A 144,179-nucleotide genomic window follows, 5' to 3' on the forward strand; every position below is an offset into this window, starting at 1 on the left:
TGAAGAAAAACCTGCAGCACACACATGCACACATACATACATGTACAAACACTCATACACTTGTACAAACACAATAACAGACAGACTCATCTGCAAACACACACCTAAACTGAATACAGACAGACACATACCCAAACTCACCCACCCAGACAGACAAACAGACACATGTGCGAACACTCATGTACACGCAGACAAAAAGACACACACAGACAGACACAGATTCTTCTTCTTCTTCGTCGTTCACTAGTTTATTTTGTGATTTGCGTGATGCAGCGCTTTTTGGCACCCAGGGGGTCCCGCATCTCCGGCTTCGGCCATGGACGTTGATCAGGGGTCCCTCCCTTAGACCAATTGCCTTCCTTGGCTGTTGAGCTTGGTCTGCCCGTGGTTTTATTTCGGAGTTTTCCTTCTCCTAGACTGGTTACCTACCATGGTTGTCGAGTCCAGTCTACCCGTTTGGAGGTTGCTGAGATGACCGCTTGTGTCCTTGGGCCTCTGTGCCGTCACACCGGTACTATCCAGCACATCTCCGTCTTTTCCAGAGCCCCGTTAGCCAGCAACCAACCCGTCCGCCATGGGAGAACCCTACCGGTATACTTCTCACAATGAAAAACACCCCCACATTTTAGGGACAGTGAAATTTCAGCGATTTTCTTCCGACGGCATAGCTTGGTTCTGTTTCACCACCATACCACGATGAGGAGGGGGTGGTCTTTATGGTGGACAGACACAGATGAACACGCTCACAGAGACAGACCCGCATAAACACATAAAAGCAACATTCTGTGCATGAATCTAGTCTCTTTTTTTTCCTGTTCATATTTCCAGGTCATAGCAGGGTTCAGTTTGGGTCAAAAAGTATTAAATTGTCACTTTCTGCAGTGTGTTGAGCTAGAGCAGCAGTTAGTTCATGGCGAAGGTGAGCCTCAACAAGCGTTTGCTTTTCTTGTAAATATGGAGGGACACTAAGAGACTGAGAGAGAGAGAGAGAGAGAGAGAGAGAGAGAGAGAGAGAGAGAGAGAGAGAGAGAGAGAGAGAGAGAGAGAGAGAGAGAGAGAGTGAGTCAAATCAAATCAAATCAAATTTTACGAAGGTTATGGCATAAGCATCACAAACGAGAGACAGACAGACAGAGAGAGAGAGAGAGAGAGTGTGTGTGTGTGTGTGTGTGTAGCTTGCCTGCCTGCCTGTCTGCCTTTGCTTGCAGGCACCGGAGGGGAAGTTTGCCTAAGTGTCTGCATGTATCCATGTCTGTCTTTGTTGCCTGTCTGTTGTTTTTCCCCGTGTTGTAATTTGAGTATCGACGGTCAGTGTTTGTAACTGTCAGTAAGGCTGTAATCTGAGTCAATCAGCGGCCGCTCATCCGACGCTCAGAAGTTTCACACACATTTATATCAGACCACAGATTAGCGTTTCACCCGTCAGCTGAACAAACAAAACAGGCTGACCGTAAGATTCTCCTTTGTTCGAATGTTAGTATTACCCCCCCCCCCCCCCCCTAACCTCCACACGCAAATATGGGTACAGTCAAAGTCGAATTTAAACAGAAAAAGAAAAAATGCCCATCATTACGCATCAGAATCATAACAACAATGATGGTGGTGGTAACTCGAAAGAACAACTCCTTCCCTCTGGCCGTAGACTTCGCACGCACAAAGCTAGGACACTCAGGCTGCAAAACAGCTTCATCCCCAAATCCATCACCCTTAGCAACATGTAAACACATCCACATACCCGACTCAGCCCCTCTTCTGCCAGTGCAATCAGTAGTAATGTACATGTATGTATTGGTTTTATGTACAACCGTATATTTCCTGCAATATATTGTATGTTATGATATTTTGCAATGATGTTTAGCCATAGTTCGTTATACGCGTAGGTGTGCGAGAATATGTAAGCGCAGTGCTTTAAAGATGTCCATGTTATATAGTGCTATATGTTTTATGTAAAATCAATGTCTTGTTTGTATTATTGTTATGTACCACCCCTGAATTTCTCTATGAGATAATAAAGTATTCTTATTCTTAAGGAGAAGATTGTGCCGGTGTGCAGGATGACAACACACCGAACAAACAAACCGCGTACGTGTTTGTTTGTCAGTCTGTCTGTTTGGCGGGCCAGATGTAACACCCTTCGGGTTAAACCGCCGGCTTGTTTGTTTGGGCGATCCGTTGTAAGAGAGACGGAGAGGCGTGCAATTTTGTGAATGGTACTTGATTCCGGCGAAAACCTACCATCAGGGTATAATTTGTGACCAGTCGGCCACCTCGCCACCTCGGCCGTCATTGTCGCCAGCTGTAGATCACGTCCACTCAGTCTGACTCGTAACACGGTCGTGTCACTTCAGACGACTTTGTTGTGAATGAGACGGAGAAGGGGGGGGGGGGGGGGGAGGGAGGATGTTAACTATGGCGACAGAAGGGAAGGTAAACGATTTTGTTATGAATGAGACTGAGGGGGGCCGACGGGGCCGGGGGGTGGGAGTGTTAACCATGGTGACCAAAGGGAAGGTAGACGATTTTGTTATGAATGAGACTGAGGGGGGCCGACGGGGGCGGGGGGTGGGAGTGTTAACCATGGTGACCAAAGGGAAGGTAGACGATTTTGTTATGAATGAGACTGAGGGGGGCCGACGGGGCCGACGGGGCCGGGGGGTGGGAGTGTTAACCATGGTGACCAAACTGAAGGGAAGGCAGACGACTCTGATATGGATGAGAGAGAGCAAAAAGATCATGGAAAGGTGTTGGCAGGTGGCGCCGGTATTGCAGGGTATCAATCAATCAATATGAGGCTTATATCGCGCGTATTCTTTGGGTACAGTTCTAAGCGCAGGGATTTATTTTTATTTTTTATTTTTTATTTTTATTTTTATTTTATGCAATTTATATCGCGCACATATTCAAGGCGCAGGGATTTATTTATGCCGTGTGAGATGGAATTTTTTTACACAATACATCACGCATTCACATCGGCCAGCAGATCGCAGCCATTTTGGCGCATATCCTACTTTTCACGGCCTATTATTCCAAGTCACACGGGTATTTTGGTGGACATTTTTATCTATGCCTATACAATTTTGCCAGGAAAGACCCTTTTGTCAATAGTTGTGGGATCTTTAACGGGCACACCCCAATGTAGTGTACACGAAGGGACCTCGGTTTTTCGTCTCATCCGAAAGACTAGCACTTGAACCCACCACCGTGCCTAGGTCAGGAAAGGGGGGAGAAAATTGCTAACGCCCTGACCCAGGGTCGAACTCGCAACCTCTCGCTTCCGAGCGCAAGTGCGTTACCACTCGGCCACCCAGTCCTGTGGGGTTGTCTCAACTCCTTACCAGTGTCACATCCTGTTTCATATGCCTGTTGTGAGGGGGGGGGGGGGGAGGAGGGGTATTAGCGCTTAGACTGACCCAGCGGGCCTTTATACTTTCGTTGCCTTTCTTCTGCATGATAACGGTTGGACAATCTGGGAGTGATTGAGAATTAAACGGGGACTTATCTTAGTATTGGTGAAAATGTTACGTACGTGCACATGGCAGATGTCAGGGCAGACACGTAGATGTGAAGAGCAAACAATGCCGTCTTAATCAGTAAACCATGCAAAATAGAACAGGGAAGAAGAGGGGGAGGGAGGGAGGGGGGGGGGGGCGCAATACTGTGAGAATAATAAGGTCTCGAGCATGTTTGTGTACCCCTTCGTGGAGGGGGCTTGGGAATGGGTGGGGACTGTATGGGGGGGGGGGGGGGGAGCGAGAGTGAGACTCAGCGTGTGTGTTTGTTTGTGTGTGTGTGTGTTGTCAAGCATTGTTTTCTGTCACTGACAACACTCGCCCATGATTGCTATTTTTTGTGTAGCACAAGTAAAAATGTCAGCACAAGCTTCCAACGCGGATGCAGCCGGTGGGGAGCCTGCTAACTCGCCTGGAGCAGAAGCCCCCAACACTGGTAAGGTGTTCCACTGAGTCCCCGTGATGCATGTTTGATACAGCGGAACCCCCCTTTTAAGACCTCCAAAAATCTGTGAAAATCAGGACTTGAAAAGGAGGGAGTCTTAAAATGGGGGTAAATTTACAGAGGATATGAACTTTCTTTCTTTCTTTATTTGGTGTTTAACGTTGTTTTCAACCACGAAGGTTATATCGTGACGGGGAAAGGGGGGAGATGGGATAGAGCCACTTGTCAATTGTTTCTTGTTCACAAAAGCACTAATCAAAAATTTGCTCCAGGGGCTTGCAACGTAGTACAATATATGACCTTACTGGGAGAATGCAAGTTTCCAGTAAGGACTTAACATTTCTTACATACTGCTTGACTAAAATCTTTACAAAAATTGACTATATTCTATACAAGAAAAACTTAACAAGGGTAAAAAGAGAAACAGAATCCGTTAGTCGCCTCTTATGACATGCTGGGGAGCATCGGGTAAATTCTTCCCCCTAACCCGCGGGAGGTACAAAGGCTATGAACAGAAAGCCCGAGAAAAGATGGTCTTAAAAGGGAGGAGTCTTAAATTGGGGGGTCTTATAAGGAGGGGGAGGGGGGGGGGGGGGTGGGGGGTTGTTCCACTGTATCAGGCCCATTCATGAGATGACTGTCACCAAATTTGATTTAAGCTGACAAACAGTTTTGTTGGTGCTACAGACAGTGATACCTGCCACAAAAGGTATAGTTTGGTTAGTTATCAGATACATGCAAGAGCCATAGGGGCAACAGAATGTTTTCTGGTATTGCATTTTCTTTCTATTTTCTGTCTATAGTAATTCCCTATTTAGTGAACTTGTTGGTTAAGACTTCCAAAAATCTGAGTTAATCCAGTCTTAAAATAGGAGTTTTAAAATGGAGATACATTTCAAGAGGATATGAACAGAAATTCTCAGAAAAAAATAAATAGGCAAAATATCACAGGAGTCTTAAAAGAGGGGTTTGTTTGTTTGTTTGTTTGTTTGCTTAACGCCCAGCCGACCACGAAGGGCCATATCAGGGCGGTGCTGCTTTGACATATAACGTGCGCCACACACAAGACAGAAGTCGCAGCACAGGCTTCATGTCTCACCCAGTCACATTATTCTGACACCGGACCAACCAGTCCGAGCACTAACCCCATAACGCCAGACGCCAGGCGGAGCAGCCACTAGATTGCCAATTTTAAAGTCTTAGGTATGACCCGGCCGGGGTTCGAACCCACGACCTCCCGATCACGGGGCGGACGCCTTACCACTAGGCCAACCGTGCCGGTTTAAAAGAGGGGTTCCATTGTACACGTGTGACTAAATAAACTGGTCGCTTTGGGGGTAAATGTATGGAGGTTATGAACAGAAAATCTTAAGAGGGGGCCCGGTAGCTCAGTTGGTAGAGCACTGGACTTGTGATCGGAAGGTCGCAGGTTCGAATTCGGGCCGGGACGGACATGGGTCAACTTTATGTGCAGACCCAGAGATGGAAGCCATGTCCCACCCCCGTGTCATCACAATGGCACGTAAAAGACCTTGGTCACTCTGCCATAAGTGCAGGTGCAGACCTGTTTACCCTTACGATTTTGGCGTAATTTATTACGATTTTCTGCAAAAAATACGCCATTCCGCTATCCGTGTCAAGACTACGATTTTCATAAATAAAAAAAATGTTAAAAAACAAAAAACAAAAACAAAAAAATTTTATTCTTTTTTTTATCAATTCACATGTTTGGCATTGTTTTTTTCAATGGCAAAATCGGGTGAAAAAGCACAGGACGGACCAGAGATCATGTCTGTCTGATAAGACGCTGGAGAGCCTTATTCTAGTGGTGAAGTCTCGCCCTCACTCATTCGGCAAGCGCAAGTACAGTAGAGAAGCGCTTGATGACACACTGAAAAAGGCCTACTACGAGCAAAATAAAAAGAATCAGTGATGCATGTGCTTTTGATGTGATCTTCTTTGAAATTATGATGACTACAAAAACTGACTGATGTGTTTTGTTTGTGAATGATGAATATATGTGCATGATTGCGTTTCGCAGACACAGTTGTCATGTGCGTTGTAATTGGCGACGAATGCTGGATGATTACTATTTTTGTGCCAGGATTACTATTTTTGGGGCTGAGCATTACTCCAAAACACTTATGGGGGTAAACAGGTCTGCAGGTGGCTGAATACACTTAAACACGCAGACACCTGGGTAGCGCGACTCCGTTGCTGCTAGCTTTCCACTGGGAGGAAGCGACCCGAATTTCCCAGCGATGGGACAATAAAGTAATGAAAATGAAAATGAAATAAAAATGAGAAATATTGAGAGGTGGGAAGGTCTTAAATCCGGGAGTCCTAAAAAGGGGTTCCACTGTATGACTACAATTACATTGGTTGCTCTGTCATGGATTTTGGTGTGTGGTTCAAAGGTGAAGCACCAGGCCAGAGCCTTGAACAACTGCTGACCACCCTCCACCACCAGATCCAGGGATCCAATTGGCTGGAGAAGAACACCGCCACAAAATGGATGGAGGAAAACCCAGATGCTGCCAAAGATATACAGAACGTCATTGCAGAAAAACAGGCAGCCGCCCAGGGCGTGTCCCAACCATCGCCTGAAGCAACGGACAAACAGTGATTGTGGCTTCATGATTAAATTGTGTGTGTGTGTGTGTAAGTGTGTGCGTGAGTGTGAGTGTGTGTGTGTGTTAGAGAGAGAGAGAGATCAAGAGAGAGAGAGAATCCAATTTGATTTGAACCGTTTCCTTGAAGCTTGTTAGTTAAACTTTTGAATAGTTACAATCATTAGTAAAACTAAATACATGTTTTGGTATGCATTCAGATTTCTTGTGTAATACTTGTCTGAGTGTGTATGTGTGGGTGTGTGTGTGTGTTAGATGTAGTTTTTGTGACAAGATTGTGTGTTTTTTAGAGACATAGCCAAAAACTGAACGTCAGTCATGTCAATTTAACATGTGCAGTTTCGAGATTCACCTGCAACAATAATGAGCACGGAATTTTATCACACCCACACACACACATGCAAATTACAGAGAAAGAGGGAGAGATACACGCATGTACAGACAGAAAGAGAAAATTCCATTTTATGCCTTTATTCTGTAAGTGTATCAAAACAATGAGCACAGAATTGCACAATCATGGTTTCAATGGCTGCCATTCAGATGAAATTCACGTGCAACACTACATTCTGCTGCACAGTGATACAAATCCCTGAAATGACTGACCCTTAGTTTGTTTGTTTGTTTGTTTGTTTATTTGTTGCTTAACGTCCAGCCGACTACGCAGAGCCATATCAGGACGAGGAAGGGGGGGATGAAGGGGGCCACTTGTCAAGCGATTCCTGTTTACAAATGCACTAACCCATTACTTGTGTCCCAGCAGGCTTTAGTAAAACTAAATTAATACCTACTGGAAGATTACCAGTTTCCAGTATGTTAAAATAGGCTTAACCTATCTACTGCTGGACTTACATCAGAACACTAACAGATTAAACTATACATGAATCGCGAGACAAGCGGCAAGAGAAGAGATTTTTGGAAAAAATACAGGTGAATGAGCAAGAAGGCAGAAAAAAGAAAAGAATTCATGAAGAAAAAGAGAGCATGACAGGAAAGAGGAACCAAAAATCTACCTAACAGCAAACTAGAAAGCTCCTGCGGTTCCAAAAACAGGAGGGGCCTTTAATTTCATAACCGCAGTGCCCCACTGCGGGACCCTTAGTTTGTATTGCACAGCGAAGATATGCACTATGTACACCTTACAGTTCCTTTATCATGGCTTTTTTACTGTACAAGGACCAGAACATCACATGGCATAGTAAAGAGGTTGCAAAACAGCCTAGTAGTCTTATATCAATGCAAGGTCTAAGTTATGGCAATGGCTATAAACAAATACTGTGTACCATATGAGAATATCAATATTTCCTGCTTCAAAACAGATAAAGATCTCAAAAACTTCAACAAATTCAAAAGATACCTTGTGAATCACCATATAGACCTGTCAAGGTTTTTACCTGGGTTAAGAGCGAGCTTCCACTGGAACATATACCAACAATCTACAGCTTAGCTGTTTTTTCTGCAGAGTGGGATTTTCCCACCAGAATCAATGCATTGATGTTGACGGGCGCAGTGGCATGGTGGGTTAAGAGTGGAAAGTCGTGAGTTCGAATCCCGGTCGCTGCCGCCTGGTGGGTTAAGAGTGGAGATTTTTCCGATCTCTCAGGTCAACTTATGTGCAGACCTGCTAGTGACTTAACCCCCTTCATGTGTACACGCAAGCACAAGACCAAGTGCGCACGGAAAAGATCCTGTAATCCATGTCAGAGTTCGGTGGGTTATAACTTATAGAAACACGAAAATACCCTGCATGCCTCCCCCGAAATCGGCGTATGCTGCCTGAATGGCGGGGTAAAAACGGCCATACACGTACAAATCCACTCGTACTAAAAACACGAGTGAACGTGGGAGTCTAAGCCCATGAACGAAGAAGAAGAAGAATGCATTGATGCCTATGTCATTCTGCAAAATATAATTTCATTACCAGGGCTCCCCCAAACGTCCCTGCATCCTTTGCGAACTAGAAGCCTAAATTACGTACTTGAAATTCATGGAGAGGGTAAACTGTAAAGAGAGGGTAAACTGTAAAGAGAGGGTAAACTGTAAAGAGGGTAAACTGTAAAGAGAGGGTAAACTGTAAAGAGCGGGTAAACTGTAAAGAGAGGGTAAACTGTAAAGAGAGGGTAAACTGTAAAGAGCGGGTCCCGGGATACACTACATATCAACCATTATCATGCGTACCAATAGTGAAGTTTATTTCAATGTAAAAGCCAAAACAGACCTGCAGTGGTTTAATTCATTACTTAAAGATTAGAAGGGCATCTTTAAAGAGTTGCTAGACTTTCCAAAACAAGGGTATTATGAGCAACCCTTTACCACTTCACTGCACGTACATGCACAGACAGCAAGGGGATGTAGCTCAGTCGGTAGCGCGCTGGATTTGTATCCAGTTGGCCGCTGTCAGCGTGAGTTCGTCCCCACGTTCGGCGAGAGATTTATTTCTCAGAGTCAACTTTGTGTGCAGACTCTCCTCGGTGTCCAAACACCCCCGTGTGTACACGCAAGCACAAGACCAAGTGCGCACGAAAAAGATCCTGTAATCCATGTCAGAGTTCGGTGGGTTATAGAAACACGAAAATACCCAGCATGCTTCCTCCGAAAACGGCATATGGCTGCCTAAATGGCGGGGTAAAAACGGTCATACACGTAAAATTCCACTCGTGCAAACCACGAGTGCACGTGGGAGTTTCAGCCCACGAACGCAGAAGAAGAAGATCTGTGCTGTTTTTGCAAAGTTATGTGCAAAACTGTGCAGGGAATCTGAAAAAAAGTTGATATCAGGCTCAGAATCTGACACAGATTCATGTGATTATGTCCTGTGTTATAATGATTGGAGGCATTTTACACTGCTGTACAAGCAAATGCAGTTCTAAAGAGCAATCGCTTTCAACTCGTTATACCCATGTGCTATGCGAAAAGGTGCAGAAAATCTGACACACCGAGATGTGAGGCTCAAAATCTGAAACTGACTCATGTGATTATTAACTAAAGGATACATAATCAATAGAGGAAGTTCATACTGCTGTGCAAACACAGTTAGTACAACATGATCAATGACTCATAACTTGTTATTTATGATTCTCTATTAGCAATGCAATCCACTCCTCAGCTACTGCATAAACAAGACTTTGGAAAAATATGTGAAGTATAGTTATAAAATGCAAGGGGCTATTTTCCAGCAGGAACTACTTGGCAGGTGAAAATACATATTCACAAATTAGTAATTTATTTTATAAAAACAAAAACAGCAACACACACATCATAATAAAACATAGCAGCACATGTATGAGTAACATACCTTACAAACGGGGGTATATCAGGTGAATGCTAAAATTGGCAAGATCGGCTTTACAAGTCAGTGAGACAACACTTTCATCCTGATAAATGCTGAGCAAATATTGTGGATATTCAAATGGTATAACTGGAGATTAAAAAAAAGCACTTTTGGGTCTAGCCAAGCAGATCTAATAATTGTGGAGACTAAAGTCAGTTTTTTTTAATATCCACAGGAACAAAATGTAATTGTGGACTGAAGCAATTTTGTATTGAAACACTATCTCTGAGACAGCATATCTTTCAAAGCAAACGGCTTATGCCTCTTGTGAAACAGATCTTGCGATTGTGGAGAGTAGGACAGCCTGTCAAAATGTGAACCCAAAAGTAGAGGCCATGAAAGCACATTAATTTCTTAAATTCTGAAAAGCTATCTCAGTAAATCTTTAAACAAAAAACCCAGTTAATTCCAGTACTTATCTTGCTGGTGTGGAAATTAAGTCAGCCTTGCAATTTTGGGGCACAAAAATAGGCCAAGATATTTTGAACACTAAAAAGCTACATTAAACAAAACCTTCTTCCAGAGCTATTATCTTGGACAGGAAAGTACAACAACCCTAACCATTTTGTTATAAAATAGTATGCCTTTTAAATAAGGAAAACAAAGCTATTATTTCATTGCAAATAACTTGTATTTAAGCAGATCTTGTCAAATGTGGAATATATGCTGAGCTCACAGAAGACAGATTTAATCAAAGTTAAAGTCAAACAGTTTATTTACCAAATGCAAAGCACAGGATTTTGTTATGGTGTATGCATCCAAACTTCACACTCCTTCCACACGCATATTATATCATAATAAATATGTGCAGATAAAGTGTTCAAAGTGTTCAATCATAGCAATTTCAGATAAAACTTCCTTTTCATCCAAATTCTAAAACCATTTTTCAACAAAAATAACTCTCATACAAAGGCAGATCTCACCGGGGTGAACAGCAAATGTGAATATGTGGACATTCAATACAAAATAAAACAAAGGAAAAAAACTAAGAATTAAGTGAATATATTTTCTTTACATCCTGTTTCTGAGAACAAAAACATTTCAAAACAAGCAGTTGTCTCTTTCACTAAAGCAGATCTCACAAGTGTGGAGAGCGAGTTCAATTCAAATGCAATTTTAACAAACAAACTACTCCAGTATAAAGGAGTTAAATTCAAATGCAATTTAAAAAAAAATCTACTCCAGTATAAAGTATCTTTCGGATTCAAATTCTGTTTCTGAGGAAAACACCTCTACAAGGTAAGACGCTTTTGCACCGAGACAGATCTACTAAATGTCATGTGGAGAGCATGGGTGTGTGTGTGTGTGTATGTGTTGGCGTTTTTGAGAAAAGCACATTGCTATATATATACGTGGGTCCTCAGAAAAGCAGGTGCAGGACTGTCAGTGCTTGACAAAGCCCTTTTCTGAGAACAAACCATTCAAAACAACACAAACCTTTAAATTTAAACGATTATAAAATCTGGAGAAAAAAAAGTATGCACTTTTTCAGTGATCAAATCTTTTCTCAACAACAAAGGCAAGGTTCAATGTGTGTTTATGCTATGTTTTAACAAATGAAATGTTTTCTTCTTGCACTTTTTCACTGTGATCAAATCTTTTCTCAACAACAAAGGCAAGCTTTAATGTGTGAATGCTATGCTGACAAAAAATGGAATGTTTCCGTTAAGGCAAAAAAAAAAAAAGTCTGTTTACAGTAACATAGGCCAAAAAAATAGGGTTGGTAGGCCGGGATTTTAAAATTTTTTTTGTTTTCTTCTAAAAAAAACTATATTTTTAAGTTATTTTGCCAACAAACAAAGACTTTAAAAAAAATAAAAAAATTTATTTAATTTTTTTTTCTCTCCCAAATGCCCCCAAAAAGTCTAGAGTCGCGCGAAAAAATAGGGTCGATCGGGATACCATAAACAGACTATTTTTTTGGGGGGGCCAAAGCATGCGTATAGACAGGCAAGTCCCAGACCTAGTGTAAAAGCCAAGATTAATTGTGGGAACAGTTGCTAGCTGCTAACATTTAATTCACAAACTATGCTTGGTTATGGCATGGAACAGTACATGTACTTCTGGTTAGCAAAAACTAAGAAAACAAATAAGCATCTTCAGTTACAAATGAAAACTACAGTCTAAATGAAAAAAAAACCACACAAACATTTCTCACTTAAAGAGCAAATGCATGAATAAAATTGACTCATATCTAAAAGATGCAGGAAAATTGGATGCACTGGCGAGAGATTTATTTCTCAGTCAACTTTGTGTGCAGACTCTCCTCGGTGTCCGAACACCCCCGTGTGTACACGCAAGCACAAGACCAAGTGCGCACGAAAAAGATCCTGTAATCCATGTCAGAGTTCGGTGGGTTACAGAAACACGAAAATACCCAGCATGCTTCCTCCGAAAACGGTGTATGGCTGCCTAAATGGCGGGGTAAAAAACAGTCATACACGTAAAATTCCACTCGTGCAAAAAACCACGAGTGTACGTGGGAGTTTCAGCCCACGAACGCAGAAGAAGAAGGATGCACTGATGATACTTACCTGGAAAATCGGACGCATTGATGATACCTCTATCTCAGTGGCGGCGTCAAAAATAAGTTAATGCAGAAAATGTACAAAGCAGTGAGTAAATATCTTAAACTTAGGTACAACAGATTTGATGCCCCATGTGTACAAAAATCAAAATTAAAAAACACCCATTATAATTATTTCATACAAGTATAAAATGAATACCGTCATTAACGACATCCAAAATGTAAAAGACACAATATACTGGAAAGTTAAACAAGCTAGATTATGAATTATTACATGTTTTCTTTTGACATAAAATACACATTCCATGTACATATTGCAGAAACGAATTCACACAGCACATGTAACAATAACTTTCTACTGAACAAATACGCACACACACAACGAAGGATGATCATTAACTGGTTGAATAAGAGTACAAATATTGAACAGGAAAGGCAACTAACAAAAAACAAAAACAAAAAAAAGATACATGCTGATTTCTGCAGGCACCCTAACATTGGCATGTACATGGGATTATATAGCTATTCTGATGGACACGTGGGGGGATTCGGGGGCTGTGATTGGATGGTCTCACACATCCCTTTTCCGATCATCAAAGCATAACGCTACGAAAGTTGGCCATTTTTGCCGATATCCAAACGATATCAGCAATAACAAAGACGCATGGTTCCGGTTTCTTCCACGTGTATAAAGTACACGCATACCTCGCCAGGCTTGTGTCTGTGACTAGTCGACAGACGATGCCATTTGCTTTGTGTGTGTTTTTGTTGTTGCTTACTGTACATGACATACATTACGTGTAAAATCCAGTTCTTTAACTGGCAGCAAACCTTGCAAATTTCCAGAAGCTGCAATCTGAAGCGACCTATCTCTGATTTTTGCAGACGATCTCTCCAATCACCAATGTTTAACACAAAATCAGCAAACTCTCCTGTCACATAGAACGTCCATTGTGTAGTGCAATGTTGAAATGAAGTTACCGGTCTGAAGCATTTCGTCGTTTCTTCTGAGACAATCCTTGTTCTCTTATCATCTACAGATTTACCGCAGTCTTCACCACGCGAATTCCCAACAGAAGTCAGACTTTCGAACATACAATCTACGTAGGCAAGCATGATACGTCATAACGTCATATGATTCCTAAGATATTGACGTAATGCTAAGCATCCGGTTATCTTGAGTTTTCTCCGTAATACATGTCCGTGGGTTTTTCAATGTTCGGTTATTTCCGTGGCTTCATGCAGAAAGGAAACCGTCGTCTGCAATCAACGACATGGACCATTCTGGTCCTTGTTGCTGACAAAAACATGATTTTAACACAGAATGTAATGTCAGAATAGCTATATAAACGCTATTGTGTTTTCATCGTAGCAATAGGGTCCGATATTTAGACTCGAACAAGTATAATGCGACTCGTCTTCGACTCGTCGGCATTATACTTGTCTCGTCTAAATATCGGGCCCTATTGCTACGCTGAAAACACAATAGCTGTTAATGACTGACAGAGAGAGAGAGAGAGAGAGAGAGAGAGAGAGAGAGAGAGAGAGAGAGAGAGAGAGAGAGAGAGAGAGAGAATTGAATTGAACTTTATTTAACAAGGATTAAGATTTAAGGCTACGCCTTTTCTTACAATCTGTCCTTGAGAGAGAGAGAGAGAGAGAGAGAGAGAGAGAGAGAGAGAGAGAGAGAGAGAGAGAGAGCAAAGAACAAATATATTTCAGACATTTATCGAATTAGAGCCACTGTATGACAACTAAAAAGAACAGCTGTTGAAGCTATTAAAACACAAGCAATAACTGAATTAAACATTTCGAATTTGCTGTTTGAAATCTAATAAAAACCCACATCATTTGTGATTTTAAAAAAAGGCTGTTTTAAAAGCAGTTTTTATTTGTATTCAGAAGTCCAAGATAAAAAACACCCACTGTCATAGCAAGTGGGAAGCTAAATTACAGTAAACTGTAGCTCACAATCAAGTAAAACAGACAAAACACAAGGGATAAGGCCAAGAAAAAAAAAATTGTCTGTTTCTGGTCACCCGACCGACCCTAAATTTCGGCGCCGACCCTAAACTTTTTTTTTCCAACCTCAAATTTTTTTTTTTTTTTTTGGTGGTAAAGGACAGGGTGAGAAAATGAACAACAAAAACGTGTGAAAACGAAAGTCTGCTGACGATTTGTAAATGTGTTGAGTGTCTTGTCTCTATGTATAGTGAATCCAGTCTCTTTGCGCGATTTTTAAAGTTAGTTTTATTGGTCTACATTTGGGGTAAAAAAAAATTTACAAAAAAAATTAAAAAAATCCCGACCTACCGACCCTATTTTTTTTAGCCATGTTACCAGAAACAGACAATTTTTTTTTTGGCCTAAGAATCCTCACGTGGGATAAACATTCACTGAATGTGACTAAATCAGTAAATGTAAACAAATGATGCTAGCACATACCTGGTTTTAAGTTGAGAGAAAACAATTATTATTCACACACTTGACCCCTGATAAAAATTCCCCAAATACATGTATGATGTCAAACTTGTCAAAAGTCAAAACATAAAAGCCAAATGACTGTAAAAACATGTTCTTCTGGACGAGTCATTTTGTCTTGTTCTCACTCAATCATGCACATGTAAGTAAAATAAATCTCCTTCTGCCATGAAAGCAATGACTCGAAGAACAAAATAACTTTTTGCTGACATGATCTACACAAACCTTTTCATGATGCATCGGTTCTCATTTCAAAAGCAGCATTTTTTCATAGACTATCATGTGTACACATCCACATCCACGCTGAGACACAGATTCAGGCCGACATAAATACTGACACTAGTGACAGAGAGAGGTTGACACACACACACACACACACACACACACACACACACACACACACACACAACTTTGCCCGGGCATGGCATACCCTGTTAACCTGAGTATCATTAAAAGAAATGTCTGAATCTACACAAATTTTCCATAAACAAAACAAAAACAGAAACAAGTGCTAATTTCAGGGAAATTGGGGGGTCTCAAGAGGGAGTTCCAAGGTAATTCTTTTCAATGGAAAGACCGGTCATTGGCGCATCTTCAGGCTATAAATACTATCACACAGGCAAAAACAGACGCACATAATCACACACATACATTCAAACAAGCGTGCTGTGCAGAAGGGGTTACTGGTTCATTATTTCTGCTCAACATCGCATATTGGTCATTGCACTGATGAAAAAAACCACCCTTTTCGTCGCTGGGGTTTCAGGTTAATTATACCTGCCTAGCGTCCCATACTGGTCGTATTGTTGATTCAACAGAGGGGCTTCTTCGTCGATGTATGCATCACTTGGTGGGTTCACATCCACCTCCTTGTTAAGCATCTCCTGCAGCAGATCCTTGTACTTGTTGATTTGGTATATAACCTGAAATCACGTGTCAAGGAAAACTTCTTCTTCTTCTGTTTTTATGGGCCGCAAATTTCACATACACTCGTGTTTTGCACAAGTAGGTTTTTAAGTGCAGTGCCATATAGTCAGTCTAACTCTGTTTTCAGGGGATGCATGCTGGGTATTGTCGTGCTTCTGTAACCTACAGTACCAAACTCTCATAAAGATGACAGGATCGTTTCTGTGCGTACGTGGTCTTGTCCTCGCATGTACACTCAAAGGGGGTGGAGGAGGTGGGGGGGGGGGGGGGGGGGGGGGTAAGGGTTAAAATGGTGGTTTCACTGTGCAAGAGATTGTTCACCGTTGGATTGAATTCAAAAAACATTGCTACTATACACACAAACACACACACAGACACACACACACACACACACACACACAAACACACACAAACACAAACACACACACACACAAACAAACACACAAACACACACACACACAGAGACACACACACACATAACCACACCCACAGATAGACAACTTTTGCCCTTACACTGATCCATGTGCATACAAACATGAGTAAAAAACACAACAAACAAACTATTAGCTGGGTTGAAAGGATACAAAGCAGTCCATCATGACGATTCCCCAGCTGCCAACGACCCAAGGTAGATGTTCTATCAAGTAGTTTTTGTCCAGTGAGTACAGGAAAATGGCCAAACCGTACAGGATGTTTCCCACAATGCACAGGATAAAGGTCTGGCGTTCAAGCCCTGCCACCTTCTTGTACTTTTTCTGTCAAAGAAATAAAAAACCACTAAACTTTAAGGTTAAAGTTGAGTTTGATTGAGCTGTACATAATCAACACAAGCAAAGAAAGACAAAACACCTGGGCAAAGTAGCAGTACAATTCTGACCAGTGCAATTTTTAATGGAAAGGAATAAAGCAGAACAGATTGAAACCTTCACAGATGCTGAACCAACATTTCTGTAAGATCCAGACAACAAAGACTCACAGATATACGGGTATAAAGAAGACAAACATGTATAAAGATGGATGGATAGACAAACAGACACATGGTACCCCCCCCCCCCCCCCACCCCCCCTCCCTGCGAAAGCGTCTAACACCCTGAACCCCCCCCCCCCCCCCCCCCCAGCCCAAAACACATCCTCACACATAAATTAATCCAACAAACAGGCAATTGAACCTCTGTCACCCTACCCTACCCATCCCATCCCATCCCATCCCCCCCCCCCCCCCCCCCCCCCCCCCCCCGAGAGCATGGAGCAGTATAAACAAAAAAGATTGTCATCATCAACAATCAAGCATTCGTTGATGACACAACCATTTGTCGAGGGTAGCGTAGGCACCCGGTCTGCTCCCCGCCTAAAAAAGGCCAGTGCCGTTCCGTCTTCGAGGGACTGCGTGGGTTCCATTTCGGAGTTTTCCTTCTCCTAGACGAGTTTCCTTCCATGGATGGTGAGCCTCCTCTACCCTCGTTTTGAATTCAGAGTGGTCTTCTCTTAGGATAGCTGCCTGCCAGGGTTGACGAGCCTATCCTGCCCGGCTATTTGACCCATAGCTGGAGGTTGGTTCGTGGGCACCTGGGCGTTTCCACACACCGGTGGGCCCGCATGCCGCATGTCTAGGGGCCAACCTCCTCCGAGTCCTTGTAGTCTAGCCTGGGGCCTTGCGGTACCCAGTTTACGCCTGTCGCCGCGATGGAGGCACTACATAGGGCTTGTTGTGGAGAGGTTATTGTACTGGCAGGAGAGACTGACGCATTCTGCTCTCTTTTCGCATTGTCCTAAAAAGGACAGACGGTGCTAGCCAGCGGTGAGGGCTGAAAGCGAGAAGTGACAAGCACAAGACACTTCGCCAACACACTAGACACGTCACACAACCGTTTGGCAGGCAATCAAGCATTCATGATACAAGATACAAGATACAAGATACAAGAAATTTTATTGTCCTCATCAATACAAGGAAATTTGGCATGTGTGTGGCAAGACATAATACACTGATACATAGACATTTACAAAGCAACAACTGAAGTTCAATATCAACACACCCTTACGCACACATACCCACTACTTCAGACACACAGGCTACATGTGCCCCTCGGACGTACGCAACCCACAATTCACCCAGCCATACAACTCCACATGCACTTACTCATTCATGCAGCACTCTAGCGCCCGGCCATGCACAACTCACACACTGGAACCCTCGTACGGCTACATATGACACCCGCACAAACATTACAGCCTCAAACATCGTACTAGATCTACAACTAACAAGCATACATCCACTATCAAACACCGAATACATCATCACACATTACATCATAACATATTGCATTATTGCATTATAACACACGCACAAACATTACAACTAACAAACATTCATGACGCTGCAAAAATATACTCACATTTTTCAATATCTGAAATGTGCGTGAACCAGCGTAGAAAAGAGCAGAAACGACTCCAATTATATAGCCTGTCAATTCTTTCACGTCCTGGGGAATAAAAAGACACATACTTGTGAAACGGTGAAGAAAATAATCACCGAACAGTTAGTAAGGTTTTCTCTCTATGATTTACATGGGATTGTGAGCCGGAAGGACTATTAATATGTAGGTCTGTTACAGCATTCAGTGATCAGAAGAAACTAGTTTCTAAAACACTCTTTTTATATCGCTGCTGTTGACTTGATTCAAAATGTTGTTTAGATTTCTGAATAGCCGCAATAATATCTACTACAACACTGATAAAAACAAAAACTAACAGCAAAGTAAAGTGTCCACTTTTCAATGATTAAAGTCTTTAGTTCTGATACCATGGCTTGGTGACAGCTTTCATTCCAGAATCATAACCAGGATCAGATCCAACAAACGAAAAATGGTCTTACATGGAAAAAGGGTATCAGTGGTTCCGCAGCAGTGGGAACGTCAGCAGTTAGCAAAGTCCTGGAAGTTCTTGATCCTGGTGCAAAGCTGTCGGCATCCCCCGATGACATCAGCCTGTTAAGTGGCGCCGTCAATGACAGGAGACCCATAATGCATAGCACCAAGGATCCGTTTTTCAACGGCCCGGGATCTGTTTCAAAACAAGAAAGGATATACTGTGCACATACGAATGTAAAAAGCCAAGTCAAAGAGTCATGCAAGTATAAAGAGTCAAGTAAACGTTCCATAAATGTTATTTTTCTTTCTTGATTCTATTTCTTCTTGTTTATTTAGGCCTAAAAAAAAAATAGGTGTGGTTACGGTAACCCGACCTACCCTATTTTTAGGGGCCGACCCTGTAACTTTTTATTACATTTGTCAAAACAAAACAAAAAACACAAGAAAACGAGTGCAGAAAACGCAATGAAAGCGAAAGCGCCCGAGTCGCACACTTATTTCCCTGTCAAGTAGGTTTAATTTGTACACATTAGAAAAAAAAGTTTAAAAAAAAAAAAGTGATTGCCTACCTACCTACCCTATTTTTTTGGGCTATGTTACCGTAACCACACCTATTTTCTTTTTTGGCCTTATACTGTGCAACATCCAGCAAATGCTGCCAGCCTGTCATATCCACAATGATCAGCTGTGTGTTTCTTGAACAGTGTTCATCACAGAGGAACAGACAGTTACTGAGTTATTGCTTCTTTTCACTGAATTAGCAATCGTGTTTTTTTCGGCCATCCAGCACTGATATGACAAACAACTTCAACAGTAATTACCGCGCAAATGTTCTTTTTACAGAAGAATTTATTTTGTTTGGGTGTATGAACAATGTTAAGGTAGATGTGGTTTTGGATTTTATCATTTTGTTTGCAAAGTTTTATATTTATAAGAGTAAGTTACAAGAGACAAGGCCACTGTTAGAAATATTTTTAAGAAATTCGAAATACAGATTTGAAATAGAAAAATATTCCAGTTTGAATTCTGGTAACATTACCAAATTTGTAGAATTATGGTCCCCATATGAAGAGTTGGTTAGGTAGTACGCTAGGTTGTGCAGAGATGTGATGATTTGCGTATATAATAATAATAATAATAAATGAGCATTTATATAGCGCAACATCATAACTTTACATTTATGCTCTTTGCGCTTGACACATTTAAAATTAAAACACAGTTATACAAGCATTTACATCTACATTCATAGTCAACAACGCTTAATTAAAAGCATACACCATCACACATACATTACAAAAGATTCTTCCACTAACTAAGTAATAAAAACATGAATAAAATAGGTAGTAAAAAACAAGGAAATACCAGCTGAATACCCTTAATCAAACAGAACATGTTATCAACAATGCTGAAAACAGTCCTAGATGTTTACATACATTATCACTAAAACAACAAATACACTACATGTAGCCTACTGATGGACTGAGAAAACAAAATCAGGGGTTGTATTTCTTGAAGAGGTGCGTTTTAAGTGCTCGTTTGAATGCTTGGGGTGACTGAGAGTGGCGGATGTGAAAGGGGAGAGAATTCCATTGTGTGGGTGCGCAGAAAGTAAAAGTGCGTTGTCCGTATGTTTTGGTTTTGGTGTGTGGAATGGTAAGGATGCGACAGTCAGAAGAGGCACGGAGTTGTCTTGCTGGAGAATAGACGGTGAGGAGTTCAGAGAAGTAAGCAGGAGACGAGCCAGAAAAGAAGTTAAAGCAGAGGGTGGACAGTTTGTAGTCAATGCGGGCTTGAATAGGTAACCAGTGCAGTGTGTGAAGAAGTGGTGTTGCGTGATCTCGTTTTCGTGCTTTGAGAATGAGGCGTGCTGCCGAGTTTTGGACTTTTTGTAGTTTATGCAGGAGGTACAGAGGACAGCCAGAGAGAAGAGAGTTGCAGTAGTCAAGTTTAGAAAGAACAAAGGCACAGACAAGAGTGTTAGTTGTTTGAGAGGAGAGTGTGTGGCGAATGGTGCTGATCTTACGAAGCTCAAAATAAGCTGCTCTACAGACTAAAGATATATGTTTGTTAAGGGTCATGTCAGATGAAAGGGTGAATCCAAGGTTTCTAGTTGATGGTGAGAAAAGAATGTCGGTATTGCCTATTTGAACAGAAACAGGTTGGGGAGAGGGAAATGTAGTGTTCTTCTTTTTGCACAGTAAGACTTCAGTCTTAGGCCAAAAAAAAAAATTGTCTGTTTCTGGTCACCCGACCGACCCTAAATTTCGGCGCCGACCCTAAACTTTTTTTTTCCAAACTCCAAAATTTTGGGTTTTTTGGTGGTGGTAAAGGACAGGGTGAGAAAATGAACAACAAAAACGTGTGAAAACGAAAGTCCGCTGACGATTTGTAAATGTGTTGAGTGTCTTGTCTCTATGTATAGTGAATCCAGTCTCTTTGCGCGATTTTTAAAGTTAGTTTTATTGGTCTACATTTGGGGGTAAAAAAAAAAAAAAAAAAAAAAAAAAAAAAAAATTCCCGACCTACCGACCCTATTTTTTTTAGCCATGTTACCAGAAACAGACAATTTTTTTTTTTTGGCCTTATCATCATTCAGCTTGAGTTTGTTATCGACCATCCAAGATTTAACATCAGTGATGCATGTCTGAATGGTCTGGATGGCGGAATGTGTCTCTGCAGGGGGACTGGGTATATATATATGTGTTTTTGCTTTGATTTTTGTTTGTTTGTTTTTTTGTTTGTTTGACAGTATTATTAACTGACTGTATTATTATTAAGCAGGTAATACGTCCATAATGTCAAGTATTGTAATCTGCATGTTATGTTAATTAAGCTCCGGCCTTACTTGTAGGCGAACGGTATGTTATATGTCCGTCTGTCCGTTATGTCCTAATCTATATATATATACGACTAGTGTCTGTGTGTCTGTGTGTCTGTGTGTCTGTGTATCTGTCTGTCTGTGTATCTGTCTGTGTATCTGTCTGTGCGCGATGCACGGCCAAAGTTCTCGATGGATCTGCTTCAAATTTGGTGGGCATATTCAGGTAGACCCGGGACACGACACAACCTGGTCGATATTTCAACACGTGCTCTCAGCGCGCAGCGCGGAACCGATTTTGGTTCCACCTCAGCTATTTTGGTTCCACCTCAGCTACCCGGGCCCCCATACCGACACACCATAGCCGCTACACCACATCACAACGCCAAAGTTCTCGGTGGATCTTTTTCAAATTTGGACACCGTATTCAGCTACACCCCGGACACAATATCATCGATGAGATATTTCAACACGTGCTCTCAGCGCGCAGCGCTGAACTCATTTTCGTTTTTGTGTTCATTTCACCATTATAAGTAACTCTTCCTTATCTTCTCCAGTGTTTGGCGTTTATCTCCCTTCCTTCGTGTGGCTTTCCCGTTCAGTTCTAAGTTACTATTACTATTTTTAGAATGTACTGCGCTGTCCACTGCGCTGTCCACAACGCTTCCCTTGCACCCGTAAGTTGTTCTTACTGTCAAAGTGAAAAGGTCGAATCAATTTATAGCCACGCGAAAAATACACTCTCACCTATCTCTATATATTTATAGATACAGATATGCATATATATATACGGCTTCTCTGTGTGTGTGGGTGTTTGTGTGTGTGTGTGGGCAAAAACCTGTGTATTGTAGAGTTCTGTTTGTGATGTGGTCTAGCGGCTTTTGTCTGTCTGTATGTTCTGGCATGTGAGAAGCCACAGCAGATAATATAGGGCCAAGAAATAAGCTCTAAAATTCTCAATCCCGTTTGACAGGACTTCGCCTTCAAAGGTGATTGTGGTGAACCGCCACGCTGTCTGTCTCTGTCTCGCGCCGTTCACCCCAAATTCCCGTTTCTGAGTAACTATTTTTAGAATGTCACTGCGCTGTCCAGAACGCTTCCCTTGCACCCGTAAGTTGTTCTTACTGTCAAAGTGAAAAGGTCGAATCAATTTATAGCCACGCGAAAAATACACTCTCACCTATCTCTATATATTTATAGATATAGATATACATATATATATATATATATATACGGCTTCTCTGTGTGTGTGTTTGTGTGTGTGTGTGTGGGCAAAAACCTGTGGATTGTAGAGTTCTGTTTGTGATGGGGTCTAGCGGCTTTTGTCTGTCTGTATGTTCTGGCATTTGAGAAGCCACAACAGATAATATAGGGCTAAGAAATAAGCTCTAAAATTCTCAATCCCGTTTGACAGGACTTCGCCTGCAGAGGTGATTGTGATGAACCGCCACGCTGTCTGTCTCTGTCTCGCGATTCACCCCGGCGAAGCCGGGTATTCCTCTAGTGCTGTATATATATGTCTTGTATACTTGCCATTTACATATTTATTATAAATGTTGATGGATGAATGATGATACATTGTAGACGGATGAATGTTATTGATTAAAAGCCCCACAATGATGTGCTTGGCAAAAAAAAAAAAAAAAATTTTTTTTACTACATCAAACGCAAAATCATGCAACTTACGCTCGGGTTTTTCCTTGTAACAATTGTGATAATAAACAACTTGCATGATCAAAATCATATCCACAAAGACGAACCAGCCCGCAAGGAATTCCTGCAGAAGAAAAAATGAATCATTGAAGGCACCTGTTTAATGAACCAAAAGAAAAGATGGTTCTACCAAAGAAATAGATGCTTTCACCAAAAGAAAAGATGGTTTGAGTGACAAAGAATTCATGTACCAAAACAAAATTTGATCCGCTAAAAGAGTTGCTGTTTGAACAAAAAATTAAATAAACTGGCAAAAGAAAATATACTCAGGCAAAAGAAAATATAATCAGGCAAAAGATTGACTACTTCAGGCAAAAGAAAAATCGTTTCAACAAAAAAATGGATTGTCATTCACCAACACAGTGAAACACAGTGTGAGTGATGGTCATTGTTTTAACTCACTGATTTCGCTTAAGCAGAGGTGATTTGTGATCACAAATTCAGCTGAATCAAGCAAGGACACAGATTCTGTCAGTTGAAAATGGAGTTTGAAGGTGGAGAGATGGATTTTGAGAGGATCAATCCAGTGAGATTTGATAATGATACGTCAGTGTCCAGGGGCGGAGCAGTTAAGCCAGAGGGGGGGGGGGGGTGTTACAACCTGGGGTCCAGGGGTAGACTTCTCGTGGGGTACATGGGCAAGGCCCGGTTGGGGGGTCTGGGGGGCTGCCCCCCAGAAGCTGAAGAGTTTTAGTTATTTTATGAACAATTTATGGCTTATCCTTGACTTTAAACATGATCAACTGGTGTCAGCAGCCACTCATTATTTCTTTTAAAGTTAGTGTTATTTTTTACATTTAGTCAAGTTTTGACTAAATGTTTTAACATAGAGGGGGAATCGAGACGAGGGTCATGGTGTATGTGTGTGTGCGTGTGTGTGTAGAGCGATTCAGAGTAAACTACTGGACCGATCTTTATGAAATTTGACATGAGAGTTCCTGGGTATGATATCCCCGGACGTTTTTTTCTTTTTTTCGATAAATGTCTTTGATGACATCATATCCGGCTTTTTGTAAAAGTTGAGGCGGCACTGTCACACCCTCATTTTTCAATCAAATTGATTGAAATTTTGGCCAAGCAATCTTCGACAAAGGCCGGACTTCGGTATTGCATTTCAGCTTGGTGGCTTAAAAATTAATTAATGACTTTGGTCATTAAAAATCTGAAAATTGTAAAAAACAAATTGTTTTTATAAAACAATCCAAACTTACGTTCATCTTATTCTTCATCATTTTCTGATTCCAAAAACATATAAATATGTTATATTTGGATTAAAAACAAGCTCTGAAAATTAAAAAAATTAAAAATCATGATCAAAATAAAATTTTTGAAATCAATTTAAAAACACTTTCATCTTATTCCTTGTCGGTTCCTGATTCCAAAAACATATAGATATGATATGTTTGGATTAAAAACACGCTCAGAAAGTTAAAACGAAGAGAGGTACAGTAAAGTGTGCTATGAAGCACAGCGCAACCGCTACCGCGCCAAACAGGCTCGTCACTTTCACTGCCTTTTGCACTAGCGGCGGACTACGTTCAATTTCATTCTGTGAGTTCCACAGCTTGACTAAATGTAGTAATTTCGCCTTACGCGACTTGTTTATATTTTTTTTGACAGCTGGGGGGGGGGGGGGGGGGGGGTCCAGAACCCCTGTAACACCCCCCCCCTCCCTAATCCGCCCCTGGGTGTCTGACAGTGAGCCACCAGCTAAAAGAAGACGGGGAATTGGGAAGCAGTGGACCAAAGACCGAGAATTCACATCGTGTGAGAAATCAGCGATCTCTTGTTTCTAAAAGTACACTAAACTTTATATTTGTTGCTGACACTAGCTATTTTGTTGTTAAAATAATTCGGTTTTTTTTGTTGAGAATTCTTTTGCAAGTCTCATGTCTTTTTTTGGTAGAATCAATCATTTTTTTTCTCTAGAATCAATCGGTTTTTTGCTAGAAGCATCTATTTCTTGGGTGAAAACATCCGATTTTTTGTTGGAATATCTTTTGCTAACTAAGCAATTCTTTGGGTCAAAGCATCTATTCTTTTGGTGATTTAATTTATTGCCATCATTAAATCAAATCAATGCTGCACACACACTTATATTACATCATAGACCCTTAATCCTGGACCGCCAACTTGCTCTCTCTCCGCTCTTTCTCTCTATTGCGAGGTAGCGGCCTCTCGCATTTAGGAACCTACGCTTACATGGCCTTTCAGAAATCAGGGGGGATGTCATATCCGGTGTCGATTGTAAACATGGACGAAGTTGCTGAGGTAAGTTCTGAAAATGCTAAAATAAACTCAGCTAAAGTACATATATGGAACATGTTTTTCGATGTGTTTTGTTAAGTTTACTTTGGAGTTTGGGAAAATCCAGTTCATTGTCACCTCCCATTGTCACAAATAACTGGAGCGTGCTTTCTTTTCACTGTCTTCGAATCGCTGGCCTTTAAAACCGGACGCTAAGCGCCCCTGAAAGTCGAGCGTTATAACCTCGAAGGGTCGCGTGACGAGTTGGCGGTCCAGGCTATTTGGTCTATGGTTACATGCATATACACACACACACATGTTGTATCCTTGTTCCATATTAATATTATTATTATTATTGTGATCATTTTTATGCGCCTAATCTAGATATAGCCCTAGGCGCTTACATATTAATTTACATATTAATTACTGCCGTTTGAAATGGAATTTTTTACAGACAGACAGACAAACATACGTTATTTACACACAATACATAACGCATTCACATCGGCCAGTAAAGCTCAGTAGCCTATTAGGCGAGCATTCACCTTTCACGGCCTTTATTCCAAGTCAAACGGGTATTTGGTGGACATTTTTATCTATGCCTATACAATTTTGCCAGGAAAGACCCTTTTGTCAATCATGGGATCTTTAACGTGCACACCCCAATGTAGTGTACACGAAGGGACCTCGGTTTTTCGTCTCATCCGAAAGACTAGCACTTGAACCCACCACCCAGGTTAGGAAAGGGGGGAGAAAATTGCGGCCTGACCCAGGGTCGAACACGCAACCTCTCGCTTCCGAGCGCAAGTGCGTTACCACTCGGCCACCCAGTCCCTACCATATCAAGCCAATCAACCCTATCCAAATAGACGAATTCCCGAAATAACTCAGTCGGGTTTGTATGTGTTGTGGAAGAGTGAATACCCTTGCTTTTAGTGAGGCAAACTTTCAACACATGCTCCTTGTCCACGTGTTTCAGACACATCCCTCGCTAGTGGATGGCCGTAAATTTCACATGGGAAAGTTTGCCTCAATTAAAGGCACAGTGCAGCTCACAGCCTTCGTTTTTCGTTTTTGTTGCAGCTGAGTGCATTTACAGTTCAAAAATCCTCCTATGGTAGTAAAACAAACCCAAAACTACCCAACGACGACATCTGTGAAGCTCGACAGTTTCTTGTTCACGCGAGTGCATAAATTAACCTAGTTATTACGTGGTGTTTGGTCGGAGTTCGATTCAACTGAGTGATTCCGGCCTCCATTTTGTTTTACACAAACTCATGATGACGTCTGACATAGTTTGCTAGTGACGTGTCTTTTTGTGCATGATGTGGTGATCTACCTGATCTAAATTTAGATCCAACAAGAAGGGCAAAGCCCATACGACTCACATGCTTGACCTTGACATGACCTTGACCTTCAGGGTCAAGGTCAAATAACTAAACCTAGCAATGACATCATACACTAAGAACTGCTTTACACATTTTTCCTACCAAAATACATGTGACCAAGGTCAAGGTCATCCAAGGTCATGCAACACAAAGCTGTTAATTCAAGACATAGGAAGTACAATGGTGCTTATTGGCTCTTTCTACCATGAGATATGGTCACTTTTAGTGGTTCACTACCTTATTTTGGTCACATTTCATAAGGGTCAAAGTGACCTTGACCTTGATCATATGTGACCAAATGTGTCTCATGATGAAAGCATAACATGTGCCCCACATAATATTTAAGTTTGAAACAGTTATCTTCCATACTTCAGGGTCAAGGTCACTTCAAAATATGTATACAATCCAACTTTGAAGAGCTCCTGTGACCTTGACCTTGAAGCAAGGTAAACCAAACTGGTATCAAAAGATGGGGCTTACTTTGCCCTATATATCATATATAGGTGAGGTATTGAATCTCAAAAACTTCAGAGAAAATGTGAAAAATGTGAAAAATAGCTGTTTTTTAGGCAACATTTATGGCCCCTGCGACCTTGACCTTAAAGCAAGGTCAAGATGCTATTTATGTTTTTTGGGGCCTCGTCATCATACACCATCTTGCCAAATTTGGTACTGATAGACTGAATAGTGTCCAAGAAATATCCAACGTTAAAGTTTTCCGGACGGACGGACGGACGGACGACTCGGGTGAGTACATAGACTCATTTTTGCTTCGCATGTGAGTCAAAAATAGGCCAAGACCAGTCCGAGTAAATTAATTCGTAAAAAAAAAATTGCAGTTCTTGACTCTTTGGGTGCAAGTCAATGAAACTTGGTAGTTCTTCTAACGGATAGCTGCTTGGGGTATGACTAAAAGCCCCAAGGGCTCCGTGCACCTGGATTTGACAAGTTCAGTACCTTTAAAGCAACCCATACAAACACCACACAGTTATTGCCAAACATCATCTATAAACACTGATGGGGTCTATGTCGACCAAAAGAGTGGGATTCCCTGTAGGTGGAGTTCCTGGAGGGGGATTCCCTGTATACAGGGAATCCCACAGGGTGGAGTTTTTCAATAAAACTTGCAAACCATACTCAAATTTCTAAGCAATATAAAAAAAGATTGAAAAACATCAAATTCTACCGATGTCGCTAAGCATCACGTGACTTTCAGCGATATCAGCGACACATTACAGGAACTAAATCCTGTGGTATTCCCTGTATACAGGAAATCCCCCTCCAGGAACTCCACCTACAGGGAATCCCACTCTTTTGGTCGACATAGACCCCATCAGCTCTATTAACCCTGTGTGAAATAGGAATCAGCTCTATTAACCCCACGTAAAATGGGCGGGGATATAGCTCAGTTGGTAGCGCGCTGGATTTGTATTCAGTTGGCCGCTGTCAGCGCGAGTTCGATCCCAGGTTCGGCGGAAATTTATTTCACAGAGTCAACTTTGTGTGCAGACTCTCTTCGGTGTCCGAACCACCCCCCGTGTATACTACATTGGGTGTGCACGTTAAAGATCCCACGATTGACAAAAGGGTCTTTCCTGGCAAAATTTCTTGGGCACAGTTAATAATTGTCTACCATACCCGTGTGACTTGGAATAAGGCCGTGAAAGGTAAATATGCGCCGACATGGCTGCAATCTACTGGCCGTATAAAATTTCATCTCACACGGCATCACTGCAGAGCGCCTAGAACTGTACCCACGGAATATGCGCGATATAAGACTCATTGATTGATTGATTGATTGATCTTAGCTGACTACTGATGGGTACTGACTACTTTGACTCTCGCCATCTTGACTGACCAGTTGCAGAGACAATTCAATTTTTTTTTTCTGTTCATCTACCATCATTGTTAGTCTCCCTTCCTTTACTGACCTGGCTTTTTTTCTCCTGATTTGTCACGGTCTTAAAAGGGGGGTACTAGTACTGTGGTGTCGTTCCCGGGCTTAGACAACAACAGAATCAGTTGGACTTGAATTCAATCAATCAATCAATATGAGGCTTATATCGCGCGTATTCCGTGGGTACAGTTCTAAGCGCAGGGATTTTTATTTTTAATTTTTAAAATTTATTTTTTGATGCAATTTATATTGCGCACATATTCAAGGCGCAGGGATTTATTGTGAAAATTGTCCATTTAGTGTGAAAATTGATGGTCCAAAGATCTCCTACATGACAAAACTATCCATATCAGATGATCACTAGGCAGGGGTCAGAACATGCATCAGCTCAAAAAAATATGCATCAGTGGGTGAAGACCCATGCATGAGACTAACACTGCCACAGTATCTGAAATAACCACTGTACCTGAAATAAGCCTTGGCTTGTCAGCACTGCTCCCAAAAAGTTGGTGGTGTCCCCTATCACCCAGCAGAACAGCAGCCCAAAGGAGATGGATTCTATATTCTTGAGGTTCCTGTGGTTTTTGATGATCTGACTGTAAAGAGCAGAACCGATGCTTACTTTAAGGCCAAAAAAAAAAAGGTCTGTTTACGGTAACATAGGCCAAAAAAATAGGGTCGGTAGGTCGGGATTTTTTTTTTCCCCAAAAAAAACCCCATATTTTTACGTTATTTTGCCAAAAAAACAAAAGATTTCCCCCCCCCCCCCCCCCCCAATGCCAAAAAAAAGTCTAGGGTCGCGCGAAAAAAATAGGGTCGGTCGGGTTACCGTAAACAGACCTATTCTTTGGGGGGGGCCTAAAGACAAATGGTACATACAAAGCAAAACATTCTTTTATTTACATTAAAAGCAAGAGACACAGCCATCAAAATTCACTTGTGAAAACACCAGCCCACCAACCCATTTCATCCCTGAGCTAACCAAATGTTGAACAGTACGAACCCTAATTGGTGTTCTCCCCAGTTCCGCCGGTAACTAAGCCAGCCAAAGTTTTGGATTCTGCCGGTGTAACACGAAATTTTTACTCCACGAAAAATTTACTCCGGAGTAAATATTTTGTACGAAATTCTTACTCCGAGTACACTTTTCGTACGAGAAAAGAACTCCCCAAGGCACGAAAAAATGACTCCCTCCACGAAATATTTACTCCCCATTTTTGTTACTTCCAGTAAAAATCTCGCACGCAAAAATAGGATGCGGGCGAAGGAATAATGCCAATAAGTGATCTCGCGCACACGAATGTCGCGCTACCCTCCTTCCACCCCTTCCACCACCAAGACTAACAAGGGACAAGGGAGTAAAAATTTCTTACACCTGGCATGGGAGGTTGAATTGCTCGTGTTGGGGTGAAGTAATTTATTCGTTATTTATTCGTCGGGGGAGTAACATTTTTATACGAAATGTTTACTCGGAACTCACCTGTCTTGGGGAGTAATTTTCTCGTGCAATGGGGGAGTGCTTTTTTCGTAAAGGGAGTAACTTTTTTGTACGAAATGTTTACTCCGGAGTAAAAATCTCGTGGGAGTAATTTTCTCGTGTTACACCGGCGTTACTCATGCAGATGCAGATCCACAGGGACACAGATTTATCTGTTTTGCAGTAACTTGTATGTTTCGTGGTACAGCAGTCCCTCTCGTGAACGGACACCCTTGGGCCGCATAGCAAAACTGTCCGTACATTGCAGGTGTCCGGTCACGGGAGGAGTGACAGGTGTCCGGTCACGGGAGGAGTGACCACACCACCCCCTCCCCCATACACTCACACAGAGACACACAAACAACAGGATTGAGTCTATGCTAACAGGGACCTATATATAGGTCTATGATGCTAATCACTTCTTGTGGCTACTAAGCAATAACAATAAACTCCTAATACTTCTTTAAACGTTCTGTAAAAATGATTTGTATAAAAAGTGGTTTATAAGTGTTGAAAAGAAGAGATAAAATAAATCCTGAGGGCAGTGAACACACTCACCATGCACTGACATACGAAAGCAGCCACACAAACACAGCACAGAGGAGCGTGTGCAGATGCTTTGCAAGAATAAGCTTGAAAACCAGTTGGAATAAATAGCAGCAGATAGAGCTGCATGTCATAATCATGTAATTTATTTTCTTCTTGTCTGGTTATATTGACTGCATGCCGATCATGTGGCATGGCAGTGACTTTTCACTCTTCAGTCGGAAATACACTGTACATAACACATCTCCCACTCTCCCTCACTAATGCTTACCCCAAGCCGTGACAACTGATGCTTGGAAATTGTGTGGAAGAGTACACCTCTCTATTTCTCTCCAATGCTCTTCCTGCTGACATGCAGTGACACCGGACAACCCACAGAGTTTAGCCAGCTACCACTCCCCCCCCGGTTTTTCACTCTCTTTCGCTCAGGACCTTCATCGACTGTGGTTTCTGTTGTTTACGTCCAACAGTCAAGAATAAAGAGCACAGTGCAGTTTCATGTTGGCATCTTCGCATGTACTCCACTCCTGACCCCACATCATAAGGTCTGAGGTCATATCTAAATCTTTTGTCATTATGTTATGCGCAGGAATCTTGGGATATGTTCACAAATGGTGCTGTGCTATTAAACTAGTAATCAGTTATGAATGTAGAGGGAATTGCAGACACTCACGGGATCATGACCCAGGCAAATATTGCGATAGAGAGCATGCCCACAGCAAAGGAGGACCACTGGAGAGGTGTGGACAAGCACTGGTCGAGATGGATCCAGATGTACTGGTTTCCATCCGCACAGGCTGTGTCATTGCCGCTTTCTGACGCCCTTCTGGATACTTGTCCGAAACTCAATGCATAGAATGCGCTTGCCATCCTAAGCAAAATCCTGAAACATAGAGTATAGCAACAGGTTACAGGTTATTTGGTAAACATTTTTTTTAAATGCAACTATAATGCAAAACAGTAGTGCAGCTTCATATCCAGAGCTGGATTCTTAGGCAATCGACAAGAAGAAGAAGATGCAAAACAGAACTACAGTACTTGTCTTACCTCAGTTGAATTTATCGATTGAAATAGAAAATGCTAAAATGATTTTGTGGAGATGAAACTTGGGAAAATAAACAATCAGGAAAAACAACAACTGGGAGGTCCAGCACATGGAAAATAAACATAATTTGTAGTGATTTTTTTTTACTAACTTTGGAGCAACTTCTATATATATATATATGGAAATACAAAAAGTCTACACATTCTTAGAAGTTTCCACATTCAAGATATTCAATATGTTGAAAAATATCTGAAAAACATTTTTAAAACAAGAACTTTTATCTTAGGTAGTTTCAGATTTTATTGTTTCATCTCTTTTTTTTTCTGAATCTTTACCAGTTGCACCACTAGGTAAAGTACAGCTTTCTGCGACTGCTATTACATGTAGCACAAACCTTGTTTATCTATTGTCTTCCCTGAAATCAGGAGCATTTTCACCTGACTGGGGAAACATTCAATTTATATAGATCTATTTGATAATAGTCCGACTCACTGTCACATGGGCAATTCTCACCTGAGTTCCATGATTTAATGAATTGAAACATTACACAGTGCGTGCATGACTGTGCTTTTACTATTGTATGGTAGTACTGGGTGGCCGAGTGGTAACGCACTTGTGCTCGGAATCGAGAGGTTGCGTGTTCGACTCTGGGTCAGGCCGCTATTTTCTCCCCCCCTTTCCTAACCTAGGTGGTGGGTTCAAGTGCTAGTCTTTCGTATGAGACGAAAAACCGAGGTCCCTTCGTGTACACTATATTGGGTGTGCACGTTAAAGATCCCACGATTGACAAAAGGGTCTTTCCTGGCAAAATTGTATAGGCATAGATAAAAATGTCCATCAAAATACCAGTATGACTTGGAATAAAGGCCGTGAAAGGTAAAGTTTCGCCTAACAGGCTTGAGGTTTGCTGGTCGATGTGAATGCATTATATATTGTGTGTAAAAAATGTTTGTTTGTCTGTCTGTCTGTAAAAAATTCCATTTCACACGGCAGAAATTAGTATGTAAAGCGCGGAGAGCACAGTTAATTGTGGTTCGCGCTATATAAGCTCACCATAATAATAATAGTACAGGTTAGGTCTAGCCCCTCAAATGAGAGGACTCCTCTACAAAAAGAGGACCTGTTATGTTGTCTATTAATAAAATGAAAGTATTCTTCTCATGAAAAGGCCACAGGGGCGGGGATGTAGCTCAGTCGGTAGCGCGCTGGATTTGTATCCAGTTGGCCGCTGTCAGCGTGAGTTCGTCCCCACGTTCGGCGAGAGATTTATTTCTCAGAGTCAACTTTGTGTGCAGACTCTCCTCGGTGTCCGAACACCTCCGTGTGTACACGCAAGCACGAGACCAAGTGCGCAGGAAAAAGATCCTGTACAGGGGCGGATCAGTTCATTTTATGGGGGGGGTTTCCAAAAGTATATTGTGAAGATATGGGTGCGGTGCGAAGCGCCGATCGAGCCGACGGCGCAAAGCGCCTAGCTTGCTAGGGGGGTCCGGGGGCATGCCCCCCGGAAAATTTTGAAAAAAAGGATGCAAAATGGTGCAATCTGGTGCATTCTGAGGATGATCATTACCAGTTTCAGGCAGCAGATTTTGTCACTGATTAATACCCCCCAAAAAACACAATTTTTTTTTGGGGGGGGGGCTGGGGGGGGGTTTCCGGAAACCCCAGAAACCCCCCCCCCCCTCGTCCGCCCCTGCTGTAATCCATGTCAGAGTTTGGTGGGTTATAGAAACACGAAAATACCCAGCATGCTTCCTCCCAAAAAGGGCGTATGGCTGCCTAAATGGCGGGGTAAAAAACGGTCATACACGTAAAATTCCACTGGCGCAAAAAACACGAGTGTACGTGGGAGTTTCAGCCCACGAACACAGAAGAAGAAGAAGATGAAAAGACTACCTGCAATGTAGGGACACTTGGAGTTAAAACAGCTGCCTGAACAGCTGTATAAACACTTTAAAACTGTCCTCTCCAGAATGCCCAGAGCTCTAAATAAGTAAGGCCAAAAAAAAATAGGTCTGTTTACGGTAACATAGGCCAAAAAAATAGGGTCGGTAGGTCGGGATTTTTTATTTTTTTTATTTTTTTCCAAAAAAACATATTTTTACGTTATTTTGCCAAAAAAACAAGATTTATTTATTTATTTATTTTTTCCAAATGCCAAAAAAAAGTCTAGGGTCGCGCGAAAAAACTCGGGTCGGTCGGGTTACCGTAAACAGACCTATTTTTATTTTTGGCCTAATGACATATAGATCTACTCATACATTGTGAAATGCAGTGCTGCACATGATACTGAAAGTGAGTGCAGTGTTAGAGTTGTACCAGCTGTTGCATCTACTGCCTCCGTAAGCTGATGTGATTTTTTTTACATCAAATGCTATAGTGTGTGTGTGTGTGTGTGTGTGTACTGAAATGAATGACAAAGGTGGTGGTAAGACGTCGGCCTCGTAATCGAGAGGTCGGGAGTTCGAATCCCGGTCGCTGCCGCCTGGTGGGTTAAGAGTGGAGATTTTTCCGATTTTCCAGGTCAACTTATGTGCAGACCTGCTAGTGACATAACCCCCTTAGTGTCTACACGCAAGCACAAGACCAAGTGCGCACGGAAAAGATCCTGTAATCCATGTCTGAGTTTGGTGGATTATGGAAACACGAAAATACCCAGCATGCCTACTCAACGAAATCGGAGTGAAGCTGACTATGCTCTCAGAGTATAGTGTGGGGAACCCAAATGGGCAAACGAGCTCACACGTAACCAGAAAATTCTGGAACGCTGAAGAAGAAGAAGAAGAATGACAAAGGACAGCTCAGTTGGTACAGAACTGGACTTATGATCCCTGGTCATGGGTTAGAATCTGGGTAAACTTTTTGCCAGACTCAGTGACAGTATAGGGATAAGGCCAAAAAAAAAAAAAAGGTCTGTTTACGGTAACCCGACCGACCCTAGTTTTTTCGCGCGACCCTAGACTTTTTTTTTGGCATTTGGGGAAAAACAAAACAAAACAAAAAAACCTTGTTTTTTTTGGCAAAATAACGTAAAAATATGGTTTTTTGGAAAAAAAAAAAAAGAAAAAAAAAAAATCCCGACCTACCGATCCTATTTTTTTGGCCTATGTTACCGTAAACAGACCTATTTTTTTTTGGCCTAAGATTTTCTATAGTCCTGTGAGGTTACCCTCTTGGAAATTCGGGCTGCTTTCTTACTGGGGAAAGTAAGCAGCCATACAGTACGGCGCTACACAATTTTTCTCTCTTTTTCCTGCATGTGTGTATTCATGTTTCCAAGCCCTGAGACTTTGCCTGTGAACTCGGGTTCTTTTTTTGTGCGCAAGCATGCATACGGGGGTGATCGGACACCAAGGATCAGAGTCTGCACAAAGTTGACTCTGTGAAATAGACCCTATCGGTATTCCAAGCTCTCGTAATCTCTCGCAAACTTCAGAGCATAGCAAAGCATGCGGTACAGCGATCTCGTGCGAGCTGCACAAGCCAAGGTTCGAAGTTCTCGCGATGTTCAAAGCATAACAAAGAGCGTGTCTCGCGAGAGCTGCTCAGATACCGAAAAGGTCTATACATCCTTCGTTGAACATGGGGATCAAACCCACACCTTCTTCTTCTTCTGCGTTCGTGGGCTGAAACTCCCACGTACACTCATGTTTTTTGCACGAGTGGAATTTTACGTGTATGACCGTTTTTACCCCGCCATTAAGGCAGCCATACGCCGCTTTCGGAGGAAGCATGCTGGATATTTTTGTGTTTCTATAACCTACCGAACTCTGACATGGATTACAGGATCTTTTCCGTGCGCACTTGGTCTTGTGCTTGCGTGTACACACGAAGGGGGATAAGCCACTGGCAGGTCTGCACATAAGTTGACCTGGGAGATCGGAAAAATCTCCACACTTAACCCACCAGGCGGCCGCGATCGGGATTCGAACCCTCGACCTTCCGATTAAGAGGCCGACGTCTTACCACCCCGCCACAGCGCCCGTCAAACCCACACCAATAGAGACAACTGGTTTTCAAGCCAGCGCTGCTACCAACTGTGCTATTTCCCCGCCCAATTTTCATCCCATTGACATGTCACGGCTGTGGCATGTAAAACTAAAAGACTTTGGTCTGCTTCTCTCTGATTTTTGGAAACAAAAAGTGGTCTGGCGGAAAAACGGTTAGTCCTGTATAGGACGCTGCGCCCTGGAAATCAGCATCACGTACACAAACAAGTGAAGTAACTCAGTGTAACCCAACCAAACCCTCAGGAAAAGTGATCTTTCTCTTTTAGTTTTACGACAGTTATTTGAGCTTCCCAAACTCCTGCTTTTCCAAAGGAAGGGCTGTCCTTCTGCGCTGCAGCATTATTTCTAACGCAGAATCTTATGGTGTAACTTTGGAAGGGAAATGCACTCTTGAGGGATTTTTTCTTCCCCTTTTAGTTTTAGTTTCAATTAATAAAGTCATAAAAATAAAAATAAAAATAAATCAAATAGAATTTTCTAAAAAAAGCCAAACCAACGTCCCTCCATTCCTAGTGAAAAAAACAGCACATTCCCTGATTCCAGTTATAGATCTCCATACCATCTAAGAGAACATGTTCGTGGCTGTGTGATTTGTAAACAAACAAAGTCCCATGGCTGCCTAACCATTTCTTCGCCCAGATGAAGCAAATTTTTGACAAAAAAAGGACAACGTCAATACATAGATATTCGCTTTGATCGAAAAGTATTGTGAGAACAACATAACATTCGCACGAAACAACCCAAACAGAACAAAACAACCAAAGCAACTGATGTGCTGGAAGTGGAAGTGGCCAAGCCAGAGTCAGAGAACAACGCTTGGTTCGAACAGGAGACTGGAGAGCAACGAAGTTGACACATTCACTTGGAAGCTCAACACACAAAAACACCACTTTTACCTCTGTCAGTTAAAATTGTATGCAGTCAGTGATCAAAACATATTATCAAGGTTTTGGTCACAATCAGATCACAACACTCGAAAAAATATACTGGGGTCCACAGGCAATCCCGTGACATCACCCTTGACCCCTGACTGTTAACCCGGAAGCAATCCGAACATACACGAGTATTGCCGAATGCTAACTCCTGTTAGAAGGTACGGTACGATAGCCATATTTGCGATATATAGTCAAATCAGCCACCATCCCCTCACATCATGACCATCTAGGCTTATTTTATTCGTTTTATTGATTGTTCGATTCATATTCTTATTTCTGGTATCCATCTTTTGTTTCTTCTAGGAGTATGCTTTCCCAAACATCCTTGTAAAAGTCCACTAGGACTCCGAGGAACAAGAGCCAGATAATGAACATCAGAGGGAAATCCTCGCCTGTTCAGAGTAATATACGCACAGTACCGTATCCTTTGATGAAATACAATGATTGCTTTATCATTTTTACTAATCTGTCTGTTGCAGTCTTAACATTTTTTATTTCAAATCACTTCCTATTTCGACATACCATGTTCAGACCCATACGCGTTCTGTCTGCTCTCAACGTGCATTCTAGCCGTCGTGTTTCCTGTGTATCTTGCACCTTACTGAATGAGATCTGCATGTAAACTGTATGTAATACCATTCATGTTGCTTTATTTTTTGTTCTTTTGATCCCGCATGCAGAATTAATAACATGGGTCTATCTGTTCGGTGTAGGCGGGGTCGATGTCAGATTCCCAAGTAACGCACTGTCATGTTGGCTTGGCATGTTGTGCTCACATGACAAAATGCCGCAGAAAGTCAACGAAGACGCTTAGTTGAGGTTAACAGACGGTAATTGTAGATTGATACGTCCTCCCTAATTCAAGTTTTGTGATATGTAAAGTAGTTTTGATACAAACTGTTTTCAAGGCTACTGCGTTTTACAAATCTAGTCTTTCGGCCCTCAGCGATCGTCACTGACACCTGACCCACAGAAAGGAAGAACGTTGCCTTGGACAGAAATTAACATATGGTTTTGTTTACTCACTACTGAATTCGTGTAAGTCTTTGCGCCTAGGTGTGGTTAACAAAACTTATGTCGGCTCATATGGAAGATAGATTGTCTTTCTGAGTAGATCCCATTGACTAATAATAATATTGACCAGTTGATATTTTGAGTTCATGCTATTCTTAGACTACATAGTCACCTACTTACACATTTAGACTTTGGGGATACCAGACAAAGAGATGCTTTTTTTTGTGGTAGAAAACAACCTAGATGATCTTGTTGTGTAGATGTTACTGGACAAGTAAGACACACTCTTCCGGACTTTGGTTTAAAGTTAAACTCTTGGAATGAGGATGATGTATCCAGGTAACTGTGACACACTTTTGGTTTTTCTGTAACGTCTTATTAGATATTCTTTGTTAGCTGCTACTAGGTTGACTTTTGTGTAGAAATTGCTGTAACTACAATGTAACTAAGAAATGTACAAACAAGCTACTGCTTTCTGTTTATTTTTTTCCCCATTTTTTTTTCTCCAAACATTTTGTTAGTACAGTACATCAATCAATCAATAGGAAGCTTCAATCAATAGGAAGCTTATATAGCGCGTATTCCGTGGGTACAGTTCAAAGCGCTTGTCGAAGAGTTGTCAACACAGGACTAACAAAGAAACTAACATCTACAGACGGACACGAACCCTATCACACACTAGCAAACCCTGATAAACATACAACAAACAACTGTTTAACAACAATGTACACATCAATAGCTAGGTCCAAACAAAATAATATTAAGCACAAAGAAAACACCTCTCACAGAGCACAGCACAAGAATGTACATGCTGGTTCAATAGTAGCAGGCAGTCATCTTGTATTATGATGTTCAACAATGTCCCATTCTTTAATTCTTAAGATGTTGTGTTTGGCTTGATCATCATTGAATGATTGATGGTATCAAATAACAAATGACTTGAACAGTTATAACACGTACCTTTCTATAGTAATGAAATTAGAGTTAATTGCTAGTTGGTTAATCACACTTCACAGTAGGTTCTCCTGGCAAAATTAATTTGCTGAGGGAAAATTGTGGTCATTGAAAAATAATAAAATAGTAAATAGTTGTCAGGCTTGATCAAGCGACCTAATGTCTTCTCAGTTTGGGTACAACACTGAATATGTTGTGCACCATTTTTGAAACGCTGTCACAAGGTCACTTGGTGCCAAGTTATGTAGTCTGATGACCGACTTGTCACTTGCAAGATCAGGGCAGGGGTTGTAAAAATTGTGAACTGACTGTTTAAGGTGCAATATTATTGGTTGTGCAGTTACAAATATATTTTTCATTTTATTGACTCACATGCAAAGCAAAAGTGAGTATGTACTCACCCGAGTCGTCCGTCCCCCCCGTCCGTCCGGCCGGCCGTCCGGAAAACTTTAACGTTGGATATTTCTTGGACACTATTCAGTCTATCAGTACCAAATTTGGCAAGATGGTGTATGATGACAAGGCCCCAAAAAACATACATAGCATCTTGACCTTGCTTCAAGGTCAAGGTCGCAGGGGCCATAAATGTTGTCTAAAAAACAGCTATTTTTCCCATTTTTCCCATTTTCTCTGTAGTTTTTGAGATTCAATACCTCACCTATATATGATATATAGGGCAAAGTAAGCCCCATCTTTTGATACCAGTCTGGTTTACCTTGCTTCAAGGTCAAGGTCACAGGAGCTCTTCAAAGTTGGATTGTATACATATTTTGAAGTGACCTTGACCCTGAACTATGGAAGATAACTGTTTCAAACTTAAAAATTATGTGGGGCACATGTTATGCTTTCATCATGAGACACATTTGGTCACATATGATCAAGGTCAAGGTCACTTTGACCCTTATGAAATGTGACCAAAATAAGGTAGTGAACCACTAAAAGTGACCATATCTCATGGTAGAAAGAGCCAATAAGCACCATTGTACTTCCTATGTCTTGAATTAACAGCTTTGTGTTGCATGACCTTGGATGACCTTGACCTTGGGTCAAGGTCACATGTATTTTGGTAGGAAAAATGTGTAAAGCAGTTCTTAGTGTATGATGTCATTGCTAGGTTTAGTTATTTGAGGTCAAGCATGTGAGTCGTATGGGCTTTGCCCTTCTTGTTAGTAGAGTAGTTTTGTTTTGAACAAACAGAAAGCAATGACAGTTGATTGAACTGTCACACTCGCAGACAAGGTGATTAGAAATGACCACATTGATAATGTAGTCCACATTATTTTTTTTGTACATGTATAGTAAATGATGTTGATGAGTTGCGTGAAAGTGTGTTTCAAACAGTTATGTTGAATTTGATGGTTGCAGTTAGTTGCAGATGTTTTAAGAATAGAAGCATGTGAATATTGCATTGGTCAGTGAATCAATGCTGCATATTAGCGCAGTGTTCTGTTAGTTGTTGCCTGTACATTCTTTTTGTCTTTCTTTCTTTTTCTGTTCACTTTGTTCCCTGACCTCTGGGGTCATTTTTTACATTTAATTAAGTTATGACTAAATGTTTTAACCTTTGCCGTGCTTCCTGGGTTCACCTGTACCCAGAGACACACTAAAATCATTGTAACTCTGGAACCATTAAAGGTATCGTTTTGAAATTTTAAGTATCTCTCACACACCTAATTTGCTCTCTGTCTGCAAATTTTTAGTGTGTACATGACAAAACATCAGAATTAATTGATTATGATAATTTACATAAACACTACCGATGGCGCGGGTTCACACATACCCATACTTTTAAAGAGTAGTAGTGATTGTAACTATCCCTCTGCCGACGGCGCGGGTTCTGCTACACCCATAATTACCAAAGCGGCGGAACAGTGTCTGTCTGCCTGTTTGTCTCCAAGAGACTGTCTGTCTCTCTGTTTGTCTGTCCGTATCTCTCTGTCTGTATGTCTGTTGTCAGTTGCTCTGTCTGTCTGTCTGTCTGTCTGTCTATCCGTCTATCCGTCTATCTGACTGTCTGTCTATCTGACTGTCTGTCTCTGTCTCTCTCTCTCTCTGTCTGTCTCTCTCTCTGTCTGTCTCTCTCTCTGTCTCTCTCTCTCTGTCTCTCTCTCTCTTAGTCTCTCTCTCTGTCTCTCTCTCTTAGTCTCTCTCTCTGTCTCTCTTTCTTAGTCTCTCTCTCTCTCTTTCTTAGTCTCTCTCTCTTTCTTAGTCTCTCTCTCTCTTAGTCTCTCTCTCTCTTTCTTAGTCTCTCGCTCTCTCTCTTTCTTAGTCTCTCTCTCTCTTTCTTAGTCTCTCTCTCTCTCTTTCTTAGTCTCTCTCTCTCTCTTTCTTAGTCTCTCTCTCTCTCTCTCTCTCTCTTAGTCTCTCTCTCTCTCTTTCTTAGTCTCTCTCTCTTTCTTAGTCTCTCTCTCTTTCTTAGTCTCTCTTTCTCTCTCTCTTTCTTAGTCTCTCTCTCTCTCTCTCTCTTTCTTAGTCTCTCTCTCTCTTTTTTAGTCTCTCTCTCTCTCTTTCTTAGTCTCTCTCTCTCTTTCTTAGTCTCTCTCTCTCTCTTTCTTAGTCTCTCTCTCTCTCTCTAGCTCTTTCTTAGTCTCTCTCTCTCTCTCTTTCTTAGTCTCTCTCTCTCTCTTTCTTAGTCTCTCTCTTTCTTAGTCTCTCTCTCTCTCTGTCTGTCTCTCTCTCTCTGTCTGTCTCTCGCTCTGTCTGTCTCTCTCTGTCTCTCTCTCTTAGTCTCTCTCTCTGTCTCTCTCTCTTAGTCTCTCTCTCTGTCTCTCTTTCTTAGTCTCTCTCTCTCTCTTTCTTAGTCTCTCTCTCTCTCTTTCTTAGTCTCTCTCTCTCTTAGTCTCTCTCTCTCTCTCTTTCTTAGTCTCTCGCTCTCTCTCTTTCTTAGTCTCTCTCTCTCTTTCTTAGTCTCTCTCTCTCTCTTTCTTAGTCTCTCTCTCTCTCTTTCTTAGTCTCTCTCTCTCTTTCTTAGTCTCTCTCTCTCTCTTTCTTAGTCTCTCTCTCTCTTAGTCTCTCTCTCTTTCTTAGTCTCTCTTTCTCTCTCTCTTTCTTAGTCTCTCTCTCTCTCTTTCTTAGTCTCTCTTTCTTTTTTAGTCTCTCTCTCTCTCTTTCTTAGTCTCTTTCTCTCTTTCTTAGTCTCTCTCTCTCTTTCTTTGTCTCTCTCTCTCTCTCTAGCTCTTTCTTAGTCTCTCTCTCTCTCTCTTTCTTAGTCTCTCTCTCTCTCTCTTTCTTAGTCTCTCTCTCTCTCTTTCTTAGTCTCTCTCTCTCTCTTTCTTAGTCTCTCTCTCTCTTTCTTAGTCTCTCTCTCTCTCTCTTTCTTAGTCTCTCTCTCTCTCTCTCTTAGTCTCTCTCTCTCTCTTTCTTAGTCTCTCTCTCTTTCTTAGTCTCTCTTTCTCTCTCTTTCTTAGTCTCTCTCTCTCTTTCTTAGTCTCTCTCTCTCTCTCTTTCTTAGTCTCTCTCTCTCTCTTTCTTAGTCTCTCTCTCTCTCTCTTTCTTAGTCTCTCTCTCTCTCTCTTAGTCTCTCTCTCTCTTTCTTAGTCTCTCTCTCTCTCTCTTAGTCTCTCTCTCTTTCTTAGTCTCTCTCTCTCTCTCTTTCTTAGACTCTCTCTCTCTTTCTTAGTCTCTCTCTCTCTCTCTCTTTCTTAGTCTCTCTCTCTCTCTTTCTTAGTCTCTCTCTCTCTCTCTCTCTCTCTCTCTTTCTTAGTCTCTCAGTCTCTCTCAGTCTCTCCCTCCCCCTCTCCCTCCCCCTCTCCCTCCCCCTCTCCCTCCCCTGCAAGAGGTCGGTGAAGGGAGAAACTCGATGCAACCACTGAAGTAGCGCTGTGGGTTTCCCTGAACCCACCCCGTCGTTAGAGAAATAAACGGTCAAAACCCTCTTTCAAATGTATGGGTTCAGACAAACCCGCATCGTCGTTAGAGGAATAAACGGTAAAAACCCTCTTTCAAATGTATGGGTTCAGACAAACCCGCATCGTCGGGAGTGTGTAGTCAAAAGCGGCATCCGGCAAAGGTTAACATAGAGGGGGGAATCGAGACGAGGGTCGTGGTGTGTGTGTATCTGTCTGTCTGTGCGCGTGTGTGTGTAGAGCGATTCAGACTAAACTACGGGACTGATTTTTATGAAATTTTACATGAGAGTTCCTGGGAATGATATCCCCGGACGTTTCGTTTTCATTTTTTCGATAAATCAAAATGTCTTTGATGACGTCATATCCGGCTTTTTGTAAAAGTTGAGGCGGCACTGTCACACCCTCATTTTTCATTCAAATTGATTGAAATTTTGGCCAAGCAATCTTCGACGAAGGCCAGACTTCGGTATTGCATTTCAGCTTGGTGGGTTAAAAATTAATTAATGACTTTGGTCATTAAAAATCTGAATTGTAAAAAAAAAAAATTATAAAACGATCCAAATTTACGTTATTCTTCATCATTTCCTGATTCCAATAATATATAAATATGTTATATTTGGATTAAAAACAAGCTCTGAAAATTAACAATATAAAAATTATGATCAAAATTAAATTTTCAAAATCAATTTAAAAACACTTTCATCTTATTCCTTGACGGTTTCTGATTCCAAAAACATAGATATGATATGTTTGGATTAAAAACACGCTCAGAAAGTTAAAACGAAGAGAGGTACAGAAAAGCGTGCTATTCTTCTCAGCGCAACTACTACCCCGCTCTTCTTGTCAATTTCACTGCCTTTGCCATGAGCGGTGGACTGACGATGCTAGGAGTATACGTCTTGCTGAAAAATTGCAGGGCGTTCAGTTTCATTCTGTGAGTTCACAGCTTGACTAAATGTATTTTCGCCTTACGCGACTTGTTTTCTTTTTCCAAGAGTGTGATTCTTGATCTTACTCTTGCAAAGGGATGTATGTCCGGATCAGTCTTGAGCACTTGAATTTTGTTTTCAGTGTTCATTGTTGATGAGTTTTCATGATTTTCTATGCATTTTATCATTGTGAATGAACAAAAAAACAGGCAGAAAGTACCTTAACCACAGTAGTACTGGTAGCGCACCCCGTGGCCAGACGCCACCACCACAACTACGTGAGTATTTTTTATTCATCACATCCCTGACATTACCATTGCATTGTTTTTCTTTTCTTTTTTGCAGCCATATGTTGCTTGTTTGCGCTATGTTGGAATTACCATGTGTTGTTTGTTGTATTTACCACAGTGCATATGTTTGAGTACTTTGTCTGGACTGTTGCTTGATTCCCCCCCCCCCCCCCCCACACACACACACACCCACCCCCAACACAGACAGATTTTCATTGCCAGTAGTGTGCTGTATTCAGTGGTCAGCGATAGCAGTACACTGGTGTACTGTGCTTAAATCCAAGGCCCGAGTACAGTTGCTGTGTTAGTTGGACTGGCTTGAGTGGTGGGACTGCCACAATAACCACTGCTGACCAGCGGGGTGTCTGACCGCTGCAGGCATGTGTTAGGCAATGTTACCCTTCCACCACTGAGGAGTTTGGGGGGGGGGGGGGGGGTGGCGGGCGGGAGGGAGAGCGGGCAGTCAAGGGTGAAAAGTAGGTCTTATCTGCTGCTTTGTCCGGGAACCTCTCACAACGAAACAACATCATTGCTATCGGTCTGCTGTCAGCGACTGTATCAGTGTATGTCAGTGCCCTCTAAGGCTACTGCTCTGTGGATAATTCAAACCAGCAGTGCCTTGGCTGTGTTGTGTATATTTGACCAACAGTTTCTCCTTGTCATGATGAGAGCACATTACATGTATGACAAATCACCAGGAGTAGCAGGTTTGTATAACAGTGAGTGACAGCAATATCCTCTTCCTCCTTTCTGATCCTTACTAACATCCCCCATCCTGTGTCCCTCTGCACTTGCTTTCTATGAAACTGACACTTTATCATGGAAAAGAAACCATCCAAGACTTTTTGAGTCACTTGAGAAAAAGTGACTCTATGTAATCGGTCAGTGTTAGTCTGTCCGGCCGGCCGTCCGTAGACACCACCTTAACGTTGGACTTTTCTCGGAAACTATCAAAGCGATCGGGCTCATATTTTGTTTAGTCGTGACCTCCAATGACCTCTACACTTTAACGATGGTTTCGTTGACCTTTGACCTTTTTCAAGGTCACAGGTCAGCGTCAAAGGAAAAATTAGACATTTTATATCTTTGACAAAGTTCATCGGATGTGATTGAAACTTTGTAGGATTATTCTTTACATCAAAGTATTTACATCTGTAGCCTTTTACGAACGTTATCAGAAAAACAAGGGAGATAACTAGCCTTTTCTGTTCGGCAACACACAACTTAACGTTGGGCTTTTCTCGGAAACTATAAAAGTGACCGGGCTCAAATTTTATGTGAACGTGACTCATTGTGTTGTGAATAGCAATTTCTTCCTGTCCATCTGATGCCTCATATAATATTCAGAACTGCGAAAGTGACTCGATCGAGCGTTTGCTCTTCTTGTTTTTATTGTGGTTACTCATGTCATGATAACTTAAAGAGTGTATGGTGGTTGCTTTTAGAAAACCGTTTTTGTGAACATTTCGTTTTGAAACTCTACCTCATTATCATTATTTTTATGAGTTTTAGTAATTGACAGTGTTTAAGTAAATAATGGTAGTAGTGTAGCAAGAACTTAAGTGTTTTTAAGATTTGAAGGCTTTTTTTTGAAAGGATATCACAGCCGAATGGTTATAAACATGGTTCAATGTGGGAAGTTCTATTTTGATTGAATCTGGGAAGTTCGGTAAGAGGGAACCTTTATGCACTTCTTTGAATGATTTGGGGAGAAAAGTGTGCTAATAAGTGTTTGGGAGTGTGTTAAGAAGTTGAGACACATTGTACTAATGAGGTGTGATAATGTATCAGGTGGGCAGTTTGAAGACCCATCACATTTCCATTCCTACCAGGCTGCGGCTCCACCTCTTCAGGCGCAGGTAAGTTGTATACAATACAACACAACTTTATGATCTGATTGTGGATTCAAACAGAATTTTTTCTCACATGCCATGGCTTTAGCTGTGACTTTATAGGAATGATGGTTTGTGTGCAGTACCTGGACATGAACAAATCCGCGCCTGGGCGGGTATCGGGACAAGGCCTTCCACAAACGCAGGCCTATAACGTTCCGCGCCCTCCGCCTGTAAGTTTGCTTCACTAATGTTGCTGTTTGTTTGGAATTTACAGACGGGCGAGTTTTACTCTTAGTTATGAGCAAGTCAGGCTAGAGCAGCAGATGATTTATTTCTGATTAATATTTCACATGACGTAGGTGAGTCATGTGAGCATTTGCTCCTTGTTTTCTTTTGTTTTGTTATGTTGCTTGTTTTGTTTTTGTGTTCTATTTTATGGTAGGTTTCTTTGCTTTTGATTTGTTAGCCTGTCCTTTGTAAGAAAGTTTGAGGCTTGTGTAGGCAGAAACAGTAATTACTTAGAAATAATGTCAAGTTAGTCCAGAGAGTGGGCATCTTATATAATATCTCTGGCAGAATCTGGGCAGTTTTGTTGTTTACAATCCAGCAAAAGCGGGGGCTCAGACTCTTCATACAAACTACTCCAATCAGATAAGCACTGCTCACCGCATATTGTTGCAATTTGCATTGTGAATGAAAGCTATGCACTCGACTTTTTAAACAAAGGGGACACAAACACTTTTATAAGAAACAGTCTCTGTGCTGTTATTGTTATGGCAACAGAGTAAACATCTTGGATTTCATGCGCCAACTAATCCTTCAGCTTGTCTTAATGAAAATATGTTATGTAGTTTGAAAAAGGAAAGCGGATGACACTTGTTTGAAAGTTGAATAATCATTTAATGTCAGTTCCGTTTCGCTTGAGTTCTTAGGCCAAAAAGAAAAATATGTCTGTTGCCGGTAACATCGCCGAAAAAAAAAAATTTTTTTTTTCACGGCGTCATTGGCCGCCATGTTTTTTTCGCTTGACGACGGAAACGGGAGGTAAGTCAAGTCTCTTTGATTGGGAAGTCTCATCGACCGATTACCTCCCGAATTTTTTTTTTGTGTGTGTGTGCGAAAAGCGAAAACATTTTTTAGGGTCGGCGCTTAAAAATAGGGTCGGTCGGGTTACCGGAAACAGACATATTTTTCTTTTTGGCCTAATCTTATTCTGCTTGATAAACTGCTTAGAACTGTAGCTGCTGTGTGAGTCACCGTCTTGTGTGTGTGTAATTTCTTTCACTTGATGTCCGTCTTAACAACAGATACCTTGGTGATCACCACAGATCTGTTCAGGCTTTTACATTGGGTATGGGCGGGGATGTAGCTCAGTCGGTAGCGCGCTGGATTTGTATCCAGTTGGCCGCTGTCAGCGTGAGTTCGTCCCCACGTTCGGCGAGAGATTTATTTCTCAGAGTCAACTGTGTGTGCAGACTCTCCTCGGTGTCCGAACACCCCCCGTGTGTACACGCAAGCACAAGACCAAGTGCGCACGAAAAAGATCCTGTAATCCATGTCAGAGTTCGGTGGGTTATAGAAACACAAAAATACCCAGCATGCTTTCTCCGAAAACGGCGTATGGCTGCCTAAATGGCGGGGTAAAAAACGGTCATACAATTGGGCACAATTATACCAATCTGCTAAATTAACTCTTAGCCTCCTGTGTGTGACCTGGGAAGTAACTACCTATTTCAAACTTTAAAGGTACTGAACTTGTCAAATCCAGGTGCACGGAGCCCCTGGGGCTTTTAGTCATACCTCAGGCAGCTATCCGTTAGAAAAACTACCAAGTTTCATTGACTTGCACCCAAAGAGTCAAGAACTGCGATTTTTTTTACTAATTAATTTCGTACTCGGACCCGGCTGGTCTTGACCTATTTTATTATCTAAATTTAGATCAGGTAGATCACCGCATCATGCACAAAAAGACACGTCACTAGCAAACAATGTCAGACATCATGAGTTTGTGTAAAACAAAATGGAGGCCGGAATCACTCAGTTGAATCGAACTCCGACCAAACACCACGTAATAACTAGGTTAATTTATGCACTCGCGTGAACAAGAAACTGTCGAGCTTCACAGATGTCGTCGTTGGGTAGTTTTGGGTTTGTTTTACTACCATAGGAGGATTTTTGAATTGTAAATGCACTCAGCTGCAACAAAAACGCAAAACGAAAGCTGTGAGCTGCACTGTGCCTTCAAGATATCCTAGCAAATTTACCACTGGTAGTTTTCTGAAATTATAAACACTCAGACTTTGCAGGAAGCCGGTAGAAATGGAAACAAATCTGTGTCATATGTAGCATTGTGTATAAAGGTCGTTTCCGAGATCTGCATATACGTGGGTTCTCGAGCGTCGATATTGAGCGCTCTGGCAAGAAAGGGATAAGGCCAACAACAAAAAAGTTGTATGTTTCTGGTCACCCGACCCTACCTAGTTTTTTCACGCCGACCCTAGACTTTTTTTTTATTGCATTTGTTAAAACAAAAGAGAAAAAAAGCGTCAAAACGAAAGTAACAGACGGCAGACACAAGGGGGATAACCCCGCTTCCCTTTTGTCTCATTTGTTTTGAAATGTGTTGTTTTTGACTCACATGCGAAGCAAAAGTGAGTCTATGTACTCACCCGAGTCGTCCGGACGTCCGTCCGGAAAACTTTAACGTTGGATATTTCTTGGACACTATTCAGTCTATCAGTACCAAATTTGGCAAGATGGTGTATGATGACAAGGCCCCAAAAAACATACATAGCATCTTGACCTTGCTTCAAGGTCAAGGTCGCAGGGGCCATACATGTTGCCTAAAAAACAGCTATTTTTCCCATTTTTCCCATTTTCTCTGAAGTTTTTGAGATTCAATACCTCACCTATATATGATATATAGGGCAAAGTAAGCCCCATCTTTTGATACCAGTTTGGTTTACCTTGCTTCAAGGTCAAGGTCACAGGAGCTCTACAAAGTTGGATTGTATACATATTTTGAAGTGACCTTGACCCTGAACTATGGAAGATAACTGTTTCAAACTTTAAAGTTTTGTGAGGCACATGTTATGCTTTCATCATGAGACACATTTGGTCACATATGATCAAGGTCAAGGTCACTTTGACCCTTATGAAATGTGACCAAAATAAGGTAGTGAACCACTAAAAGTGACCATATCTCATGGTAGAAAGAGCCAATAAGCACCATTGTACTTCCTATGTCTTGAATTAACAGCTTTGTGTTGCATGACCTTGGATGACCTTGACCTTGGGTCAAGGTCACATGTATTTTGGTAGGAAAAATGTGTAAAGCAGTTCTTAGTGTATGATGTCATTGCTAGGTTTAGTTATTTGACCTTGACCCTGAAGGTCAAGGTCATGTAAAGGTCAAGCATGTGAGTCTTATGGGCTTTGCATAGTAAGTCCAGTCTCTTTGCGTCACTGTGTAGTTATTTTCTACCCTGACAAAAAAACAAAAAAAAATCCCTATCTACCTACCCTATTTTTTGTAGCCATTTTACCAGAAACATACAACTTTTTTTCTTGGGCCTAAGTCAGCTGCAAACGCCTACATTACACAAAGCATTAAGACTGTCGGTTTTTGATAGCTTTCAGGTGAAAGGAGGCTCTTACCTTATGTAAAACCGTGGACAGATCTGTGTCACTTTATCTTCCAGTAGGTATTAATTTAGTTTTACTAAAGCCTGCTGGGACACAAGTAATGGGTTAGTGCATTTGTAAACAGGAATCGCTTGACAAGTGGCCCCCTTCATCCCCCCCTTCCTCGTCCTGATATGGCTCTGCGTAGTCGGCTGGACGTTAAGCAACAAATAAATAAACTGTGTCACTTTACATGATCATTCATACGGCAGGGAGATATTCTTTAAACAAAAAAATAATTAGCGACCTGAGGTTCTCAATTTCTTTTTCTTCTGTCTCTTTTTCTGCTTGGCAGCAGGCTTATAACCACCTTGTAGCAGATGCCCAAGATCAGGCTGCTGCACCAATGGCGTGGAATGCGCCCCAACAAGTAAGAAATATAATGCACTCACAACATAATTTGCAAAGTGAAAGAAATGGTAAGAAAGTATCATCCAGTCAGCAGCATAAATAACCATTTTCCATTCCATTTCTCTCACTCTTTTGCTTTGTTTTGGCTCGATTGTGTCCTGAAGTAACCCCTCTTATTATAAATACATTGCAATTTGCTAATGCTTAGCTCTTTGCTATTGTATGTCACAGTATGAATTAGGCTTGTCTTTAAAACCATACAATGTAACATCTGAACATAGGTTTTGGATTTTGAGCGTTCTTTTTTTTAGCTGGTCTGTATGGTACATTTGGTGTAAATAATCATGAAAAAAGAGAAACTATCTTTAAAAAATGTTTCTGGTCAAACTTACTTAAAAATCATTGCAGAGGAAGGTCATTAGGTAGGATGATTGTATTTTTTTTAAATTGAGCGAAAAAGTTGTGTTTGATGTAATTAAATTGTACTTCTAAGTTAAAAAGATCCGTTTGGTGTAAATGAAATTCTATCTACTTGCCCAAACAAGTTTTGTCACAGTCTTTAAATAATGCCATAATAGACAAAAGTGTGTGTTTTCTTATACCCCAGACACCTGGTAGTTAAACTATGGTCACAGGATTCCTAGTGCTTGCACCTGTTGTCTTGTAGAGAGACTTAAGTGAGGCCTTCTGACAAGGGTGTAAATGTAACATACATACTGAGAATACTTGAAAATGACAATGAATTTGTTTTAGAAATTAGAGACAGAAGATAACTTATCAGTGCTTAAGAACAACCAGCAGGACCAAACCTTTGTTTCAACATGAAAACAAGCACACTGAATGACAAAATTTACCTTAGAAGGACCACTGTTGGGACATTTTGGTGTAAATATAACATACCTCACCTTGTTTTTTTTACTGAGACCATATGCAGCACATAATAATGCTAAAACAAGAGGCGAAGCCTTCAAGGCTCACGTAAGAAATCGACAAACAGTAACACAAACTCAATCACTTCGTCACACATACACACACACACACACACACACAGTAAGCGGCATAGGTGACACTGTGCAAGAAAGCGAGACACTAGATCTAGATCTGAATGGCCGATTTCGAAGAAAAAAACTAGTCTCGGCCCGCTCGGCAAAATAACAATGACCGAGACTTTCAGTAATTCCTTCGCGTGACGTCTAACCCTCTTACGTCATAATGTGACGTCTTCAAATGTTGTGACGTCTTCAAATGTTAAAGTTTCTACCACAGACATACATACATACATACGCACGCACGCACAGACAGACAAAAGTTAGCATCGCATAGGCTACATTTACGTGAGCCAAAAAAACAACACAGAACAGTCTGTTCAGGGTTTATGAGCTAAATAAAAGAGAAATTACCCTTCAAATGGACCTGCAGATCTTCGGAGCCTTCTGTATGTTACTTTACACCATCCTTTTGTGTAAAGATGTACACACAACCAACAAGTCGCGTAAGGCGAAATTACTACATTTAGTCAATCTGTGGAACTCGCAGAATGAAACTGAACGCACTGCACTTTTTCACAATGACCGTAGTCCGCTGCTCGTGCAAAACGCAGTGAAACTGACGAGCCTGTTTAGAGCGGTAGTGGTTTTGCTGTGCTGCATAGCACGCTTTTCTGTACCTCTCTTCGTTTTAACTTTCTGAGCATGTTTTTAATCCAAACATATCATATCTATATGTTTTTGGAATCAAGAACCGACAAGGAATAAGATGAAATTGTTTTTAAATCGATTTCGGAAATTTAATTTTAATCATAATTTTTATATTTTTAATTTTCAGAGCTTGTTTTTAATCCAAATATAACATATTTATATGTTTTTGGAATCAGGAAATTATGAAGAATAAGATCAACGTACATTTGGATCGTTTCATATAAAAACAATGTAATTACAATTTTCAGATTTTTATTGACCAAAGTCATTAATTAATTTTTAAGCCACCAAGCTGAAATGCAATACCGAAGTCCGGCCTTCGTTGAAGATTGCTTTACAAAAACCGTCTGGGGATATCATACCCAGGAACGCTCATGTAAAATTTCATAAAGATCGGTCCAGTAGTTTACTCTGAATTGCTCTACACACACACACACACATACACACATACACACACACAATCACATACATACACCACGACCCTCATCTCGATTCCCCCTCTATGTTAAAACATTTAGTCAAAACTTGACTAAATGTAAAAAGGCACAACCATTAATTTAACCCTTTATTTTGACTTGAGACAGGTAGCTTAGAACAAACAAGTTAGAAATACTGTTTAACTGAGGTGAGCATAGCCCATTAAATGTAAATTCAGTACATTGTACTTGCTGTTTGGTGTAAAGTAACGTACAGGTCATGGGTAAAATGAACATTTGATACAGTAGTGGAGTACCAACCTGACTATTCTATCGTGAAAAGGATTTGTTATGATTTTTTGTTTGTAACTCACAAAACTGCAGACAAAAATAGTGTAAAAATATTTAAAGAGGGTGATTCGATAATAATTTCTACACCACTGACAATGCTGTTTTCAAATTACGTAATAACCTGATGATTGAGGTTAAGGTTTGCAAAACAAATGATAGAACATTTACTGGAACCTTTTCTGCACTTCCATAAAGAATTTTATTGTTTTAAAAACAGTATAAATAGGTAAATGTTGGATTGTATCTTTGAGTCTGAGCTTTGGTGTAAAGTAACTAACGGATAAATGATTTTGCTTATATTGAGACTTTCAAGTGTTGCTTTAGTACAGATCAACTCTACATTCAGCCATCAAGCCATTGGATAGTGAAACGGTTGCCTACAGCTGAACCTAAGAAAATGACAGCACCTTAAAATTATGTCATGGTGTAAATGTAACATACAATCATTTGTGCTTTATCTGCAAATATTTGATAAACCAAACACTTTACTGTTAAATAAAATGCTGCAATTGAAGGACAGGAGTACCGATATGGTTATTCATGTAAATTTAAGGAGGGTTAAAAAAGTCTAAAAATTGTAACACTTTTTAGACTTCTTGACAGATTCTTGTGTACATGAATTTGCAGTTGAGACGGGCGCAGTGGCGCAGTGGTAAGACGTCGGCCTCCTAATCGAGAGGTCGGGAGTTCGAATCCCGGTCGCTGCCGCCTGGTGGGTTAAGAGTGGAGATTTTTCCGATCTCCCAGGTCAACTTATGTGCAGACCTGCTAGTGACTTAACCCCCTTCGTGTGTACACGCAAGCACAAGACCAAGTGCGCACGGAAAAGATCCTGTAATCCATGTCAGAGTTCGGTGGGTTATGGAAACACGAAAATACCCAGCATGCCTACTCAACGAAATCGGAGTGAAGCTGACTATGCTCTCAGAGTATAGTGTGGGGAACCCAAATGGGCAAACGAGCTCACACGTAACCAGACAAATCTGGAACGCTGAAGAAGAAGAAGAAGAATTTGCAGTTGAATTTATGACTATGCTACACTTAAACAGCATTTGCTACACTTGGAATTCAAAATTGCTACTCTTGAGGCTTCATAGTGGTTGGTAGCTCTGTATCGCTTTAATTTGAAACATGTTTCAGACCTGATTACCCTTACGATTTTGGCGTAATTTATTACGATTTTCTGCAAAGAATACGCCATTCCGCTATTCGTGTCAAGACTACGATTTTCATTAAATTTTTTATTTTTTTTAAATTTTTTTTATCAATTTACATGTTTGGCATTGGTTTTTTCAATGGCAAAATGGGGTGAAAAAGCACAGGACTGACCAGAGATCATGTCTGTCTGATCAGACGCTGGAGAGCCTTATTCTAGTGGTGAAGTCTCGCCCTCACTCATTCGCCAAGCGCAAGTACAGTAGAGAAGCGCTTGACACACTGAAAAAGGCCTACTACGAGCAAAAGAAAAAGAATCAGTGATGCATGTGCTTTTGATGTGATCTTCTTTGAAATTATGATGACTACAAAAACTGACTGATGTGTTTTGTTTGTGAATGATGGATATATGTGTATGATTGCGTTTCGCAGACACAGTTGTCATATGCGTTGTAATTGGCGACGAATGCTGGATGATTACTATTTTTGTGCCAAGATTACTATTTTGGGGGCTGAGCATTACTCCAAAACACTTAAAGGGGTAAACAGGTCTGAATTGTTTAAATGCTCCTTGTTGTCCTGCCCAGAAATGTGGAAGTTATGTAAACGCATTTGTATTCCAATATTGATCCAGTGTGCAATGTAGCCTGTGTTTTTGCAGAATTATTTCATGCGGCCACAGCGGATGCCTTCCGTGAACAATGGACAGGTGCCCGGCGGCAACTATGCACTCATGGCCGGCTTGCCCACCAACATGCCTTTCATGGCCAACCAGATGCAAGGCTATAACGGCAGCAACCTTCAGAACCCCAGTCAACAGTTTATGGTCAGCAACCAGTTCATGGTCAGTGCTGCAGTCGTTTGCATTCTTTGCATTGCTTCATGGGTCAGGGGGGTTCAGGCATGGGAATTCTCTTCGGATCTGAGGATTTCCGAGAAAAGCTACACATTTCCGAGAAAAAATAAATCCTCTTCCGAGAAAACAACATTCAAGGGAAAAAAAAAATCAAGGATCAAAAATCCAAAAACAATCTGCTTAGTATGACCAATGTCCTCCATAAAACCATCCCTTCTTTTAGTGAGATTCCGCCCGCGTGAGTCACTTTTGCAAAGAAAGAGTAAGTGTGTTTAAATAATATTTATTCAGTTTAAGGATTACAAAACATGTATTAAATTTTGTCAGTTTTTTTGCTGTGTTAAGTTCATGAAACATATCCCCACAATGCGCAAGATTGCACAGATTTTAAAGTAGATATCAGAAAAATTCCGGGGGGACCCCACTAGTTTTCCGAGATTTTTCTTTCAATCAATTCCCATGCCTGGCTGTTATTAATACCTTACAGGTCCTATGTCACACGTTATCAACAGTGTACCGAAGCTCTCACGTCACTTGATGTACTTGTCAAATGAAAGAATGGCTTTCGCGTTTTCTTCCTTAAAACAAAAAAGCAAATCAATTCGTTCCCTGGTTACAATGAATCAGCTTTTGAAAACTAATTATACAAAGATTTTGTGGGGTTGGTAGTAGTCCGAAAAGCTTCTAGAAGTAGACGAGAGGGTGCTGATGTGTGTGTGTGTGTTTTTTTGGCTCACGTAAGTGTAGCCTATGCGATGCTAACTTTTGTCTGTCTGTGCGTGCGTGTGTGATAGAAACTTTAACATTTGACTGAACACCGAAATACTAATTTTATCGGGTTATTATCCAAGCAACAGCTTCAAAGTATTGAAGCAATGATCAACATTTCGTCGGCACGTATGTAGTTAAAGTGTGTATCCAAAGAAAACAGGTGGTGGGGGGGTTTGGGGGGTTAAAACAGGTGACTGGTTTGTGTTGTGTGTGGTATGTAGACCAGGTCAGGGGTCAAGGTTAGGTCAGATCGCGTGAAGGATTGTGGTATAGATTCACTTTTCAGTTCTAACCGAGCTGCATTCGCCGATTCGGGGAAGACGATTTCACATTGTTCGGTTTCGTAGCGGCTCCAGAAAAATAGATAAAGAAGATACCAAAGGAGATTTCCTACAGGTTGATCTGCACAGCGTGTTTCCAGTGTCTGGCGCAGTGTCGATCTGGCCATCTGGCAGTCTGTCCCCGTAAGTAGGCTACAGACAGACAGATCTAGATCTAGCGTCTCCCACTCTTGCACCGTGTCACCTATGCTTACTGTGTGTGTGTATGTGTGACGGAGTGATTGAGTTTGTGTTACTGTTTGTCGATTTCTTACGGGAGCCTTGAAGGCTTCGCCTCTTGTTGGTTAGGTTCTGTTATCTGTGGGTCAGGAGTTTGTGTCAGTACTGGCAAGTGAAGGTCGCAATGGCGGTTGGTTGAACGGAGCTCGATGACTGTGAGGATTTTCGTTAAACTACAGTGCAAGGGAAGCAGTATGGACTCTGATATTGTGCACATCTAAACGTTCTACACATGTGGTCAATTCTCAGTGATTTTTGACGTGATGCAAGTGAGTGCTCTTTGTTAAAATCGAATTGAAGTGTTACTGATTCGGGTCAAGAATGAACTGTCATGTGTAGATTAGATATTGCTCGTGCAATGTAAAACTAAAAGACCACTGCACGCTTCACACCTTTCAGGCATGGGAATTGTCCGCCGAACGGCGGATTTCCGCCGAATTTTTTTTTTGTTCCGCCGAAAATGCAAAAGTGTCCGCCGAAAAAATAAAGGGGGGAGGCACACAAAAAAAGCACCGGTTACTTTGGCCTTTGCGCAAAAGCCCGCGAAAACTTTCCGTACTTTGTTCACGCAGTGCTACCACCCGCCTCAGTTATTGAACTTTTATGTTTGAAAGTAAACCAGATTGCACAGATTGTGTTACAAGTTACATTTTCCTGTTTGTCTCAACAGATCAATTTTTTTTACAAATTTAAACCATATAATACATGTATATATTTTTTTTTTCAAAAAAGCAAAAATTGGTACATGTTTGTACTAAAAACTCTGATTCTAAAAACAAAATTTAATGGCAAATTTGGAGCTCAGATGACACCAGATTGCACCATCTGGGTTCTTTGGAGAAAAAAAATTTCCGGGGGGGCATGCCCCCGGACCCCCCTAGTAAGGCTAGGCGCTTCGCGCCGTCGACTTGACGCTTTGCGTCTTCAGTTATACATTTTCCGCCTTTTTCACAATTTTCAATTCCCATGCCTGACCTTTCCTTGTCAACAGTGTGGCCTACTGACCTAGTGACCCATTGCTAAACAACATTCACGCTTGTACGTGTCACGGAGCCACGGTTTTCAGTCGCCAGCTGTAGACAATACCCTTGCAACACTCTTGCAGTGTCACGGAAGCGCGCGTGTTCTCAGCATTGAGTCTTTGTTCTTAGACTTAGTTCGTCCAGCGTCTGCGTGGCAACTTGTGATTGAAGTGAAACATGGAAAAGAAAAAAAGAGTGCGAGATTCAGATAGTGAAGAGGAGACACCAGCTCTGTCACCAAAGAAGAAGAAAACTGTTACAACAGTGTTGATGTTTCACCTTACTTAGCTTGTTAATAAATAGTAATTCCCATTCAACTGCGTCATTGTGTTTCAGTTTGTGTGCTTTGTGAGTAGAATTATGTCTTGAACTGTCGTTACAGCTTACTACTGAAACATTTTAAAAACGACTGAAATTTGGTTTGTTTACTACTGATGAGTGTTTTGAGTGTGCACAGGTCTGGTGGGGGTCATGTTATGCAGACCTGTTTATCAGTATGATTTGGGCGTATTTTGTACGCCAAATTATTATCGGTACGCAAATATGCGACACGCACAAAATACGCATAAGAAAAAGTCTAGAATACGTTTTCCGGTGTTGGTTTGCTGATTACGGGATGGTACAACTGATACCGGTTTCGTTGAAGGGAGATAACCATGACAGCGAGTCTTCAGCTGTGGAAACCTTGTTCAGTTGTTGGCACGTGCGATCGACTGGACAATCGTGGCAAAATGAATCGGTAAAATGTGCCAGTTTCGGATGACTGTACCAAGTCTAAACAGCAGAAGCAGCAGATTTTCTTGGAGAAATATAAGAAAGAGCCAGGAATTGTGGAGTCTACTATGGGAAAAAGTCATGCACGCTGCAAGTATTGTAAATCAGATTTCTCAGTTGCCCATGCTGGGAAATATGACATCGAACGAAACTGCAGTTCCAAAACTCACCTGGACAAGGTTGCTGCAAAGAAATCCGCTGAAAGCTGCCAAGGAATTATGAAGTTCATTCCCGCAAATCAAATCCTGCCAGAAGAAAAGGCTGTAGTCCGTGCTGAAGCAATGTTTTCTGAGATGATTGTAAAAATGAACTTGCCACTGTCAACCGCAGATGTTATTTCACGAACTTCATTATCAATCTGTTTGGAAGACACTGGTTATAATGCTATAAACTGACAGGTAAATAAAATTGTTTTATCCCTGTTGTATTGGAAGGAGTTAAATTCTGAAGGTGTTCACAAGACATGCTATTCTTACACAAACACGTTTGCACCCACGCGTACATTTTCCCTAGCCGATATGGCTTTGCTTGCAAAGTACACCAACTTTTTGAAAAATACACTCAACTTTTTGGGAAAGTACTCTTGCCTCGGGTTTAGGGTAAGCAGGTCTGGTTATGTGGGTGTGTGTGTGTATGTGTTTCTGTGTGTGTGCGAGTGAGTGGGTGTGTGCGTGTGTGTATGTGTTTCTGTGTGTGTGCGAGTGAGTGAGTGTGTGTGTGTGTGCATGTGAATGACTGGGGGTATGTGCCATGTTACGACGCATGTCTGTGTGCGAATCTTTTCATTGCTTTCAATACTTAGATTCGACTTTGCCGTGTCAATTCACTGTTAACATGTAATGTATCCAAAGCTTTGTCAACATCGTTGTAATATAAGTATGTATAGTCTTATAGTGAATGCATATACTTTTGTTTATATGTCTTCACCCTTGTCATGCTCACTTCGTTTTACTTTCTCATTTTTCATGATCGTACAGGCTACAACTAAACTTACACCACATTGTCCAACTCTTGTGTTCATACTTTAATACTCAAATGTACATAGCTGTGCCTAATTCAAATGCTACTCATATTTCACCCTGCTGTACAAAACATGCAATATGGTGTATTTGACGTAGAATGTCTTCACAGCCATCCTTGTGACCTATTCACTTACCTGATATCACCATCGTATCCATTTACTTTACTTTGTCTTGAAAACACATTTATTCTTTATTCTTACCTCCTCTCCAAGCAGTCAATGCTAACTTTCCTTCTTACTTGTGTTCTGTATAAAGTCATGCTCTGTTTCCCCAGAGGCTATGTGAGAGCTAGCCCCTGTCCCTTGTGCAGCCACTTTTCCTGTTGTTCGGTTGTGGTAGAGTACCACCGTTTCGGCTCAGGATTTTAAGCGTGTACTTCAGAGATGCCATTACCTAAATGCCTGTTGATTTTATAACTTCCTGGGCTAGAGTCGGTGGTTTCTGTTCCAAGGCGGCAACTCTTTCACAGAAAGTATTATTTAACAATGTTCTTGATGCTTGTATAGCAATAGCCATAGTTGTTAGAAGAAGCAATGGTGTGAATTTAGCTATCGTATTATGGTCTCAACACTTCGACTATAGTTACAGTCCCGACGAATCGCAACAAAATAACTCTGAAAAGGATTCAGTAAATATTAGCAACCGTGAAGTGTGCTTGATTCTTATAAGTTATATATAAGTGATCTTAATAACTATCTAGTGATGCATCTTGTGACTGCGGAATCCCGTCCGAATCCGTAAAACACTTCATATTCGATTGTCTAAATTATCGCGAAGCACGTCAAGAAACATACATACCCTCCCTAATCACATAATTCACCTCCCCCACCTTTTAAACGGAGACGGACAGTATTCTTTAGATTTGAACAGGAACATTTTTTCCACCGTAGACTCATTCATTGAACGTTCAGGCTGCTTTGGGCAAACCAGAATAAATGCTCTACAACTTTAACTTCTGCACATCTCCTACCCATCCCTCTTCTTTTATTCATCTTCTTTCCCTCCTTCCTTCCTTTTACTGTCTTTCTTTATAATCATCATGCAACGTTTATTACGTTATTAATAGATTTGATTTATTGAGACAAATTGTTCAGCCGTTACCGCCTTATGTTGTACTGTCATGCAGGAACACCACTAAAAGCTTCTAGCGTGTTGCTGTTTCTGTGAACTTTGTATACATGTCATGATTGTAACCTTTGTTAAAATAAACTTACGTTTAAAAGAAATCCACTGTTTTTCTTATCTTGATCAGCTGGTGTGTACATCGGTAGGTGTGCTGTTGAACTTGTAGTGATGACGATTGTCTGCGACCTCACAAATCTTTATACCTAGGCTCTTATCTGAACTGCACTGAATGTTGAGATTTTTCACTCAGAGACGACCGTTTTGGGGTAGCTGCCTACTTTTTAATCTCGACTTCAAAAATGTCTGACAAAGAGGTATGTTCTTAAAAACAAACAAACTCGAAAGCCATAGTACTTTCTGAAATGAGTCTTTTACGTGGTTGTGTTTTTGATGTCAAAGGAATTACAATTCCCAGGATTTGTCGCTAACCAGTTGGTCAGTAGTGATATACTTGAAAAATACCAACCCAACCCATAACCTGAATTTGTAATTTAAACATCGAAAAAACTTTGCGACATGCAAAAAGAAATGTTCATGCAGACATAGAAAGTGTGATTAATGAATGATTCAGAAATTGAAGTAAAGTAGAGAACGTGAGTGATGATGAGAACAGCTTAAATAAACCAACCGCAGACGCCAAACAACATCGGTGCATACATAGTACCTGGGTACAAGGTTTAGGCCAGGCCACAGTTCTAAATCATCAACACATGAACGTTTGAAATGCATTGTCGAGTGTCATGTATGTCAAGTGACCCATCAAAGCGCCAGTCAAGAGAATAAAGCGACTCATTATTTTGTCAGGAGTATCATAGACTGACCCATTAGATTTGAAAGTGGCATGTTGATTTTATTCTAGAGTGATCAAACAACCTATTCTGTTTTGATTCTTGTTTAACTCCTGTAAATAATATTCCTGTCACACTAGGGCTGCGCGGCGTCCAAGTGTGACAGGGGTATTCCAAAGGTTTTAATGGTGGCATGGACGAAATGTCTAGTTTTAAAAGTAAAATCTTATGTGGGAAATGTTCAATTTTTATGTCAAATGTATGTTTTAAAGCACCTTGAGAGGGCGGGGATGTAGCTCAGTCGGTAGCGCGCTGGATTTGTATCCAGTTGGCCGCTGTCAGCGTGAGTTCGTCCCCACGTTCGGCAAGAGATTTATTTCTCAGAGTCAACTTTGTGTGCAGACTCTCCTCGGTGTCCGAACACCCCGTGTGTACACGCAAGCACAAGACCAAGTGCGCACGAAAAAGATCCTGTAATCCATGTCAGAGTTCGGTGGGTTATAGAAACACGAAAATACCCAGCATGCTTCCTCCGAAAACGGCGTATGGCTGCCTAAATGGCGGGGTAAGAAACGGTCATACACGTAAAATTCCACTCGTGCACAAAAAAAACCACACGAGTGTACGTGGGAGTTTCAGCCCACGAACGCAGAAGAAGAAGAAGCACCTTGAGTGTACCATTGGGAAGTTAAAACCGTGATAGAAGAATGTATTATTTTGTTCAAGGATTAGTTTTAGAAAACCTGCAAGGTGCTTGATGCTATCTTGTCTTATGTGATTGTAAGTAAAATTTGTGGGCGGGGATGTAGCTCAGTCGGTAGCGCGCTGGATATGTATCCAGTTGGCCGCTGTCAGCCTGAGTTCGTCCCCACGTTCGGCGAGAGATTTATTTCTCAGAGTCAACTTTGTGTGCAGACTCTCCTCGGTGTCCGAACACCCCCGTGTGTTCCCCCCGCGGGTTAGGGGGAAGAATTTACCCGATGCTCCCCAGCATGTCGTAAGAGGCGACTAACGGATTCTGTTTCTCCTTTTACCCTTGTTAAGTGTTTCTTGTATAGAATATAGTCAATGTTTGTAAAGATTTTAGTCAAGCAGTATGTAAGAAATGTTAAGTCCTTTGTACTGGAAACTTGCATTCTCACAGTAAGGTCATATATATTGTACTACGTTGCAAGCCCCTGGAGCAAGTTTTTTATTAGTGCTTTTGTGAACAAGAAACAATTAACAAGTGGTTCTATCCCATCTCCCCCCTTTCCCCATCGTGATATAACCTTGAACGGTTGAAAACGACGTTAAACACCAAATAAATAAACCCCCGTGTGTAAACGCAAGCACAAGACCAAGTGCGCACGAAAAAGATCCTGTAATCCATGTCAGAGTTCGGTGGGTTATAGAAACACGAAAATACCCAGCATGCTTCCTCCGAAAACGGCGTATGGCTGCCTAAATGGCGGGGTAAAAAACGGTCATACACGTAAAATTCCACTCGTGCAAAAAACACGAGTGTACGTGGGAGTTTCAGCCCACGAACGCAGAAGAAGAAGAAGAAGTAAGTAAAATTTGCTGGTAATGGCATGGTAGCGTCTGTGCATAATTTGTGTACCTGGTAGCTGTAATACTGAACTTGCTGAAGATTCACACTGATGTTTTTGCACACGTTGCAGGGGTACCAGCAGCAGAGGATGCCGTACCCTGCCATGCAACCGCAACCCCAGCAGATGTACAACATGGGGTACGGTGGCCCTGCTCCTGGCGGGGGCTACCCCTTCTACCAGGCCCCGATGCAAATGGCCAACACCAGTCGACCCTCCTCTGCGGGGCCGCAGGGTGCAGGGGGACCCGTGCCGAAGCAATCTCGTAACAGGAATATCTTGAAACTGGAGGACCCCAATACCGGAGAGGACGTGACAGACAAAGTGTTCAAGGCAGCAGCGACAGAGGATACAGATATAGAAACCCAGGTCAGTAAGCACACTTGAGAGTTGTCAGGCTGAAAGTTCATTTTTCTAAGGGCCAAGGGTACAGTTTTTAATCAGGAAGATTTTGACATTCAGACCCAGAATTTGTTGTTTTAGACTCGCGGATAACTAAAAGATAGCTTATTTTATCCTGGTTCCCATAGGGGAAGAAAATGTTAAAAGCACTGATGTTACATTTTTCTGTTGTATTGAGCAGGTAAGAAGATGCAATGCTGACATTTTGTCTTGACACTTTTTCCACAGGCTCACAGGAACGCTGTGACTCTGGAGTTTGCGACCAAAGTGGCCATCCTAGCCAACAACAAAGAGTCTGACACATCTCATGAATCTCAGCCTGCGTCTCAAGGCCCAAGTGCTGAGGCTCCTGTGCTGTCAAAGCCTGCTGCTGAGCCTGTCACAGTGGCAGCACCAGCAAGCAAAACACCGCCAGCACAGAGTGTGGCTCAACAAGATGACCATGCAGTCCTGAACGGTGAACCTGACCAACAGAATATACTACCGGCTCACAGTGTAGAAGTCCGCCCAGCCCCTGCCGCCCAACCTGCCCCTACGCAAACCCCCACCCCCACCCCCACCCAAACCCCCGCCTCCTTTACCGTGCCTGCCAGTGCTCAGTATGAAGAAGCCAAACAACAACCAGTAGAGACAGTAGCTGCTGCAGCCCCGAATGTGCAGACCCCTCCTCCGGCCCAAGCGGCAGCTCCAGTTGTGCCAGTCGCAGACACTGCCCCCAGTGTGAACTTTGTTCCTGCCAAGGAAATGTCTCCCGCACCGGTGCTTCAGAAACCCGCTGCTTCTCCGCCTGCTGCTGTCGCAGTAAAAGAGCCTACGCCACCTCCGGCAGCTTCACCTCCGGCAGAAGCTGCGCCAATAGCAGCGGAGCCAGTGCCCGCAGCGGCGGAGCCAGTGCTCGCAGCGGCGGAGCCAGTGCCCGCAGCGGCGAACCCAGTGCCCGCAGCGGCGGAGCCAGTACCCGCAGCGGCAGAGCCAGTGCCCGCAGTGCCGATGCAGACCACAGCTGTCAGTGCTGCGGACGCTGCCTCTCTCATTGGGGACAGCACTCCAGAACAGGAGGCTGGTGAGTGCTTTCCCTTACATCACTGTGTTTGTGTGTACGTGGTTTCTTGTGTGTGTGTGTGTGTTCTATTTGTCCTGTTTGTAGAAGAATGCAAGGCATATATTAAAGTATGAAATAAAAAACAGTAAGACTAAACAGTGTATTTTAACAATGCAAGAAGTGTGACATTTCCGAGACGGATATGGTGCAACTTTTTAGGATAATCGGTCAAAGGTTTTTATTTTTTATTTTTTTTACATGTGCTGTAAAGTTGCCAAGTTATTCCATATCTCAGCTTGCTCTCAGAGGAGTAGGGGAGATAACTACGTGTGTACTGAAGTAAGTTCTCATGAAGAGTCACTATGATATCCAGATAGATGAAAGCTAAACTTAACTGTGCAGTTTTTACACATCTTTTGGGACCCTCTGGTACTTTGATGTTTCTCTTTATCCAAAAAAATTTGGTGAAATCATCATATTTTTCTTTCCAAACCAATTCAAGTACAACTTGAAGGTCATCAGCAGACTAAAATGTATTAATTGTGTAGGCTACAATGTTGATGATGACCTCATAGTCACTACTCACAGATCAGGCAATTCTTCTCTTCTGTAAAGCCTCACACCTAAGTATTCCAATTATTTTGCAGCATGTATTTAATAATAATAATAATAATAATAATAATGCAAACTTTTATAGCTCTATTCTAGAAAAATGTCTACTCTTAGGGAATAGCGCTTTACAATACATACATCCACCAAGCATACTATACACGCACAGGCAAAGAAACCGACCAAACATAACCAACAAACTATACATGCACAGGCAAAGAAAACGACCAAACATACAATACACGCACAGGCAAAGATATAACGACCAAACATAAGCAAACATACTATTTCACATGTGGTAATGACAGGTGTCGACATCTAACTTCTAAGAGAGTCTAGTGACCTGAACGGCTGAAGGCTGAACAATTGCATGTGCTACCCTGGTCATTCAGCAGTGCACAGTGTTAGGGGGTGGACTTTCCTTCAAATGAAGTAGTTGGTATTACTGTTTCCACAATCGCTTATTGAGTAACTTCAAGAAAGTGGGTTCACCTGATAATTGATATATATGTGGTTGTGCACATTATTGGGCCAAATATCAGGGACATAAGCACTCAATTTTAAAAGTGCTTAAATATGCTTTTAACAACTGTTTTTATGTAGGAGACATATGGCTCTAAATCTAGTAACAAAATAAGCAAAACGAACATTTTGTGTACCGGATTTTACATAATCATAGATTTAATAGAGGTACCTTTGAAATATGATGTAAGTAACGCACTTTTCATTGCTGTCCTAGCAGGCAAGTTTTTAAAACTACAAAACTGTAATTGTGCATGATAAGTACTCAAATGTCAAAGAAACCGAGTCGTTACTTCATCTTCAGACATTAACATTAAGGTTATATTGGAGGCATTGAAGGTGGACACCGTAACTTACATCATTCTGTATCAAAAAAGTGTATTGATTGATTGATTGATTTTTTTTAATGTTTCTGATATTAATAGACCCCTAAGTACCCCCCGAGGGTTAGGGGGAAGAATTTACCCGATGCTCCCCAGCATGTCTGTCGTAAGAGGCGACTAACGGATTCTGTTTCTCCTTTTACCCTTGTTAAGTGTTTCTTGTATAGAATATAGTCAATGTTTGTAAAGAGTTTAGTCAAGCAGTATGTAAGAAATGTTAAGTCCTTTGTACTGGAAACTTGCATTCTCCCAGTAAGCCAAGGTAATATATTGTACTACGTTGCAAGCCCCTGGAGCAATTTTTTGATTGGTGCTTTTGTGAACAAGAAACAATTAACAAGTGGCTCTATCTCATCTCCCCCCCCTTTCCCCGTCGTGATATAACCTTCGTGGTTGAAAACGACCAAACACCAAATAAAGAAAGAAGAAAAGAAATTGACAAAGTGTTAAATAATTCAGTACAAAAAATGCTAGAGATCAAAATACAATACCTCCTTAAAGTGCATCCAGATTTTGATGACGTTCGTAACATCGGACATGCTGCCATTTTCTTTTCTCGGCAAAGCAAAGTGAAACTACGTGGGTTTAATTGCACTAATGCATCATATTTTTGAAAGATCAGTACTTTAATTAAATAAAATATGTATTCATTATCAATAAAAGTGTAAAACTATACCTGTTTTTGGCGTTTGGACATCTTGAGCGTCGGAGAGAAGCAAACAATTTGCGAAAATTGCCTCACATATGTATTCCGTCACCCCCCGCGGGTTAGGGGGAAGAATTTACCCGATGCTCCCCAGCATGTCGTAAGAAGCGACTAACGGATTCTGTTTCTCCTTTTACCATTGTTAAGTGTTTCTTGTATAGAATATAGTCAATGTTTGTAAAGATTTTAGTCAAGCAGTATGTAAGAAATGATAAGTCCTTTGTACTGGAAACAGTAAGGTCATATATTGTACTACGTTGCAAGCCCCTGGAGCAAATTTTTGATTAGTGCTTTTGTGAACAAGAAACAATTAACAAGTGGCTCTATCCCATCTCCCCCCTTTCCCGTCGCGATATAACCGTCGTGGTTGAAAACGACGTTAAACACCAAATAAAGAAAGAAAGAAAGAATACACAAAGAGCTAACAAGAAAATGGCTGTGGAGTCACAGTTCAGAGGAAAAATTGCCTACAATAATCCCCTTTTCGTTTTTTAGCAGTGTATACGAGGCATTTCCCCCATGTTGCATAAGTCAATGAATGTGGAGGGAAATCTTAAAGGTCCTTGTCTACATTTTTATACTGAAATCGCCATTTGACCATTAAAATGCAGAGTCTATTATCTACAAATATCAACAATACACCCCCTTTCGATCAGGTAAGACGAAGCCAGTGTAGTCGTTTGAAAATTCATTGTATTCCAGCGTAGTACTCATAGTAGGATATATCCTTATTTGGAAAATGCCAAGCGCAAAACTCCTCTCAAATCCCGTGCATTTCGTGCGTTTAAAAAAAAGCGTGGACAGCGCTCCAGTGTCAAACTGTTGCTGCACTTGTTTGGGCGGGGCTATAAGCACAGTGACATGAATTTGATTGGTCAGTATTTTTAGGCAAAGCACATGTTCTCAGCAAACAGAAAACCGAGTCACGCTACCCCAAAATAAAATCTTTTTTTACATTTTTTTTTCTATAACTTTTTTCCCCATGGTTCATTCATCATTTGACATAATTTTGTATCGAAATCTAACCATAAGATTATTGGAAAAAAAGCACAAATGTAGACGACCACCTCAAGCTAGTGTACTTTGTATTATAACTGCTTCAGGAGAAGGCCAGGAAACAGTGTTTAAAAATGTTTCTTGCTGTTGCTGTCATATATATCAGACCACAGGCGAAGGTGTCGTCCACTGGACTACTACTGTCACAGAAAGAGTCTTTCTGTGATAGTAGTAGTCCAGTGGACGACACCTTCGCCTGTGATTAGACACAGGTTGACCTGTCCCTTCCGATTTTCAGAGCCAGAAATATTGTTTGATGGTGTGGGAGTCATAATAATAATTATATACATGGTATGAAGATGTCACAGCGTGTAACACCGATTTGCTGACGATTCAAACTGATACACAATATGTGTGTCAGTTGTGGGTGGAAACAGCCGTGAAGTATAGCGCAGATTCGACTTTCTGTGGTATGGCCTTCCGCGGAAGATTTCAATAAACAATTTTTAGACGATTTGTACCCGGCTAATTTAAGTGGAGATATGAGATTTGACACTTCAGATTTCTTACTCGGTGATCATCGAAGTAGTGCATGTTGTTGAAAGCCTGATGTCAGTAATACTTCCCCAGGCGCTTAGGTTAGAAAATGACGCGACTACCCTTCGTTTGACTGGTTTTAGAAACGGCAATTCAGAACAGTAGGCTGTTCCGACAACACCCATTGGCCATTGGGCTGTGTCGGACAACACCCATTGGGCATTTGGCTGTGTTCCCAGTTTACTGTAGGGCTTGAGACACAAAGAAGAACCCCAAAACTGACTAAATCCCAGTCTCCGCCGTAAAAAGCACAGCAGCGTACCACGTGGTCTTTGTATCAGTCAGTCAGCGTGCAAAGAATTCGCCGCATCGCCTCGCGTTTTATCAGCTGTGAGCTTCAGCAGTGCAGTTGCGTTTGGTTTGGTTTGATCTCATCAGTGCACATCGTTGAGCTATGGCGAAGACCAAAAAAAAACATGGTGCGAAAAAACATCGCGAGCAAGAGAGACAGTGCGGAGAGGGGACAGACGGTGAACGTAAGTACAGTATTGGGGTTACTTCTTCACGAAAAAGTAGTTTCAATCAAAATGAAGGCACAATTGATGAATATGTAGGTTGTCGATTTTGCTTGACCGGTGTACCGAACCATAGACCGAGCGATCTCATAAGACCATCCCTTCCGACCCAAAAGTTATGGCCGATATGAACTGACCAATATGTTGATGATGACAGAGGAAGTTGACTTCAGCTTTGAACGTACGAAAATGGTTACCGATACCTTACAGTCTATGGACCATTTCGAAGCTGGGTTGGGAGAGGGGAGGAAGAGATAGCAGAATCTCGGTTTCAGCGCACCGCGTGACCCCGCAAGACGCGTGAAGATTTTTTAAATGGTCACTAGGCTAAGTAAGCCATCTTGTAAATCACCATATATTTGCCCACGAAGGTTAACGTGTAATAAGGACGTGCACCAAACATCGACAGCCTGCGGCTGCTTTCTGTGTAAACTCGGGATTGTTTAATCAACTGATTGTAACTGACACCTATGTACGTGTGTAAACTGATTCATAAGAAATTCCCACTCTCCTCTGTCAGCAGCCAGTGTGTGGAACTGGAAGGTTGCTCTCATTCCATGTTAAAGCCGGGGCAGATTGGTGTTTGAGTAGTGTACACCGTACTACACGAGACGGAATGCATCTTTATACATGTGGCAAGGACTACTACAAATTTATGATGTTGTCAAAACGTCTATAGTTGTCATCGATGAAAGGATATAATTTGTCTTCGGAGTGTAGAGCTTGCTGCTTGTGAGTTTAGTGTATACTAAGATGGAATTGATTTGTTTTCTAGTCGGTTTATGTTGCTATTATCCCTGGTTAGTGTCTCCGCCCTCATTGCAAACCAACCGCTGTAAAATTAGATACGGTAATTATCAAGGGATTTGGGAGTGGGGAAGACGACATTTAGTGTCCGCCGGCTTTTTTTTTTCTCTTTTCGTCTCTGATCAGTTTACGTATGCGGGCCATTTTATTGGTGCTGAACAGCCGTGTAGTCTGAACGTGAAAGCGATGTTTCGCGCGACAAGCACGCCTCCCAAAATCGCAGCGCACGCAGTTTTGAATCTGATTCGATGTAGTACGTGCCACCACCACCAAACCATTGCATCACGACCATTCATGTGACCACTTTCTGTACGCACACACCCGTCCCTCTTCGGCTCTCGCGTCGTAACACCAGATGTTCATCGGCTTGGCTTGCCTGTGGCCATTGACGCACTCAGCGTGTACCGACCGATCTGTCCATACACATACACTTCACCCACCGTGAACTCGACAATGCGTGGGACGTAACGGGCGTATAAAAAACAAAAGTACATGTACCAGGTTTATCTCGAAATACACCCACATACACCACACCAATACACCGAGAGCGGTACGAACACGTGGCTCCCTCGTGAATGTATAATCTTTATGCGCCATACCAGACGCTTGACTAACGTAGTGACGTAATTCTAGTGTTTATTCAGGGTGTCAGAACGTTTGGTTGATCATCACTGTTGACCTTCCGTTCTCGCAAGCGTACATATTATTCTGGAAATTATAACTTGAAAATCCCAAAACCATTGTTCTCCAATTTTAAAGTATTCTTGTTGTATAATATGTTCCATCTGGATGAGTGGATCCGATCTAGTTGTGTCTACCGGCAGAAAGAACAAGGGTGTGCTTTTCGTTGAAGGCCAAGTCCACCTTGTGAATGAATGATCGACACAAAGAGAAGACAACACATGTGATTTGTTATCAGTGACTCTTATGACGCACAATGCAGATTGTAGTGGCCGAAAAAATGTGTTGCGGTAGACGGTAAGAAAAGACCTGTAGACCTGACTTGGAAGAGACACATGCAGGTTAACGCTCTGGCGTACGATCTACAGTGTTGTGTTGGACGTAGTAAAGAAACCTCCATTCCCCTGTGGCCTGTAATCGTTTTTGTAACCCGTCACACGTCTTCTATGTTTATACTTGGGATAAGACAGCATCCTGTGCAGGGTAGGAATTTTTGACAGAATTCAAGTCAAAGATTGACACTGGTGTCAGTTAATTCGTCACAAACAAACAAGAAAACAATCGCTCAGCACAGAAAGCAGCCAGGTTGAAGAGTTATTTGTTTTCCAAGTGAAGGGATGCTCTAATTCCACGAACAAGCCGGGATAAGCTACTGTGATTTACACAGACAGGGCAGGAAAAATATTTAGAAGGGGTTTCATCATATCGCGTTAACCGAGACCATGTTTGTAATTGAAGCCTTGAAATCGATACAGGTAATTCATTCTAGACCCGTTGTCTGTTTTCAATCAGACAGAATTAGATGAAATTGCAAGAATCAATTGTTGCTCGGTGAAAGCGCTGATCAAACTCGTCTGCTCGACGGGCACATATTTTCCGTAATAAGGGAGCTCGTACTTCGTTCCACTTGCGCAAGAAGAAGCATATAATTACCTTATGACGAGCTCTAAAGATTATACTCATGCTCTGGCGACAAGAAACTCGTAAAAAATACCGCCCTTTCCGTGTGTTCGGTCGTGTTTATAAATCAACTCAAATCTGTCCAGACTTTTACTTTTACATGCTTCATTACTGATGTTAGTATACCGGCACGGTTGGCCTAGCTAGTGGTAAGGCGTCCGCCCTGTGATCGGGAGGTCGTGGGTTCGAACCCCGGCCGGCCGGGTCATACCTAAGACTTTAAAATTGGTAATCTAGTGGCTGCTCCGCCTGGCGTCTGGCATTATGGGGTTAGTGCTAGGACTAGTTGGTCCGGTGTAAGAATAATGTGACTGGGTGATACATGAAGCCTGTGCTGCGACTTCTGTCTTGTGTGTGGCGCACGCTATATGTCAAAGCAGCACCACCCTGATATGGCCCTTCGTGGTCAGATGGGCGTTAAGCAAACAAACAAACAAACTGATGTTAGTTACGAAATTATTTCAACAAAAACACAATCATTCCCTGCCCAGAGCTGTTGATTTTTGACGTTTGTTTATTCAGGTGAAGGATGCTCTTGCAAAGAAACAACCACCACCACCCCAACAACAGCACACACACGCGCGAAAAAAAAAAAAAAAACCATCCGTAACTTCAGTCATTGGACGCTATGTTTTTTATTGGAAGCTGATGCTATTGCGATTCCAATGCGGAGTAATACAGTTGATATTGGTCGTGTGGGTTGTTAACGCTGTTGTTGTGGCTATGAGCAAGAAACAGAAACTGAGGGGATGGGCACAAGAGATAAAACTAAATCAAATGTGTGTGTCTCTCGCTCGCTCGCTCGCTCACTCACTTTGTTACTATTTTGATAGCTGTCTTATCGTGGATGTCCCCGTCGTATTTGCGTCAATGATCGTTATTGGTTGGACTTTTTCCGATTTTGTGACTGTGACGTTAGTAACGCTGACGGCTGTTAGTGCTACCTGTCAACAGACGTTATCCCGTCGCTCGGGGGCTGACAGTCCTCTCCGTTCGAGAATGAAAACTTTTCGCCCCAGCATCAGTTCTTTTTGCATTTAGTCAAGTTCTTTCTTTTGTTGTTTTGTAGCGAATCAACATAGCATGCTCCATATATATGGGCCAGTAGGACGCGAGAGTTGGGGTACATTTTAAAGAACAAAGAGCAAAAGCAGTACACATTCGGTGAGGATGTAAAGAATTGTTAGTCCAGGGTATAATCTCTACCACCCCCCACAGGAAAGGAGATCAGTAAATTTGCTAAGCCCGTGATTTGGTGTAGGTATGGATTTCTCTCTTCTCTCTACATCGATTTTCTCCCCTTTCCCCCCTTCTTTCCTCGGGATTAAAACCTTTCCGTGTGAGCGGGTTAACCCGGCTGGAGTCAGTCGCCGTGTCGATGAAGTCCCATGCACCGTTCTCGCCTGCTCTGACCTCTGTGTGGCCTTCACCTTGTGGCGCGTGCTATTTCCACTCTCGAGAGGGGGCTTGACATACCTTCCCATGCTCGCTGTGCGTGCATCACTGCGACTGTGGCAAGAAGAGACTCGGGAAAACTGTTCTCCGCTGCCAGACTTTTTAACTCGCTTTCAGGGTGAAAACGAATCTTGTCAGTGTTTGTGTGTTCGTAGTGGGAAGTCGTCGACTACGAGAAGTTTCCCCCCCTGTCGGTTCGCAGTCGGCCATATGGTGTGTAGAAGTTGTTATGTCGGTCGGCCGGCGGTCTGTGTGTGAGGAGAAAAAAGGGTGTGTTGTGTAACTGTAAGTGAAACAACAGCCGCTGACACGCTGGACGGACACGGTAGCTGTAGTCTACTTGTACTAACTGGATTTCATAACATATTGCTTGATGGCTTGCGCACCGGTGGTGAACTGACGATTCAACGCGTGTGAACCACGCTAGCTACACGCTTTCGTGAAAAGAACGAAACTTCTCGTGTCTGTTACTCTCGGACCGTGAGAGAGGATACGTACAGTGAACGTGTGTGTGTGTGCTCATCGCTCATGCCTGTGAGATATAATTTGTGTGTGCGGTTTACGTGACTCAGCGCAGAGAGAGAGAGAGAGAGAAACTGGTGGTAGTTGAGGAATTTGTAAACCATGGTAAAAAACTCCTCTTCCCCAGATTCCAAGGCAGCCCCACAAGCAAGCGAACCACAGCCTCAGCGACAGGATGTTCGCAAAAACAAGAAAAACAAGAAGGACCTCAACAAGAAGTCTAAAGAGGGCTCTGACATGGATGCTTTCTACGACCCACAGGTAAGATTTTACATGCAATTTTCTACATCTTGTTTGTTTCTAATTTTCCTGATGGTACTTAAGACTTTTTGGAACTTCCAATTCCATTTTGAAGTTTCTCTAGGCAGTAAAAGTCTGCGATTTCCTACTTCTCCCAGAAGTGATAGTCCCATTTTATGGTCACAGAGAAAGATTGGAATATGTTAACACACTAAACTGTTACAAACTGGTTGATTGTAGGCAATGAGAAAGAGAGTGTGTGATTGGAGCTGGTGTCATGCCAGTGCCAATGTAAGGAAAAGCAGTTGTTATTTGTATGAGGTGCTTTCAAGATGGCTGAGTGCGAGAGCTACAGAGGTGGAAGGCAATTGTGCCAGAAGTCTGGAAGGGTTCCAGGAGAAAGACAGGCAGATTCCCCCCCCTCCCCCGTCTCTATCACACTCTAGCTCAGTGCCAAAAACCACTCAGTGCTCTGTTGCAGTGGGATGGCTGTACTGCTGACACCTTTGTGTTGTTGGCAATAATAAGGCTGCTTGGCTTTTCCACATGTGCCAGACTAGAACTAGTTTACCTGCATGTGGTTTGTTGTGTGTGTGTGTGTGTACCACTGTTTCTCCCTCTCTCTTTTGCACCTTACTCTTTTGAACAGTTGCACAAGAATGGCACATGCATGTACTGTACTCACACACACACACACACACACACACACACACACACACACACACACACACACACACGCATGAAGTAGAGAAAACACAAGTTGCACAAGTGATATCAGAACGTTAAGTCAACCGGCCTGAACGTTGTTGTTTTTTTACAAAAAAAGTCATGACATCCCAGGATCAGTAATCATTGCAGACTGACTAGTAAGGGTTGAACTTTTTAATGGAATTGTTTAGTATACAAACACATGCAAATATGGGACCTACCTCAGTAGTTAATTTGCTTAACTTAAAGAATCCAGGTTTCCCAATTGCTTCGTTTCCGGCCGATTTATGTGGAGCACGTGATGCGCACAAAAAATATTGGCGGTCCAGAAGTGTTGTCTGCGCAATGATCGCGGCGGCTTTCTTGACCGCCAAGGACGACCGCGCACGTTGTGATACGTCATTCGTTAGACCTCAATAGGTGATTATGAAGTGCTACACTGCTGACAGCACACCCTGGACATTTGCACAAACATTTTCTCATGGAAGCATGGAAAACTTTGTAAAATGTATACTTCCCGGTTCAAAGCCATTTGGACTTTTTTTTTAGTGTTCATAGGCCTCCAGAGGAGATAATGCATACATGTATATGATTTCAGAAAAACACCACTAGGTAGCCACTGAAGTTGCCTCTATATGTCATAACATGTTGTTTTAGCTAGTGATTTTGTTTCATCAGGTTGGTATTGCTTTTTTTTTCTCTCTGCGAAGGCTTGATTGTTTCTATAAACTTCACTTGTGAGGAAAGAATGGGGTTTTAAATCCTTACGTCTTTCCTCCCAGAATGGGACAAGCCAGGACAACGCTGATGTGAGGAGCCCAGAGCAACCAGCAGAAGAAACCCCCGACAGTACTGCAGTGACGGAAGCCGCTGTTTCACCCACCCCCGAAGCCCCTGCAGCTGGGGGCGGGGACACAATGGTGGAGCCCGCAAAGGAACCCAGTCCCACCCCTGTGGCAGCCCCTTCACCGCCCAAGGAGGTGACTCCCCCCGCACGTGTTGAGGTGACTCCCCCCGCACGTGTTGAGGTGACTCCCCCCGCACATGTTGAGGCGTCTCCTGTCCCTGAGGTGAAGGTGTCGGAGCCCCCACCAGAGGAGGAGGGAGAGCAAGAAGACGTGGACGAAAATGGAGTGGAGGGCGATCAAGATGACGACAAACCACGGAGACATAACGGTGTACAGCTCAGTTACAAAGAAGGTATGTAGGGATGAGTAGAAAGGAAATAGGTGTGCAAGTTATCACAGCTTAAATTCAAAGGCATATTTCTTCCCCTGAAAACAGGCTCACCATCTCAAATGTGGACAGGCTTTAATTAAGGCTAGATCTCTCGACAGACTTCCCAGGTTTGATGACCTTAAGGCAGGTTGATCCTGGGCAAATTTCAAGATCGCAGTGTGATGGAGTTTGGTTTGATAATAATGAAATCATTATTTTCTAGAATGTTTGCAAAGATTATTTGAGCAGAACATTTTTGTCTGCTGAGGGCGAGTTGTAAGAGCGTTCCAAGAACATTTTATATGATTTTATCTGATATATGAAACGAAAGCCTGGGCAGCTCTGAAATGATGAGCTGAATTGTTGAAATGAGAAGAACCATGAAATTTGAGACGCTTGCAATAACCTAAATAGTTTCTGTGGGGAAAATGTGACATTTTAAAAACTTTGATACCTAAACAGATAGGCATATGAAGTTAACTGTATTTAGTATTCCTCTTCAGCATTCTGTGGAATTTGAGCCATGCATCACTTCTTCGCAGGTGTGTTAAATGCATTGTATCTTAGGGAAAAGGTCATTTATTGACTCACATGCGAAGCAAAAGTGAGTCTATGTACTCACCCGAGTCGTCCGTCCGTCCGTCCGTCCGGACGTCCGTCCGGACGTCCGGACGTCCGGAAAACTTTAACGTTGGATATTTCTTGGACACTATTCAGTCTATCAGTACCAAATTTGGCAAGATGGTGTATGATGACAAGGCCCCAAAAAACATACATAGCATCTTGACCTTGCTTCAAGGTCAAGGTCGCAGGGGCCATAAATGTTGCCTAAAAAACAGCTATTTTTCACATTTTTCACATTTTCTCTGAAGTTTTTGAGATTGAATACCTCACCTATATATGATATATAGGGCAAAGTAAGCCCCATCTTTTGATACCAGTTTGGTTTACCTTGCGTCAAGGTCACAGGAGCTCTTCAAAGTTGGATTGTATACATATTTTGAAGTGACCTTGACCCTGAACTATGGAAGATAACTGTTTCAAACTTAAAAATTATGTGGGGCACATGTTATGCTTTCATCATGAGACACATTTGGTCACATATGATCAAGGTCAAGGTCACTTTGACCCTTATGAAATGTGACCAAAATAAGGTAGTGAACCAGTAAAAGTGACCATATCTCATGGTAGAAAGAGCCAATAAGCACCATTGTACTTCCTATGTCTTGAATTAACAGCTTTGTGTTGCATGACCTTGGATGACCTTGACCTTGGGTCAAGGTCACATGTATTTTGGTAGGAAAAATGTGTAAAGCATGTGAGTCGTATGGGCTTTGCCCTTCTTGTTCTTTCAGTGCTTAGGAAAAAAGTCATTTATTCTTTCAGTGGAAGTGATGCCCCCCACAGTATTATGAAGACATTTTAAAGACAGTGGGTTTTCCCGATATTGTTTAAAGTGTGACTACAGCTATTTCAGTTTGCTTGTAGTTGTGCTAAGGTTGACTGGCCCCTTACCTGGTGACTTGGTGTGTGCAGGCCAGTGGTCTCCATCCAACCCAGAGGGCAAGAAGCAATATGACCGTGACTTTCTGCTCAAACTGCAGGCCAACCCAGAGTCCAGGAAACCTCCATCACTGCCAAACATGCCAGAGATCCTGGTTGACGTGAGTACATAGATCACACGAGGACAAGTTGAAAGAGTGTTTGTCTGTTTCTTGGTTTGTTTCAGTTGTCTCGGTTGTGCAAGTGACTGAGGTGGAAGTAAAAGTCGGGTTGAAAGAAAGGATCGGTACTGAACTGCGTTTCTCTTCTTGGTTGTCCAGTACTTAGGGGTGATTAACAAGTCTTCATAATTATTGAACTGAAACCTCTCAGGTGAAAGCACATCTGCAAATAAGGGATGCCTACAGTGCAGAGACACCTTTTACTGGTAACATTGGTGTCCTCGTCACAGCTACCTAAATGTTCTTTGTTTGCTTGATTTTGGCTCCTTATAATGGGAAGCCAAGGTGTGATTCAATACCAGTACAGTGGGCCCCTCCAGTGTACCCCTCCAGTGGACCCCTCCAGTGTACCCCTCCAGTGGACCCCTCCAGTGGGCCCCTCCAGTGGACCCCTCCAGTGGACCCCTCCAGTGGGGACCCCTCCAGTGGGCCCCTCCAGTGGACCCCTCCAGTGGGCCCCTCCAGTGGACCCCTCCAGTGTACCCCTCCAGTGGACCCCTCCAAACCCCCCCTTTCAAGACCCTGAAAAATCTGAGAAAATCGGATCTTCTGAGAGAGGGATTGTGAATATGGAGGGGGTGGGGTGTCTTTAAAGCAGTTTTTGTGTTTTCACTGTACTCATCAAGGGTCTGTAATGTGGGTTTCTTCTGTTTCAGCCCCAGTTTTTCAAAATGGAGGATTTCCAGAGACAGTTTTCTGGTCGCAGCATAGCCGTTGACTTTACACCCGGTTTCTTCAAAAGCACACCACGCGTAAGGATTACAATCCAATTGCTCCCAAGAGTGATAGAATTTGGAAAATACTGTTTTACTGCTGCTTTTGGTTTGCGACTTGCATCAGTAATTAAATGAATTTTAGTAATAATGAGTGTCAGGCCAGTCGAAGAGCCTTTTGTTCTTTTTGCAGTGAACACACGAATAAAATTGTTTTAATGTCCCTATCACGGAACAGCTAGCAACCTGATGCTGCCACTTCTGTTACAGGCAGAACTGAATTTTACAACCTGAAGGGCAAAAAATAGTCTGTCATGATTACAGTGTTTTGTCTGGTTTGACAAATACTTTTACTAGGCATTACAGTGATGTTATAGAGTGATTTTCAGGCTGGTGGGCCCGGGTCGATGAACAAGCGCGGCAGCCAGCAGGGGCAAGATCGTCAAGATCGTCGCCGTGTCGGTCAAGGGTCACAGCAAGGCGAGCAGCGCATCATTCCAAGCCTGAGGCAGGAAATCAAGCTGCATAAGGCAGAAGACGCATACAAGCCTTTGTTCCAGAAAGACAGTGCCGAAAAAACAGGGGACGAGGAGAAAGACACAGAGGTAAGGCACCCTTTCTCTTTTCCTCCCTCGTTCTCTTCCTCTCCCTTCTCCCTCTGACTTTCAGCTTGTTCTTTCTTTCTCTCTGTCGCTATGATTTTTTGGAGGGTGTATGAATGTGTAAAACTTGTGACGATAACTTGAAGTGATAGTTTTGCGGAGAATGCAAGAGATATTGCTCTGTGTGAAATGGTGTCAGATTTGTGTCACTTCTCGGTTACATTTTACACTAAGCGCTTCTCTAGAATCCCAGATGCTGTTTGTTTTTTCCCGACTCGGATGACAATAGGTCAGTGAGTGGCGCTGGACTGAAAATATGTTTCTCCAAATGCCCTGCCTACGAAAACATTGTTCTGTCAAAAGACATCCTACATGTCAAAACAATCAGAAGCCGAAACAATATGTCAGATCAAAAAATGATTGAAGACTCAGGCACTGAAGACAGTGGTCTGGGAACAACACTGACTGTGCAGAAGTTGTTTGTGGTGAATTGAATAAAGCTATGGCATGGTATGCTTTGGTGAGCGGAATGTCCACATTGATATTGTCTTTTTGTTGTGTTTCAGAAACTGTTGAGGGCTTTCAAGAGTATTCTCAACAAGCTGACACCACAGAAGTACGCCAAATTGTCCAAAGAAGCTTTGGAGCTCCAGATTGACTCGGAGGAGCGTGTCAAAGGTGTCTGTGATCTGATCTTTGAAAAGGTATGCTTGGTCTGAGTATGTTTTTAAATGGAATTTGAGTTTCAATGGGAAAAAGGGGTGCAGAAAACTGACCTGCAGTTTGGGTTGTTATGCTTGCTAGATGTTCAAAAATAAATGGTAGCCTAGAAAATTAATTAGCACGGGACAATAATTAACACTGGACAATGATTATTTGTACAAATGAATACAGTATATGGGGAATAATTAATGTCTTGCAAGTCTTAGGTATTCTTTTGGCTGTGCGAGAGAAAAGGGATATTTCAGCTGCAAGTGGAAAGAAGTTTAGACCTTTCATAAGATTGACAATATCATTTTGTAATACTGGATATAAATGTGTATGGGTTGCCTCCGTGTTTTGTGCAATAGCATGCTCAGTGTTGTGTTTGATATTTGCAGGCAATTTCCGAGTCCAAATTTGCGGTGTGGTATGCAAACCTCTGCAAAGATATGATGAAATTGGTGAGACTCCTTTTTTTTTCTTCCTTTCTTTTTTAAACTTTGCTTAAATGATTGAGTTGCTTTCAAAGAATACAGCACATCTGCATCTGAGCCTGGTATATATTAGTCCTCTCTGTGTTTTTAAAAAATTCCCCATCTCTTGTTTTCTCTCACATCACCCCTATATTTTGTGTTAGGGTAATAATAATTTATTTGTGTTCCTAAGCCTTCATTTATAATAAGTATATGAAAACTTCTCATGGAGTTCAATTATCGATACATGCCAACACATATTTTTGTAATCACATTAAGATTATTGGCGCAATCAACAACTGAGTGTTCAAATAGAAAACAATGTACAACAAATAGCCAATTATACCAATTAATATATTATTTATGTTAAGTCCTTTTTAGTCAAGCAGTATGTAAGAAATGTTCTTTGTACTGGAAACTTGCATTCTCCCAGTAAGGTCATATATTGTACTATGTTGCAAGCCCCTGGAGCAAATTTTTGATTAGTGCTTTTGTGAACAAGAAACAATTGACAAAGTGGCTCTATCCCATCTCCCCCCGTTCCCTCCGTCGCGATATAACCTTGAATGGTTGAAAACGACGTTAAACACCAAATAAAGAAAGAAAGAATATATTATTTTATGGATGAAGGGTACAATAACTCTTTGTTTTGTGTGCTACAGAAAGTGCCCAAGACCAGCAACGTCAATGAGTTTATAACGTTCCGTGCCATCCTACTCACAAAGTGCCAGAAAGAGTTTGAGTGCGACACAATTGTGGAGGGAGATCTCGACAAGCGACGCAAGGAGCTTGAACACGCTGATGAGGTAAGACTTGCCCCCTCCACACAAATTGAAACCAGAGATGCAAAGCTGGTTATCTGTTAACACATATGACTCATTTCTGTGTGCATTGATATAATGTTCCTTTGGGAAAAAGGTGGTGGCCAAAAGATTGACACCGTGGTGTCAGTGTAAATAAGATGCAGATGCAAAGGGGGGGGGGGGGGGGGGGGGGTGTGTGTGTCCATTTTTGTTTCTACACGTTAGTCATTGAAGATTCCTGCGCGCGCAGCTAAAAATGAAACGTAAAGTGAATTTTATCGACTTTAGATCAGATAATTACAAAATGGGTTAGCTCTCCAAACCGCATGCTCAGAAAGTTACAGCATGGTTTGCCTGGTTTTTGAGTCACTTGAGAAAAAGTGACTCTATGTAATCGGTCAGTGTTAGTCTGTCCGGCCGGCCGTCCGTAGACACCACCTTAACGTTGGACTTTTCTCGGAAACTATCAAAGCGATCGGGCTCATATTTTGTTTAGTCGTGACCTCCAATGACCTCTACACTTTACGGATGGTTTCGTTGACCTTTGACCTTTTTCAAGGTCACAGGTCAGCGTCAAAGGAAAAATTAGACATTTTATATCTTTTCTCGGAAACTATCAAAGCGATCGGGCTCATATTTTGTTTAGTCGTGACCTCCAATGACCTCTACACTTTAACGATGGTTTCGTTGACCTTTGACCTTTTTCAAGGTCACAGGTCAGCGTCAAAGGAAAAATTAGACATTTTATATCTTTGACAAAGTTCATCGGATGTGATTGAAACTTTGTAGGATTATTCTTTACATCAAAGTATTTACATCTGTAGCCTTTTACGAACGTTATCAGAAAAACAAGGGAGATAACTAGCCTTTTCTGTTCGGCAACACACAACTTAACGTTGGGCTTTTCTCGGAAACTATAAAAGTGACCGGGCTCAAATTTTATGTGAACGTGACTCCCAGTGACCTCTACACTTTGACGTCTGAGAGTGGGGGTGTTCCTGTAATGGACATGACAGATGGGAGTCGAAGAAAGCATTTGCTTTTTTGTTTCAGAATGGAAAATAAGAAAGACTGAAAGGAGATTAAGACTTAAAAGAAAGAGTTCAGTGTAGTTTGAGTCTTGTTTTGAGTTTTAGCCTACTCAAATAAAGAAATACAATAATAAAGATGAGAAAGTGCAATGTGTGTTTGCCCTAAAAGACCCGCTTGTGAATTTTGTGTGAGTGTGACTTAAGTTTGTTTTGTTTTCACGTCCCATCAGGATAAAAAAGTTGCTTTGTTGGACGAGCTGAATCGAGCGACGACTGTGGCTCGTCGACGTTCCATGGGCAACATCAGGTTTATTGGCGAACTTTACAGGCTGAAAATGTTGACAGAGAACATCATGCATGACTGCATCTTCAAACTTCTCAAAATCCGCGACGATGACAGTATTGAGTGTTTGTGCAAACTGCTGGAAACCATTGGAAAGGATCTGGATCATCCGAAAGCAAAGGTACTCTCTTTCTGCTAATTTGCTTCAATGAGTAATTGACAGCTATGTTTGCTCCTGGCAGTTTGGGCGTGTGCTGTAAGATTGATTTCATTTGGAAGGATTTATGTTGACTGACAATATTTTTGGTGGGGTGATTGATCTTTTCAATATACCACTGTTGTAGGCTGACAAACTTGTGGTACTCATGGGAACAGCTGACTCTGTAAGTACATTGAACAGTGCAGACCTGTTTACCCTTACGATTTTGGCGTAATTTATTACGATTTTCTGCAAAAAATACGCCATTCCGCTATCCGTGTCAAGACTACGATTTTCATAAATTAAAAAAATGTAAAAAAAAGTAAAAAAAAATAAAAAATTATTCACATGTTTGGCATTGTTTTTTTCAATGGCAAAATGGGGTGAAAAAGCACAGGACTGACCAGAGATCATGTCTGTGATGAGGCGCTGGAGAGCCTTATTCTAGTGGTGAAGTCTCGCCCTCACTCATTCGGCAAGCCCAAGTACAGTAGAAAAGCGCTTGACACACTGAAAAAGGCCTACTACGAGCAAAAGAAAAAGAATCAGTGATGCATGTGCTTTTGATGTGATCTTCTTTGAAATTATGATGACTACAAAAACTGATTGATGTGTTTTGTTTGTGAATGATGGATATATGTGCATGATTGCGTTTCGCAGACACAGTTGTCATGTGGGTTGTAATTGGCGACGAATGCTGGATGATTACTATTTTTGTGCCAGGATTACTATTTTTGGGGCTGAGCATTACTCCAAAACACTTATGGGGGTAAACAGGTCTGACAGTGTGTTGACTCTGTAAGTACATTGAACAGTGTGTTGACTCTATTAGCCTGCAGGTTAAAGTCATTGTTGTGAATGTTTTCAGCAACGTATGGACCAGTACTTTGCCCAGTTTGAAAAGATGACTGCTGACATGACGATAAAGGAACAGGCTGCTTGGGCCAAGGACCCCACTCCCCCTGCCAAAACTAAGGACACTGCCCCCTCCTCCAAGGACAAGCTGTGCACCCGAGTCAAGTTCAACGTCCTTGAGATAATTGACATGAGAAAGGTACAGAATGTTTATTTGTTAATTTTTCTTGCTTGCATGTGTACCTTAGTATCGAAACACATTCTTTTGGTCGGTGCATTTAGAAGGCAGCTGATGTACCTGGCTACTCTTTATTTCGACAACCCATTGAGTCAGCCTGAAAGTGTCACTCGGGCAGCTCTAGTACTGTGTCTCCAGTTCCGATGCAGATCAAGTGTTCACTGTCCTTGGGATTTTATTTTGCTTTGTACATTGATACATCTTGGGCCTGTTGTTCTCCATGGTACTTCAGGCCTATGCCTTGTGTTCCTGTGAGGTTGAGATAGCATTCACTCAGTATTTACCTTTTGAAGGTATGAGCAAAGAAATACAAACCAGGTTACCTCAGGAGAAGTATTGTCACATAGGCACTTTCTGTGTAATAACGAGATAAGCGTATGGTTACATCTGAAGAAGGGTTGTTACATCAGAAATGATTAGAGAAAGTTCTGATTGTTTTTAGAATGGGTGGGAGCAGAGGTCAATCCACGCCGGAAACAAGCCGACCACCATCGAGGAGATTCATCAGAAGGCCAAACAGGAGGCCCAGACGGCCCAGTTCCTCAACAATCAGCCAAGGTCTGACCCCAACCCCGGAGGGCGTGGTGGTTCCAAGGGAAAAGGTGAGAGCAGTTCCACATGGCAGTTAGCCAGAACCTTTGTTTCATCTACAGTGGAACCTGGAATGAGAGGACCAAAACCCTTGGGCTGTGCTAGTTTCTCCAATGCCAGGTACACCTTAGTCAGGTGTACACAACTTGTCTTTTGTTGGGAGATGTTGGGCTACAAAACTCGCCTAGGATCACCAGTGTTCAGAGAAAAGCGACGATCTTATCGAGAGAAAACATCATCCAGAAAAAGTTATTTTCCTGGAGGAAAATACTGTGCTGTAAATACGTTGTGCATGTGTTGTAGCTACCAGGAGAGGTTCATTCAACTTGGACCGATGTTATGGCATGTCTGATTTACATCTCATGGTACATCTCCCGAGATTTAAAAAAAATAAGGATCACAAAGCTTTGATGTTTAATAATTAATTTCTTTAGGAGACGGCCTCAAAGTAGTATTCAAAAGTTTTAAAAAACTCAATCATAAGGGTTATAGCTTGGCTCATAAGCCAGTAACATAAGTAAACTGATGTGATGCAGTCACTGTTGTGTTGAGTGTTAAAGGCTGTATGATGTGATTGCAATGCTGTGTGTTTGTGCAGGTCGTGGTTCCATGCAGGGTGACTCCGATGGCTGGAACACAGTCCCTGCCAAGCCTGTCAGGCAGCAGATTGATGTCTCTAAGATGAAAATCACAAAGGTTTGTGCTTGACAGTTGGCATTATTTTTTTATCATAGGTCGTCTTGTCTGATCTCCCACGACCCCAACCCTTTCTCTTTCTTAGTCCCAGCCCCTAGCTTTCAGCACATACAAAAAGAAAGGAAAAAAATAAGAAACTGTCTTCATTTACCCGTACTGTTTTGGAGTAATCTATTGCCACTTTTTAGGATTTTTGTGGGAAATATACTACATTTGAGTCCAGATTACTATTTTCAAATGGGCTTCAAATTAGGGCTGTGTTGCTAATAATAATGATAATAAATAACTTTTCTACAGCGCGAGTCCGATCAATTGGCTCCAGGCGCTTGTTGTCATTTGTAAACACTGGCTTATTATTTTGGTCATCAGATTAGGTACTATTTTTTTGCTTGACCATTACTCTTATCAAGTTTTGGGGGTAAACCGGTTTGGTTGAAGGATCCAATCCAAAGGCATATCCAATTACTGAGGTAAATAGAAATGACAGCGCCAGGAAACTTGCAATCAGAATGATTTGATGCTTTGTCAGAGCTTTAAGAAGTGCCTGCATTTAATGTTGCTTGGTTTACTTTCAGTCTTTCCGTCATTTTTTGCTGCGAGAGCTCTATTTTATTTAAATGACAATGATCGATGTTAGCTGGTAACCTGTTCTGCGTTTGTAACGTGACTTTTTGTAGTTGTAACAGGATGTAACGTTTTTGTTCTTCAGACGAACGTGGACGAGATGTCTCTGACTCTTGGTGGCGGTAACAAATTCTCCAACTGGGGTCGCGGCAGTCAGGGTGGAGGTTCCCGGTCCCAGGAACAGGACAAGTCGGGCAATAGGTGAGTTAGCTGGTTAGTCTTATTTACCCTGAACAGCTATTATGTTCACTGTTAAGTGTGTATTCAGTGGAACCTCCTTTTTGACTCACATGCGAAGCAAAAGTGAGTCTATGTACTCACCCGAGTCGTCCGTCCGTCCGGCCGTCCGGAAAACTTTAACGTTGGATATTTCTTGGACACTATTCAGTCTATCAGTACCAAATTTGGCAAGATGGTGTATGATGACAAGGCCCCAAAAAACATACATAGCATCTTGACCTTGCTTCAAGGTCAAGGTCGCAGGGGCCATAAATGTTGTCTAAAAAACAGCTATTTTTCACATTTTTCCCATTTTCTCTGAAGTTTTTGAGATTGAATACCTCACCTATATATGATATATAGGGCAAAGTAAGCCCCATCTTTTGATACCAGTTTGGTTTACCTTGCTTCAAGGTCAAGGTCACAGGAGCTCTTCAAAGTTGGATTGTATACATATTTTGAAGTGACCTTGACCCTGAACTATGGAAGATAACTGTTTCAAACTTAAAAATTATGTGGGGCACATGTTATGCTTTCATCATGAGACACATTTGGTCACATATGATCAAGGTCAAGGTCACTTTGACCCTTATGAAATGTGACCAAAATAAGGTAGTGAACCACTAAAAGTGACCATATCTCATGGTAAAAAGAGCCAATAAGCACCATTGTACTTCCTATGTCTTGAATTAACAGCTTTGTGTTGCATGACCTTGGATGACCTTGGGTCAAGGTCACATGTATTTTGGTAGGAAAAATGTGTAAAGCAGTTCTTAGTGTATGATGTCATTGCTAGGTTTAGTTATTTGACCTTGACCCTGAAGGTCAAGGTCATGTAAAGGTCAAGGTCAAGCATGTGAGTCGTATGGGCTTTGCCCTTCTTGTTAAGGCTCAAAACAATCACCCCACCCCACCCCACCCACCCCCCAACAAAATTAAAATAAAATTCAAGTCTTGAAAGGGACGGAGTCTTAAAATATTTGTAAATTAACAGAGGTTATGAACAGGACATCTGAGAAAGCAGAGTCTTAGGAGGCAGGGTTCCACTGCACACGAATGGGTATGTTACCTATTTTTGTAGCCAGGTTTTTTTCTCAGAAAGTGTCGGTTAACTTTGAATGAAGATTTTGTTGTCTTTCTGAACATTCATCCTTTTTATTATGAGATAAAAGTTTTATTCGAGATGACACTGATGACTATGTCTAAGAGAAAGTTTGCAGAATTGTATCTTTTCGTAACAGGTACAACGCCTTAAACAACCTGAATGACAATGACGGTCGTCGTGGCTACGGAGGCAGTCCTGCTAGAGGTGATGCCCGAGGCAGTGGACGCATGGGCGGAGACCGGGGGGGAGACAGGGGAGGAGACAGACGCGACAACAGGGATCGCGACTTCCGCAAGCCTCCCAACAGATCCTCTATGGAGACTGAAAGAGAGCGTGCTCTTACTAGCACAAGGTAACCACAAGCGCATTCTTCATTTTGAGTGTATTTGGATCTGTTTGTGGTTTTAACAACTGCACATGATGCATGCCGTGATCTTGCAGACATGCAACAGAAATTCCTTTTTTTCCCCCCCATTGATTTATGGATAAGGTTGAGTGTTCTTGTACTCAGGACTTCAGTATATATGTCATAGTGTATCTACTTTTGCCTGTCTTGCATAAGAAAGAGATAAAGATGTACTAAAATGTGCTCCTGTTCATTGTGCAGGAATATTCTTGGTTCCGGTGGCACGTCTAATCCCTCGTCACGTAACGCTAGTCGAGACAACAGCCGGTCCAGAGACATACCTCGACCGGCAGCTGCCAAGGAGCCGTCAGGTCCTGATGCGAAGTCCATGACCTCTGATGAGCTGGACAGAAGACTGACAACTATTGCTGAGGAGCTGCACAGTAACGGCAGTATCAAGGTCAGTGCTCGCTCATTGGTCCCGCTACACTTGTTTGCTGTGTGGACAGATTTTGTGTAGAGGTTGCAAAATCTGTGTCCCAAGTGGTAAACCAATGTCAGAGAAAATAGAATTGTTTGGGCAGACTGAACCCTTGAAATGATTGGACTGCCACTCAGTCATTTGTGTATAGTTTCTGTGGGGAGCAAATGTTACTTTTGCTACATACTTTGCACTAATACGTTAGTGAGCTCCAATGTAGTTGTTAAATCGTGCTGAGGGACTGACTGATAGTGTACAGACTACCCATCTTGAGTGTGTAAGACAGTATGTGATCCTGACTGTTTGCTGTGTGTTGCAGGATGCCAAGGACAGCGTGAGCGAGATCGCCCACCTGGACTACAACCAGATGGTGACCACCATGCTGGAGAAGCTGGTAGAGAAGCCCGGCAACACCAGGAAGCTGCTGGGTCAGCTCCTCTTTGAGATGGTCAAGGAGAAAAGCCTCAAAATCGAGGCCCTCATCAAAGGGTGAGTGCTGTCTGCAAGCAACCTGTCTCTGTACTCTACACCATTGGGTGCCAAACAATACTCACTAAGGTTTCTTGGCAAAATGACATCTGGAGGTCTTTGTTTTGCAGATTTTGTACCATTTGTTCATTTTGCATCTCTGGTTGTTTTGTTTTGTTTTGCTGTCCATAGAATGGGTAAGCAGAGAGTTTAAGGGGTAGGGTAGACTCTGCTGCCTGGCTGCATTCTGTGCAGAGACGGAATTTTTGTTGAAACAATTGTAAGTGACGCTTATGTCACACCAGCACGGTTGGCCTAGTGGTAAGGCGTCCGCCCCGTGATCGGGAGGTCGTGGGTTCGAACCCCGGCCGGGTCATACCTAAGACTTTAAAATTGGCAATCTAGTGGCTGCTCCGCCTGGCGTCTGGCATTATGGGGTTAGTGCTAGGACTGGTTGGTCCGGTGTCAGAATAATGTGACTGGGTGAGACATGAAGCCTGTGCTGCGACTTCTGTCTTGTGTGTGGCGCACGTTATGTGTCAAAGCAGCACCGCCCTGATACGGCCTTTCGTGGTCGGCTGGGCGTTAAGCAAACAAACAAACAAACAAACGCGGGGTGGTGACTAGAATCAAGTAGTATTCATAATGCTGTGTCCACCAGCGCCTATTAAGCAAACAAACAAAAACAAAAAAGCCGCTTATGTCAGTCTGCAAAATTTAGTCAGCAAAAATGTCCCAGTCTGCACAAAAAGCAGCTAGAGTTTTTAGTGTGTCCTAGGTAAGCATGCTCTTAATCCAGGTAATCCAGGTAAAATCTTTGACAGATCTGTGGTGGTTTACGGGGAAAGTACCTGTGATCTAGTCAAACAAATTGAGACACACACGTTTATAAACATAAGAAATGTTTAAAGGCACAGTAAGCCTCCCGTAAACCATCACAGATATGGTCAGGCTTTTACACACAGTACAAACACCCTTTCATTTAAACACTCACCGATTGAGAACATCCTCACGCTCGACAGAAAGCAGCCAGGATGTTCCCGTTCGGTGAGCGTTCAAATGGAAGTATGCTTGTACTATATGTAGACGCTCGGGGAGCTCTGTGATGGCTTACGGGAGGCTTACTGTGCCTTTAATCACTGTGATAAAGTCAACAGAAATGTTTAATCACTGTGATAAAGTCAACAGAAATGTTTAATCACTGTAATAAAAGTCAGGAGAAATGTTTAATCACTGTGATAAAGTCAGGAGAAATGTTCACCTTTGATGGTTATAAGCATCCTTGATCTCTGACATACTACATGTGTGTTGTGGTGTGTTTTCAGCACTGCGGAGTTCCTGTCATTCGCTGAGGACTTGGAGCTGGACATTCCAAAGATATATGACAACTTGGCGGAGGTGTTTGCCCCCATGTTGCAGGACAATCAAGTGCTGCCGCTCAACTTCATGCAGGCCTGCGTGCGGCCCCTTGTTGACCAGGGGAACAAGAAGGACGCTGTTCTGGTGCAGAAAATCCTGGCCAGGGCTGCTGAATACAAGGTGAATTCATTGCTTCCCAACAGTTTTGAGCGGTGGTGGTGAGAGAGAGAGAGAGAGAGAGAGAGAGAGAGAGAGAGAGAGAGAGAGAGACAAAAAGAGAGAGATTTATGTGATCATTAGAAGAGGATCTGGATTTGAAACAAATTGATCTTGCATTGTTTATGCCTTGGCACTGTGTTCAAGTTGATTTCTTAATGAATTGATGTAGCGTTCATTCAACATTATTTGTTTCGTGTTTGCAGTCCAAGGATGTTATTCAGACCCAGTGGGCAGCATCTGGACTCAAATTTGCTGACTTTGGAATAAACGAGAAGGCTGCCAATTTTGTAAGTAGCTTTTTCCTTTTCCAATAGCAAGGAACAAACTGTAGTAATAGAACCTTAGATCCTTGCCATTGTCTTTCATATGACACGGTTAGCTTTTCAAGTGTTCTTTCGTTGTGGATTGAATAAATGTGTCAATCAGAAGGAATTCTTTTTGAAAGATTGCATTTTGCATTAAATTACATATTCTTACCCAACTCACATAGATAGCAATAACTTCGTTTGGTTACTAAGACATTGAAGCACTCTTACATGGTAACATGGGGAGATAACTCTAAAAAACAAAAACCACATGCCATATAAGGCATTGTTCGTAGTGGTTATCTCCCCTACTGGTGTACCGCGCATGCGCAGGATGTATACCGGTGACACTTATTCCTTTTCCTTCAACGCACGGCGCTGGACTTGTTTTGAAGTGCTCTGGCTTTTCTTTAGCCATTGGTCTTTACTTGTGTTAAGACCATCGAATCTCGGTAACGTTGTTTCATCTTTCTTCCTTTCTTCAGGAATTGTTGAGAGTTTTTATTTTTTTTATTGCAAGAATTTTCTTAGCGTATTTGAGCGTTTTGCATCTTGTTGTTGTTAGTTCATTTTGGATTCAAAATGGCTGACAAGCAGAAAGATAAAGATAAATCTCGGAGTTCTGCCAAGCAGGTTAGCTCTCCAGGATCTCACTCAGGCAAAGCGGGCAAAACTAAAGCTAAGGCAGCTACGGCCACAACTACTCGTAGCTCTCAGAAACCGTCGCGATATAACCTTGAACGGTTGAACACGACGTTAAACACCAAATAAAGAAAGCTCTCAGAAAAATTTTCTTAGCGAGAATTCGTCCATAGTTATCGTTCTCAACCCGGAGACTCAAGAATCCTTTTTCCTTTCTATTGATGGCAAACCTACCTCAACTGACAAATCATTTTCAGAGAAGGTTCAGGCTCCTCAAGCCGAGCAATCTTTGAGCAAAGCCGATTTACTGGCTATTTTGTCTTCTTTCAAGACAGAGGTTCATGACATGCTAGCGACGGTACAGCAGATAGCTTTGTCTGCTTCACTGCCCCTCCCGTCAGGAGTTGGAAACTCTTAAGTCTCTTGCGCGGGTTCGTTTAGAACCAGCTGCAACTGTTACGTCTGCTGACGTAGTTGCAGAACCAACAGTGGTGTTGGAATCGTCGTCAGAACTCCTTTCGACAAATTTGTCTGATTTTCAGACAACAGCACCTCCTGGTCCTCTCGGCGCTTACGCGTTGGCAGGAGGTGTTCTTGGCGAAGTATGCAAACCTGCGGCAACGGTTTCCGCTTTAGCAGAAGTGCATACCAGCCAAAAGGTTCATTCCTCACGTCGGCCTTATGCCCTACCGGGGTACGGGTTGGGGTGTGAAGAGCATGTGTCCGCTACTTCCGGTAGTAGGACAACAGGATCTTCCGGTTGCCATTCTATGGGTCCGGTTGGTGCTGATGCTTACCAATCCACTGTCAATGTTTGTAAAGATATTAGTCGAGCAGTATGTAAGAAATGTTAAGTCCTTTGCACTGGATTAGTGCTTTTGTGAACAAGAAACAATTAACAAGTGGCTCTATCCCATCTCCCCCTTTCCTCGTCGCGATATAACCTTCGTGGTTGAAAACGACGTTAAACACTAAATAAAGAAAGAAAGACAATATCCTCATGCTAAAAGACATGTGCTTTGTGTTTCCAGGAGCTACAGTGGTTGAAGTCACCAGTGCGTAACACTGTCTACACTGGCGTCTGCAACCTGCTCCAGCGACCTGACTGCACCAACGAGGAGGTGTTCCAGTGGATCGATGTAAGTAGCATTTTTCATTTGTGGTGACTTGTATTATGAACAGAATGGCTGACGGTTTGAAGTATGTCAGATGTTTTTATGCTTTGTTTGTTCATGTATCTATTGTAATTGGATTCATGCCTCAATTTTCCAGGCTTTGTTTGTATTGTATGGACAAAAATTCTGATTTCTTGCGCTTATTGATACACCAGCGTTTTTCAGCATCTCCGCGAGTGTATAGTTCTAATGACTAGTATTCATTGTGTCAGCGCCCCCTCATTTTGTGCTATTAGAAAAGTTGTGAAGATGGAGGAAGGATGTGCTGTATTTACAGATCAATTTTCTGCCAAAGCAAAGAAGCAGTAGATGGAGATATTAGGGGGAAAGAGGGAAGTTTGTAAAATCAATCCCAAAAAAAAAGTAAAATGATAAAGCTATGCAGTACAAATGTGAATTCTTTGTCATTTATTTGTTCGGGAAAAGTAAAAGTTGGTATTTCTTTTACAGAAAAACTTCAGCGGAGAAGAGAGAGAAACTAATCAGTTTATCCGCGAACTAACAAGTGCCATCTGCCGCAGCTACATAAACACAGGTGAGTTTATCCGGATTTTATTTCTGTCCTAATTTGGTTGGTAACTTTATTTGTGTTTGTTTCGTTCATTATTCCAGGCACATTCGTTCTCATATCTGTGCCAGTTAAACATGATGAATAGAAATGTACAAAAGACTTTGTCCCATTTTCAGTATGTAATTCTATTCCGAAGCCTGATGCCCTAAAGGGAAGGAGGCCATGTGAAAATAGCCATGCATAGTTAAAACATGCCCTTGCTTTTAGGAGTATAACTGTAAAACCTGCCATTGCTTTCAGGAGTATAACTGTAAACCTGCCATTGCTTTCAGGAGTATAACTGTAAAACCTGCCATTGCTTTCAGGAGTATAACTGTAAAACCTGCCATTGCTTTCAGGAGTATAACTGTAAAACCTGCCATTGCTTTCAGGAGTATAACTGTAAAACCTGCCATTGCTTTCAGGAGTATAACTGTAAAACCTGCCATTGCTTTCAGGAGTATAACTGTAAAACCTGCCATTGCTTTCAGGAGTATAACTGTAAAACCTGCCCTTGCTTTCAGGAGTATACAGTAACTGTAAAACCTGCCATTGCTTTCAGGAGTATAACTGTAAAACCTGCCATTGCTTTCAGGAGTATAACTGTAAAACCTGCCATTGCTTTCAGGAGTATAACTGTAAAACATGCCCTTGCTTTTAGGAGTATAACTGTACAGCTTGAGAATGTGAAAATTGGAGTTTTAACAATGAGTAATTCAGAAAAAAAATCTGGATGGGGGAACAGGGGCTGGTTTATCACAGTAATTTAACAGTACAGCAAGTCTTATTGATAATAACAAATAGCTTTTCTATAGTTAAAGGCCCGTAAATAGCCCCAAGCGCTTTACATTATGCCAAAACAGATTTGTTTTAAATCACACAAACAAAAGCATAAAAATGATGGAATAAAAGCAAAGTGACCTAATGTAGCACACATAGTATAAAGCTCAATGGTCCTAGAACACAAAGAGAAAGGAAAGGATAGACAGCTGCAGAACACTAGTACAGGTGGGACATGTCCAAGGCTGAAGCCATGTTTTGCTCTTCTAGTTGATAGCAGGGGTAAATGGTGTTTTCAGGAACGAAGAAGCTTGACACGGAGGGCCTAAAGCAGAAGGTGCCGTTGCTACGTAAATATCTGGACGACGACAAGGAGAGGGGTACACAGGCACTGTTCGCTGTGCAGCATCTGCTCTGTGAACTTGAACATCCGCAAGGTAAGCCACATCTTCCCAAACACGTTTCAAAAGTGCTGTGTAGTGAGAAGACAAACTAAATGCCAAGTTATCATTTTTATGGTGCAGGCACCTGGTCTGTACATGTTTAAGGAAATAGAAACATAACCTTGTTTTCTGGAAGTGTTAGTGACAAACGAAAAGAAATAAAGCGAAAAGTATCAGTCTGGTCTTTGTTTTCAGTTTATGGCTTGACCCTGTTTAGTTAGAAGTATCAATCCATGCTGTTTTATTTGCCTTTTAGATTTACAGTGCATGGCATAAATTCAGTGGCAAAAAAAAATCATGATCCATGTATCACATTGACAAGGGTGGGATTTCCAGGAAGAATTTTGGATTTTTTTTTATATACTTTTTTTTTGTTAATCCCTGTTGTTTACACTCAGTTCTGTGAACAGAAGGTCAACTACCTTTCACCATTACCAAATTGACCAAATTGAGTGACATGTAGGGAGCAGCTATGTCATCCTGGCGAATGTGGCATCTTAGTTGCTATCTATTTGAAAACTCTGCTCACCCACAACTTTATATACCCCTCTTGCAGGGATTCAGAGACCTTCAGTGGTGTGGTAGAAAAAATGTGCATTCCTAATCTGTGAACCAGTGGTATACCTTCTGATACATTGAGTCCTTTAGAAAGTTTGCAAGGGAAACACACTCTTTTAATTCAAGCTATGATTCAACAATAATTTTAGAATATAACTCCTGAAATGATGAATGGAAAAGCAGCATCAGAAGACTGTATAGCATTAGCAAGGGATATAACTGGCGGTTTCTGTTTTTGTCTAAACCTTCTTTTATAACCTGAGCAGTTAGCCCTTTCGGAGGTGTTTAATTGAAACAAACTGACTTGAAACTTGTTTCTCATTTGGTTTAAGCTATGGTTCAACAATTATTTGAGAATATACCACCTGCAGTGATAAAATCATAAGCTACAAGTAAAAATGTGTAGTACAAGGGAGGTGACTGTTATTTTCTGTGTTTGCTTTGTTTGCATTGTGATTTTCCTTTCATGCAGTAAACATTTGTTTTAAACAAAGACAAAAGTAGGTGATGAAATCAAATACCTTCAAGTTTACAAGATTTTTTAATTATGTTTTACAAGTGCAGCGTAACAGACAGATACAGATGTGCATCTCCAATTTTAAGTTTTTGTTTAAGCCACTTCTTGAAATTTGTTTACCACTTGGTTTTGTAGACCCCCTAGCAAGAGTGATGCAACCAAACACCTTCAAGTATAGAGGTTTTTGATTTTGTGCATTCATCCCCCCCCCCCCCCCCCCCCCCCCAAAAAAAAAGTGTGTGCTGTTTTCAGTTTTAAAGCCAGGAGAGGCTCAAATAGCAACTCTTGAATTGCTAAACATTCACTTTCAGCTGGTTAGTTACAAAAACCTTCAAGTTGACAAGATTGTTTACTTTTGTGCATCTCCAATTTGAAGATTTTGTTTTATCTTTTAGGAGCTTCTAAAAACCCTTCTTGAAATGTGTTTACCACTTGTTTTTGTAGACCCCTAGCAAGAGTGATACAACCAAACATCTTCAAGTATAGAGGTTCTTGATTTTGTGCATTCTCCCCCCTATTGTTGTTTGTTTGCTGTTATCAGTTTTAAGCCAGCAGAGGCTCCAATAGCCCCCTCATGAAATGCTAAAATTAATTTTCAGCTGGTCAGTTACAAAAACCTTCAAAGTTTACAAGATGTATATATTATGCATCTCCAAAAAGCTTGTTTGTTCTAAAATGTACAAGTCAGGAGAGGCCACCTAAACCCTCCCTAAAATGCCCTTCCAAAATGTTCAGTCCTGGCAACATTTTTGGCTCCCACCCATGCATTGACACTTGGTACATAAAAAAGAACAGAAAGAATACCTAACGGTGTTGTCAAGTAGAAGTGTGCAATAGAAGAAGAAAAATGTTTTTCCTATGTCTCAATCAACACCATAAAAAAGGGCAGTTAATGGAAATGGAAAATTGAGACCATGTTCTCTCATGCATGTCGTGTAGTGCAAATACTTGTTGTGAAAGGAGATAAATATTAAAAACTGAGACACAAGTGAACATCGTATTTCATTTATGTTGCAGGTGTGGTGCGCTCCTTATTTGACCTATTTTACGACGAGGATATCATCTCTGAGGATAGTTTCTTTGAGTGGGAGAACCGTGATGGCCCCCCTGATGACATGGTTGGAAAGGGGGTGGTCAAGATGAATGTCAAGGATTTCTTTGATTGGCTGCGGTCCAGCGGAGAAGAAGACAAAACGAGTTGACCGACGAACCTCACTAGTCCTTCAACAGTGTAAATAATGTACAAATATTTAAACGTGCATACATCTCTGATGACAAACAATTGTTGCCTGGAGTGTGAGTGGGAGAGTGTGTCCGTGCTGCTACGTTCATTCACAAGGAAGATGCCGTCTCTCTCCTCTATCCGCCATCCGCGAGAAAAGAGCATGAGCGGATTTCCTACTCTTCCATGCTTTTTGTGTTTACACGGTAATGGTATTGTGGGGGGGAATGTGCTTTTGATTGTGACCCTCTCCTACAAAATGAATCTTCAGGGTCAGCCACTAGAAGCTGGTCCTTTCCATGCACCTCCTGTAAAACTTTATCATTTTAGTTTGGAAAGAAATAACTTTAATGCAAAGTTTTGAAATTGCTTATTTGAATACTTACTTGTTATCATTACCTAGGAAATTGATTGGAAGAAGTTGCAAGTGATCTGACAAATATTTCACAGTATTCCTGTTTTCTTTGAGAGAGCTGGCTCGTTGATTCATTTTGTGGGAGGGGGTCACTGTTGACAGGCAAGAAGACTATTTTAAAGTGTATAATTATGTCATTCCCTGTAGCTACACTGTGATGGCACACACAAAATAATAATGATAATATAAGAGGTGAAGTCTGTCGGACAGACCGAGGCAGGGTGGACTCTGGTACATGAAGGGACCGAGTCGCTCCAGCCAAAATATTGCATACACTGTCAAACTCAGCTTCTCCTTGGGAGTCTGCACAGCCTTGAGTCAGTTTTGTGACTTTTCTTGTCCATGCTATGGATTTTGTGTAAGATATGTTAGAGGTGTTGGAAGAAGATGCTAGGCAACAAGCCTAGGTCTTATTTTTTTCTTCCTTTTTACCTTGTTAAAGACTTAAAATTCTTTAAGACAAAGGTTTTTCTTTGTATTTATTTGGGTGAACGCTGAAACGTGAAAAGTACATGCCCGCAATGACATGTAGAAAACAGCTGGCCGTCACTCATCTGGCATGATTGACAGGTTGTGTTCCTATTTTTAACGGTCAGTGTTGGAAGCAGGATTTTCAATTGAAACAAAGTCCTGTCTGTTCTCATTCTCCAAAAGGTACATAGATACAGAAGTTGAATGGGGAGAGATTGTAACCTTTTTTCCCTCCATTCTAGCTGATAAAGAGGCCAGTTTTGGGGAAGACGTCCCATAATCTGTAGCGCAGAAAAGCGTGCTGATCTTCTCTTTGTCAATCATTCTTGGTTGTCTTCAAGGGACATGGGAGAGTAGAGATAAATATGTGATGAACTGTGCATACCATGTGGAAGATAATGTGTTGGATGGAACATGTCGCATTAAAGTAAACAGATATTGGTGGATTGTAGGGTTTTGCTTGTGCTCGAATAAGAGTGAATTAGTTTGAGATGATTGGATCAAAATGCTTAACAGAAGAGTAGTGTTTCCTTGAAACCTTTTATCTTTCAAGGGCACTAGAATATCAGAAATCGAAATCAAATGTTGTTTTAAATTTGCCTGTGTGAAAGCTTGAAATGACTGTTCATGCCTTAAGTTTATTTTCTTATTAGGTTGTGTTAGCGGTAAGTTCTTAGCTTCACGCTATATATCCAAATCATCATTTATTTTTAATCATCTCATCGCTGTTCCATTCTGATTTTGAGGGGTTTTGGTATCGGCCGCTCCATGCGATCATGTGAAATGAGTGAAGTAATCATTGTGTTGCATTGTGTGTTCCTCACTGTAAATATCTCATTCTTGTGACCAGCATCAGACTCTTCACACCTTTACTACTATGCGGTGCTGGTTTTCAAACTTTGACAGTCTTTTTTATGATGTCCCTTGCCTTGAGGATGGTTTTGTATAAAGGGATGATTGGTCGAGAAAGAGTGTATGGGTCATGCACTTGTTGTGTCTGCATGCTACTGTTTTTTGGGTGAATAAAATGGTTTATGTGATGTACTCATAAATGTACAAAAGAACAATTGAAAAATTGCATAATTTATGCAAGTAGTTTAAATATGTACCCGCAGTTTGATTCCAGCTAAACTGTGGATATTCCTTTTATTGAACATCTGTAAATTGAAAATGAGAACAGATTAAAAAAAAAAAAGTAAAAAATGTACCTTGCCTTTTGTTTGATCTATTCAGTGTGAGGAATGCGTCTGTGTGGAAGAATCGTGTAGGGAAAGAATGTTTGGAATTTACGTTGAGTGCAATTATTTATGTTACAAAGAAAATGGCCTGCTTTTTGCCAAAGTATTTCAAGCCGGTCTTAAAAAATGCAAATGTTTGGCAAAATGGGGACCACAGGAAGAATTTGTTAGAAGTCTGATAAATTGAGAAACTGTTTTGAGAGGTTTTATGCTGTAGGACTTTCAAGCCAACAAAATTCAACTCGCTAAAACAAAATTCAGCAACTTGCACACTCAAATAAAATTGAGAATTCTCGCAGACGCAACGAGCATTCGCATGTGTCATTAAACTAAGCAGAATGTATGGGAATGAACATTATGCTAACTACAAACCTTATCAGGAACATAAGTTAAAGCTGTGGTCTATTTATGACTTTCCGGGGCTACGAGGTTGAAAAATAGGGATACAATCATGTACAGAATTCTGTACAGCAAACGCTACCCGAAACACCACCTATACGGCGTGTATGACCTTGAGAGCTTCAGTCAACGCTTGAATTTTGCAGGGATAACATCCGGTTTGCTCTCTCAAGACTGATCATATTTTATCGTCAAGAGAGATCAAGGGGAAAAAAATAAACGCCCCGGCGAAGATTCGAACTCTCGACCTCGAGACTTCGTGTCGCATGTCCCAACCACTAGGCTACTGCGCCAATCGAGAAAAAGAAGGAAAAACATTGTTATTCTTGAAGCAGCATGATTTATATCTCTATCCACCCATTGTTCAGAAGTGAATACATGTATCACAATTTCTTAGATGTCTGTTTTCAACTGCACAGAGCTTTGGAGAGATTCAATTACTGTTCATGTCATTTTCTTGCATGTTGTAAATAGAGATATCACAGCTATTTGCATGGCGCGAATGTCGTGTAGTATGACAGTGTAAACATGTACTGCGGTTCCGTGAAACATGTTTGCAAATAAAGGCAAATTTTAATGGCAATGTTTACGTTTTTGCAAAAAAATTGTAATTCAAGCGTAGAAAGATATAAAATTATCAATTTTTTTGAGTCACTTGAGAAAAAGTGACTCTATGTAATCGGTCAGTGTTAGTCTGTCCGGCCGGCCGGCCGTCCGTAGACACCACCTTAACGTTGGACTTTTCTCGGAAACTATCAAAGCGATCCGGCTCATATTTTGTTTAGTCGTGACCTCCAATGACCTCTACACTTTAACGATGGTTTCGTTGACCTTTGACCTTTTTCAAGGTCACAGGTCAGCGTCAAAGGAAAAATTAGACATTTTATATCTTTGACAAAGTTCATCGGATGTGATTGAAACTTTGTAGGATTATTCTTTACATCAAAGTATTTACATCTGTAGCCTTTTACGAACGTTATCAGAAAAACAAGGGAGATAACTAGCCTTTTCTGTTCAGCAACACACAACTTAACGTTGGGCTTTTCTCGGAAACTATAAAAGTGACCGGGCTCAAATTTTATGTGAACGTGACTCCCAGTGACCTCTACACTTTGACGTCTGCTTTGGTGACCTTTGACCTTTTTCAAGGTCACAGGTATGTCTTGAAGGAAAAAAATTGAAATATCATATCTCTGAAACTATTCATCGGATTATTCTTTACATCAAATTATTTACATCTGTATTGTGTTGTGAATAGCAATTTCTTCCTGTCCATCTGATGCCTCATATAATATTCAGAACTGCGAAAGTGACTCGATCGAGCGTTTGCTCTTCTTGTTTATCTTTGACAACGCTGGTGAAGTGGCCTAGCGGTTAAGACATCAGCCCCGACATTTCGAGGCCTTAAGTTCGAATCCCTGCCAAGTCGTTTATTTTTTCTACTCGATCCTTCTCGACAAATATGCTCAGCTCTGAGAGAGCAAATCGGATGTTACCACTGCAAAATTGAAGCGTTGACTGAAGCGCTCAAGGTCATACACGCCGTATAGGTGGGGTTTCGGGTAGCGTTTGCCGTACAGAATTCTTTACATGATTGTATCCCTATTTTTCAACCTCGTAGCCCCGGAAAGTCATAAATGGACCACAGCTTTAAAGCAAAAGGATCAGCTGTACAAGTGCCACCAACAATAAGAAGCAAAGGATCACTTACTGAATATGGTCCGATTATAAAGATGAGATAAGATACTTTCTTTCTTTCTTTCTTTCTGTATTTGGTGTTTAACCTTGTTTTTCAACCACGAAGGTTATATCGCGACGGGAGATAAGATACAAAGGATCATTAAATGTACTTGGTCCGATTATAAAGATGAGCTAAGATACAAAGGATCATTAAATGTACTTGGTCCGATTATAAAGATGAGCTAAGATACAAAGGATCATTAAATGAATATGGTCCGATTATAAAGACGAGCTAAGATACAAAGGATCATTAATGTACTTGGTCCGATTATAAAGATGAGCTAAGATACAAGAGATCACTAAATTAATATGGTCCGATTATAAAGATGAGATAAGATACAAAGGATCATTAAATGAATATGGTCCGATTATAAAGATGAGATAAGATACAAAGGATCATTAAATGAATATGGTCCGATTATAAAGATGAAATGAAATACATGTACAAAGGATCATTAAATGAATATGGTCTGATTTTAAAGATGAGATAAGATACAAAGGATCATTAAATGAATATGGTCCGATTATAAAGATGAGATAAGATACAAGAGATCACTAAATTAATATGGTCCGATTATAAAGATGAGATAAGATACAAAGGATCATTAAATGAATATGGTCCGATTATAAAGATGAGATAAGATACAAAGGATCATTAAATGAATATGGTCCGATTATAAAGATGAGATAAGATACAAAGGATCATTAAATGAATATGGTCCGATTGTAAAGATGAGATAAGATACAAAGGATCATTAAATGAATATGGTCCGATTATAAAGATGAGATAAGATACAAAGGATCACTAAGTGAATATGGTCTGATTATAAAGATGAGATAAGATACAATGGATCATTAAATGAATATGGTCTGATTATAAAGATGAGATAAGATACAATGGATCATTAAATGAATATGGTCTGATTATAAAGGTGAGATAAGATACAAAGGATCATTGAATGAATATGGTCTGATTATAAAGATGAGATAAGATACAAAGGATCACTAAATGTTCATGGTCCGATTATAAAGATGAGATAAGAAACAATTAAGGGATCACTAAATGAACATGGTCCGATTATAAAGATGAGATAAGATACAAAGGATCATTAAATGAATATGGTCCGATTATAAAGATGAGATAAGAAACAATTAAGGAATCACTAAATGTTCATGGTCTGATTATAAAGATGAGATAAGAAACAATTAAGGGCTCAATAAATGTTCATGTTCTGATCAACGAAGATGAGATAAGGGATCACTGAGTGAACAAGGCCCCATCGATAAGAATCATTGAGGTACAGTAACACTAAAGGAATGGATCGCTAAAAAATCAGAACGAAAGATAAGGTAACAAGAATCAAAGGTCTGATAGACAAAGGGAAGTAAGCACTCTAAATGCACACGACATGTGTAATAGAGTAAGTGCGAGTTATGCTGAACCATTCTCCCGGCACCTGAGAGAATAACAAGCATTGAAATGAACAAGCGACTTTCATCCTCAAACAACTAATAAGAATCAAAATGTTAAATTTGTCAAGAAACAAAGGATCACTAAATGAACATGGTCGGATCAGAAAAGAAATATAAGATAGCACGAAACAAAGGTTCACTAAATGAACATCGTCCAATCAATAAGAAAGATAAGATAACACGAAACAAAGGTTCACTAAATGAACATCGTCCAATCAATAAGAAAGATAAGATAACACGAAACAAAGGTTCACTAAATGAACATCGTCCAATCAATAAGAAAGATAAGATAAAAGAAGTGTAACGGATAGATTTTCCATCGTCAAACGGTGTCTCAGGAAGTTTCCCGAGCATTTTGTCATTTGTTGTCAGAACTTAGGAAGGGATGTTTCAATTTGACAAATGAGCAATCAGGAAAGTCTTACTCTTAGTGATGAGTAGTGGGACGACAAAAAAGAAAAAGAACAAAGTTTCAAGGTCATTAGTGCAAGTCACTTCAACTCTCACTGTCGTTCTTTATACCCGTCGTTCTAACCTATGCTTTAACTGAAACTTACAAATAAAATGGAAAGTAGAATCCACACAAATTTAGACTTTTACCAGCAACAAGACTTGTTAAATTCTTTAGTTGACCTTGTTCTGTGTTGTTGTCTTTTGTTTGTTTTGTTTTTACATGTTTTATTTTATCGTAGGAGGCAATGTTCATGACCTGTCCGAATTAAATTTCTTCGTTTATAAAGTAAACGTGAACATAAATTGCAAAATAAAAATAAACCCACATAAGCATTTATTTATTTCCGCTGTTCTTTTCGTAAAACAATAAGATACTGAACAATATTATTGGAGGAAAGGAGGAATATTTTTTCTTCAAAAAGATCACAATTTAAAAAACCCACCTGTTACTATCTATTGAAATAAGAACGATTGAATACTGCGACTGCAGCTTTAAATTCACCCTCACCTGGTGCACATGCACTGAAGAGTTCAAGGAAAGGGGAACAACTGGTCCTGTTGTGCAAAATTAATGCGGGATTACCAGTCTCAGAAACTGTGATGTCGTCCCAGCTGTAACATAATGACACGTGTGAATGCAAAGCTTTCCACAGCTCATTTAACAAGGGTGGGGGGGGGGGGGGGGGGGGGATAACCCATCTGATATTGTGCCTCACATCTTGTTAACTACGTTAGGTTGACTCGACCAGAACATAAAGAGCATTTCTGTATCTGCTTGTGTTGACTCTGTTTCTCAACATGACACTGGAGCAGTTGTTCCCCTTCCACTGAAGTCCGTGTGCAGCTCGCCTGCAAAGTGAGAGCAGTTGTTCCCCTTCCACTGAAGTCCGTGTGCAGCTCGCCTGCAAAGTGAGAGCAGTTGTTCCCCTTCCACTGAAGTCCGTGTGCAGCTCGCCTGCAAAGTGAGAGCAGTTGTTCCCCTTCCACTGAAGTCCGTGTGCAGCTCGCCTGCAAAGTGAGAGCAGTTGCCGTTTCTAACCTCCGTTTGTTTGTTTGTTTGCTTAACGCCCAGCTGACCACGAAGGGCCATATCAGGGCGGTGCTGCTTTGACATTTAACGTGCGCCACACACAAGACAAAAGTCGCAGCACAGGCTTCACTGATGTCTCACCCAGTCCAATTATTCTAACCCCATAATGCCAGACGCCAGGCGGAGCAGCCACTAGATTGCCAATTTTAAAGTCTTAGGTATGACCCGGCCGGGGTTCGAACCCACGACCTCCCGATCAAGGGGCGGACGCCTTACCACTAGGCCAACCGTGCCGGTCATTCTAACCTCCGTGAACCCAGTGCTGTCAATTGTTTGGACACTCTTAGCTTTGATATCAGTAAGCGGCCTACGCTTTGTAATGTCAGTTTATAATGTGTTTTAATCTACACTACCAGTCAAACAAAACAAAATAAAATCATACAAAATAGCCAGATCTTTGCCGATGATGAGACCGTTTATTGTAAAACCGATGATATGACTGAAAAGGCCATCCCTTCCCCTATCACGTTAAGCAAACGGATTGATTTTACATGTAGCACGGTGGAAATTCTGTCATATCTACAACAATCGTGCACTTGGTGAAGAGTTTTTGAAATTTGGCATGGAGTTAGGTATGGTCATAAGGTTTTCAAAAACCATCGCAAACAAATTCAACTTTACGTTTTGTTGCCTGTTTGTGCACAATTCAATATGGCCGCCGACGGAAGCAGTAAATGTCAAATAGCAGCTCCCATTATTACTAGAACCTTGTCAAATGTCTGCTATCCCATGATTTGTAGTGCAAGGAATCTAAATATAAGATCTCTGGTGTTTCACCGCTATTTTCAGGGTCAAAGGTCATTTTTCAAGGTCATTTCAGTTAACAAAGACGATAACTTTGGAATTTATTAACTTCAAAAGATGAAATTGGGTTGTACACCCATGCGTGAGCCCTGTGAGCTCACGGTTCAAGTTCTTGAACTCACGACTAACTATTTAGTTAAACACGAATTATGGTGCTCAGAATTGTCGATGTTATAGATATGGTCGACTGGTCGTAAGTTCTGGACTTAGTCACTGGCACTGTTTGCGCAGCCTCCTTCACACTTGCACAGTGGACCACAGCGAAGACCAGCGCGATGACACTTGCAGTTTCCTTTGCAAGCAACCAAGCAGCCACAGTGGAGCAACAGTGAGCACCCTGTGCTGGCGTCAGGCAGACTTGTCCAGTATGGCACCCATGCCTTGGTTCTCTCATTCCATTCCCATCCCCATTCACTTGGGTTTGGGATGTTGGAGGTTTTGGACAGAGACTATTTCCAGATGAAAGCTGTAATGAGCAATGCTCGCTTTGTGTGCTGGAACAACGCATGCTGGGTTGGGGGGATGCATTCCAGAAGTTTGAGACCAACAGTAAACATCAGCTTTCTTGCTTCGTTGACAGACGTTGATCTACAGTTTTTGCTGTACATCAGCACAGTAAAACGCTCCAGACGCTGCATGTGCAGTGAGTTGAGTGTGAGGCTGGTTGGGTCCTGGGTGATGGCGATGGCCCATGCATTCCATGCTGTCTTTTTGCCAATTCAGAACATGGCCGATGTTACATCACATCCTGTGTAGGAATGAAAGAAGGGAAGTGCCTGGCAGCGTTGAGGTCCCAGCTGTTGAGCAATGTAATGTACTGGAATGTCTCTGAATGTTTTTCCTCACCCAAATCCAATCTACAGCTCTGACAGTTTCAGCTGATCAAAGTGATGGATGGCAAGAACCACCACATCTGTGTCCACTGTCCTGGGGTAGGCCTTAGTGTGTCCCTGCTCAGCAGCATGGCAGAGGTGAATCATCATCCGTGTGTCAGCTTCTTCTTGGTGGCAAGGAGATAAGGCTGATATATCTGTTGGTCTGTTAGTGAGCACAAGGTCAACCTTCGTAGTCAGGAGATGATATCTTGCATCAGTGGTATGTCGCACCAGTTGCTCACTGAGGAATTGGAACAGCTCATCCTTGTTGTCAGACTCCTTGAGGAACATCTGCCAGTCAGCTCCCTTTGGAATAGATTTCTTTGCTGAGACTCTAGTTCGTCTTCCTTCACTTTCACCCCGCTTGGCACGAGTCTGTGATTTGAGACTTGCATCCTGATATGTGTCCCAAACAGCATCCACTCTTGTGGTGCTGTTAGTCATCTGGCTCTCGAAGAAGGGTAGCAAATGCATAAGTGTGTATTCTTCAAACACAGTGGCACGCTGGGGCTTGACAATATGGATGATGGCTGGCATATCCAGTACGATCACAGAGGCTTCTTTTGCAGCAGGAGAGCGTCCAGGATCAGGCATTCCAGGCAGGCAGCCAAGAAGAGCAGACTTTGTACCTGACATCAGTTTTCCACGATCACACAAGGAGGAGGCTCACGCTGAATCTCATGTCTGAAAAAGTCGTCCATATCACCATCAGGTCGTCCTAGCAAGGACAGAAACAACTTGGTGATGAGCGCCGCATTTGCCCTTGCTGATCCCAACTTGTTAGCACCCTTCTTCAGGTCCACAGGTGGCCGGTTGCTGAAAGTGTACAAATTGGCCCTTGGGATAACATCAGACAATGGTTTGGAGCAAGTTTCAAGTCTGTCCCTCACAAACTCTGTAAACATGGCCTTGCCGATGTTTGGAGCTTCCCTCAAGCAGTTGACAATTACTGGGTCCATGACTTCACCGGTGTCCAGTGTGACGAGCTGGGAGCCTGTCTCCTTGAATGGGTTGACCACTGTTCCCTCTTTCACAAGATAGAGCAGTACGTGCTTTGAGATGTTTCAGGAACTTGTTTTGTTCAACAACAGAAGACTATGGGTGCTCTAAATTGACTTTTCTGTTTGAAACTGAAAGACTTTCATTTTCAAATTCATTTATGACTCTCAGGACCTCTGGTTTTGAGAGTTCAATAACCTCTTTTTCCTCTGGCTGACCATAGAGTCCTTTTGCTCCACTGTCCTCCTTCAGGAATGTGATGATGTGCTCCTGGCTCTGGTCAAGCGCCATGAGGGAGAACTTATTGTCACTGCGCTGCACAACAAACTTCCCTTCCTCAAAGGCTTCATGGACACTTGGATGGGTCTCTGGCAGACAAGCCATGTCCTTCAGGAAGACAAGCATCCAGCGGGCATAGTTTGTGTGCCCAAAAGCAAAAAACCATGGGCTATGAAGGGGGCCATTTTTAATGGCATATATACCTTTTCAGCTTAAATGGTGAGACTGAGATATTCAAGGAGTTCAGAAATAGACTCCCAGTGATCGAAAACATGGGTATAGAGACTAATTGTTTCTTTTTAAGTTAAGTAGGTTCAGAGTTATTACACTCTGAAATGAAATGACCTTGAAAATGACATATGAATGACCTTTGACTTTAAACTGACCTCCAAACGCCAAATCCATCTTGGATATGGGTTGCTTGCACTAAAATACATGTGAAAAGTTGTATTTCTCAATGCTGTAGTGGTAACAATGGGTGTAATTTATCAGTCCTTTTTCCGGGTGGCGGCCATATTGAATTTTGCGCAAACAGACCAATCGAGGTCTAGCTTAATTTGTTTGCGATGGTTTTTGAAAACCTTGTGTCCATACCTACCACCATGCCAAACTTCAAAGACTCTTCACCAAGTGCACGATCATTCTGAATTCCTTCTCAGCTTTTTTTATTATTATTTAGTTAGTGGAAGAATCTTTTGTAATGTATCTTTGATGGTGTATGCTTTTTTTAATTAAGCGTTGTTGACTATGAATGTAGATGTAAATGCTTGTATAACTGTGTTTTAATTTTAAATGTGTCAAGCGCAAAGAGCATAATTGTAAAGTTATGATGTTGCGCTATATAAATGCTCATTTATTATTATTATTGGTGCCACTCCCTCATTTGTCGCTGAACCCCGCAGTTGACTCGACTCGGATTCAGTTCACACAAGCCCGTCTACTGAGCAGACGGAAGCGGTTCGAACAGTCTTCAACAGCACGGTTGGAAGCAGATTCAGCTATCAATCGAAGCAATACTTATACACTTAAAGCCAAAGCAAATAACCAAATGAGAAAACCTAACGTTTGATTTGACTTCATGGTGAGTCTTCTGATATTTTTTTGGCGTTGGAATGGATCCGCAACGGGTTCCCAGCCATACGACAACTTTTCCAGAGTTAGGCTATACACCGCAGGCATGCCTTCGACAATCGATGTCAGTTTCAGATTGAGTTTTCGAACTACCAGGTGACTGGGTTGTGTTTTGATTGCGCGCTCTCTCTCTCTCTCTCTCTCTCTCTCTCTCTCTCTCTCTCTCTCTCTCTCACGGTTCTGTGTAGATGGCTGTCTGTGTAAAAATTAGGGAGTATCGTCCCTTGATCCCACTCGCGATACTCGTTGAACATGCCTTGACCAGCGAAATATCTCGACTCCGCTCTTTAAATCCATGCAGAATGTGCGTATCGTATGAAGTATTCTTTATTTTCTCAATATTGACACATATAGGCCTGTACCTATACGTGATAATTATTGACTTTGACACCACAAAATATTTCAGTAGTCCATCTGTAAACTCTGAATATGCAGATATAGATGACCTCTATAAATTATTCAATTGTACTCTGAAATCAAAGACAATGACCAATGACAGTTGAGATCGAAACTCGGTTGTGATGGGATATCCATATGGTTGTGATGGAATATTCAGAATAATCCCTCCTCAGCTAACAGAGACAAAGAGGCAGGTCATGGGATAAGAGACTGTTCCTTGTACTATGAATGTGACACTGTCCCTTGTACTATGAATGTGACACTGTCCCTTGTACTATGAATGTGACACTGTCCCTTGTACTATGAATGTGACACTGTCCCTTGGACTATGAATGTGACACTGTCCCTTGGAGAATGAATGTAAGACTGCCCCTTGGAATATGTATGTGACACTATCCTTTAGAGTATGAATTAGTCACAGCCGATCCCTGGATTACGAATGGGACACCGTGTACCTTGGACAATGAATGTGACACTGTCCCTTGGACTATGAATGTGACACTGTCCCTTGCACTATGAATGTGACGCTGTCCCTTGTACTATGAATGTGACACTGTCCCTTGTACTATGAATGTGACACTGTCCCTTGGAGAATGAATGTAAGACTGCCCCTTGGAATATGACACTGTCCCTTGTACTATGAATGTGACACTGTCCCTTGGACTATGAATGTGACACTTCCCCTTGAAGTATGAATGTGACACTGTCCCTTGTACTATGCATGTGGCACTGTCCCTTGCACTATGAATGTGACACTGTCCCTTGTACTATGAATGTGACACTGTCCCTTGTACTATGAATGTGACACTGTCACTTGGACTATGAATGTGACACTGTCCCTTGTACTATGAATGTGACACTGTCACTTGGACTATGAATGTGACACTGTCACTTGGACTATGAATGTGACACTGTCACTTGGACTATGAATGTGACACTGTCCCTTGTACTATGAATGTGACACTGTCCCTTGTACTATGAATGTGACACTGTCCCTTGGAGAATGAATGTAAGACTGACTGCCCCTTGGAATATGTATGTGACACTATCCTTTAGAGTATGAATTAGTCACAGTCCCTGGATTACGAATGGGACACCGTGTACCTTGGACAATGAATGTGACACTGTCCCTTGTACTATGAATGTGACGCTGTCCCTGGTACTATGAATGTGACACTGTCCCTGGTACTATGAATGTTACGCTGTCACTTGGACTATGAATGTGACACTGTCTCATGGACTACGAATGTGACACTGTCCCTTGTACTATGAATGTGACACTGTCCCTTGGACTATGAATGTGACACTTCCCCTTGAAGTATGAATGTGACACTGTCCCTTGTACTATGCATGTGGCACTGTCCCTTGCACTATGAATGTGACACTGTCACTTGGACTATGAATGTGACACTGTCCCTTGTACTATGAATGTGACACTGTCACTTGTCCTATGAATGTGACACTGTCACTTGGACTATGAATGTGACACTGTCCCTTGTACTATGAATGTGACACTGTCCCTTGTACTATGAATGTGACACTGTCCCTTGTACTATGAATGTGACACTGTCCCTTGTACTATGAATGTGACGCTGTCCCTTGTACTATGAATGTGACACTGTCCCTGGTACTACTGATGGATGTGACGCTGTCCCTTGGGTGTGGATGTGACACTGTCACCTGGACTACTGAATGTGACACTGTCTCTTGGACTATGAATGTGACACTGTCACTTGGACTATGAATGTGACACTATCCCTTGGACTATGAATGTGACACTGGCACTTGGGCGTGTGTGTGTGTGTGTGTGTGTGCGTACGTACGTGTGAAAATGGAGAGCAACGAACGAGAGAGAGAGAGAGAGAGAGACTCAGAGACTGAGTCACACTCGTACTCTCGCGCGCCCATTTACACTCACGTGCACAGAAATGAGAAAACAAAGACACACCCACATAGGCTACACACGCTGACAGACAGAGAGACGGACGCACAATGTCACACACACTGAGACACACACACACAGGGACACCCTCTGTCTTTCTCTCTCTCTCAGTCTCTCTCTGTCTTTCTCTCTCTCAAAAACACACACAAAATCACATAGCTGAGAAAACTGGACCACAGCCCCAGTTTATTGCATCTTATTTCCACTAATACTTTAGCCACCTACAACACATCATAATTATACATACACTTTCATAGCTTGAGACTGATCTACAAAAATACAGGCACTTTTCTGTTTTTCGCACAGTAGGGTTGTACAGGGACACACGCAGGGTAACAAGGGAATTGAGTACAGTACGAAACCAAGCATCAGGTTGTGAATACAAGAGGGAGCTGGGTCCCGGTACCGCGTCATTTCATCATGTGGTTTATGTGTTTAGAAAAAAGATTGAAACAAAAACGAGCACAGACATTTCTGATACTCTACATGCATATAATGATTCTGCTGCTGCACAAACGGTGACGTACCCACGGTCTTGCATACAATGATACACGTCGTCTCTCTCTCTCAGCCACCTTCACACACACACACACACACACACACACACACACACACACACGCACGTACACGCACGCACACACACACGCACGCACACAAACACACACATTCAGGTTCAGAAAATAAATCCAATACATTATGACTGATACAAGCAGCAAAAATAGCCTCATCGACAATATCTAATACCTCCCGTGTAGCATCTTCAAAAACAACCACAAAAGATCACCCCCCCCCCCCCTCCTCCGACTGTTATTTGTCTTCGAACTTTTAAAACATGTGAAGCATTAACCATGTAGAAGCTGACCAAAAAAACCCAACATTTTGGCAGACTTGTGACAGCATAACATATCAATATAAAATTTCGGTTTATTTTATCCGGCAAATCGCAGAAATAATTCAAGCCTGTCCTCCCTTAATTCTAAAAGTTTACTTGGGTGTTGATCCCACACTTGAACGGGGTTTTATCATCAGAGTTGTCGGCATGAGGGGCTTTGTTGGTAATCCCTTGTTCCTCCTTCCACATGTACGTTCTTTCAGTCTTAAATCTGTGATTAGACAAGGTATCTCTTACTTCAGAAAAAGGAGTTGATTGCCTACTTTTGTTGCCTATTACGCCCCCCCCACACACGCACAAGTGTACACACACACACACACACACACACACACACACACACACACACACACACTCACACACTCACACACACACACACACGGCACACAGGCTAAAAAAAGCTGAAACCATTTTAGCTGCACGTGATAGCGATTACTGACTTTGCGATACACTTTAGCACTAACAAGTCCACTAGGAGTGGTTTACACGAGAAAGCGCACACCTGGGTGGGAACCAAGCACTGAGTAGGATTGGCTGAAAGTGAGATTTGTCTGAGATTTCTACCATCCTGTTGGGCACTATAGTCATGCACACAACCCCAGGGCAATGAACATGTTCATAACACTGCGACTCAGCTTTGATAACAAAAATGCCTGCTAAGCAAAGAACTAAGACTTGTATCTAATCACAAAACACCGGTTTTACGCCGGTTTCACACTATGGGCCAAAGCAAATATGAAAAGGTATTCCTGATTATTTAAAAAATATTGCACGAAAACAAGTACTACTAAACGGCCTTTAAAAACGCAGACTAAGCTCAAGTATAATTCAGCAACTGAAACATTTTCTTCAAAGCATAGTGTTACTAAAATCTAAGCAACCAGTTTCTTGACAAAGCAAAGATTAACAAAGGATAGTGTCATCTGTATCTGTAAAGACATGTAGGCCTACATTACTTTCATTTGCTTCAAACTTACAATATCCTTTGCTTTTACCAAAGACAACGTGATGACGAAAGATTCAACGAAACGCGCCAATACTGAACACCTGGTTTGATCACGCCAAAAGCAACATAGATTCCCCCAAAGAATAAGCTACCTTGCGGAAAATATACTTCTTAATATATCATCCACTGAATCTGGGGACTCCTGAGAAAGATGGCGTGCATGGCAAGCAGGCAATTGTTTCGATGTGTGGGGTTTAGGCGCCTTTGCATCAGTATAATTTCTTTCTTCCCAACAAACGTCATAGCTTGTTGTGCTACTTGAAGCTTCCATCAAAACAAGAGAAAAGGGTCATACACACAGTGTCCCGATTTAGTCCTGTGTCGGTTCATCGCCACACTGAATGAATCTAAGGGTCATACACACAGTGTCCCGATTTAGTCCTGTGTCGGTTCATCGCCACACTGAATGAATCTAAGGGTCATACACACAGTGTCCCGATTTAGTCCTGTGTCGGTTCATCGCCACACTGAATGAATCTAAGGGTCATACACACAGTGTCCCGATTTAGTCCTGTGTCGGTTCATCACCATACTGAATGAATCTAAGGAAAATCCTCTGCTGAGTTTGGTACCTTGCCCGGGAACGTAGAAAGAAGAAGAAGAAGAAAGAAGGTACCTTGTAAAAGCTCCATAACATTTGGGGCACTGTTACCTTCCTGTTACTAGTCTACAGCCAATACTCTCACTCCCCAAAATGATGATATGGATCTTCACTTGAATGAATCTCAATGTTCTTTGAGTATGTGACGTTACTTTAAAATCCACAAGGCTAATTCTGGAGTATGCTGAAAAAAGCAAAGCGCAAGCAGGTAAGCAGAGCTATCAATAGCGAAGAAGCCTACCTCTCATTGCCACAGAAGCAACGCATTTTTCCTCTACATCACGGAATGACGGAAGACAGTGACAATCAACCAATTTTGATTTGTGACAATATAAAAAGCAGACTTATTCATGGCGCGGAACTAGCGCGTCATGCTGTGAATGTCCTGAGAAATCAGTTGGGATCTGGTCACATGACCACATAATTCATTGCCTTTCCCTCCACAGCCCCCCCCCCCTTCCCCCCCCTTTCCCCCACCCCTAAACGAAAGCTGGTTTGGCATAGACCACAACTAAAGAAGAAGCGGCAAAATACTCGCCTAGTTGATTATGCTAGTAATAATAAGGTAAATACCATACTGCACTGGCAGAAATACAGTAACATAATACATACCTAGTCTCATCTAAATCAGGCGAAACACACTTTCTTCATGATACCCGAGTCTTCATTTTGCCAGTTGGCCTGGTGAAGAGGACTGGCGTGGGAGCTGGGGTTGGGGGGTCGTTACCAACGAAATCGAAAATTGGCGACATTTTGGACAAACTGACCAGCTTTGCCCAAGAGGTGTCCCTCCCCACCCTCACACACACACACACACACACACACACACACACACACACACACACACACACACACACACACACAAACACACTGTCAACTTACAATGTCACGTAAAAAAACATCGATTTTCAGGCGTTGTAAAAACTCACACAAAAGTTGGATATGTTTATATATTAATCTATGAACATATAGATAAGCATGATACTGTTCCGTGGAAGGGTAGCAAAATAATCTTTGACCAACATACACTGAGACAGCAACACCTATCAACAATAGTGCCAAGGTACAAAGATTTACCAATGTTCAGCAACACAAACTCTGGCAGCGCTAATGGCTGAATACAAAATTGGTAGCGATTTCGGCACACATTATTGGATTTAATGTATAGATCTTTATGTGGCTTTTAAAATCCGCAGGCGATGTCAAGTCTACGTGTGTTGTTTTTTAAAAAAATCTGTGGCTCCGTCTGCAGCGTCATTCACACAGAGCTGTTGGAGATGTGGAATGACCGCTGAGGTTTGCTTCTAAAAGCAATAAATTAAACTGTCTCCCATAAGTCCAGAGCACACGCCTTTTTTTGTTTTGTTTTTTGTTTAAGAAAGGAACATGTTGGGAGTGAAGTAAACGAAACGAAAACACTGTTTTGCTTGCGGAAATGTTTCTGATTGTTCGGTTGTTGAAATGTGGCACAGAAAAGGCAGGGAATGCTTATGATGGAACACAAGTGTATTATACGTCAGCTGCTTCAGTCGTGGCACAACTCGATAGTTGAGCCGGAAACGTTTCAACAATGCCTCACTCTCTCATCCTCTCAGATCGGACGCAGTTGATACAAGCACAGAAGAAATGAGTAGGAAACAAATCACAGAAGATCGGTAAATCACATGTCCGTGCCATCTCTGTTCACATCACACATCAGTAACACGCGTCAGGCACGCTTGGCGCCCTACGCGGACAACAAGCGTTGGCACTGTAACTTTGGTCACACCTTGTCTTTGCACGTGTAGGTAGGCCGCACCTCATTACCACCAACTCGTCATCAATAATCACTGCACCGAAAACACTTTTTTTCTAAGCTACACTTGGCGAGTGCATGCTCGCGCCCACAGCGTATCAGCATTGGGCGTTCATGAGCACGAGACTGTCAGCTGTTGAGAGTGTCGGCAACTCCAGATTCTGAACTGTCAGTATACTCTCTCTCTCTCTCTCTCTCTCGATTCCCAATTTTTCATTTGCCGGCTCTTTGTTAACCGACTGCTTACTGCTGCTTGTTCTACTGATGCCGTTTTGGGCTTCTTTTGTTGCCAGCCACCTTTGTTGCCAGGCCAGGGAGCGAGCAGCAGGATTGGTTAGGCTGGGAGGCGCTCACTCGCTTGTCCAAACACAGTCTCTACATGCACAGTGGGATCTTGGCACCAGCAGTAGCTCCAGGAAACGACATCTTCTTGCCACTCCGTCACTATCCGTGACGTGAACACAAACACAAAGCCCCAAACAGTCCTGTTAGATGGGTGCAAGAGTTCTCGCAGTCTTGTCACGTGACGACATAAAAGACTTCAGTCCTTGTTCTTCAGCTCGGCGAAGAGAAAGCACAGTGGAAGGAAAAGGCTGATGTGATGTGAGGATAATGAGAGACTCACGAGGCTCCCTGAGTCATGAGCCAAGCAGTATTGGCAGGATGCAGAATCTTAAGGCTGATGTGATGTGATGACACAACTCAACGGACACACACCCACTGTCCGCCATTCTCACAGAGCGATGTGTCTCATGTCCCAAGCAATAGTTGGCTGGATGGTGAGTCCTGAGGCTGATGTTATTGGGACACAACTCCACGAACACACATTCGCTGTACGCCATTAGTGATGCGTCTCATGTCCCAAGCAATATTTGGCTGGATGATGAGTCCTAAGGCTGATGTGATTGGGACACAACTCCACGAACACACGTTTGCTGTCCGCCGTTAGTGATGTGTCTCATGTCCCAAGCAATATTTAGCTGGATGATGAGTCCTGAGGCTGATGTTATTGGGACACAACTCCACGAACACACATTCGCTGTACGCCATTAGTGATGCGTCTCATGTCCCAAGCAATATTTAGCTGGATGGTGAGTCCTGAGGCTGATGTGATGGGGACACAACTCCATGAACACACACTCGATGTGTCTGATGCCCGAGGGACATTGTGGAAGCCAGGGAAGGCGAGGACACATCACAGCGAGAGGGTTTCGTCGATATTCACAATGTGTTGCAGGCAGTAGAACAGTGGTGTCTCCGAGAAGTCTTACGACGGACGGTCGTCGACCTCCATGCTGCCTTGATGAAGGTTCTACGGTAAACCTCTGTACGGCTTCACACCTCTCTGTGGATATAAAGACAACAGGTTAGAATCTTCGCTCAGAAAGGGAAACAAGGAGGTACACCAATGTTGGAAGGTTAACTTTTCAGTCATCACTCGTGTAGAAAGAAACGCTGACAACAGAGAGAGAGAGACAGAGAGAGAGAGAGACAGAGAGAGAGAGAGAGAGAGAGAGAGAGAGAGAGACAGAGACAGAGAGACAGAGAGAGAGAGAGACAGAGCGAGAGAGAGAAACAGAGCGAGAGACAGAGACAGAGACAGAGTAAGCAAGCGTATGAGTAAATCAAATACAAAAAAGAAAATCTGTGAAACTTACGAAGCTTCTACGTTGGTGTCGAGCAGCAACTGTTTCTTCATCTTGAGGATCTGTGAGTGCGTCAGCCTCCTGCCCGGCCCGTCATTGACCGCAGGCATGTCCACCGACACGATGCCGTCCTGCGCCTCCCCGGTCTTCAGCGAGTGGAACAGCTGCACGATGTCCGGCGTCGACTTGGACTGACCGCTCAGGTCCACAGAGCCACTAGGGCTGCCGTCGCCTTGCAACGTCCTCGAACTCCCGGAGCGGGTCAAATCAATCTCCTCGCTGATGTCCCTGTTGGGATCGAGGTGCAGGGAGCCGGTGGAGCTGACGCCCGAGGAGCTGGGGATAGAGTCTGTGCTGAGCACCTTGCTGCGCAGCTTATCGTCCAGGTGGTTCTCGTTCTGCCAGGACAGGCGCTTGTGGATGCTGGAGTCCTTGTCCTTGTGCTGCCGCAGCTCCTGGATCGAGTCTGCCGTGTAGTACCGCTTCTCAGCAGAGCGGGACGTCCGCCGCGCGCTGTTCTTGTTGATGCGGCCGTTGACGTCCTCATCGTCCACGGGGCCGGGCTCGGCCAGGTTGTACATGGAGGACGAGGGCGAGCCCACTGCGCGGCGCACGCTCCTAGTGTCCATGGACAGACCTTGGTCATCGTCCTCGCCGTTGGCCACGCTCAGCTGTCCCGCAGCCATGTTGGGCACCGAGTAGCACTGCTTCACCGGCTTGTGCCTGCGGTCTGACGTCGGGGAGAAGTCGTTGGAGGAGGAGGAGAAGGAGTGGGCGTGATCGGGGATGCCGCGAGACGTGCCTGACACGGAGTTGGGGGACTGCATCTCGTTGCACGACCCGGTCCTCTCCAGCGGGATGCCGTGCCCTCTGTTGGGGGCCAGGTTGGGCATGTAGTGGCCGTCTGTGGACTCCGTGCTGGCGGAGCGGGGGAAGGCCGAGTGGGGCGTGCGGTCCATGGTCAGCGGGCCCTCCCTGGGCAGCGCCGTGTACTCTACCTCTTCCATCACCGTCATGCTGGCTGCCAGGTGCTCCCGTGCGTCCTCCTGCAGCTTCCTGCGGTAGTCCCTCTGTAACATGCACACACCGTTACACGGCCACTCCGCAACAAAGTGACATCGCATTCATAACTTTATCTTGTCGTCTCAGTCCCTCTGTAACATGCACACACCATTACACGGCCACTCCGCAACAAAGTGACATGGCATTCATAACTTTATCTTGTCGTCTCAGTCCCTCTGTAGCATGCACACAGCGTAACACCATCTGTTTACTTTACAGCTAACACTCTCACTCCCCAAAATGATGCTACGGATCTACACATATGTGACCCTCCACCACGGAATGAGTCGCATGTCACCTTTTCATGATTTTTATATTTTCCTAAAGAGTTTTTTATGCTCCATTCAGTGGTTGAAAACCGTTTTAAAAAAGAGCGAAATCTTTTTGAGTTATAAGCCTGTGACTAAGGTGACCCTCACACTGTTACTAGACACCCCCGGACTTATATTAAGCCTAGCGCAGAGCCGAGCGAGGTGACATGCGACTCATTCCGTGGTGGAGGGTCACATATCAACGAGGACAGAAACTGCTAGGGTCCACCACAACAACATCGCATTCATAAGTTTATCTTGTTGTGCCACTTTATTATTTCACACATTCCATGGTTTTTGAAACTTGTATCTGAATAAAATACTGTTAAAACCAACAACATCGGTTTACTTTATAGCCAATAATGGCACTCCCCAAACTGATGCTATAGATCTACATATCAACGAGTACAGAGACTGCGATGGTTATCCACAACAAAATCCATTGTACTTATTGTGCTAAATCTTAAATGTTATTGTGTTGAAATAGTATTTCTGCAACGCGCACACACACAATACCTTAAGAGTTATCTGCTACAATATAGATTTACAGCCAACATGTGCATTTTCAAAACCAGGCAATGGATCTTCCTTCATCCACGGTTTCACAGCCTACAAGTTGCAACAAGTTGCTAGCCGTAGCCTGTCTGCAATTAGCATCCACACTGCTACAGTTGTCAGCAGCAACATCCGTTACAGTGAAACTTCTCTTGTAAGTCCCACCTTTCTACAACTCTCTACCCCCGACCTTACGTTTGACAGATGTTGCCTTTCTGTGTTAATTGATAGTCCCGAAGAAGCCTACAAAGGCAAAGATTTGACAGCGGTGTTATGTTTGTCATGGTGAGTAAGGATCTCTCTTTTGTTATTAACATCAGTGGGACCGGGTAGCTCAGTTGGTAAGAGCACTGGAATTGTGATGCTAAGGTCACGGGGTCGAATCAAGGCAGGGACGGAAATGAGTCAACTTCATGTATCCATGTTCCATCCCCGTGTCACGTAAAAGACCTCGATCATTCTGCCATCAGTGCAGGTGTCTAATTACACCTAAACACGCACACACCTGGGTAGCGCCACTCTTGTTGCTGCTAGCTTTCCCCTGGGAGGAAGCGACCCCAATTTCCCAGCATTGGAATAAAGGAGTAAACGAAACGAAATGTCACATTTGTTTGAATGAGCTGTGCACAATGTTCAATGTACGATGTAGGAAGTGTACGATGTAGGAAGTGTACAATGTAGGAAGTGTACAATGTAGGAAGTGTACGATGTAGGAAGTGTACAATGTAGGAAGTGTACAATGTAGGAAGTGTACAATGTAGGAAGTGTACAATGTAGGAAGTGTACGATGTAGGAAGTGTACAATGTAGGTAGTGTTCAATGTACGAAGTGTACAATGTAGGAAGTGTACAATGTAGGAAGTGTACAATGTAGGAAGTGTACAATGTAGGAAGTGTACAATGTAGGAAGTGTTCAATGTACGAAGTGTACGATGTAGGAAGTGTACAATGTAGGAAGTGTACGATGTAGGAAGTGTGCAATGTAGGAAGTGTACAATGTATGAAGTGTACGATGTAGGAAGTGTACAATGTAGGAAATGTACGATGTAGGAAGTGTACGATGTAGGAAGTGTACAATGTAGGAAGCCTTACCACTGCATCCCTTATCTTCTCCAGGAACACCCTGACGGCCGCCTGGTCCCCGTGGAACGTGTAGGCGGCCATGGGGATCAGGTACTCGTTCAGGTAGATCAGCAGGAAACTCCCTGCACACACACACACACAACAATCATAATAAATAACAGTCATCAAAACTATAATAATACATGAATAAATCCAAAAACGAAGAGACTGCCAACGTTCCAAATATTCAGAATCAAAAAACAAGAAAGGTAGTTTGTTGGAACATTTGTTATTGACAAATAATACATTTTTAAAATATTTGTTTATTTATTTGTTTTAAAATATTTGTTTATTTTAAATTTGTTTGTAAATGTATTGTTTTGTCAATAACAAACGTTCCAACAACCTACCTTTCTTGTTTTTTGATTTATAATAATACATGATTTTGTAAAGCATCACTCTAGGCAGTCATACTTTTCGGATTGTGTAATCCGATTCTAAAGATTGTTCACCTCGAACCGTTCTCAAAAGAAATATTAACGGTGCGACCTGATGACCTACTTTTGTCCTTGGACGTCAATTACAATAACCCAGCCTTGCCTTAAAGGCAACCTTCTCACCTAAGACCTGATCATTTCAATTTGTCATTGGACTTCAAATAGAATGACCTTGCCTGGTCTCAAGGACGACCTACTGACCCCACAACCTGATGACCTACCTTTGTCCTTGAGCTCAGAGACGACGACCTGGTTCAGGCTCATGGGCGCCCTGATGATCTTGAACTTGTCCATACGCTTGCTGCTCTTGCATACCAGTAGCAAGTCCGTGAAGAGGAAGCAGTCCACGTCCGTCTGAAAGTAGGCAGCATATAGATTAACTCTGTGTCTCCCGGGTACCCACTGATATGGCTCTATCTGACCTGGTACGGATATATCCGTACACACAGTCACTTCAGCCGCTTCCTGTAACGTCCATCTAACGCCTGCATTCCAGCGTGTTGATACACAGTTGCTACACAGTTACTACAACTCTGAGTGACCTGCTGCAGCACAGCTGGTCTCGGCTAAAAACAAATTGGTCAACATAGGTGGGGTAGACAGTGTTAAGGTATTAGATATTTGACTTTGGTCAAGGTACAATAGCCGTTCTCTTTACATGCTAAGAAGAGAAGCAGAAATGAGCGAACAAGCGAGAGGGAGATGACGGGGGTGTACAAGCTGAGAGGCGGAAATAAACGAATGAATCTGAGAGAGCGAGAGAGAGAGACAGGGAAAGGGAGGAAGAAGAGCTAGGCGGCAGTAACGAATGAACATGAGGGAGGGAGGAGAGCAAGGGAAAGAGAGCGAGAGAGAGTGGGAGAGAGAGCGAGAGAGAGTGGGAGAGAGAGCGAGAGAGAGTGGGAGAGAGAGCGAGAGAGAGTGGGAGAGAGAGCGAGAGAGAGTGGGAGAGAGAGCGAGAGAGAGTGGGAGAGAGAGCGAGAGAGAGTGGGAGAGAGAGCGAGAGAGAGTGGGAGAGAGAGCGAGAGAGAGTGGGAGAGAGAGCGAGAGAGAGAGAGAGGCAGAGAAAGGGAGGAAGAAGAGCTAGACAGTTACGAATGAACAGGAGGGAGGGAGGGAGGGAGGAGAGCAAGGGAAAGAGCGAGAGAGAGTGGGAGAGAGAGCGAGAGAGACAGGGAAAGGGAGGAAGAAGAGCTAGATAGTAACGAATGAACATGAGGGAGGGAGGGAGGAGAGCAAGGGAGAGAGAGCGAGAGAGAGTGGGAGAGAGAGCGAGAGAGAGAGGCAGAGAAAGGGAGGAAAAAGAGCTAGACAGTAACGAATGGACATGAGGGAGGGAGCCTGGGAGGAGAGCTGAGCAAGGGAGAGAGAGCGAGAGAGAGTGGGAGAGAGAGCGAGAGAGAGAAAGGGAGAGAAAGGGAGAGAAAGGGAGGAAGAAGAGCTAGGCAGTAACGAATGAACATGAGGGAGGGAGGGAGGAGAGCAAGGGAGAGAGAGCGAGAGAGAGTGGGAGAGAGAGCGAGAGAGAGAGTGGGAGGGAGAGAGAGAGAGAGAGAGTGGGAGAGAGAGCGAGAGAGAGGCAGAGAAAGGGAGGAAGAAGAGCTAGGCAGTAACGAATGAACATGAGGGAGGGAGGGAGGAGAGCAAGGGAGAGAGAGTGAGAGAGAGTGGGAGAGAGAGCGAGAGAGAGAAAGGCAGAGAAAGGGAGGAAGAAGAGCTAGGCAGTAACGAATGAACATGAGGAAGGGAGGGAGGAGAGCAAGGGAGAGAGAGCGAGAGAGAGTGGGAGAGAGAGCGAGAGAGAGAGTGGGAGAGAGAGCGAGAGAGAGCGAGAGAGAGAGTGGGAGAGAGAGCGAGAGAGAGGCAGAGAAAGGGAGGAAGAAGAGCTAGGCAGTAACGAATGAACATGAGGGAGGGAGGGAGGAGAGCAAGGGAGAGAGAGCGAGAAAGAGTGGGAGAGAGAGAGCGAGAGAGAGAGAGAGGCAGAGAAAGGGAGGAAGAAGAGCTAGGCAGTAACGAATGAACATGAGGGAGGGAGGGAGGAGAGCAAGGGAGAGAGAGCGAGAGAGAGTGGGAGAGAGAGAGAGCGAGAGAGAGAGCGAGAGAGAGAGAGAGAGCGAGAGAGAGAGAGAGATACAGAGAAAGGGAAAAAGAAGAGCTAGGCAGTAACGAATGAACATGAGGGATGGAGGGAGCAGAGCAAGGCAGAGAGAGAGAGAGAGAGAGAGAGAGAGAGAGAGAGAGAGAGAGAGAGAGAGAGAGAGAGAGAGAGAGAGAGAGTGGAATTGCACACCCATAAGACACCAAAGTTTCACCGCCCTGGGTACCTACCCGAGACTGTGCCTCCTTCATACGGAGGCTGGAGTGCATGAGAAGGCTACGGTTCTGGACGCTGCGGAAGCCGCACATGGGCGCCAGCAGGTTGAAGTTGGCGTTGTAGTCCTGAATGATCTGTGAAAACAAGCGTTCAACTTAATAAGTCTGATGGAAAAAAGAAGCTTATGGATAATGGTGATTGTCTACAATGGGCAGTTGACAGACACACAGACACACACGTATACACACAGACGTTCTCACTCACACCATACAACCACACACTTACTAGATCTCTCTCTTGCACACACACGGGAATATCCAGACCTTACTTAGGTCTACATTAGCATTCGCATTAGCATTTCTTATATTTGCATTCTCCCCAAAGACTGTCAGTTTTCTTCAATTGCCTGCGCTTTTTTGACAATACATTCCGTCAATATTTACTGAATGTATTAAGGTAGACTCGGATCGAGTGGGAGCTGTGTGTGTGTGTATACATGTGTGTGTGTGTGTGTGTGTGTGTATGTGTGTTTCCCCTACCTTAACACACTCATCATTGGGTGCCTCTACAGCGTCGTAGGGGTCTATCTTGGTCATGATGGCCTCCAGACGCTCCAGTTCATGCTGCTGCTGCATCTGGGAGTTGATGCTGAGGACAAATTTGTCCACGCTGGCGATCTGCACGTACGTGCAAACAGTGGTATTAAGGTCAGGTCAATCAATGTGGTGGTCTAAAGATGTACACAACGTCAACTGATATTAGAAAGGCATACTGATATTAGAAAGGCATACTGATATTAGAAAGGCATACTGATATTAGAAAGGCATACTGATCTCATGTCGCAGATAAAAGAGGAAAAAGAAAATCAGAGTTTCATTGTTCTTGTTTGCTTGTATGTTTTGGCTTGTATGTTTTGGCTTGTTTGTTTTGGCTTGTATGTTTTGGCTTGTATGTTTTGGCTTGTATGTTTGGCTTGTTTGTTTTGGCTTGTATGTTTTGGCTTGTATGTTTTGGCTTGTTTGTTTTGGCTTGTATGTTTTGGCTTGTTTGTTTTGGCTTGTATGTTTTGGCTTGTTTGTTTTGGCTTGTATGTTTTGGCTTTGAATGTTTTGGCTTGTATGTTTTGGCTTACTTGTTTTGGCTTGTATGTTTTGGCTTGTATGTTTTGGCTTGTATGTTTTGACTTGCTAATCAAATCATTTACTGTTTCAATAGTCATGTACTTGATGTAAGGAAAGATTGTAACAAAAAGGCATAGCACTATATAGCCTTCAGTCTCTATTCTTCTAAAATAAAGTTCCATCCTCCTCCTCCTCCTCCTCCTCCTCCTCATCATCATCATCATCATCATCATCATCACACAGAGCAACTTGGGCGGTTCTGCTACAATACTGTTGTGCTTGCTGTGCTATGGACCGTCACTGTCATTTCTCAAAGATATCAAATTTGATCTGATCTGATCATCACTGAATAATCTCACTGACCATTTCAAGGAGGTCCCTACGTTGGCGGTCATCGTCGGTCTTCCTGAGGATGGCCTGCAGGAGCAGGGAATACTTGGTCAGCCGCTGCATTGGCTTGACCAGTAGGTCCGTCAGCTTCAGCCTGTTGCACTGCTTCTGTGCCTCCGCCCACTGTAACATCACATGGTCACTTTGTTAATGAGTTATGACAATGATTAAACAAACCCACACGTCTCTTCAGCCTGATATTATTTCGGCGAAGTCGACTTTCGCAAAGTCTACTTCCGGAAGCTTTGGCGCTGAATTTCGATAAAAAAAAGACTTGACGAAGTCTTCGCGAAGTCAACTTCGGACTTAACTAAGAACACAGCCTTTCTTGGTCCTCTCTTCGAAAGTGACTGAATGTCTGACATTAAAAGCCAAACAAAATTTTGAGAATAAGTCACAATGCGAACAATGGTGTCACAAAAAAAGTTGTTACTGTACTTTGTATACTTATCTCTCCAGAGGAACGGACAAACAGTTTCGAGAATCAAGTTTGTCTTAGTGACTTAGTCATATCAGCAGTGGAAAAGTACTTGTAAAGTCACTGCCAGGCATGTGTTTGAAATGCATATAACTAAGAGGATATCACCTGAGACATGGAGGTATATTAGGTCAGCAACCTTTATACTGTAACACGACACGGCATATTTGTTAAGAGTGTGTTACCTGAGACGTAGAAGCATATGGCTTCTGAAACCTTTACTCAGTCTAGAGATATAGTGCTTGCTGCCGCGCGAGCGGAGAAAATGCTCCCTCTTTATCTTTGCTGCGCTGGCTGCAAAACCCCTCCGCGCGGAGGTGTTTCCAGACACATCGTACGTAGGGTGCACTTGATCATTTCCTATGCCACTTTTATCATGGCAGAATTCAAACTGATATATAGTCAGATTGTGTCTGAAACGTGCCTGAATTTAGAATCAAGCCTACCTGGTGTGAGATTTTAACACAGCAAGTTCAGCTTGGACGTCAATGTGCTAAATCCACAAGGCGAAACAGGAAAGACATGCGGTAGGCCCGTGCACTTACCATGACAAAAATCTTGAAGAGGTCGGATTCCGTGTGTCTCATCTTCATGTACTCCACACACTGTTTCTGTTCCATGCAGTTTCGTGTGTACGGTTGTATCAGGCTCTTGAACTGAAACACCAAGAAAACGTCAGGACCAATGACACTGAAATCCCCATTTTGAGACCCCTGTTTCAAGACATCCTCCATTTTAAGACCTTGCTTTTTCACATTTCCTGCTTAAAAACCTCTGCAAATTTACGCCCATTTTAAGACTCCCTCCTTTCTTCTTCTTCTGCGTTCGTGGGCTCAAACTCCCACGTACACTCGTGTTTTTTGCACGAGTGGAATTTTACGTGTATGACCGTTTTTTACCCTGCCATTTAGGCAGCCATACGCCGTTTTCGGAGGAAGTATGCTGTGTATTTTCGTGTTTCTATAACCCACCGAACTCTGACATGGATTACAGGATCTTTTTCGTGCACACTTGGTCTTGTGCTTGCGTATACACACGGGGGGTGTTCGGACACCGAGGAGAGTCTGCACACAAAGTTGACTCTGAGAAATAAATCTCTCGCCGAACGTGGGGGCGAACTTACGCTGACAGCGGCCAACTGGATACAAATCCAGCGCGCTACCGACTGAGCTACATCCCCGCCCCTCCGTCCTTTCAAGACCAGAACTTCTCAGATTTGTGGAGGTCATAAAAGGGGAGTAGCAACAGTAAACTCTTGCGTGAACCCTCATACTCAGCGTCACAGATCTGCCCAGGCTATAACATGTTTACATGGGGTAGGAGGGTCTTCCACTTACACACATAAGCAAAGTCAACAGCCTAGTTGATGAATTGATATGGCAGATTGACACTGGTGTCAGTTTCAAAATTAATTAATCAGTCAAATTCTGCCCTACGTTGAAAGCGGCCAGACTGTTCAGCTTCTGTATGTGTCCCAGTGAAGCAATAATCGTTACCCATGTAAAAGTCTGTAGCTTCAAAAACGAAGACAAAAAAACACACAAAACAAAACAACAACAACAAAGTAGTCTCTCCTAAAGACTGTCAAGCCCTGAACAAGAAGAGATCGTCATGTTTGTTTCTTATGATCTGGCACGTGACAGTGGTGGTTGTTTGCAGGGTACAGTGGAACCCGCCTTTTTAGGACTCCCTCCTTTTTAAGACCTTGTTTTCTCAGACTTTTTGTTGATAACCTCTGTAAAATGACCCCCATTTTAAGACTCACTCCTTTTTAAGACCTTGTTTTCTCAGACTTTTTGTTGATAACCTCTGTAAAATGACCCCCATTTTAAGACTCCCTCCTTTTTAAGACCTTGTTTTCTCAGACTTTCTGTTGATAACCTGTGTAAAATGACCCCCATTATATTGAGACCCCTCCCTTTTGAGACCTTGTTTTCTCAGACTTTCTGTTGATAACCTGTGTAAAATGACCCCCATTTTAAGACTCCCTCCTTTTTAAGACCTTGTTTTCTCAGACTTTTTGTTGATAACCTCTGTAAAATGACCCCCATTTTAAGACTCACTCCTTTTTAAGACCTTGTTTTCTCAGACTTTTTGTTGATAACCTCTGTAAAATTACCCCCATTTTAAGACTCCCTCCTTTCCAAGAACCGATTTTTTTTAGATTGTTGGAGGTCTCAAAAAGGGGGGGGGGTTTGTACTGCAGTAAACGTCTCTTGGCCTTAAACCCCAATGAAAAGGCTGTGGTAGCGTACCTCCTTGACGAAGGCAGACTTCATGAGTGAGGGGTTGAGTGGTCTGCGGTTGACCCTGGCATCTTCCAGCACCTTGGTCAGACTGTCCTGCCATAGCGTTTGGTTCGAGTCCAGGATCTGGTCGATGTTGCCGAACAGCCGCTCCAACTCGATCTGAATAACACACAACCACACCTGTTATCAGGTGACAGCATATACCTATCGACTTCCCACAATGCTAGAATCCACCTAAGTAATAGACCGCTCCAACTCGATCTGAATAACACACAACCACACCTGTTATCAGGTGACAGCATATACCTATCGACTTCCCACAATGCTAGAATCCACCTAAGTAATAGACCGCTCCAGCTCGATCTGAATAACACACAACCACACCTGTTATCAGGTGACAGCATACTAGACCAATAGACTTCCCACAATGCTATAGAATCCACCTAACCTATAGACATCGAATATGATGTCTGGTATGACTGGAAAGGCCGTTCATTTCCCTACCATATTCAGCAAACAGATTGTGCGTATGCTAGAGTCTAGACAGTGCAACCTACAACACAGACACCCCCCGAAATCAAATTCGCAAAAGTAAGGTTCCCGCGTTAAAATCAAACAAAAATCAAATAAGCTAAAACGCCACAAGTTTTGCATATGTCATTGGAAAGGACAATGAAATTGGAATCTAAAACACTAAGTTTTGTTCGCCTATGTTGTCTAATAATGACAGTATATGGCTCCGATTATAACAAGTTTCCTGCTTTGGACCTTCTACTGCGCCTAGATGGAGAATCAAGATATGTTCTTTTTGCTGTGGATTCATTGGGCCTAACGAACACAATTCAGTGTTTTGAGTTCCCCGACCGACCCTAGAACTATTTTCTGATCCAATAAAAAACCAAAAAACAAAACAAAAAAACCACCTAACTCAAATTAGCAGACGTTACAAGGAAAGCTACTCTTCTGTGACATATGGTCACAGCTCACACGAGTTCTAGCCAATAAAGGGCCAAATATGTCTTGGTTAAGAAAAAGAAAAAAATAAGAAAAAAATGGAGACTATAATCCAAAAAACGATCAAACCGAATGTTTGGAGCCTTGTCATCAGAAATAAACATTATTATTTTTGTTTGTTTGGCCCTTGCAAATTCAAAAATGGAAACCATTAACCCAGCAAATAATTCAAAAGAAGAGAAGACGGGTACTGACCTCATTCAGAAGCCCTTCTTGCTGGACATTGAGCAAACAGCTTTTGAACACCTGGAAACAGTAGACAAGTTGTAAATATTGGATTCACACAGCACGAGAAAGAAAACACAATATTGCTGCCAAGTGTGTGTGTGTGTGTGAGAGAGAGAGAGAGAGAGAGAGAGAGAGAGAGAGAGAGAGAGAGAGAAAGAGAGAGAGAGAGAGAGAGAGAGAGAGAGAGAGAGAGAGAGAGAGAGAGAGAGAGAGAGAGAGAGAGAGTAGCAGTAACATAATACAGGTATTCACCGACAAACAGAGCAAGTGGGAATAGTGTTGAAAAGCACAGCGGGTGGATACCAAGAGGTGTGTGTGTGTGTGTGTGTGTGTGTGTGTGTGTGTGTGTGTGTGTGTGTGTGCATATGTGTGTGTGTGTGTGTGTATGTGAGAGTGTGTGTGTATGTGTGTGTGCACGTGATGTGTGTGTGTGTGTGTGTGTGTGTATGAAGGAGAAAGAGACACTCACATCGACGATGACCCGGATCTGACTGATGTAGGACAGCTCAGTGTGGAGTAACTCCCACACAGCCTCCTGCTGGTCGTGTTGCCTCTTGGTCAGTGCCTGAAATCATCATCATCATCATCATCATCATCATCATCATCATCATCATCATCATCATCATCATCATCATCATCATCATCATCTCATCATCATCATCATCATCATCATCATTGTGTGGACTTCAAATCATCATCATCATCATCATCATCATCATCGTGTGGACTTCAAATCATCATCATCATCATCATCATTGTGTGGACTTCAAATCATCATCATCATCATTGTGTGGACTTCAAATCATCATCATCATCATCATTGTGTGGACTTCAAATGATCATCATCATCATTGTGTGGACTTCAAATCATCATCATCATCATTGTGTGGACTTCAAATCATCCTCATCCTCCGAATGTTTAAAACACACACACACACACACACACACACACACACACACACACACACACACACACACATGCCAGAGATAGATAGAGAGGAGGGGGAGGTAGGGGGGGGGAGTGTGATACCAGAAGAGAGGGTTCTTTTTCTTATTCAAAACTGAGAGGTTCCTAGATAAACGGACACAAGTGATATCGTAGCAGACGCAAAAAGTAAGACCAAAGCCACTAAGGAGGTAGAAAAAAGCTAACAAGACGGGCATTGTCCAGGTCGACATGACACGAATTCCTATCCTGTCATCACGATGTTTTATGGCTGGAAACATTAACACAGTCGCATTTTTCTTATGACAAGTCCTGCATTGTGCACTTGTTTAATTTATGCTGAGCCGAAGTTTTATCCTTGTCCCTGATGCTTGTGAAACGCGGGGGACAGTTAAGTAACCTAACAGTAACAGTAACACACAGAGAGACGTAGTGAGACATTGCGCCGATTTTTTTTTTCGTAATGTTAAAGGTACCGCCGTTCCCACATACACACACTTGTTCAGTTGTTGTTTCTCTCTCGAGATAAGAGCAGGCAGTTTGCCTCTGATAAGAGTATCATTTTGCTGAAACACATACCCACATACACATGACACACTTGTTCAGTTGTTGTTTCTCTCTCGAGATAAGAGCAGACAGTTTGCCTCTGATAAGAGTATCATTTTACTTAAACACATACACACATCAACAACCTGTCTATTGTCTGAGGAGAGTTTTGGCTGAATTCATTATGAGACACTTGAGTCAATCTTCTAAATTAGTTCAGCACAAAACAAAAACGGAACACAGATGGGCTATTGATTTGTGCCGTAATGTTGCAAAGTACAGTGAACTGTGTAAAATAATGCTCCGTGTACAGGACTGGACCGACAGGAGTTTGTGTCGGGGAAGACGAGAGTGTACCGTAAGCGGGGGAAGATGGTACCTTTAAACACAACAACACGGAAAAACATTCTTCAAGATACAAACAAACAAACAACCAGAGCGAATCCTAACTAGCCTATTTATGCTTTATAAAAACAGGGCACAACAAAACATGAATGGGTGTGGGGGTACGCCGTATGAAGATTCTGCAACTGACTAGTGTGGATGGTGGTGGGAATTGCCCGGTCGGTGTGGCCCAGGGAGGGAAGGAGGATAATGGTCGGCGGGGTTTCGGACTTGCTACCTGTTCATGTTTGTTGCCAGGTGTCAGAGAACAAAGGTGAAGCGGACACGTTAGTGTGTCACACGTCAGTCACCCGCAACAAGCTGTCCCCAATCTGCCATCCCTGCATTCCTCAGCCGTGACTGTCGCCTGTGTTTCCGCTTCGTCAGCTACAGCTGGACATTACCCCCCCCCCCCCCTTCCTGTTGGCCTACTCCGAGTACGGTTATATACATATATACATATGTAGTACATATGTCTGCATTTGAGTGTATGCCACTATTTGGGCAAGCTAGAAACACCCCTCTGCCCCCACCTCACAACCAAAACTCCTCCGAAAGCGGCGTATGGCTGCCTAAATGGCGGGGTAAAAACGGTCATACACGTAAAATTCCACTCGTGCAAAAACACGAGTGTACGGGGGAGTTTCAGCCCACGAACGCAGAAGAAGAAGAAGAAGAAGAAGAAGAAGAAGAAGAAGAAGAAGAAGAAGAAGAAGAACTGAAGAAGAAGACAACCAAAATGTGTTTACATTGGCTCCTTTTTGCACAGACCTTTTGTCTGCATTTTAGTGTATGCTACATTGTCAGCAAGTTACATATCCCCCCCCCACACACACACACACCTTACACCCCAAATTTGTTTACCTCGGCTTTTTCTTGCAATTGCAGTCAGTACACTGACTGCATTTTAGTGTATGCTATAGAGTTGACGAGCTGGAACTCCCTCCCCCCCCCCCCCATATTCCTCACACCCCCACTGTATTTTACATCGTGGTTTTTTTCAGGTACACAGACCATCTGTCTTCATTTGAGCTTATGCTACACTGTTTGCCTGCTCATTCTGAGTCATCATTCCGTATACCTACAGTCAGGCTCCTCGCGCCCCCTAATTGGCGTAGAGGCGCGTCCCCCGGGTGGTGGATGGGGGAGCCTTCTCTACTAACTTCTGAGAGAAGGTCGCATCACTCTCGATGCCGTGAACCTAATTAGGATCTTTTTCTTGTTTCTTCTCTATTTCTGCCTCCCCAAAGTCCTTTTACTTTCCTTTTCTCACCCATAAAATTCATCACTTATTACCCTTGTTAAGTGGTTCTTGTATAGAATATAGTCAATGTTTGTAAAGATTTTAGTCAAGCAGTATGTAAGAAATGACGCTAAACACCAAATAAAGAACAGTCAGGCTGTGAATTTAGGTTGGTGACGGTCTATTACTGTCCTGCATAAAACAAATCACCAAAACTTGGCTATCTGAACTAAGAAAACAAACTGAACTTCTCATTTTCCCCATATTCGGTATACACCACACTCTGGGTACGACTGATACCGTTATATCGTGTTTGCCTACACACAGGTTTCGACTGGAGCTCGAATAAACCCCTATTTTCCCTTTTCAACACCAGCGCACAGCAGCAGTAGGTCAGTGATGGCACGTCCTATGTCATGAACGGGGAATAACAAAACGGGTTAGGGTTAGGTTTCAAAACCTCTGACAGGTCAGTTAACAGTATCGGATTCAAAAACCCGAGAAGCAGGCAAGCAAAAGGAAGACGAGGGAGGTAACCTATCCATACCGCTGTATTCGCGAAACTTATTAGTTCTGCCCTTGTGTCCTGGTTAAGGTCATGTGTACTGAGTTTACGGGTACACCCAATCCCCCCCATGCGTCTCGAAGGTGACTTTACAGGACGGGTACCGAGTACCCAGGTGAGTACCCCATAAAGTGCCATAAAGTGCATGAGACACCCTTGACAGAAAAGCCTGCATGTCAATGAGGAATGATATAGTGAAGGACGTTGTGCTGATAACAACGTTCTACGCCCAGTGTCACCTTCTCGGTAGTGCTTAAACCCAGAATCAGTCCTGTGGGAAAGCCGGGAAACCTAACTTGCAACCGATCCTGACTGCCTTCAAGTACCTGCAGCTAGCGTCCAGGAGAACCGTTGGATAGTTATAGTTCAAACCTTTCTTATTCCTAGTTTGTACAGGAACAAACCACACCGACAAAAGCATGGAAGAAAATAAGGGAACGAGACGGGCAGACGAACAGCGCACGGTCTCTCTCACTCTCTCTCTCTCACTCTCTCTCTCTCCCTCCCTCTCTCCAGAGACATAGATGTATGTCTCTGATCTCTCTCACTCTCTTTCTCTCTCACTCTCTCTTTCTCTCTCTCTCTATCTCACTCTCTTTCTCTCTCTCTCTCCCTCCCTCTCTCTCTTTCTTTCCCCCTCTCTCTCTCTTTCTTTCTCTCTCTCTTTCTCTTTCTCTCACTCTCTTTCTCTCTCTCACTCTCTCTCCCTCTCTCTTCCTCCCTCTCTCTGTCTCTCACTCTCTCTCTCTCTGTCTCTCACACTCTCTCCCCCTCTCCCTCCCCCTCTCTCTCTCTCTTTCTCTCACTCTCTTTCTCTCTCTCACTCTCTTTCTCTCTCTCTTTCTTTCTCTCTCTCTCTTTCTTTCTCTCTCTCTATCTCTTTCTCTCTCTCTCTCTTTCTCTCACTCTCTCTATCTCTCTCTCTCCCTCTCTCTCTTTCTCTCACTCTCTCTCCCTCTTTCTCTCACTCTCTTTCTCTCACTCTCTCTCCCCCTCTCCCATTGCACCTCGGTTCGACCGTACATAAGGTAACTTTTAATTCCTGTTGTGCAGCGGGATAAAGTATTTTATTCCCCCCTCTGCTTCTTTACCTCTGTAAACTTGTAGGGGTAGTTATTTTTCGATAATGACCCAGCAACCAAACAAATAACGACCCAGCAACAGCCTGAATCCTCGATAGTGCAATGGGTTGAGAGGTTGTTCTGTTTCGGTACTACTTTTTGCGACTGAAAAGTTCAGAACGCTCTAATGTACGAAGTATACATCTCTGGAGCAAACAATACAAACATACCGCATTTAAATTAACAACTACAGGCCTGAACACATGAATCTCCATATAAAATCCATGAGTTCGGTTGTTTTCTGAATCTCATCTGCCGTGGCTCAAGCCGTTCATCACAAGCAATTTCCCAAGGCAAGTAACTCATACTTTGTCTAGCGACAAGAGTAGTTCCCCTTCTTTTCACTCAGTTCCTTCGACAACAGACTGCAATCCGACGGTCAGTTTTCAACAATATTTCATTTAATAAACAGATCACACGCAACCAAATGCACACATCTCATCAATTTAAACAACATAAAGGGGTTTCATACACTATTTTCCCCGGAAAACTGAACTTCATACAGTTTTTAACGTTGGAACACGGGTGCAAAAGTTCGTCTGCTAGTCCCATTTGACGAAAAAACATTACCCTAAGCGATACCAAAACATATACAGAACACACAATATCTGCCTTTGCCGCCACAGCAGAATAACAGCATATCTGTGTACTTGATTTTAGCCTAAAATAGGAAAACTGACAAGAAGTGTTAACAGAATGGAATGATTTGCACGGAACTATACAACCGCGCATTAATCGATCGCCTGCGCAGGTTGACTGGTTGAGAGAATAGGATTCGATCAAACTTTCGCAAAAAAACTCCTCTTTTCTTTGAATAACTGAAGAAAGGAGGAATAAAGAGGTTACACACCTCGTCTCAGTGATTATCAAAAATAATGGTCTCAGTTCGCGGTCATGAAAAAGCTCGCTAAAGCTCGCATTTTTCATGATCCGCTAACTTCGACCATTATTTTTGATAATCACTGAGACTCGGCATGTAACCTCTACGTCTCATACCTCGGAGATATACCTTCACTCGCTCGCAGCGACGTCACGTGACATTTAAGATGGTGGAAGAGAATGCTGTCGCTTATTTTCCTTCTGAGGATGAGGGTTTAACATGGATCGGGAACTTACAGGACAACCGCGGCTGTGGTTGCAATTTTGGATAGTTCTTTCCGTGAATGAGCATCGTTTTAGTCTTAACTGAACTCAGAAGGAAAATAAGCGACAGCATTCTTTTCCACCATCTAAAATGTCACGTGACGTCGCTGCGAGCGAGTGAAGGTATATCTCCGAGGTATGAGGGAATACTTTATCCCGCTGCACAACAGGAATTTATTTTTAACTTCTCTTCGGTCGAACCGAGGTGCAATACCTCTCTCTCTCTCTCTCTCTCTTTCTCTCTCTCTCTCTATCTCTCTCTCTCTCTCTCTCTCTCTCTCTCTCTCTCTCTCTATCTCTCTCTCTTTCTCTCTCTCACAAAAAGTAGAAGTGCGCATGCAAGCAAGGAACGAGGGATCAACTCACTGAGGCGTTGTCGACAAGTATACTCCAGTGGGCCTCCAGTCCAAAGACTTTCTCGTCGAAAGTAGGACGGCCAAAGGTCAGCAACTCCGGCAGGGGAGGTAATCCATTGTTGCTGTAGCTACCGAGGATTTCTTGAAGCTGCTCGTGTTTTTCTCGATCCTGCAACACAAGAACAAAACACTGGTTCAAGTATTGGCCAATCGCTCGAAAATATCTTGAACTGTGTTATGCTTCAAAAAATAGATAAATAGATACGGACATGAAGTAAAACGAAAGAAAAACTGAAACATATTGGTAAATTGAACCAACAACACTTTCTCTAGTGATAGGCTATGGTTGGCCATATAATACCCCTTCCAATACCTAAATCAAAGACGCAAACCCTGATCACACACATCTTTTTAATATCAGTTCGTGACATCAAACACACAAACTGATCAACATCGTACGGCAGTAACAGACAGACGGGAAGAAAACGCGAGATGGAAATGCAACACTGAAATGTAACTATACATGTATAAACAGAACCAACACTGTCAACACGCAATACTTACAATACAAGACACAAAAATCAACATTGTTTAGCACAAAAAAAAACAAAAAAAAAGGATCAAAGAAAGAAACACGCACACAGAAAATGTATAACCACTGGTAGATATGGTACTCCCGTAAATTTAACATTCATGTTTGAAAATGAAATGAAACTTCGTGTTTCATAATACCCTTTACACTATGCACTTTTTTCATAATTGCAAAATTTGAAAATAAAGGCGTTGTCCACAAAAAAAACACACAAAAAAACACTGCATTATGACACCGCCACAAACAACACTTAAGTCAACCCAAACACAGACATATGTAAGACAATAACCAACATTAAAGATGCAAGATTTTGTCCATTGTAGAAAACCACAGAAAAGATAAAAAAAAAAGAAGAAAAAGAAAAAAAGAAAAAAAAAAAAAAAAAAAAAACCACTGGTGGAAATGCATGACAGAAATGTAACCAAGCCACACTGAGAAAACCACTATGATTATTCCACGTTCGTACACATACAGAATCAAAACGGTCGACACACAACACTTACACCAAAGACACAAATATAAACACATCGAATATCAACAGAAAGAGAAGAAAACTGACACGCAAAGCGAAACTAACCCCTGAGCGTTGACGGAAAAACATAACAGAACTAGAAATGTATTCATGTCACAGTAAACCCAGCCTCAATACTGATTTCAAGTCCAGCACCGACACACAAGCAAAAATCAACATTAGCTATCAAAAGAAAGAACACACGCCAAGATAAACCAACCACTGAATTCTGGAGGAAATGCATCACAAACATGTATCAACCATCTCGCACAACACAACAATATTGCAGGTTCGCATCAACACAAACTCAGCATTAGACACAGAACCACAGATGAGTCGACACACGAGTTCCACTGAAGCATTCCAGGCTGAAGTACGCAAGCTGGAACACAGAGCAAGAGTACCTAACTGCCACTGGACACAACTACGTCAGCAGCGGTCAGCGACACCGCGAGACAGTTTAGCCATTGGTCAGTGACTGACATATTCACTGAGGGATTTGTTGTGACGTGAAAATATCACACCTGTTCCCTTTGGTGAGCCGACAGGCGAAAGGATAGGGGTGGTTGTGTGTGTGTGTGTGTGTGTGTGTGAGTGTGTGTGAGTGTGTGTGTGTGTGTGTGTGTGTGTGGCCAGACTGAGAGAGAGAGAGAGAGAGAGAGAGAGAGAGAGAGAGAAGACAGACAGACACTGAGACAGATACTAAAACAGACAGACAGACAGACAGACCGACAAAAGACGACAAGCAGACATCTTCGACCCTTCTTCACACCAATTCGTCTCTTCTCGCACCAGTGCTAAGCAGACCATTGAGCTATTTCAGTTCCTGAGGTGAGGACAAACTCAGTAATCACCTGTAACAAAGCCGTGTGGTTAGGCCCACCACCCCCACCCCCCCTCCACCATAACGGTGTAAAACGCGAAAGACATTCTTGGCGTTCCGGGGTATCACTTTCGGCACGTTTTTGACCTGTTTGTCGGTGCCGAGACTGACAACTCTCGAGAAAGGGGGGGGGGGGGGGAGGGGGGGGGACGGAGGAGGATTTGCCATTGTGGAGTTTCTATCTCGAATAATCCCTCGCTCCCTGTCCCTCCCATTGAGGACTTGTTAGCAGAATAGGCCTAATCCTGTCCTGCCAGTACCTCAGTCGGTGTCCCTCCCCCCTATTCAATGGGTAGAAGGGGACAGAGGTGAAAAAGTCAACTGGTCGGTGTCAAGACTGACTTGTGTGTTTCAGAGACAGTTTCTTTCGGTTGGTAGTGCAGTGCAGTGCAGTTTATGGGCAGAATATACCTGCGCAGTTTCAGCGGCACAGATGACGCACTGCCTATTATTTATGCCGCGATAGGGATTATGACGAGTACTCGGCCTGTTTTTCTTTCATGCAACGTGTAGCGGGCTGGGATAATCTGCAGTGCGTCGTCGGTCCTGCTGAAGTTACATAGGTGAGCGGAGCCGGCTTAGTGTAGTGCGGTCAGTGCAGTGTAGTGTAGTGTTGTGTTACTGTAGTGTACGGTCAGAGACTATAGAGTATACAGTCTGTATACTCTATAGTCTCTGGTGTAGTGTAGTGTAGTGTACGTACGGCGTCAGTGCGTGCGTGTGTGTGCATACAAGCAGGCGTGCGTGCGTGCGTGCGTACGTAATCTTAAACTGAGAAAAAGACAATGCGTAAGGACAAGAAAAGCTACAGTATTCCACAAACAACTTGAAAATAGCGGACACTGCCCTAATACAGACTGACGCGTACTTTGTAGTCAGTAGAAACACTGAGTAAGACAAGGACAGATGTCGCAGTGTCGATGTTCATTCAGGTGAGACTACTGCACTAAGATCCTAACAGCGTATCAACAAAAGGGATTGGAACGTTTCACCCCCCACCCCTCTACCGCAAAAAAACACTGCAAGACAATGTTTGTGATTCTATGCTAACAAAGTCTTTCCTCCTTTTGCAACTATTCTACTACCTGGCCCCCACCCTAGCTCCCCCCCCCTCCTCACACACACACACATCGCAGCACAAGAGGATTAGGAACTAGCCCCCCCCCCTGCACAAGCACTACAAAACAACAACGTTTGTGATTTGATAGCATCTCTCCTCCCTCTGCACACCGGCACACCCTATCAACACAGACAGCACACAGAGGTTTGTGGTGTTTACGTTACACCTCCTCCACCCCTCCTAAACAATGAGTGCAAAACAACACACAATGGAATGTCCGTGTCACTGTCCGTCGCTATCTTGAGAAACGGCATCATGGCCTCAAGTTAAATGTATGGAGGCGTGTCCGAGAGAGAGAGAGAGAGAGAGAGAGAGAGAGAGAGAGAGAGAGAGAGAGAGAGAGAGAGAGAGAGAGAGAGAGAGAGAGAGAGAGATAGAGAGAGAGAGAGAGAGAGAGAGAGAGAGAGAGAGAGAGAGAGAGAGAGAAAGCGAGTCTTTAGGTCACAGGTGATTTTTTTGTCCGCTTTAGTTGGATGAACTAACGTTGCAATTAGATAGTCCAGAATCCAAAAGAAGTCTATTACTACACACACACACACACACACAAACACTCGCACAACACATGTCACAGTCTAAACTTATAACCACCTCCATCGCTAGCCAGGTATGTCAAGGCGACCACTGCCACGAGGGAAGCAGGAAAAGACAGAAGATTTGACGTGCAATAAATAGCTGTCAAGAGTAAATCCTAGACGCGGACACATGAGCCATGGACACACCCGTCAGCAGACACATCGACGTGTTGGCTATTACCAGGTTGGCGTAAACCCCAGCAACTGTGGGTTCATTTTTAGCCACAGAGGTGTTCGTGAGGTAAATACCTAGCTGGACCGGACCTGCCTGTCCTTTCGTGGAAGCTATCAACAAAAAACAAGTCAAGGGAAGTCTCCTTTAAGGCCAAGTTTATTTAACACTCCTCGATTCCCCGACCGACCAGGCATCGTATTTTTTATTTTTTTTAATACAAAGCCGGGTTTTCCCGTGTAACATGCCCCTAATGGCTTAGCCATGAGGGCGTAAAACTTACATTATCTCTCTTCTCCCCGACCGACCCTTTTTTTGCTCCCGATTCTAGATCCTTTGTTGAAAAACTTCTAAGAAAAAGTTTTGAAAAAAATGACAAATCTCGATTTTGCAAACTTTACGAGGAAAGTTACACTTCACTTCACCGACACCGAGGGGACACAACCCGCACAATTTCAGGCCAATTAGCAGCAGTATGCGCCTGTATCATTGCAAATAAAAGAATAGAACTTGACAAGAAAAAAAGCACAGACCTACAGACCCTCATTTTGGGGACTTGTCATTGGAAACAAATATTTGTATTTTTTGGGCCCAAGATACATCACACGGAACAGCTGCAATGGTGACAAAACGACCTGCACTTCTCCGTGTGTAAACAAGCAGCATTCGCAGGACTCCCCAATGTGCGCGTCCCTGCGTCCTATACGCACTAGAAGCCGAAATCACGTACTAGAAGCTCATTGAAGGGGTCCCGGGACGCACTAAACCTATGAAGAGCGGGTCCCGGGACGCACTAAACCTATGAAGAGCGGGTCCCGGGACGCACTAAACCTATGAAGAGCGGGTCCCGGGACGCACTAAACCTATGAAGAGCGGGTCCCGGGACGCACTAAACCTATGAAGAGCGGGTCCCGGGACGCACTAAATCTATGAAGAGCGGGTCCCGGGACGCACTTCGTTTCCGTTATCGTGCGTATTGGAAAAGAGTGGGTGTGTTCCATTTAAGCAAGTTATAATTGAAGTGTCCTCTTCGAATATTCTGATGAAAAAGAAACTTCATATCACACTAGTCGTGATAACAATGCGTTATATACGTACATGTGTATATGAACACAGGGGGGTTTGGGGACCATGGCATCGTGTGACCCTCTAAAACTCCGCGTAGGGGGTCAATGGACCCTCTAAACATTAAGAGTGGGGGTCAATGGACCCTCTAAACAATAAGAGTGGGGGTCAATGGACCCTCTAAACAATAAGAGTGGGGGTCAATGGACCCTCTCAACATTAAGAGTGGGGGTCAATGGACCCTCTAAACAATAAGAGTGGGGGTCAATGGACCCTCTCAACATTAAGAGTGGGGGTCAATGGACCCTCTAAACAATAAGAGTGGGGGTCAATGGACCCTCTCAACATTAAGAGTGGGGGTCAATGGACCCTCTCAACATTAAGAGTGGGGGTCAATGGACCCTCTCAACATTAAGAGTGGGGGTCAATGGACCCTCTCAACATTAAGAGTGGGGGTCAATGGACCCTCTAAACATTAAGAGTGGGGGTCAATGGACCCTCTAAACATTAAGAGTGGGGGTCAATGGACCCTCTATGACGGGGGTCCGTGGGGAGCCCTGATTCGTAACCGCACTCCTCAAAACAGCCAATCACTAATTGACAGTCCAAGGGGCCCGGGTAGCTCAGGTGGTAGAGCACTGGACTTGTGGTCGAAAGGTCGCTGGTTTGAATCCGGGCCGGGACGGACACGGGTCAACTTTATGTGCAGATCCAGAGACGGTATCCATCTCCCACCCCCGTGTCACCACAGTGGCACGTAAAAGACCTCGGTCATTCTGCCATTATAAATGCATATGGCTGATACCACCTAAACACTCATACACTTGTGTATCTCATCTAAAGTCGGGTTAAAACCCGGGAACATGCCCCTAATGGCTTTGCCGTGAGGGCGTAAAACTTGAATTTCTCTGACAGTCCAAGCGAGCACCCAGACTTACACGTTGCGCCTGCCAGGCCTCGTAATCAGCGTTGACGGAGAGAAAGTGCTTCTCCAGGGGCGCCATCCACGCGAACTCAAAGCGCTTGGGATCCATGTCAATGAAGAAGACGTTTTCAGCAGGCAAACTCACCACAAGACATTCACAAACTCAATATCGCAGAACTGACTCCCCAGCAAAAGGAGTATCACTGTGTGCGTAAATTGCGAGGAAAAACACGGCTTTACACGTGTGCACAACCCCCCCGTGGGGAACCGTTGCAGTCCACGAACGCAGAAGGTGACGTAGATTCCCAGAATCTCAGGGAAGTTCCCACAGTCGCGCCGGGAGTAGTCCAAGAACAGACACGTCAGTGCTGACTTCTGAACTGTCGCCGGTGCTACAGTCGTCTGTGTCGAGCGCAGCTTTGCGCAGTCTTGCGAAATAGTCGGGATTCATACATAGTGTTGTGGCAACCCCACACCCGCAGTTGAAACACAATCGGCATCGGTGACGGAATCTAAATCCAGTTTTTTTGGGAGTCAACGTCTGTTAAAAGAAAAGGAGGAACTACACTATTCAGCGAAAGACTAAAACGCCTTTCCCGTGTGCAACGTTACACGCCCGCACACAGGAATGAGAAACGGCGTTGACGGAGGACTTATACCGTGGACGTTCTCTTTTGACTTCAAACGCCCCTCTCTCCGTCGGTCAAAATCAGCCCCGCTTTCATCGGAATGGCCACCCTCACAATGAAGGCAACGGCCGAGCGGAGCAGACGACAATTCACCTGACCGAAGCAGACGACAATTCACCTGACCGAAGCAGACGACAACAGTTGAACCGACTGCCTGTGCCGTGGCTGTATGACGGTTATAGCGCACAAGGACAATGACAGACGACGGGTTCCCCAAAGAAACGGCGAGAAGAGAGGAGAAGACAGGGGCAACAGGCATTCAGATCATTGTCGGCCATTACTCTTGTCAGAGGGGGTTGATTTTACCTGGCTCCACACCTTGCTAACATCTATTTTATGGACTCCGACACCAAGAAAAAAAGGATGCACGTAAACAGGAAAATGGTGAAGACCAATGCAGGAAGGGTTGTCTAATAGGGGTGCATGGTTTGTAATTGCAACTGTCGCAATGACCGAGTTGTGACAGGGAATGCGCAGAAACCTGAATGTGGCCGCATGTACTGATGTAGGCATTTGTGTGTGACTGATTGTGTCGCCTTGTAAGCGTTAAGAGAGATTCAGATTCAGATTCAAAACTTTAATACAAAGGGATAAAGGTTTTAGGCGATGCCTAATCTTCCAACCTGTCCCTTTTAGACATAGGCCTCTACATGACATTATACATTACATTTATATATTTATATAACATGTTTTAAACAGCCAAACGAATAACTAATTAATTAATTAATTAAGAGAGAGAGAGAGAGAGAGAAAGAGAGAGAGTGTGTGTGTTTGTGTGTGTGTGTGTGTGTGTGTGTGTGTGTGTGTGTGTGTGTGTGTGTGTGTGTGTGTGTGTGTGTGCAGGCCGCTTAACATCGCCATTACCTTAAAGAAAAAAGGTAATATTAATCGACCCACTTCAGAAGTAATCCTTGCACTCTGTCAATATTTCACAAACCTGTCGTTTTCGTTTGCGGTAAATTTACCGAAGTTTACCACCGGGAACTGGGTGGCCGAGTGGTAACGCACTTGCGCTCGGAAGCGAGAGGTTGCGAGTTCGACCCTGGGTCAGGGCGTTAGCAATTTTCTCCCCCCTTTCCTAACCTAGGTGGTGGGTTCAAGTGCTAGTCTTTCGGATGAGACGAAAAACCGAGGTCCCTTCGTGTACACTACATTGGGGTGTGCACGTAAAAGATCCCACGATTGACAAAAGGGTCTTTCCTGGCAAAATTGTATAGGCATAGATAAAAATGTCCACCAAAATACCCGTGTGACTTGGAATAATAGGCCGTGAAAAGTAGGATATGCGCCGAAATGGCTGCGATCTGCTGGCCGATGTGAATGCGTGATGTATTGTGTACAAAAAATTCCATCTCACACGGCATAAATAAATCCCTGCGCCTTGAATATGTGCGGGATATAAATTACATAAAAATTTTTTTAACAAAAATCCCTGCGCTTAGAACTGTACCCACGGAATACGCGCGATATAAGCCTCATATTGATTGATTGATTGATTGATTCTGCATAGTTATAAATGTTTCCAAGACTAAGCGCTGCCAGCAAGTGTTATCATACGGACATACCACGAGCAGCTCTGGACGACCAACTGTGGGGGGGTAAAGATAGAGACAAATGTCAATGATTGCACTGGACACCTCTAACCACAGCAGACGGGTCACTCAATTTATTATACCACTCCCACCCTTCCACCAATATATCACCTTTCGTGGTGCATGCAGTACGTCAGCTAAGTCATATCAAGTGTATCCAACAGACTCATGTAAAGGCACACCGTCTATCACTGACTCAGGACCACCTTCGCATTCCCATACTGTGCCGAGTACTATCCTTGTGTATACTTTGAAAAACACCCGTAGTCCTATTCGAAAGGAGAAATTGGCATCCGTTAAAAAAAAAAATTGCATGTTGTCCAATCCACCTCCAGGACAGTCTTACGTAAGAAATATTACCATATTAAGATAAGCTTACCATCCCGAAGAAGGCAGTAACGTGCCGAAATATTGATTATAGATCTATATAAACGTACCTAACCTGGTTACTGGTGTGTTTTCTTTTTATTTAAATGTAAGAAATATTGTATGTAACTTATGAGAGTGCAGAAGACGCTTTTCTAACACCAAACCATGACCCTCATTGGCCACCGATGACGATAAATCTCCACTCCTTCAACGTTTGTTTCCTTCCTTGTGTGTGCATGCCTGATCTGCTGAGGTGTCAAAACTTTTTCTTCAAGCCTCGTACTTAGATCCTTCCTTTGGTGTGATCTAGATTTCTTTTGGATTCTAGACTATCTTTTGAAAGATGTGCACGTACGGGAATGTGTGTGTGTGTGTGTGTGTGTGTGTGTGTGTGTGTGTGAGTGAACGTGCGCACGGTACGCGCGGGGTGTGTTTGCATGCGTACATGCGTGTGTTGTGGTGTGCATGCGGATGGTGTGTGTGTGTGTGTGTGTGTGTGTGTGTGTGTAAGAATGCATGCGTGCGTGCTTGTGTGTGTTTTAGTGCGTGTGCCAGCGTGGGTGTTGTCGTGCCCACCCCAGTTGACAGGCCAGTGGGTCACAAGTCAGCCAGGCTCAGCACGACACAAAGTGGATCGAGTCACTCAAGCAGCCGCTATGCCTCGACTTTGTCACGCTCCCGCGGTTCCCGGTGGTAAACTTCGGTAAATTTACCGCAAACGAAAACGACAGGTTTGTGAAATATTGACAAGGAAGTGCAAGGATTACTTCTGAAGTGGGTCGATTAATATTACCTTTTTTCTTTAAGGTAATGGCTATCTTAAGCGAATGGAACTAACTTGCAAAGAAAAACGGCGGGGGTTACACGTGAAGGAAAAGCAACCGAGGAATAGACGAATCAGTACCACACTACAATAATAATGACGTCATTTGTTATAAATGTCGTCATTTGATTCTGTGCAAAAAAGACCAGTCTCAGTTTTGGTGACGACAACCTGTACTTCAAGAGGTTCTCAAGCTGTATGTGTCAAGACAGTTGGAGGTCACGCAGACAGACAGACAGAAAGACAAGCAGAGAGACCCAGAGAGAATAGAATTGAATTGAATTGAACTTTATTTTTCGAGGGTAACAGAATAAGCAATGTAAACATGCTTTTTTTCATCCGGCCCTCGCCCACTGAGGGTAACTCGATTAACAACAAGAAGTTAAGTTAACTACAATAAAATTTACATAATTAACATGTCCAACAATTAAAGACATTTCAATATGCACTATGATTATCAAGCAATGAGAGAGAGAGAGAGAGAGAGAGAGAGAGAGAGAGAGAGAGAGAGAGAGAGAGAGAGAGAGAGAGAGAGAGAGAGAGAGAGAGAGAGAGAGAGAGAGAGAGAGAGATGCCAACGGTGACACGAAGGCACGAGCAACTAGTGAATGGTTTAGCACAGACACGAACTACCACAGCAGTGACCAAGCAATCTACCCGGTCAGCACTGTATCGGGTACAAGGACGACGAGCAGCACAACGAAGCGAATGTTAAAATAAAGCCTACAGATCCCACCCGCATCGACACTCCACGCCTATCTCCAATTACGCAGACCGCCAGCATACAGTGCAACTACCCTTTAAAGACCTACAAAACAAAAAAAAAACCACTCTGAGAAAATCAGGTCTTTCAAAAAAAGGAGCCTTACAATGGGGGTAAATTTATTGTGGTTATGAACAAAAAGTCCGAGAAAACAGGAAAACAAGGGAGGAAATCTTACATTGGGGTGTCTTAAAAGGGACGTTCCACTGTAGTTCCTAACCCACCCCATCAGCTATCAGCTCTTTTTACGTCTGTGGTCTGACTGCCAGAAAAGGGCAGTTACTATTCTTCTGATGAGCATATTCTTTTGTCTCTGTGTTGTGAAGATCAAAGGCAATTCTTGCAGCTTTTGAGACACCGATCGCAAGCTGTTAGGTAGGTAGATGCAGACCCGATATTCAGCTCAGGGTCAGTGAAAATGGTCGCCTGGAGAAACACATTTTAAGAAACACAGTCCTGTTTTGCCCGTGAACTTTTGACATACGACAACAATCTTGCCACGGCTTCGCGGTTTTGGCTTTGATGTGTTCTTCTTTTTACCCTCACGTTGCAGCCACACCGCTGTGTCGGTCCTACGCAGAAGAAGAAAAGACTAGTCCCCGAGACTACGGAATAGTAGCAGGTCCACTCGCCCTTTGAAATAGGTTTTGGCAATTGGAAATAAGTTTTGTCGATTTGAAATAAGTTTGGGCGTCTTGCACAACCCTACCCCTCCTGCTTCTCCCCAATAACCAATGTTTACCTTGTCGGCGAACAACCTGTATGTCTCTTTGACCTTGACGGTGTCCTTGCCGCCCATCATGGTGAAGAGGGACGTCCCCTTGGTGGCCCCGTGGGGACGGTACGCCCGTACACCGCCCCGCGCCATGGGGCCAAGAAAACCAGCCACTGGCAGCACAAGATGGTCCAGGTCTGAAAGTTCTGGTTTCAGTCTCGGACAAACCCTGGTGGTACAGGCTCGCTCATTCTGAGGTGAGGGCCTGTACAGCTACCGTTAAGCAGTGAAAGCGCAGCAGTTTTGAACAGGGTGATTTCAATCTGGGACAAGTCCTGGTGCAGGCTCGCTCATTCTGAGGTGAAGGTCTGTCACCATAAGATGCAAAGTCAAGATGTGTTCATTCGAACGCAGGCACCACCAGGCATGATCTTACGGCATTTTGTTGTCATAATAACGAATTACTGACACAACATTCCAAAATGCCCTTGTGCTGGGCGAGCAAAGACACCATGGGAAGAACTACTGACATGACACAACGCACCAGAGGAGCCACTGTCAAGATGTTATCATACGAATGCTGGCACCAGAAGAGGCACTGTCAAGATGTGATCATACGAAAGCTAGCACCATCAGAGGCACTGTCCAATCTAGATGTAACAACGCTGACGCAAGGTCCCAAAGCCCGATGTGGTTGACCAGACAAGATCCTATGGAAGGCGCTGCCAAGGCGTGATCATAATACTGATTTTATCATTACAGCTATCTCTGACACAACGTCTCAAAGCCAGATGGGGTTGGCCCATGGAAGGCGCTGCCAAGGCGTGATCATATGACTGATTTAGTCATTACAGCTATCTCTGACACAAGGCCCCAAAGCCGGATAAGGTTGGCCCACGGAAGGCGCTGCCAAGGCGTGATCATATGACTGATTTTGCCATTACAGCTATCTCTGACACAAGACCCCAAAGCCGGATGTGGTTGGCCTAAGGAAGGCGCTGCCAAGGCGTGATCATATGACTGATTTTATCATTACAGCTATCTCTGACACAAGGCCCAAAGCCGGATGTGCTGGGCGACACAAGACGACAGCGGTGTTTACTTCTTCATCAGGCCACGGCCTACTTCACCCATCACAGATGCTGCCATCGACCTGGCTCTGCACCGTTGCTAACCTTGCACCTACATGGTCCACCCCATTGATAAGAGCCTTCTTCTGGGAGAAGACACATTCCACCTAGGCTACATGCAATGATGCACAGACAGGGATGTTGCCACAAATTCATACCTATAGGACAAAATGTCCTGAGCTCTTCGGCATCAATGGGACATTTGACTGCTTTCAGACATTTTGATAGGACATCATAATTGTGTGCAAAACACAAAATTATCATGTACAAACACACATATCAGTGCATGCACCAACATTGTGTGCAGGACACACACAAAAGACAAACAAACAAACTAAACAAGAAATTCCTCCGAGGTAGGAAAAACACCCCCGTCCTTACCATTCTCACTGCCAGCAACTGAGAAGGTTATTTCCCTTTGACCATTAATATGTGCCTCTATAAGTCCTTGTAGAATCTTAATCCACCAATAACTCCCTAACCGTGTGTTTGACTGGTCCCAATTTTTGTAAGGACCGTCTCAGGAATGTATAGAACCTGTTCACCAAGTTTGGTGACGATCGGTCCGTTCATTCTTGAGATCTATATGCGAACACAAACACACAAACACACAAACACATCGACCGAATCCTATACACACCCCTATACCGGGGGTGTAAAAACGACCAAAAACTTCAGCACTATCACGAAAAGAAAATGATCAAATATCGGACCATGACCGCGCTCAGTTGAAAACGATAGGACATCTGACCGCAATGCGGCTGTACTGTGTGAATCGGACATTTGAGCCTTGTAATCGGTCTATGTCCGATGTCCGACGCCTCACGACATCCCTGCACAGAGTATGATGGCTGTCTTCCCAAGCATGGCAACGTTCACCGTTCTTTCGTTTCTGGGAAAAAAGGTCCGTTTCTGC

The 144,179-nt window shown here is 42.7% G+C and overlaps 4 protein-coding genes across 6 annotated transcripts in view; 2 read left to right on the forward strand and 2 right to left on the reverse strand.

The window, feature by feature from the left end:
• Positions 1–842: 842 nt before the first annotated feature.
• LOC138978164 (uncharacterized) lies at positions 843–6,779 on the forward strand. Its single transcript, XM_070350825.1, has 3 exons — positions 843–919; positions 3,856–3,945; positions 6,372–6,779. Exons 2-3 carry the CDS (start codon positions 3,867–3,869, stop codon positions 6,578–6,580), a joined length of 288 nt encoding a protein of 95 aa, XP_070206926.1. The 5' UTR covers positions 843–919; positions 3,856–3,866; the 3' UTR covers positions 6,581–6,779.
• A 4,072-nt stretch (positions 6,780–10,851) lies between these two features.
• LOC138978159 (lysosomal amino acid transporter 1-like) lies at positions 10,852–36,876 on the reverse strand. The gene is made up of 8 exons (XM_070350820.1): positions 36,752–36,876; positions 31,474–31,683; positions 29,244–29,373; positions 23,219–23,309; positions 18,720–18,907; positions 18,241–18,327; positions 16,432–16,602; positions 10,852–15,843 (listed from the first exon to the last, which is right to left on the reverse strand). Exons 2-8 carry the CDS (start codon positions 31,668–31,670, stop codon positions 15,688–15,690), a joined length of 1,020 nt encoding a protein of 339 aa, XP_070206921.1. The 5' UTR covers positions 31,671–31,683; positions 36,752–36,876; the 3' UTR covers positions 10,852–15,687.
• A 10-nt stretch (positions 36,877–36,886) lies between these two features.
• On the forward strand, positions 36,887–96,203 carry LOC138978152 (eukaryotic translation initiation factor 4 gamma 1-like). 3 transcript variants are annotated; one of them, XM_070350806.1, is made up of 31 exons: positions 36,887–36,948; positions 37,094–37,210; positions 43,770–43,813; positions 45,617–45,684; positions 45,801–45,890; positions 49,640–49,714; positions 53,976–54,158; positions 61,897–62,193; positions 62,455–63,289; positions 72,149–72,282; positions 73,752–74,169; positions 75,724–75,851; positions 76,568–76,663; positions 77,014–77,229; positions 77,793–77,930; positions 78,327–78,389; positions 79,064–79,207; positions 80,466–80,699; positions 81,586–81,771; positions 82,253–82,412; positions 83,000–83,097; positions 83,807–83,922; positions 85,182–85,397; positions 85,653–85,851; positions 86,192–86,361; positions 87,666–87,879; positions 88,122–88,205; positions 89,897–90,004; positions 90,491–90,575; positions 91,670–91,807; positions 93,906–96,203. In XM_070350806.1, the coding sequence occupies exons 2-31, from the start codon at positions 37,158–37,160 to the stop codon at positions 94,088–94,090; spliced, it is 5,175 nt and encodes a 1,724-aa protein (XP_070206907.1). In that variant the 5' UTR covers positions 36,887–36,948; positions 37,094–37,157; the 3' UTR covers positions 94,091–96,203. The 3 variants fall into 3 exon arrangements, with proteins under 3 accessions (XP_070206907.1, XP_070206908.1, XP_070206909.1); XM_070350807.1 differs by having other exon boundaries at positions 49,643–49,714; XM_070350808.1 differs by lacking the exon at positions 49,640–49,714.
• An 11,775-nt stretch (positions 96,204–107,978) lies between these two features.
• Positions 107,979–144,179, reverse strand: part of LOC138979157 (pleckstrin homology domain-containing family G member 5-like) — a 167,888-nt gene continuing 131,687 nt past the window's right edge. The window contains exons 8-19 of the mRNA XM_070351967.1: positions 131,353–131,511; positions 125,508–125,603; positions 125,006–125,056; positions 123,803–123,955; positions 122,093–122,203; positions 121,043–121,192; positions 120,098–120,235; positions 119,573–119,692; positions 117,463–117,595; positions 116,775–116,887; positions 113,768–114,825; positions 107,979–113,454 (exon numbers count right to left, since the gene is read on the reverse strand). Coding sequence (XP_070208068.1) covers positions 113,445–113,454; positions 113,768–114,825; positions 116,775–116,887; positions 117,463–117,595; positions 119,573–119,692; positions 120,098–120,235; positions 121,043–121,192; positions 122,093–122,203; positions 123,803–123,955; positions 125,006–125,056; positions 125,508–125,603; positions 131,353–131,511 — 2,292 coding nt within the window. The 3' untranslated portion in view covers positions 107,979–113,444. The remainder of the gene's footprint in view (positions 113,455–113,767; positions 114,826–116,774; positions 116,888–117,462; positions 117,596–119,572; positions 119,693–120,097; positions 120,236–121,042; positions 121,193–122,092; positions 122,204–123,802; positions 123,956–125,005; positions 125,057–125,507; positions 125,604–131,352; positions 131,512–144,179) is intronic.

The sequence above is a fragment of the Littorina saxatilis genome, linkage group LG10 (assembly GCF_037325665.1).
Source record: "Littorina saxatilis isolate snail1 linkage group LG10, US_GU_Lsax_2.0, whole genome shotgun sequence".
In the NCBI taxonomy this organism is placed as follows: Eukaryota; Metazoa; Mollusca; class Gastropoda; order Littorinimorpha; family Littorinidae; genus Littorina; species Littorina saxatilis.

Bases quoted from the DNA above. Each gene is read 5' to 3' on its own strand.
- LOC138978164 (XM_070350825.1), top strand. From the start codon at position 3,867: ATGTCAGCACAAGCTTCCAACGCGGATGCAGCCGGTGGGGAGCCTGCT. The intron at 3,946-6,371 runs GTAAGGTGTTCC...TGTGGTTCAAAG, and splicing joins AGCAGAAGCCCCCAACACTG to GTGAAGCACCAGGCCAGAGC.
- LOC138978159 (XM_070350820.1), bottom strand. From the start codon at position 31,670: ATGGCAAGCGCATTCTATGCATTGAGTTTCGGACAAGTATCCAGAAGG. The intron at 23,310-29,243 runs GTACAGTGGTTA...TTTCTTCTGCAG, and splicing joins CAAGCCAAGGCTTATTTCAG to GAATTCCTTGCGGGCTGGTT. The intron at 15,844-16,431 runs GTATCCTTTCAA...ACGTGATTTCAG, and splicing joins TCGTCATGATGGACTGCTTT to GTTATATACCAAATCAACAA.
- LOC138978152 (XM_070350806.1), top strand. From the start codon at position 37,158: ATGAACATCAGAGGGAAATCCTCGCCTGTTCAGAGTAATATACGCACA. The intron at 82,413-82,999 runs GTGAGAGCAGTT...GTGTTTGTGCAG, and splicing joins TGGTGGTTCCAAGGGAAAAG to GTCGTGGTTCCATGCAGGGT. The intron at 83,098-83,806 runs GTTTGTGCTTGA...TTTGTTCTTCAG, and splicing joins CTAAGATGAAAATCACAAAG to ACGAACGTGGACGAGATGTC.